This window comes from Oncorhynchus masou, chromosome 32, assembly GCF_036934945.1.
Source record: "Oncorhynchus masou masou isolate Uvic2021 chromosome 32, UVic_Omas_1.1, whole genome shotgun sequence".
Classification (NCBI taxonomy): Eukaryota; Metazoa; Chordata; class Actinopteri; order Salmoniformes; family Salmonidae; genus Oncorhynchus; species Oncorhynchus masou.
The window spans coordinates 31,657,700-31,801,878 of NC_088243.1; the positions used below are offsets into that span (position 1 = coordinate 31,657,700).

The 144,179-nt window shown below is 42.0% G+C and overlaps 6 protein-coding genes across 8 annotated transcripts in view; 3 read left to right on the plus strand and 3 right to left on the minus strand.

Moving 5' to 3' along the window:
* Positions 1-5,557: 5,557 nt before the first annotated feature.
* LOC135525927 (centrosomal protein of 170 kDa protein B-like) lies at positions 5,558-50,966 on the plus strand. The gene is given in 20 exon segments (XM_064953901.1): positions 5,558-5,684; positions 7,820-7,957; positions 19,161-19,250; positions 20,181-20,259; positions 20,839-20,897; positions 22,369-22,519; positions 37,693-37,806; positions 38,906-39,391; positions 39,475-40,415; positions 40,644-40,784; positions 41,306-41,423; positions 41,525-42,997; positions 43,000-43,221; positions 44,503-44,731; positions 45,436-45,571; positions 45,996-46,133; positions 46,295-46,383; positions 46,704-46,797; positions 46,901-46,952; positions 47,097-50,966. Coding segments are annotated over 20 exon segments (5,049 nt in total). The 5' UTR covers positions 5,558-5,606; the 3' UTR covers positions 47,318-50,966.
* Positions 50,967-51,150: 184 nt separating this feature from the next.
* LOC135525929 (5'-3' exonuclease PLD4-like) lies at positions 51,151-56,834 on the plus strand. Of its 3 annotated transcripts, none has more exons than XM_064953902.1 (11): positions 51,151-51,234; positions 51,325-51,400; positions 51,562-51,734; positions 51,888-52,071; positions 52,151-52,271; positions 54,871-54,998; positions 55,093-55,293; positions 55,518-55,657; positions 55,779-55,944; positions 56,038-56,134; positions 56,289-56,834. In XM_064953902.1, exons 2-11 carry the CDS (start codon positions 51,326-51,328, stop codon positions 56,492-56,494), a joined length of 1,491 nt encoding a protein of 496 aa, XP_064809974.1. In that variant the 5' UTR covers positions 51,151-51,234; position 51,325; the 3' UTR covers positions 56,495-56,834. The 3 variants fall into 3 exon arrangements, with proteins under 3 accessions (XP_064809974.1, XP_064809976.1, XP_064809975.1); XM_064953904.1 differs by having other exon boundaries at positions 55,557-55,657; XM_064953903.1 differs by having other exon boundaries at positions 51,162-51,234; positions 51,309-51,400.
* Positions 56,835-56,920: 86 nt separating this feature from the next.
* LOC135525933 (signal recognition particle 14 kDa protein-like) lies at positions 56,921-67,003 on the plus strand. The gene is made up of 5 exons (XM_064953906.1): positions 56,921-57,038; positions 57,476-57,548; positions 63,938-64,050; positions 65,692-65,724; positions 65,898-67,003. The coding sequence occupies exons 1-5, from the start codon at positions 57,015-57,017 to the stop codon at positions 65,985-65,987; spliced, it is 333 nt and encodes a 110-aa protein (XP_064809978.1). The 5' UTR covers positions 56,921-57,014; the 3' UTR covers positions 65,988-67,003.
* Positions 67,004-67,326: 323 nt separating this feature from the next.
* Positions 67,327-78,446, minus strand: LOC135525930 (neuroglobin-like). The gene is made up of 5 exons (XM_064953905.1): positions 78,149-78,446; positions 74,713-74,820; positions 73,775-73,895; positions 73,593-73,673; positions 67,327-69,934 (listed from the first exon to the last, which is right to left on the minus strand). The coding sequence occupies exons 1-5, from the start codon at positions 78,307-78,309 to the stop codon at positions 69,815-69,817; spliced, it is 591 nt and encodes a 196-aa protein (XP_064809977.1). The 5' UTR covers positions 78,310-78,446; the 3' UTR covers positions 67,327-69,814.
* A 10,267-nt stretch (positions 78,447-88,713) lies between these two features.
* Positions 88,714-136,218, minus strand: LOC135525934 (pleckstrin homology domain-containing family G member 3-like). The gene is made up of 21 exons (XM_064953907.1): positions 136,022-136,218; positions 135,017-135,098; positions 133,247-133,425; positions 124,860-124,927; positions 105,844-106,346; positions 102,441-102,541; positions 100,178-100,247; positions 100,019-100,065; positions 99,750-99,900; positions 99,356-99,487; positions 98,428-98,610; positions 98,231-98,323; positions 98,053-98,139; positions 97,917-97,950; positions 97,548-97,655; positions 97,242-97,274; positions 95,615-95,625; positions 94,851-95,189; positions 93,815-93,925; positions 90,566-92,063; positions 88,714-90,462 (listed from the first exon to the last, which is right to left on the minus strand). Exons 4-21 carry the CDS (start codon positions 124,906-124,908, stop codon positions 89,627-89,629), a joined length of 4,386 nt encoding a protein of 1,461 aa, XP_064809979.1. The 5' UTR covers positions 124,909-124,927; positions 133,247-133,425; positions 135,017-135,098; positions 136,022-136,218; the 3' UTR covers positions 88,714-89,626.
* Positions 136,219-137,879: 1,661 nt separating this feature from the next.
* LOC135525935 (kunitz-type protease inhibitor 1-like) overlaps positions 137,880-144,179 on the minus strand; it is a 13,966-nt gene continuing 7,666 nt past the window's right edge. Inside the window, exons 7-11 of the mRNA XM_064953908.1 lie at positions 142,685-142,813; positions 142,400-142,450; positions 142,061-142,231; positions 140,341-140,400; positions 137,880-139,950 (exon numbers count right to left, since the gene is read on the minus strand). Of these exons, the coding sequence (XP_064809980.1) occupies positions 139,763-139,950; positions 140,341-140,400; positions 142,061-142,231; positions 142,400-142,450; positions 142,685-142,813 (599 nt within the window). The 3' untranslated portion in view covers positions 137,880-139,762. The remainder of the gene's footprint in view (positions 139,951-140,340; positions 140,401-142,060; positions 142,232-142,399; positions 142,451-142,684; positions 142,814-144,179) is intronic.

Genomic DNA, 144,179 nt, shown 5'->3' on the forward strand with positions numbered 1-144,179 from the left:
ACAAATCGTGTAGAGAGAAATAGTCCTATAATAACTACAACCTAAAACTTCTTACCTGGGAATATTGAAAACTGTCACAGCTGGCTGAAGGACTGAACCAAGGTGCAGCATGGTAAGCGTACATTTTAACTTTATTTAAAAATGACGCCAACAAAACACCAACCGTGACGCTTTGGGCTATGTGCCCTGAACAACTACAAAGTTAACTTCCCACAAAACAGGTGGGGGAAAAGGGTACCTAAGTATGGTTCTCAATCAGAGACAATGATAGACAGATGTCCCTGATTGAGAACAATACCAGGCCAATACATAGAAATACAAAACATAGAAAAAAGGACATAGAATGCATACCCTAGTCACACCCTGGCCTAACCAAAATAGAGAATAAAAAGTCTCTCTATTGGCAGGGCGTGACAAAGACTCATGTTAAAAGGAACCACCAGCTTTCATATGCTCTCATGTTCGGAGCAAGGAACTTAAACATTAGCTTTCTTACATGGCACATATTGCACTTTTACCTTCAACACTTTGTTTTTGCATTATTTAAACCAAATTGAACATGTTTCATTATTTATTTGAGACTAAATTGATTTTATTGATGTATTATATTAAGTTAAAATAAGTGTTCATTCAGTATTGTTGTAATTGTCATTATTACAAATAAATCCATTTTAAAAAATTGTCCGATTAATCGGTATCAGCTTTTTTTTGTCCTCCAATAATCGGTATTGGCGTTGAAAAATGATAATCGGTTGACCTCTAATACAGTACCAGTCAACATTTTGGACACACCTACTCATTCCAGGGTTTTCTTGATTTTTTCTTACTATTCTCTACATTGTAGAATAATAGTGAAGACATCAAAACTATGAAATAACACATATGGAATCATGTAGTAACCAAAAAAAGTGTTAAAACAAAAAAATCTATCTTATATTTGAGCTTCTTCAAAATAGCCACTCTTTGCCTTGATGACAGCTTTGCACACTCCTGGCATTTTTTCCACCAGCTTCATGAGGTAGTCACCTGGAATGCATTTCAATTAACAGATGTGCCTTGGAAAGAAATTCCACAAATGAACTTTTAACTTCGTAATGCGTTTGAGCCAATCATTTGTATTGTGACAAGGTAGGGGTGGTATACAGAAGATGGACGTAAAGACCGTCCATATTATGGCAAGAACAGCTCGAATAAACAAAGATAAATGACAGTCCATCATTAGTTTAAGACCTGAAGGTCAGTCAATCAGGAACATTTCAAGAATTCTTTCAATTTCTTCAAGTGCAGTCGCTACAACAATCAAGTGCTATGATGAAACTGGCTCTCATGAGGACCGCCACAGGAATGGAATACCCAGAGTTACCTCTGCTGCAGAGGATAAATTCATTAGAGGTAACAGCCTCAGATTGCAGCCCAAATAAATGCATCACAGAGTTCAAGTAACAGACACATCTCAACATACACTGTTCAGAGGAGACTGCGTGAATCAGGCCTTCATGGTCGAATTTCTACTACCACTACTAAAGGACACCAATAATAAGAAGAGACTTGCTTGGGCCAAGAAACACGAGCAATGGACATTAGACCGGTGGAAATCTGTCCTTTGGTATGAGTCCAAATTTCAGATGTTTGGTTCCAACCGCTGTGTCTTTGTGAGACACAGAGTAGGTGAACGGATGATCTCCGCATGTGTGGTTCCCACCGAGAAGCATGGAGGGTTGAGGTGTGGTGGTTTCGGGGTGCTTTGCTGGTGACACTGTCAGTGATTTATTTAGAATTCAAGGCACACTTAACTGGCATCGGTACCACAGCATGCTGCAGCAATACGCCATCCCATCTTGTTTGCGCTTAGTGAGACTATAATTTGTTTTCAACAAGACAATGACTCAACACACCTCCAGGCTGTGTAAGGGGTATTGGACCAAGAAGGAAAGTGATGGAGTGCTGCATCAGATGAGCTGGCCTCCACAATCAACCGACAATTACCCGACCTCAACCCAATTGAGATGGCTTGGGATGTGAAGTGCTGTCCTTCAAGACTGTTGGAAAAGCATTCCAGATGACGCTGTCATCAAGGCATAGGGTGCCTACTTTGAAGAATCTAAAATATATTTTGACCTGTTTAACACTTCTTCTACATATGTGTTATTTAATAGTTTTGATGTCTTAACTATTATTCTACAATGTAGAAAATAGTAAAAAATAAAGAAAAACCCTGCAATGTGTCCAAGATTTTTACTGTATATATATTTTTTTACCAGTAGGCTATTATTATATTCTTGACATTAATATACTTAAGCTCCAACCGTTTCTCAATGTGCTCCACTCCATAATATTCTATATTCTTACCAGGTAAGTCAGTTAAGAACAAATTCTTATTTACGATGACGGCCGAGAAACACTGGGTTCAGGGGCAGAACGACATAGTTTTACCCGGTCAACTCAGGGATTCGATCAACCTTTCAGTTACTGGCCCAACGCTCTAACTACGAGGCTACCTGCCGCCCCTTAAGCTTATATAAAATAGTGATTCTCTTTAGATTTTTCCCACATGTAGTTAGTTACCTTTGTTTTGTTTTTCATAATTTTAACATTATGCACTAAGAAAAACTACAACAACAAAAAAAATAATGATTTCGTATCATACAAATACATTTTACGGTGGACTTTTATTTTGAAGGGAAATCCCAAAACCGGAAGTCTTATTGTGGATAGGATCCAGCTAGTGTCGCTGCCGTTACGCGAATCAAAGTGATTGATGACGCTACTAAAGTTTACATAGCGCATATAATAACCTTCTTTCCAGTCTTCTCGGGTTTGACAGTAAAAAAGAACTCCACACCTGTCTACATACTACATTGCATCCACCAGAAAGAACACTGTGCTGAAATCAACTGCATCTAGTAATTTAATATTAATAGGAACGCTGTCTCCATGTGGGCGAGTTAAGATTACTGACCGTTTCTGAAACATAATTTCACGAAAACTGTTATTACAAAATTGTATTTACTTTGCTATTTATTACTTTGATGTGACATGATTTAATTCATTGTAAAAACATCATTATTTTCCATCCCCTACATTTTTGAGCGAAGTTGGACAATATCCCATAATTGTATGGCGCTTTTATTTAGCAACTACAGATTCATATTTCATTACTCTTCTCTTTCGTTCAGGTGCTAAGCATTTGAGTTGACATGTGGGACTGACTAGTTGCGTCACTCGTCTGGAGAACGTTGATCCTTACGCGTGGCGGTGGAAGTGTAATGTACATTTTCGTCGGCTTGTCAAATATTGAAGGGAGGGTGTGTTCGTCATTTACCTGGACTAACATTATTGTTTCTTGAAACTACTTTACTAAAGAAGAGGACATAGATACAGCTGTAAATTATTATTTATTGTATTAACGCTGGCTACTATTCTGGAGAAAGCAGAGTCCGGATTAAAGGTATGCTTGTGAAGGGGGAGTCGTGAACTAGTACTGTTTTTTTCTCGTTCGGGAAAACCTTTCCTATTTCCTGTATGATGATGTTTGGCCTTCAATTGAAACAGGTAACTAACTAACCAGAGACAGGAGCTAACGGACCAGTAATCCCAACATTCTTTCGAAATAAAATAATTTAGCTACTATAGCTAGCTTGCTAAAAGTGGAGGGTCAGTCTGCTTGCAAACTCACCATAAAGTCAGTGTCAACTGCTGGCTAACGTTGCAACAAGTGTTGTTACAACTATTGTAACCTTCAGAATCGTTTTTTGTTGTTGATGATTTTGTAGCTTTCTACCTGGCCTAGCTTGTTTGACAAGTGAGATGGCTAGACATGATGAATTGCATATGCATCATTTTCCAGATATTAATATGGGAATTATTGGTTAGTAAAGTGGCTGAGACTGATAGCAACTAGCCTACTAACGTTACTACAGTACAATCCATTGACCACAGATCATTCTGGTATTATAGCATAGCCATATGTTTAATTAGTTGCACCTCGTTCCAAACCAATGTTGAATGGTCGGTCATTTTAAGCAAACAGCAATTTAGGTTGGCTGCATGATTGAGCAGAATTGTAGGACTAATATCAGGAAAGGTGATCAGAACTGAGGAGTTAGGATGTTTGTTCGGGTACCTTAACGATGCTAACTTGATAAGACCTAGCTAGCTCTAAATCCTTCTACTCAGTATGTAGTGTTTTCAGCCATTACATTCCCCCATATTTGGCTCCGTGTAAACTTAACGTTTAGGAACGTCAATCGTCGCTTACGAAATGGTTTTCCAAACATGTGATATGCTGATATGCCCGTTATCTTTCATTACAGCGAGAAAGAATATTTCAAATAAAATAGACTTACTGTAGCAGTTTTGCACAGATCCATAATGTGTTTACCTCCAGTTGACAAACTACACTTCCTCCCCAGTTACACTTACACACAGGTGTTCTGGTCATGCTAATTAGCACAGATGGTCTTCTGTCTGTCTTCCAGTAACAAGCGCTGTAACATGGATATATGCCCCTCAAGGAACACTAACCCTATAAAAGGTGTGTAGTAATTTCACTTTTTAAAATTATTTCTCACCGATATGAAAGAGACCCCAGCAAAAAATGGGTTTTCATTTATCTGCATGTCCAGACCTTATATTTAGCCTCACAATGAAGTGTTTAACCATTTTCTTTCCAGGACAACCAGTACAAGTACAAGACACAACAAGTTGACACAAACAGTTGCATTTGTGAGTTTTTTTTATTGACAAATGTAAAAAAAATATATATATCCAAATAGTCCGTGACAACTGTTTGGAGTTTCTGTCAGACTCCAGTGTGAGCTTATTACAGTATTAGACTGTCCTGGGATTTCCTATGATCTATGTAGAAGAACCACTTACCTTCTAACAACTCTTGTGTAGCTTGTGAGCTCCATAAAGCAAAACATGTTACGTGTTCCTAAGAGTCTCTGTTTTTCATAGATATCTTTAATAGTTTGTAGCTCAAACCATTCAGACTCTACACACGTTTTTGTAAAAAAAATACAGGGCCTCGGGCCCTGGGCCCCTCGGGATCCTCTCTTGTCTCACAAACACCGCTCTAACTCAGCCCCAGTTATTCACATAGACAGAAGCAGAAGAAATAGACTAATCCAATGGTACAACTCAGAAGTCTGTAACTCAAACTCAAAATGTTTTAAAGAGGTTCGAAGTCCAAAACACGGCAGCATTAGTGGGACTCATTGGCTTAAGAACATTACAATGCATTGCTTGCGGTGCGCTTTTGGAAACCTAAGGAACGTATCCTTCATATCAGCAAGAAATCATTTTCAAAAAGTGAAGCGATGATTATTGGCGTTTCTAAACGTGAGAACATAGTGTCAATTGTAGTTCACACGTGGCCAACCGTGGGCGACGCTAACTGCTGAAAATCCAATGGATACTCAATCATGTATATTGTAGACTGTAGGTTGCTGTGTTTGCAACAGTTGGAGGGAAGTGTCATGCTCAGCTTTGTGGAGAATAAATTGGGGCATAAACATGAAGGAATTTCTTCCTTTTCACCAGGCCTGTATTGAAGAAGGAATCCCTGTTTGTGTTGGGTGTAGTGTGTGCATGAGCATCACTTGATGACACAACCAGACGTGCCTGAGAAGAGGGGTACACAACAAGATTCTGCCGCGGGTCTATTTTTGTCGGAGCGGAAGGTTGGGGGACCAGAACATAATTATAATAACTTGTACACTGCTAATTGACTACAACTATGCCCAAAAAGAGATTTGTATTTTCCAATACAAGCATTTCATACCTTGATTACATGAACCACGTTTCCATCCACAGTTTTTATGCAAGTAAAGTTATACCATTTAAAAAACAGTGATGGAAACGGGAAGTTTTGGTATGATTTTATAAATGCTGATAGATCATTTGTTCGTTCAACGTGGTGGGATCATTTTTGTGTTTCTAAAATGGTGGTGGAAACACCTTTTTGCGCAAATATTGAGGTCAACTTGGAGTCACTTGATGACATGGTGTGTGGTCCTCGCACTACGACTCGGGAAATCATGCAGTTTATTAGGCTACAGATTAAATAAGTTATGATGAACTTCATAGGGTGATGAAAGTGTACAGAATGAGCTTGATGCTCCTTTCCAATAACTGTCGAGGTTCTTGTTCTGGTGACATGGTGGTCGATGCTAGACTGCTGTTTGACAAATAAAAATATTCTCTTAACCATAATAATCTCATCAAGTAGACTAACCTACCTGCAGAACCTACCCGCACTGTATCTGCAAGCTGTTGGCTGTAGTGAAAGTGTTAAGACCAGAGTAGGTACATTTGTTATTTAATGCAACAGTTTGTGACAAACTCTTGGTAGAGTTGAAAATGCGCTGGAAACACATTGAACGTTAGATTTGTATTTGTTGCATGAAAACGTAAGTGGATACTAAATGCTGTGTGCACTACAACATGCTTACTTAAATACTTACTTACAGGCTCTAACCAATAGTGCAAAAAAGGTATTAGGTGAACAATAGGTAAGTAAAGAAATAAAACAACAGTAAAAAGACAATCTATATAGAGTAGCGAGGCTATATACAGACACCGGTTAGTCAGGCTGATTGAGGTAGTATGTACATGTAGATATGGTTTAAGTGACTATGCATATATGATGAACAGTGAATAGCAGTAGCATAAAAGAGGGGGTGGTAGGACACAATACAGATAGCCCGGTTAGCCGATGTGCGGGAGCACTGGTTGGTCGGCCCCATTGAGGTAGTATGTACATGAATGTATAGTTAAAGTGACTATGCATATATGATAAGAAAGAGAGTAGTAGCAGCGTAAAAGAGGGGTTGGGGGGGCACAATGCAAATAGTCTGGGTAGCTACCTGTTCAGGAGATTTATGGCTTGGGGGTAAAAACTGTTGAGAAGCCTTTTTGCCTGAGACTTGGCACTCCGGCACTGCTTGCCATGCGGTAGTAGAGAGAACAGTCTATGACTGGGGTGGCTGGGGTCTTTGACAATTTTTAGGGCCTTCCTCTGACACCACCTGGTGTAGAGGTCCTGGATGGCAAGCAGCTTACCCCCAGTGATGTACTGGGCCATACGCACTACCCTCTGTAGTGCCTTGCGGTCAGAGGCTGAGCATTTGCCGTACCAGGCAATGCTCTCAATATTGCAGCTGTAGAACCTTTTGAGGATCTCCGGACCCATGCCAAATCTTTTTAGGTTCCTGAGGGGGAATAGGCTTTGTCGTGCCCTCTTCACAACTGTCCTGGTGTGTTTGGACCATTCTAGTTTGTTGTTGATGTGGACATCGAGGAACTTGAATCTCTCAACCTGCTCCACTACAGCCCCGTCGATGAGAATAGGGGTGTGCTCGGTCCTCCTTTTCCTGTAGTCCACAATCATCTCATTCGTCTTGGTTACGTTGAGGGATAGGTTGTTATTCTGGCATCACCCGGCCAGGTCTCTGACCTCCCTATAGGCTGTCTCGTTGTTGTCGGTGATCAGGCCTACCACTGTTGTGTCGTTTTATCTTTAGGAGGAATTTAGAATATTCACATGAAAGTCTGTCACCAATTGGATAGAAACCTAGCTAGTAAGACTCAATCAATTTTTATTATTTTTTATTAATGGGAATATTTGGGATAAAACAACTTTTTGTTTAGGAAATATTATATCTTAATTTCTGGTGATTGTGTTATAGATCTGAAAATATTTAATTGAGTTGTTAGTTGTCCAAATTTGGTACCAGAATTGCAGTGAATGTGGTGACAACAAGAATCTACTGTTCTACATGTTGACTAATATATCAAGTCTTCTCGCCCCTCCCAGCATGCTAAGAAGGCTCTGAGTCGGGGCTCCAAGATGAGTGTGACGTCATGGTTCCTGGTCAGCAGCTCAGGCACAAGACACCGGTTGCCACCGGAGATGATCTTTGTGGGCCGGGAGGAGTGCGAACTCATGCTGCAGGTGTGTACAACGTCAAGATTCCCTAAAAACACGGCACTTCCATACAGCTACTACCAGAACTGGCTTTAAAGTAGCAAGTTAGGATAATTAGATTAATGTTAGGAAAAGGGTTAGGATTAGCTAAAATGCTCTCCTAACCTGCTATGAAAAGTCACTGTCAGTCGTAGCTGTATGGCTGTGGTGTGTTTTTAGGGAGTACCGAATGACATCTGCAGCACCTTCTGTTTAGACACCAAATGCCATCAACCTGTCATGTGACCCTTAGCCAATCAACTGGCCATCCACCCTCTTGTGAAAGGATGACGCCTATATTAGGGTCCTGACTGAAGGAAAGCAAGTTTTATTAATGTACGAAAGATCTGTGGGAGTTGACCTGTGTGTACGTGAGAGGTGTTTATTTGTGCACGTGTGTGTTTTAAGAGCAGTGACTGCTGGGAGAATTGCCTCCCTCAAATGTCAACGCAAAATGCAACAAAATGCAATCATTTGGGAGTTTCTTTCTGTGTACTTCTCGCTCTTGCCTTCTAGCTCTTGCCACTGGAAAAAAGAACACTGCCTTCAAAATAGTTTATACACTTTCCTCAGTCTGTGGTTTGCTCAACATGCCCAGCCCACCACATCTGCGTGTAGAATTGAAAAATTGCTCTTGTCCACATTCAGGCATCACTGGCTCCAGCAAAACCTCAGCCTCTCCTATTGGAAATGATGCTTACTTATAATCTCTCTTTAAGTGTGCATGCTTTCTGGTCTGGCATGTTCTATAGCCCAAGCATATTTCAGTCTTGTCCCTTTTTGGCATTGTACAGTCTTTTGTTTTTGTATTTGCAGCACAATGTAAAATGACAATACCCATAAAAACCACAGTTTGGTGACTGTCTGTCATGTGAGCATTCCGTTTGGCTTTTTGACAGATGTGGAACTGGAGCCATTTCAAATGAAAGTTGTTTAGGGCCTTGATGTTGTCTCTTTTTGTAGAAGTCTGTCTGAACAGTATGTGCCTCTACAAGCCCAACAAGTAGGCCATGAAGTCCTTAGAGAAACTGTATTCGTCACTCTGCAACGGCTGTGGGGTGCCAGAGGTCACATTCGTCTCAGATAAGATAAATGGACATTCCTCTGGGAAAGTGGGGTAATGTTGTAACTGAGTGGTGTTTTATTTATTATGAGACCAGACTTTTTTTTACGTCAAGGGCAATTCCACGGTAAAGGAATTTTCACTTAAGATGTATGCTAAACAAAAAATATTGATTTCAAAATGTAACAATACATACAACTCTATGCACAAGTACCACTTTTAACAGTATAAAAACATTTACTGGAAGAACTGTGCAGATGCAAAGTTTGGTATAAGAATTTCGGTAAAATCTCCCTCCTATTTTTTTGTCCCCACATTTCCCCCAAACTTTTTTTACGTCATTGGATGATGTAAGCATGCCACTTTACAAAATAAAATGCATTACTATTTTTTTTTTACCACAGAGAATCAGACAAATATAGGCTACAGTCTTTCTATTGGCTTATTTGCATATTCAAGCCTGTCTCAAAATACAACACTCCCCTTTTAAGGCTCTCCTGGTTGGCCACCCTTGGTAGCCTGTAACATATTGCACCATTAGGCTACAATTACAACCAAATACTTTATGTTTTTATAAATTAATGCTCTCCAGGGCTCGACAGTAATGGCGTCCCATCATCAAAGCAATATATGGTTCAAAACGGACTCTTGGACAACTGATCCAAAATTCATACAACCACTGCATATCGTTTTTTTTTTTAAAGCAAGGACGCTGATGCAACCAATCAGACTGTTTAGTTTAAAATCGTAATGTTTTATTTCTTCATATTAAAAGCTCAAAAATGCGTACATGGCTATAGGCAATGCGCGAATGTTCCAAAATGCAATTAGCGGGAAAACACAATTCTCAAACGCGCACCCCAAGCGCAAACCGTTTCATGTGACAGATATGAAAATATCTGTTAGAAATGAAGAAAGGGGAGCTCTGAAGGTGCTTCAGCTAGCATGGGTTACTAATATGATGAGGATTATCCCTTTTCCTGCTGGACAATTAAAATAACGTTGATTTGAAAACCAATAGATCATGAGAGAAATGCTGATTTCAATGCCATATTATGTGTTTAGAAAATAATTCCCTCAACATTTCTAAAGTCATATTTTGTCTAGGCTACTTTGAAACAAGATAAGACATGCTTCATAAAATGACATAAAACGTCCATGTTTTAAACAATTAAGTTTATGGTTAAATAGTTTCAAAATGCTGACTGCCTCCACTCAGAATCGAGTTGGGTGATGTGCGGTGCGCAACATGCACTGTCCTTCATTCTCTGGTCTTGTGACCATCTGAAATGAACAAACCATGCCTTGAGTAACGTCCAAAGGCTTGATTCATTCAACATAATGTTAATTATCCTTCATTATATTTGTCAAACATGACTGGCATTTAGCCTGTATTTATGTCATTAAAAGTATCATTTAAAGTTTGGCTACATTTTCTGGCTCATGCCTCATGTCCGCATCGGTTTGGATATGAGGCTGTAGCACATAGGCTTTTTAATTTTTTAATTTATTTTTTATGAAAAAGTCAAGGGCTCTGAATACTTTTCCGAATGCACTGTAAATGGTTTCCAACATGCTAAGAATTCTTTATTACGCCATATTGGAGTGTGTGTGCAATTTAAGATTAGATCTCAAATGCTTATCTGTATAATTTTTTATTTCACCTTTATTTAACCAGGTAGGCCAGTTGAGACCAAGTTCTCATTTACAACTGCGACCTGGCCAAGATAAAGCAAAGCAGTGCACGACAAACAACAACAGAGTTACACATGGAATAAACAAGCGTACAGTCAATAACACAATAGAAAAAAGAAAGTCTATATACAGTGTGTACAAATGGCGTAAGGAGGTAGGCAATATTAGCTAAATTATTACAATTTAGCAGATTACCACTGGAGTGATACATGAGCAGAAAAGTAAATAAAAACTATATGGTGATGAGCTAGGTAGATTGGGTGGGCTATTTACAGATGGACTATGTTCAGCTGCAGCGATCGGTTAGCTGCTCAGATAGCAGATGTTTAAAGTTAGTGTGGGAAATGTAAGTCTCCAGCTTCAGCGATTTTTGCAATTCGTTCCAGTCACTGGCAGCAGAGAACTGGAAGGAAAGGCAGTAAGTAGTTTTTCCTGCAAGTAGTGTGAATAGAGGGGGATATGGTAATGGAGAAGTAGGTATTTGCTTATTCACTGGGTTCATGATTGGTAGTTGCACGCTTCCCATAGCTGAGTTAAGAGGTAGTAGAGCTGATTTGGACCAGTTGCTCTTGTAACCAGACCATAAGTTGAAATGCTGTAAAAATAGACATTATTGACTGGAGGGATTTTCTGAGCGTTTTTGACGTAGAGCAGTATGCCATCTGCATTGAGATCTAATTGAAATGGTAGTGCAATTGCTTGATCAGTTTGTTTGATTTTTATATGTGAGGAAGCCGAATTTTGATGTATGCTTTGTGCCAGCGGTTCAAGAGAGCGAGCAAATAGTATAGTGGAGGTGGGACAACCTTGTTTACATCCTCATTGTATGGTAAATACATTAGAATGGGTAGTGCCAGTAGATATAATAAAATGATTCACATAAATGGTGTGGATCATATGTATAAATCTAGCCCCAAAACCAAAAGGTTCAAGAACAAGCCATAAATATTCCCACTCTAAGTGGTCAATGGCTTTCTCTGCATCTAATGATAACACAGTACACAGGCTATCCAGATTGGAAGCCTCAGAAACCACTTGAAACAGGCGGCGATTGTTATCGGCTGCCTGACGACCCTTAATAAACCCTGTTTGGTCAGGATTTATGAGTTTCTCCACGTTTTGTTATGTTACAGCCGTATTCTAAAATTAATTTTTGCAAATGTATAAAAAACAGGTACCTTATTTACCTTTACAGTATTCAGACCTTTTGCTATGAGACTTGAAATTGAGCTCAGGTGCATCCTGTTTCCATTGATCATCCTTGTTTCTACAACTTGATTGGAGTCCATCTGTGGTAAATTCAATCGATTGGACATTATTTGGAAAGGCACACACTTGTCTATATAAGGTCCCACAGTTGACAATGCATGTTAGAGCAAAAACCAAGCCATGAGGTCGAAGGAATTGTCCGTAGAGCTCCGAGACAGGATTTGCGTCGAGGAACAGATCTGGAGAAATGTACCCCAAAATGTCTGCAGCATTGAAGGTCCACAAGAACACAGTGGCCTTCATGATTCTTAAATAGAAGTTTGGAACCACCAAGACTCTTCCTAGAGCTGGCCGCCCTGGCAAACTGAGCAATTGGGGGAGAAGGGCCTTGATCAGAGAGGTGACCAAGAATCCGATGGTCACTCTGACAGAGCTCCAGAGTACCTCAGTGGAGATGGGATAACCTTCCAGAAGGACAACCATCTCTGTAGCACCACCAATCAGGCCTTTTATGGTAGAGTGGCCAGACAGAAGCCACTGCTCAGTAAAAGGCACATGACAGCCTGCTTGGAGTTTGCCAAAAGGTATCTAAAGAATCTCAGACCATGAGAAACAAGATTCTCTGGTCTGATGAAACCAAGATTGAACTCTTTGGCCTGAATGCCAAGTGTCACGTCTGGAGGAAACCTGGCACCAATCCCTACGTTGAAGTATGGCGGTGGCAGCATCATGCTGTGGGGATGTTTTTCAGCGGCAAGGACTGGGAGACTAGTCAGGATCAAGGGGAAAGATGAACGGAGCAAAGTACGGAGAGATCCTTGATGAAAACCTGCTCCAGAGCACTCAGGACCTCAGACTTGGGTAAAGGTTCACCTTCCAACAGGACAACGACCCTAAGCACACAGCCAAGACAACGCAGGAGTGGCTTTGGGACAAGTCTCTGAATTTCCTTGAGTGGCCCAGCCAGAGCCTGGACTTGAACCCAATCTAACATCTCTGGAGAGACCTGCAAATAGCTGTGCAACAACGCTCCCCTTCCAACCTGAGAGAGCTTGAGAGGATCTGCGGAGAAGAATGGGAGAAACTCTCCAAATACACGTGTGCCAAGCTTGTAGCGTCATACCTAAGAAGACTCGAGGCTAAAATCGCTGCCAAAGGTGCTTCAACAAAGTACTGAGTGAAGGGTCTGAATACTTATGTAAATGTGATATTTTATTTATTTGTTTTTTAATACATTTCTAAACCTGTATTTGCTTTGTCCTAATGTGATATTGTGTGTAGATTTATGAGGGGAAAAAACTTTAATCAATGTTAGAATAATGCTGTAACGTAATAAATTGTGGAAGAAGTCAAGCGGTCTAAATCCTTTCCGAATGCACTGTACATCTTCATTTCTGTTCCAATTAAACAGAGTGGATGAAAATTAGCCCAATTTGTGAGTTATTTTCCTTTCTTAGGGATATAGTAGCTGTGTTGATATCTCTGTGGAGTTGTCCTTTTTCATTAGCAATGTTAAGCAATTCAATAATAACTGATCCTAGCTCATCCCAAAAGTTGAAGGGGTTAGGAGGTATTCCATCAATACCAGGTGCTTTATCTGTCTTCATATTTAAAAGAGCAGTTTTCAGTTCAGAATAAGTGACAGGTTATTCTAATTAAACTGTTCCTTCCTGAGAAAGTGTGGGCAATGCAAGTTTCTCCAGCAACCGCCGACAAGCAGAAGTATCAAGCTATTTGAAGAACTGTATGACTGACTAATATGCTCTAAAAGTTATTTATTTCTGTAGGATCCGATATCAGTCCCTTAGTATGGGATCTGAATAGCTGTATTGATGATCTTGTTTCAGCATGTTTAAGTTGCAGTGCCAGTAAGTGGCTAGGCCTACTCCCTTAAACAGTATTTTTGTCACACCCTCTGCTCTGTTGCAACAGGTCATTTAAGTTTCAGTCTACTTGTTTTTATCCCAATTTCTCTCTCTGAGTAGTTGTCTTCCTACATTTTCCAATGCTTTTCCAATTCACTGATCTTCTGAAGTCTTACATTCTGGAAATGTGAGAAATGTGTAGTGTTTCCTCTTATAAAACCTTTTACAGCTAACCATACCATAGTTGAGTCCTACACTGAGGAATAATTTATTTCAAAAAATTATTTTAAATTGAATAATAATTGAAATGATTTTAAACTGAAAAAGGAAGTCAGTTGTGTAGTGAAGTTTTATTAAACCATCTCAGTGCACATTTTTTCATTGGGAAGATTTGAAATTTACAGAAGAATGATCAGATGGAATGGCCTGTAATGTTTTTTTATAAGTTCCAGGTTACCTGTAATATCAGTAGATGTTGAAACATAGTAAAGTCTTAAATCTAACAGAAAAGCAAGTATAGTCCTTAGTTGTGGGATTTTGAAGTCTCCAACGGTCATTAAGATCTTTTAATAAATTGTGCAATGGAAGCATTCACTTGGGATGAGCTATGAGAAGGTTCAGATCTATCTAGCATAGCATCAATAATGGCATTCATGTCAGTTCCAATAATAAGCGTATAATCCAATTTAAATTGATCAGGCTTCTGGTTACAGAAGGGAGAACATATTTGTCATATGGGTTAGGAGCGTAAATTGATACAAATGCTATTTTACTTCCATACAGAGTGGAGCATAAGTAAGTAAATCTGCCCTGTATCATTTCCACTTTTTTCAATTGTAAAGGGTAAATTGCATTTATGTAGGATAAGCACCCTTTTAGATATGAAGCAGGAAGCTGCTGCCAGTTTGTAGTATTTGTTTTGAAGTCTATGGACATCACCCTCTAAAATATGTGTTTTGATGTATTTCTAGTACCTTTAAAGTCTTTCTGCTAGATGTTTTCTAATACCCCTTTTCCATCTCTTTGACCAGAAATCATAGCTTTTGCTTAGTCCTAATTTATAGGATGGAAAATGTTTGACATTTTTTCTAATAATATCTCTCTATATATATACAGTTGAAGTCAGAAGGTTACCTACACTTAGGTTGGAGTCATTAAAACTAATTTTTCAACCACTCCACAAATTTCTTGTTAACAAACTATAGTTTTGGAAAGTTGGATAGGACATCTACTTTGTGCATGACACAAGTCATTTTTCCAATAATTGTTTACAGACAGATTATTTAACTTATAATTCACTGTATCACAATTCCAGTGGGTCAGAAGTTTACATACACTAAGTTGACTGTGCCTTTAAACAGCTTGGAAAAATGTCATGGCTTTAGAAGCTTCTGTTAGGCTAATTGACATCTTTTGAGCCGATCAGAGGCGTGCCTGTGGATGTATTTCAAGGCCTACCTTCAAACTCCGTGCCTCTTTGCTTGACATCATGGGAAAATCAAAAGAAATCAGCCAAGACCTCAGAAAAAAATTGTAGACCTCCACAAGACTGGTTCATCCTTGGGAGCAATTTCCAAACGCCTGAAGGTACCACGTTCATCTGTACAAACAACAGTACGCAAGTATAAACACCATGGGACCACGTAGCCGTCATACTGCTCAGGAAGGAGATGCGTTCTGTCTCCTAGAGATGAACGTACTTTGGTGTGAAAAGTGCAAATCAATCCCAGAACAACAGCAAAAGACCTTGTGAAGATGCTGGAGGAACCAGGTACAAAGTATCTATATCCACAGTAAAACAAGTCCTATATCGACATAACCTGAAAGGCCGCTCAGCAAGGAAGAAGCCACTGCTCCAAAACTGGCATAAATGGCTTAAGGACAAAGTCAAGGTATTGGAGTGGCCATCACAAAGCCCTGACCTCAATCCTATAGAACATTTGTGGGAAGAACTGAAAAAGCGTGTGCAAGTAAGGAGGCCTACCTAACTCAGCTACACCAGCTCTGTCAGGAGGAATGGGCCACAATTTACCCAACTTATTGTGAGAAGCTTGTGGAAGGCTACCCCAAACCGTTTGACCCAAGTTAAACCATTTATAGGCAATGCTCCCAGATAATTATTGTGTGTAAACTTCTGACCCACTGGGAATGTGATGAAAGAAATAAAAGCATAATTTATTCTGACATTTCACATTCTTAAAATAAAGTGGTGATCCTAACCGACCTAAAACAGGGCATTTTTTACTAGGATTAAATGTCAAGAATTGTGAAAATCTGCGTTTAAATGTATTTGGCTAAGGTGTATGTAAACTTTCGACTTCAACTGTGTGTGTTTATGTATGTACAGTGGGGCAAAAAAAGTATTTAGTCAGCCACCAATTGTGCAAGTTCTCCCACTTAAAAAGATGAGAGGCCTGTAATTTTCATCATAGGTACACTTCAACTATGACAGACAAAATTAGATTTTTTTCCCCCAGAAAATCACATTGTAGGATTTTTTTATGAATTTATTTGCAAATTATGGTGGAAAATAAGTATTTGTTCACCTACAAACAAGCAAGATTTCTGGCTCTCACAGACCTGTAACTTTGTCTGTAAGAGGCTCCATTGTCCTCCACTCGTTACCTGTTACCTGTTTGAACTTGTTATCAGTATAAAAGACACCTGTCAACAACCTCAAACAGTCACACTCCAAACTCCACTATGGCCAAGACCAAAGAGCTGTCAAAGGACACCAGAAACACAATTGTAGACCTGCACCAGGCTGGGAAGACTGAATCTGCAATAGGTAAGCAGCTTGGTTTGAAGAAATCAACTGTGGGAGCAATTCTTAGGAAATGGAAGACATACAAGACCACTGATAATCTCCCTCGATCTGGGGCTCCACGTAAGATCTCACCCCGTGGGGTAAAAATGATCACAAGAATGGTGAGCAAAAATTTTTGAACCACACGGGGGACCTAGTGAATGACCTGCTGAGAGCTGGGACCAAAGTAACAAAGCCTACCATCAGTAACACACTACGCCGCCAGGGACTCAAATCCTGCAGTGCCAGACGTGTCCCCCTGCTTAAGCCAGTACATGTCCAGGCCCGTCTGAATTTTGCTAGAGAGCATTTGAATGATCCAGAAGAAGATTGGGAGAATGTCATATGGTCAGATGAAACCAAAATATAACTTTTTGGTAAAAACTCAACTCGTCGTGTTTGGAGGACAAAGAATGCTGAGTTGCATCCAAAGAACACCATACCTACTGTGAAGCATGGGGGTGGAAACATCATGCTTTGGGGCTGTTTTTCTGCAAAGGGACCAGGACGACTGATCCGTGTAAAGGAAGGAAAGAATGAATGGGGCCATGTATAGTGAGATTTTGAGTGAAAACCTCCTTCCATCAGCAAGGGCATTGAAGATGAAACGTGGCTGGGTCTTTCAGCATGACAATGATCCCAAACACACCGCCCGGGCAACGAAGGAGTGGCTTCGTGAGAAGCATTTCAAGGTCCTGGAGTGGCCTAGCCAGTCTCCAGATCTCAGCCCCATAGAAAATCTTTGGAGGGAGTTGAAAGTCCGTGTTGCCCAGCAACAGCCCCAAAACATCACTGCTCTAGAGGAGATCTGCATGGAGGAATGGGCCAAAATACCAGCAACAGTGTGTGAAAACCTTGGGAAGACTTACAGAAAACGTTTGACCTCTGTCATTGACAAAAAAGGGTATATACTTCAAGGTATTGAGATAAGTATTTGGTCAATAACAAAAGTTTATTTTCCACCATAATTTGCAAATAAATTCATTAAAAATCCTACAATTTTTCTGGATTTTCTCATTTTGTCTGTCATTGAAGTGTACCTATGATGAAAATTACAGGCCTCATCTTTTTAAGTGGGTGAACTTGCACAATTGGTGGCTGACTAAATACTTTTTTGCCCCACTGTATGTAATGTATGTAATGTATTGTGTGTGTGTGTGTATATATATATATATATATATCTTTTGCTTTCATTTAACACCCAATTTTGATATGCTACAATGAATTTCACATTGATGCTCATGGATCCTTTTACATGGAAATTACTCAATACTGTAGAGCTTTCAAAGTGTTGATGATAATACCAAACAAAGCAGGATAATCATACTAGCCATTGCCTTGCCCAGTGCTAATTGAGACAGGAAAATAGCTACTCCATAAAGCCAGAGCCTCTCAATTCTCCAAATCAGTGGTAAACCAGTGGATGCTCCTCAGAGGAGGAAGAGGAGGACCATCCAACTCTGAACTTCAGAAAAATAGTTTAACATTAAGTTATCATTTTTAGATAAAACTATACTAAATATATTAACATCACCAAATAACTGTTTTAAAATACACTGTTTTGCAATGTTCTGTCTCCCTGAAGGACATCTACCTGAATTTGTCTAATAGAAACACTTGTTTTGGTTACTAAACACAACGTTTTGCAACTGTTTTGAACTAATGATTACACCCTAGAGGAGCTAGATGCAGGCAAGAGTGTGCAAATTGAATGCGTTACTGTCTGTCACCTTGATGACTCCAATTTTTCTCTTGAAAGTGTGCACCAATGTTAAACTTTAATTTGTAGGCTAGGTTGTAGCAACCTGATGATTGGTATAAGGAAAATGTTATTATCATGTATTAGCCTTAACCTATCTGTTACATTGAGCTGGGTGAATGGAAAATGAATGACTGTCATCCAATATACTGTAATAGAAATAAGGCCATGCTCATAAAAAAAGTGTCCTCCCTAATATTAAATGGCACCAACTGCCACTGTGGTTAACATGCAGCATGTGACAACAATAAGAAGGAACGATAGTAACAGTAATAACTCTGCAAATGAGTTAGGTGGGTGAATGGTCTGTCTTTGTGGTGAAGAGGAGGCCTGGAGTGAATAATGAGTGGAAGAGAGAGCGAGTGGCTCAGCCTGCCTTAATTACTGCTTTTGTTCTGCCCATTAATTAATGAGCAGAACTACAGTAGAGCTGTCTTTCTTGTCCTCCTGCCCTGATGGCTGGTGGCTTGTTGAGGACCGGGATGATTGGTTGAGTTGTGTAAAGTGCTCGTTCTGCCTGTTCAGTGTCAGACTGGGGTTGTCTTCAACCAGCGGGTACCATAATGACCCGGCTTGTATTGGTTAGGAGTAATAGGGATCATTTGCAAGCATGTAAGCAAACTCAAAGGCCTATCTGTTTGACTATGAGCACGGTGATCTACTGTACATGCATGTTGCCTTCATTGTGGATATTTTGTTTTACTGCTTATACTCATGACAGTATCCAGTCTGAAGTTTCTTAGCCATTGCCCGTCAGTATGAGATGCTCAGGTATGTTCTCTGTTGCTTTACAGTCGCGCAGTGTGGACAAGCAGCATGCTGTCGTCAACTACGACCCAGCCACAGACGAGCACATGGTGAAGGACCTGGGCAGCCTGAACGGGGTGAGTCTCATCATGTCCCCTGCATACAGGTTGAATAAAGGATCCAGCCAGCCACAGCCCTCTCTGGAGGGTCCAGAGCACCACTACCAGTCCCTCAGGCCTTAGCACAAAAGAGCCCTCTCTCAGTGCCAGAGACAGTTGCTAGAGCAGTAATGAGTACTGTGTTTTCCGCTGGCCTGGGCTTTTTCTCTGGTGTTCCTTTCTCCCTCCTTCCCCCTGACACCTTCCCCTGTACTATTGCCACTTCATTGCACTGTTCCAGCCAAGCACAGGACTGAGGAGAGGGAAAGACTGCCCTTTGTTTCACTGTAGTGTTTCTCTTGGCACCAGCAGTTGTAGCAGCCCACTCTAAACAGAGCAGAACTTAACATCAGAGGCTTGTTACTGAAATGTACCATGGCTGTTTCCTTTTACGTTGACAATTCTCTTTATTTAGTCTACTTATAGTGGTGAGCCCTCTTACTTACAGTACATTGTTTCAAGCACTGTTAGGCTTTAACCTTCCACTAAGCGATACAGTATCTATACCTCTGGATTGTGTGTAACTTAGATTGTGTAATGTAATTAAGTCGTGTAGCTTTTGCTGGTGTGTGAGTGCTTTGTGTCAGCCTGCTCTCGACCCACTTGTCCCCTGACTGCCTTTCTCAGCCTACTCAGGGCAGATGGCCATTACAGAACTGCATAATCTCGTTAATGCCTTAATTTACAGGTAGGATAGCTTAAATTTCACTCACAGGCAACTGCTAAGCAGCACCAAGCAATTTAATGACCTGTTGCCAGTGTGACAGACACTGTTGCCAGTGTCTGTTTTTATTCCAGTGGTATTGAACTAATCATGATTGTTGTGAAAACAAATAATTACCCTCTAGATTTTTCTGAAGCTTTCAATGTAAACACACCAAAACAAACTTTTATCTCTTTTCTCCCCAGACTTTTGTGAATGATCTGAGAATCCCAGACCAGACTTACATCACCCTGAAGCTCGCTGATGTCATCCGCTTTGGATATGATATCCTTTTTGATTTTCTGATAATGATTGTAATTCTTTTTTTGTTTTATTGATTCTTTATTGTTTGGGGATTTTCTTGATTGGATCAGAAGGATGTGCACTTTTCAACCTCTAAGTGCTCTCTTGTGCTAGTTTCTTACAAACAATTGAATTCCATAAGGCTTTGGTCTATACTTGCTGGTTGAAAGGAATTTAAAACATTCATTTTCTTTTCCCCTCTCTGGTTTGTGCACCAAACTCTCCCAATATGTTAATTCCCTGTGGTTTGAGTCAGGGGATTTGGATTATGTCCAACTCTAGACTGAAAATCTTTTGGACCCTTGAACCTCCGAGCTGAAAAACAGGAATAGTGAAAATAAGTTTCGATAACTGGGACAAAAGCTGCTTAAAGGTAGACGTTTAGTGTGCTTTACCAGAACTTACCATGCATGCTACATGTCACATGTCTTGAGTTCTCAAAGTTAGAGCTTCAAGAACTGCACAGATTAATAATTACCCAAAATGGCAAGTGTCAGTGACACGTATTATTCTAACCCAATGGCTCCAGTTTGAATATGCTTTCCTTAACTCTGCTTTCACATTCTCATGTGTACATCCTGGAGAGGAGTCAACACAAGGTGCCAGAGGAGGCTCTCAAAGTAAGTGAGAACTTCCACATGTACAGTGCATTCGGAAAGTATTCAGACCCATTGACTTTTCCCACATTTTGTTACGTTAAAAGCCTTATTCTGAAATGGATACAATATTTTTTCCCCTCATCAATCTACACACACTACCCCATAATGACAAAGCGAAAACCTTCAGACCCTTTGCTATAATACTCAAAATTGAGCTCAGGTGCATCCTGTTTCCATTGATCATCCTTGATGTTTCTACAACTTGATTGGAGTCCGCTTGTGGTAAATTCAATTGATTGGACAGGATTTGGAAAGGCGCACACCTATCTATATAACATCCCACAGTTGACAGTGCATGTTAGAGCAAAAACAAAGCCATGAGGTTGAAGGAATTGTCCGTAGAGCTCCGAGACAGGATTTTGTCAAGGCACAGATCTCGTGAAGTGTAGCAAAACATGTCTGCAGCGTTGAAGATCCCCAAGAACACAGTGGCCTTATCCCCCATTCTTAAATGGAAGAAGTTTGGAACCATTTCTGCAGCACTCAGGCCGCAGAGATGGTTCAGACCATTATGGTAGAGTGGCCAGACGGAAGCCACTCCTCAGTAAAAGACACATGACAGTCCACTTGGAGTTTGCCAAAAGGCTCCTAAAAGACTCTCAGACCATGAGAAACAAGATTCTCTGGTCTGATGAAACCAAGCTTGAACTCTTTGGCCTGAGTGCCAAGCGTCACGTCTGGAGGAAACCCGGCACCATCCCTACAGTGAAGGACAGTGGTGGCAGCATCATGTTGTGGGGATGTTTTTCAGCGGCAGGGACTGGGAGAATATTCAGGTTTGAGGGGAAGATGAACGGCGCAAAGTACAGAGAGATCTATGATAACCTGCTCTAGACCCCTCAGAATCTTCGACTGGGAGGAAGGTTCACCTTCCAACAGGACAACGACCCTAAGAACACAGCCAAGACAAAGCAGGTATGGTTTCGGGACAAGTCTCTGAATGTCCTTGAGTGGCCCAGCCAGAGCCCGGACTTGAACCCGATCTCTGGCGAGACCTGAAAATAAAATGTGTAGTGATTCTCCCCATCCAACCTGACAGCACTTGAGAGGATCTGCAGAAAAGAATGGGAGAAACTCCCCAAATACAGGTGTGCCAAGCTTGTAGCTTCATACCAAAGAAGACTTGAGGCTGTAATCGCTACCAAAGGTGCTTCAACAAAGTACTGAGTGAAGCGTCTAAATACTTATGTAAATGTGATGTTTTTAAAAAAAAAAAAAAAAAGGTAAAAATGTCTAAAATCCTGTTTTTGCTTTGTCGTTATAGGGTATTGTGTGTAGAAACCTAATCCATTTTAGAATAGTGTAACAAAATATGGAAAAAGTCAAGGGGTCTGAATACTTTCCGAATGCACTGTACATGTGAATATATGAAGGTGAGTGATAGTCCGGTAGGGGCTTTTTAATTTCCTGTTTTCCCTTTTGTGTTTATTAGCATGAGAAGTACACCAGCCAGCTGCAGATGAGTATGAAGGCCCTGGAAGCCAGGAAGAGGGAGAAAGAGAGGCAGCATGCTGAGGAGAGTACCAGAGACTCATTTCGCTCCAAACAGGAGAAAGCCGAGGGTAAAGCTGCCCTCGCAGCAGGTAACCTTGCCCAGTCCTGTTGTCCTTTTCTTCTAGAGACCACAGTATAGGTGCTATCCTACATTATAGACCAGGCCTATGAAATTTCTCTGCAAATGTAGAAGAATGGCGCCGGAGGAGATGGGGGGGCTCCTCACCAATTGTGTGTTTTTTTTTTTTGGTGTTGTTTGTAACTTATTTTGTACATAATGTTTCTGCCATTGTCTCTTATGACTGAAAAGAGCTTCTGGATGTCAGAACAGCGATTACTCTCCTCGAACTGGACAAAGATTTTCTTTCTTTAATAACCTGTTGTGACTAGGGGCAGTATTTTCATTTTTGGCAAAAAAACGTTCCCGTAGTAAACAGGATATTTTGTCAGAACAAGATGATAGAATATGCATATAATTGACAACTTAGGATAGAAACCACTCTAAAGTTTCCAAAACTGTAAAAATATTGTCTGTGAGTATAACAGAACTGATGTTGCAGGCGAAAGCCTGAGAAAAATCCAATCCGGAAGTGCCACATGTTTTGAAAGCGCTGCGTTCCAATGCGTCCCTATTGAGCAGTGAATGGGCTATCAACCAGATTACTCTTTCTCCGTATTCCCGAAGGTGTCTACAGCATTGTGACGTAGTTTTACGCATTTATGTTGAAGAATACCCGTAAGCGGCTACATTGCGCAAGTGGTCACCTGATGCTCCCAGAGAGATTCTCGCATAAAATACAGAGGTAGCCATTACTCCTATCGGTCCTACTGAAAAACTAATTGTCCCGATGGATATATTATCAAATAGATATTTGAAAAACACCTTGAGGATTGATTATAAACCACGTTTGCCATGTTTCTGTCGATATTATGGAGCTAATTTGAAATATTTTTCGCCGTTTTCGTGACTGCAAGTTCCTGGCGATTTCTCAGCCAAACGTGAAGAACAAACGGAGCTATTTCGCCTACAAAAATAATCTTTTGGGAAAAACATTTGCTATCTAACTGGGAGTCTCGTGAGTGAAAACATCTGAAGCTCATCAAAGGTAAACGATTTAATTTGATTGCTTTTCTGATTTCCGTGACCAAGTTACCTGCTGCTAGCTGGACAAAATGCTATGCTAGGCTATCAATAAACTTACACAAATGCTTGTCTAGCTTTGGCTGTTTTGCATATTTTGAAAATCTGAGATGACAGGGTGATTAACAAAATGCTAAGATGTGTCTCAAATTATTTCATTTGCGATTTTCATGAATAGGAATATTTTCTAGGAATATTTATGTCCGCTGGGTTATGCTAATTAGTGTCAGGCGACGATTACGCTCCCTCATGCGGGATGGGGAGTCATTAAAGGTTTAACAAGTCGGACATGAAGAATTTACTCCAGTTACCCAACCAGGCCCAAATCCCCATAATTTATATGAAAAAAGGGGCCGATGCAGGGGACAAAGGTCTTGGGGGCCTTGTGAGAATTTGTCAGCGAGTGTGTAACCCGCCTCTACCATCCATTCTATTGGCCAACGTGCAATCATTGGATAATTAATTGAATGTGCTCGGGTTCAAGACTTTCCTACCAACAGGACATTAAAAACTTGAATATCTTATTTTTCACTGAGTCGTGGCTGAACGGCGACATGGATAATATACAGTTGGCTGGTTTTTCCGTGCAAGACAGAACTGCTTCCTCCAGTAAGGCAAGGGGTCGCGGTCTGTGTCTATTTGTCAATAACAGCTGGTGTGCGAAATCAAATGTTCAGGAAGTATCAAGGTTTTGCTCACCTCACTTAGTCTCTCATAAGCTGTAGACCACACTATTTACCAAGAGTTTTCATATTTTTCATAGCTGTCTATTTACCATCACAAACCGATGCTGGCACTAAGACCACTCTCAACAAGCTGTATAAAACTGTATAAGCAAACAAGAAAATGCTCATCCAGAGGCAGTGCGCCTAGTGGCCAGGACTTTAATGCATGGAAACTTAAATACGTTTCACCTCATTTCTACCAGCTTGTTACATGTGCAACAAGAAGAAAACAACTATAGACCAACTTTACTCCACACACACAGATGCGTACGAAGCTCTCCCTCACCCTCCATTTGGCATATCTGACCATAATTCTATCCTCCTGATTCCTGCTTTCAAGCAAAAATTAAAGCAGGAAGTACCAGTGACTCGCACAATACGGAAGTGGTCAGATGACGCAGAAGCAAAGCTGCAGGTCTTTTTTGGTAGCACAGACTGGAATATGTTCCGGGACTCATCCGATGGCATTGAGAAGTACATCACATCAGTCACTGGCTTCATCAATTAGTGCATTGATGATGTTGTCCTCACAGTGACTGACTGTGCATACCCCAAGCAGAAGCCATGGATTTCTGGAAACATCCTCACTGAGCTAAAGGGTGGAGCTGCCTCTAACCCAGATGCATAGAAATCCTGCTATGCTCTCAGACGAACCATCAAACAGGCAAAGCGTAAATACAGGACTAAGATTGAATCCTACTACACCGGCTCCAATGCTCGTTGGATCTGGCAGGACTTGCAAACTATTGCGGACTAAAAAGGCAAGCCCAGCCGTGAAATGCCCAGTGACACAAGCCTATCGGATGTGCTAAATGACCTCTATGCGTGCTTCGAGGCAAGCAACACTGAAGCTCTATACCAGCTGTGTGATTACCCTTGCCGTAGCCAACGTGAGTAAGACCTTTGCACAGGTCAACATTCACAAGGCCGAAGGGCCAGTGGTCTACCAGGACATGTACTCCGAGCATGCGCTGCTGTACTCTCTGTTCACCCATGACTGCACGACTCCAAGACCATCATTAAGTTTTACAGACGACATAGCAGTGGTAGGCCTGATCACTGACAACAATGAGACAGCCTTTAGGGAGGAGGTCCAAGACCTGGAGGTGTGGTGCCAGGACAACAACCTCTCCCTCAACATGATCAAGACAAAGGAGATGATTGTGGACTACAGGAAAAAGAGGACCGAGCACGCCCCCATTCTCATCGACGGTTCCTTGGTATCCACATCAGCAAAAAACTATCATGGTCCAAACACACCAAGAAGGTTGTGAAGAGGGCACGACGACGCCTATTCCCCCTCAGGAGACTGAAAATATTTGCCCTGGGTCCTCAAACTCAAAGTTCTACAGCTGTACCATCGAGAGCATCCTAACTGGTTGCATCACCGCCTGGTATGGCAACTGCTCGGCCTCCGACCGCAAGGCACTACAGAGGGTAGGGCGTACGGCCCAGTACGTCACCGGGGCCAAGCTTCCTGCAATCCAGGACCTCTATACCAGGCAGTGTCAGAGACTCTTAAAACGGCATTGTTGGTTAAGGGCGTGTAAGTAAAAAGTTCTACACCTGTTGTATTAAGCGCATGTGACAAATAAAATTTGATTTGAAAATTGTCTTTGTCAAATACAGTACCAGCATATCAGTCTGTTATGCCTCAGGTGAAATATAGCTGCTGACGTCTATTCTAATATCTTATTCAAGTGAGGAAGATTGTCTCCTCATAAGCATTTTATACCACAAAGTGTTAGATGATCTGTTAAGATGCACACAGCTCTCCTTGTTAAGTCTACCCTTCGTGTGCGATCAAGCAATATTATGAGATGTCAGTGTCAAAGGTTCAATCTAGTAGGGTCAGACGAGCAACATTACTAATATGGAACACCAGTTGGCAGGATGAGTGAAGTGACATTGGGCTTGCCTGCTGAGCATGTTGAGCTGGAACAGTTATAGCCTTATCTCTGTCTGCCATGCTGGGAGTGCTGAACCTACTCCTGGTGCCGCTAGCTCAAGGTGTGTGTGAGGCTGCGTTTTCCATGCCGGTCGGTCAGTGGTCGGTCGGTGAGGGGGATTATAGTTTTGCTGTCTCACTCACCTTCCAGTACATACAATTGTCCATCTGTCCTTGTCTCCACTTTTTGGCTGCATCTTTTTGGCTTTTATGTATAGCCCGACCGATATATCGGTTCACCAATATTATTGCCGTTATCGACCTTTTACCTTTATATTGGTATCGGATAGGGCTGTGGCGGTCATGGAATTTTGTCAAACTGTCATTGTCACGCAAATAACTGCCGGTCTCATAGTAATTAACCGTGAATTAACAAACACATTTATCTCCTGGCTCATGGACACGCATAGCCTACAAGCCACCAAAGCATCCCTTTGGAACATCTACATTTTAAAAGTCTAACTTTTAATATAGCCTACACCATCACAATAAATCAATTTTATTTTAGACAGGTCTAAAGAAACATATGAAGAAAATATAGTAATATTTTTGAAGAACATAATATTATAGTCTGAGTTTTCTTTGTTAGGAACTAATATGACTATGCCATATTGCTGTGGGCTACACTAGTTCATTTAGCAGACAAGATTTGCTCAGAATTCCGTGGCATAATTTCTTGTTTTATAGTATGAATAATATAATTGAACATAGCTGAATAAAATAATATTTTCTTCAAATGATTTCCAAGGAAGTGCGCACTTCCTTGCTGAGCAGTTAACAGGACCTTCTACAGTGAATTCAGACAGTATTCAGACCCCTAGACTTTTCCCATTTTTTGTTACATTACAGCCTTATTCTAAAATTGATAAGGATTTTTTTTATCCACCTACACACAATGCCCCATAATGACAAAGCAAAAACAGGTTTTTAATAATGTTTGCAAATGTATAAAAAATTGATAAAATGATACCACATTTACGTAAGTATTCAGACCCTTTACTCAGTACTTGGTTGAAGCACCTTTGTCAGCATTTACAGTCTCGAGTCTTACTGTGTGTGACGCTAAAAGCTTGGCACCTGTATTTGGGGAGTTTCTCCCGTTCTACACTTCAGATCGTCTCATGCTCTGTCAGGTTGGATGGGGAGCGTCGCTGAACAGCTATTTTCAGGTCTCTCCAGAGATGTTTGATCGGGTTCAAGTAGGGCTCTGGCTGGGCCACTCAAGGAAATTCAGAGACTTGTCCCAAAGCCACTCCTGCGTTGTCTTGGATGTGTGCTTAGGGTCGTTGTCCTGTTGGAAGGTGAACCTTTGCCCAAGTCTGAGGTCCTGAGCACTCTGGAGCAGGTTTTCATCAAGGATCTCTCTGTACTTGGCTCCGTTCATCTTTCCCCTCGATCCTGACTAGTCTCCCAGTCCCTGCCACTGAAAAACATCCCCACAACATGATGCTGCCACCACTGTCCTTCACTGTAGCGATGGTGCCGGGTTTCCTCCAGACGTGACGCTTGCCATTGGGGCCAAAGAGTTCAATCTTGGTTTCATCAGACCAAATAATCTTGTTTCTCATGGTCTGAGAGTCTTTTGGCAAACTCCAAGCAGGCTGTCATGTTCCTTTTCCTGAGCAGTGGCTTCCATCTGGCCACTTGACCATAAAGGCCTGATTGGTGGTGCTGCAGAGATGGTTGTCCTTCTGGAAGGTTCTCCCATCTCCACAGAGGAACTCTGGAGCTCTGTCAGGAAGAGTCTTGGTGGTTCTAAACTTCTTCAATTTAAGTATGATGGAGCCGACTGGTGTTCTTATGGACCTTCATTACTGCAGATATGTTACTGCAGACATTTTTCCCCCACCTTTTATTTAACCAGGTAGGCCAGTTGAGAACAAGTTCTCATTTACAACTGCGACCTGGCCAAGATAAAGCAAAACAGTGCGACACAAACAACAACAGAGTTACACATGGAATAAACAAACGTACAGTCAATAACACAATAGAAAAGTCTATATACAGTGTGCAAATGAAGTAAGATTATGGAGGTAAGGCAATGAATAGGCCATAGTGGCAAAATAATTACAATTTAGAAATTAAACACGGGAGTGATAGATGACCAGAAGATGAATGTGCAAGTAGAGATACTGGTGTGCAAACGATCAAAAAATAAATAGCAATATAGGGATGAGGTAGTTGGGTGGGCTATTTACAGGTGCAATGATCTATAAGCTGCTCTGACAGCTGATGCTTAACGTTAGTGAGGGATACACTGCCCGATTTTGCAGCTTTTCCTACTTACAAAGCGAGATGATGTGTGTTTCGGGTCGTTGTCATGCTGGAAGACCCAGCCACGATCCATCTTCAATGCTCTTACTGAGGGAAGGAGGTTGTTGGCCAAGATCTCGCGATACATGGCCCCATCCATCCTCCCCTCAATACGGTGCAGTCGTCCTGTCCCCTTTGCAGAAAAGCATACCCAAAGAACTTGTTCTCAACTGGCCTACCTGGTTAAATAAAAGGTGGGGAAAAACCATGCTTCACGGTTGGGATGGTGTTCTTGGGGTTGTACTCATCCTTCTTCTTCCTCCAAACACGGCGAGTGGAGTTTTAAACCAAAAGGCTCTATTTTTGTCTCATCAGACCACATGACCTTCTCCCATTCCTCCTCTGGATCATCCAGATGGTCATTGGCAAACTTCAGACAGGCCTGGACATGCGCTGGCTTGAGCAGGGGGACCTTGCGTGTGCTGCAGGATTTTAATCCATGACGGCGTAGTGTGTTACTAATGGTTTTCTTTGAGACTGTGGTCCCAGCTCTCTTCAGGTCATTGACCAGGTCCTGCCGTATGGTTCTGGACTGATCCCTCACCTTCCTCATGATCATTGATGCCCCACGAGGCGAGATCTTGCATGGAACCCAGACTGAGGGTGATTGACCGTCATCTTGAACTTCTTCTATTTTCTAATAATTGCGCAAACAGTTGTTGCCTTCTCACCAAACTGCTTTCCTATTGTCCTGTAGCCCATCCCAGCCTTGTGCAGGTCTACAATTTAGCCCTGATGTCTTTACACAGCTCTCTGGTCCTGACCATTGTGGAGTGGTTGGAGTCTGTTTGATTGAGTGTGTGGACAGGTGTCTTTTATACAGGTAACGAGTTCAAACCTGTGCAGTTAATACAGGTAATGAGTGGAGAACAGGAGGCCTTAAAGAAAAACTAACAGGTCTGTGAGAGCTGGAATTCTTACTGTTTGGTAGGTGATCAAATACTTATGTCATGCAATAAAATGCAAATGAATTACTTAAAAATCATACAATGTGATTTTCTGGATTTTTGTTTTAGATTCCGTCTCTCACTGTTGAAATGTACCTATGATAAAAATAACAAACCTCTACATGCTTTGTAAGTAGGAAACACTGCCGATTTTGCAGGTTATCAAATACTTGTTCTCCCCACTGTATGTCTCCAGCCTAATTGGAGAGAACTGTAAGGAAAGGCGGCCAAAGGAGGAGTTGGCTTTGGGGGTGACCAGTGAACTATACCTGCTGCAGTGCGTGCTGCTATGGTGACCAGTGCCAGTGGGTTTGGCGATGAATATGAAGCGAGAGCCAGCATACAGGTCATAGTGGTGGGTAGTATATGGGGCTTTGGTGACAAAATGGATGGCACTGTGATAGACTGCATCCAATTTGCTGAGTAGAGTGTTGGAGGCTATTTTGTAAATGACATCGCCAAAGTCGAGGATCGGTAGAATAGTCAGTTTTACGAGGGTATGTTTGGCAGCATGAGTGAAGGATGCTTTGTTGTGAAATAGGAAGCTGATTCTAGATTTCATTTTGGATTGGAGATGCTTAATGTGAGTCTGGAAGGAGAGTTTACAGTCTAACCAGACACCTAGGTATTTGTAGTTGTCCACATATTCTAAGTCAGAACCGTGCAGAGTAGTGGTGCAGGCAGAGATCGGTTTATGAGCATGCATTTAGTTTTACTTGCATTTAAGAGCATTTGGAGGCCACGGAAGGAGGGTTGTATGGCATTGAAGCTTGTCTGGAGGGTAGTTAACAGTTTCCAAAGAAGGGCCAGAAGTTTACAGAATGGTGTCGTCTGCGTAGAGGTGGATCAGGGAATCACCAGCAGCACGAGCGACATCATTGATGTATACAGAGAAGAGAGTCGGCCCAAGCATTGAACCCTGTGGCACCCCCATAGAGACTGCCAGAGGTCCGGACAACAGGCCCTCTGATTTGACACACTGAACTCTGTTTGAGAAGTAGTTGGTGAACCAGGCGAGGCAGTCATTTGAGAAACCAAGGCTGATGAGTCTGCCGATAAGAATGCAGTGATTGACAGAGTTGAAAGCCTTGGCCGGGTCAACGAATATGGCTGCACAATATTGTCTTTTATCGATGGTGGTTATGATATCATTTAGGACCTTGAGCGTGTCTGAGGTGCACCCATGACCAGCTTGGAAACCAGATTGCATAGCGGAGAAGGTACGGTGGGATTTGAAATGGCCGGTGATCTGTTTGTTGACTTGCCTTTCGAAGACGTTAGAAAGGCAGGGTAGGATAGATATAGGTCTGTAACAGTTTGGTTCATCCCCTTTTTGAAGAGGGGGATGACCGCGGCAGCTTTCCAATCTTTAGGGATCTCAGACGATACGAAAGAGGTTGAACAGGCTAGCAACAATTGAGGCAGATTTTTTTTTTCTAGCCCAGCTGATTTGTTTAGGTCCAAATTTTGCATCTCTTTCAGAACATCAGCTATCTGGATTTGGGTGAAGGAGAAATGGGGGAGGCTTGGACAAGTTGCTGTTGGGGGTGCAGAGCTGTTGGGGGTGCAGAGCTGTTGGGGGTGCAGAGCTGTTGGGGGTGCAGAGCTGTTGGGGGTGCAGAGCTGTTGGGGGTGCAGAGCTGTTGGGGTAGCCAGGTGGAAAGCATGGCTGGCCGTAGAGAAAAGCTTATTGAAATTCACTGCCTCAGTGCAGTGGGCAGCTGAGAGGAGGTGCTCTTATTCTCATGGACTTCAAATCAAATTTTATTTGTCACATACACATGGTTAGCAGATGTTAATGCGAGTGTAGTGAAATGCTTGTGCTTCTAGTTCCGACCATGCAGTAATATCTAACAAGTAATCTACCCTAACAATTTCACAACTACCTTATACACACAAGTGTAAAGGAATGATTAAGAATATGTACATAAAAATATATGAATGAGCGATGGCTGAAAAGCATAGGCAAGATGCAGTAGATGGTATAGAGGACAGTATATACATATTAGATGAGTAATGTAGGGTATGTAAACATTATAAAGTGGCATTGTTTAAAGTGGCTAGTGATACATTTATTACATACATTTTTCATTATTATAGTGGCTAGAGATGAGTCAGTATGTTGGCAGCAGCCACTCAATGTTAGTGATGGTTGTTTAACAGTCTGATGGCCTTGAGATCGAGAGACTGAAAAACAGCTTCTGTCTATTGACCTCGCCTTCTTGATGATAGCGGGGTGAACAGGCGTTGGATCAGGTGGTTGATATCCTTGATGTGCTTTTTAGCCTTCCTGTGACATCGGGTGCTGTTGGTGTTCTGGAGGACAGGCAGTGTGCCCTGGGTGAAGCGTTGGGCAGACCGCATCACTCTAATGAGCCCTGCGGTTGCGGACGGTGCAGTTACCGTACCAGTTGGTGATACATGATGCTCTCTATTGTGCATTTGTAAAAGTGTTTGTGTAGATTTCTGTGGAACATTTTGTTATTTTACCTATTTTAGAATAGGTAAAGACCACATTAAATGAAGAATAGTCTGATGGGTGATAATAGCCTATCACTTGTGAATGATGTATTATCACTTGTGAATGATGCTCAGTACGTGCAGCAAGGCAAGAAAAAGCGCATGCCTTTTTTTGTGCACAACTTTTCATAGTCGCACACCTCATGTAGCCTAACCCATAGGCCTATATGTTTAGACTAAAGTGGCCAAATAACTCAAAATTAAGCATATTAATCCGGTTTACAACTGGTGAAGAGCCTTATTGGCAAACATAGGCGGTGCATGAGTTTCACGTTTGGGGAAGATAATTTTCACCATAAAAATGCACCTTTTTTAATAATAAAGCATTACATGCATAATCACATTTTGCAGTTACTTATGAGAACAGTGTTTTCCCGCTAATTGACTGCATTTTGGAACATTCATGCCTATAGCCTACTGCCTTAAGTGCATTGCTGCGCTTATAATGCGAATAAATTGCTTAAAATGTTGATAAACTATTAGGCTAACGTTCTGATCTGTTGCATCAGCCTCATTGCTTTTAAACATGTTTTTGATGCGAGTGGTTGTATAATTTGGGGTCTATTGCATCTCACAACTGTCCCAGAGTATGTTTGGAATATGTATTTCTTCTTCCAATAGAATAGGTCAACTTTTGTACTATGGGCGATAGCATATTGACATAGGCCAGTGCTTTTGCTGTTTGTTAGGCCTACTCATCTTGTTGGCTGACGACAAGTAGACTAAACGTGGACAGTTCTAGCATCTTCAATATGCACCTCGAAATTCGATAAGAAGGACGTGCGCAGTTGCATCCCCGATGTGTGCGTCTTCACTTGTAGCCTACTTCTTAGCCGAGATGCTTTGAGAAGGACCCGATCACGAGACGGGCATTGGCTAATAAGAATTGAGATATCTGAGAGAGCCATGTGAGTGAGGTGCTTCAGAGCATGGCAGCCGGGAGAAGGGAATTATAATTATTTTATCAAGCCCACAACGGCCACTTTGGTCACTACAGGTATTGATTTTTTTTTAGAGGTCATTATGGACACACAAGGGGGATGCTGCCAGGAAATTCAAGGCCTGGTGGGAATATTATCAAGGGCTTGCGAAATAGGAAATGAGAGACTGATGAATTGTGTGCAGCCTGCACAAGAAACAAAGCAGAACTTGTGCCTTTCATGAAAGTTTTTTCAAATCATCATCATTAGAGTCGCATCATGCAGCTTTAGAATGTATTAAAAATCAAAACATATAGCCCAACGTATGTCTCATCTAAAGTTTCATAAATAACTTTAAGCATATACAGTGCATTCTGAAAGTATTCAGACCCCTTTCCCTTTTCCACATTTTATTACGTTACAGCTTTATTCTAAATAATGTGTGAAATAAGTTTTAATTTAGAATGGACCATTATCATGCACTCAAGGGAATGGGGAAAATAAATACATGTCATCTAGACACTTAAATAGCAAACGGAGAGCGCTTTTCCCGTGGTTCATTTTCATGCCAGCCAGGTAGGCTATACTCCTGTTGCAAAGCAATGTGCTTAATATTAAGAAATTGAGAAATAAATAGTAGGCCAAGCCTATAGAAAGATGATAGGTCCTCCACTTCTTTAAAAGATGCTATCAAAACTCTGTTTGCAGAGTCTATAGAAATGTTGCGCAACGTGCTCATTGGCTCTCATGAAGTGTTTTGATTTGAATTTTGGGGGAAAAAATGCATTGATGTCACAGTGATTAGTACCAGGCAGTTAGCAAGTTTGGTAGGCTACGAATGACCATCGGCAGCATCAGAGCTTGAAGAAGCCTAGTTACCTTGACTAAACGGTCACGTGTAATTTGACTGTGGTCATGACTCCTGACCGCCGATGTGGTGGTAATGCGTTCACAGTAATAGCCCTAGTATCGGACGATAATTCGACCAATATTCAATAAATAGGATGATAAAATGGTATTTCATGCGTATTTGAACACTTGCTTATCTGAACACTTGTGACCATTCTCATGATGTCATTATTGCCACAATGTATGAAATCAGCATTTGATGCATAGTTATATGACATGCTCTTCTGGATGACAAATCATGAGAATTATCCCCCCCCCGCTGTCATAGTCAGCTATGTCGGTATCAGTCAATTTTGTCTCCCAAGAATCGGACCCGATAAAACACATTGGTCGGGCTCTACTTTAATCTGATTTTCAGGGCAGTTATGTTCCTAAATCGCTGACGGATATACTGTCTGATTCCAATGAGTGATATCTTATTTTTTATCTTAATTTTCAAATATTGTAGAGATGTTCATTGTTCACACAGTCAGTACCTCTGGCAAATTGCTAAACATCTAAATAGCACAGGGGAATCGAAGGTTCAAGCAGTGCATGAGTTTCATTCACAGGGTCAAAACACACACGACTGCTGTTGGCTGAGCAATATCCACACTACTCTCAAATAGTTTCAATTTACAAGATGCAGACATGAACTCTACTTGGCAAAAGAGCTCTTTATTACCAATGATTGGAGCACATTTTTACACACAATTCACTGATCACTTGATATTTTCTCTTGAATTGTCATCATACTATACATAGCCTTGATTGGTTGTGTAAGCCAGCCAAGCCGACTTGTATTGATCATATACTGTAACTCTTCATAAGCAGTACAGCTGTCTCGCTCCACAATCTTTAAAACTGGATGTCATAGCTCCCATTTAACTATTGACAGTCAGAAGGTTATGACATGCCAGACCTCCAGCCATTTACACTTAGTTTAAATGTTTACATTCAGCCTTCATCCCACTCAGCCTGTATGTGATGGGTTAATGTAGCTGCTGACTGACTCTTTATTTCCTCCTGAAGCAGCTGGACTGGTGAAGTGATCAGTGTCCCGTTCCTTACAGGCCACACCCAGTTGACAGTCCAGGGACTCAACACTGTGAGGCTCAGAAATGTTTTTCCTGATGTCTCACAGGGTGTGGACTGTGGAGTCTGTCTTCTCCTCCTACTGTCTGTAAAGCAGCCTGCTGCTCTCTGAGGTGACCTTGTCTGGCCTATTGTAGTCTACCCTGACAGGCCATGTACTTTTTAATATATACTGAACAACAATATAAATGCAAAATGTCAAGTGTTGGTCCAGTGTTTCATGAGCTGAAATAAAACATCCCAGAAATGTTCCATACATACAAAAAGCATATTTCTCTCACATTTTGTGCACAGTTTTGTTTACATCCCTGTTAGTGAGAATTTCTCCTTCGCTAAAATAATCCAAGAAGCTGATTTTTAAACGGCATGATCATTACACAGGTACACCTTGTGCAGGGGACAGTAAAAGGCAGCTATAAAATGTGCAGTTTTGACATACAACACAATGCCACAGAGGTCTCAAGTTTTGAGGGAGTGTGCAATTGGCATGCTGACTGCAGGAATATCCACCAGAGCAGTTGCCATAGAATTGAATGGTCATAATCTACCTTAAGCTGCCTTCAATGTTGTTTTAGAGAATTTGGCAGTACGTCCAACCAGCCTCAACCGCAGACCATGTGTAATCACACCTGCCCAGGACCTCCACATCTGACTTTTTCACCTTTGGGCTCATCTGAGACCAGCCCACCCGGACAACTGATTAAACTGTGGGTTTGCTTAACTAAAGAATTTCTGAACAAAGTCTCAGAAACCATCTCAGGGAAGCTCATCTGCGTGCCCGTCATCCTTACAAGGGTCTTAACTCCAGATCGGCATTGTAATTGACTTCAGTGTGCAAATGCTCACCTTCGATGGCCACTGGCAGGCTGGAGAAGTGTGCTCTTCACAGATTAATCCCTGTTTCAACTTTATCGGGCAGATGGCAGACAGTGTATGGCGTTGTGTGGGGTCAAGCGGTTTGCTGATGTCAATGTTGTGAACAGAGTTCCCCATGGGGTTATGGTATAGGCAAGCATAAGCTACGGACAACGATCAATGTCGTGCCATTTATCCACCGCCATCACCTAATGTTTCAGCATGGTAATGCACAGCCCCATGTCACAAGGATCTGTACACAATTCTTGGAAGCTAAAAATGTCCCCATTTTCCATGGCCTGCATACTGACCAGACATGTCACCCATTGAGCATGTTTGCGAAGATCTTGCACTGCATGAGGCAAATGGTGGTAACACCAGATACTGACTGGTTTTCTGATCCACACCCTACTTTTTTTAAAGGTTTCTGTGACCAATCAATGGAAGTCTGTATTCCCAGTCATGTGAAATCTATAGATTAGGGCCTAACTTATTTATTTCATTTGACTGATTTTCCTTTTATGAACTGTAACTCAGTAAAATCTTTGACATTTTTGGATGTTGCATTTTATTTTTGTTCAGTGTTGAACGTAATGTGGAAATTTATCCTTATGGTTTCCACTGCCTGAGAAGAGCTCTGGATTTAAAGTTTATTTTCATGTCTTTCATTAGCGGCTTCATCATTCCTGATACACACCAACATAGAAAAGCTTAAAATGACTCAGTGCAGCACTAGAGAAAGTCCACAAACCATTTTAGGCTGTGTCATCCATCCTGTGTAGCTAGAAATGAAGCATTGGGTAAGCCAAATGGAATTAGTGACATGCCCTTCTGTTTCCCTCCCTCTCTCTGTTGATGTCTTATTGTGTGTCCTGGGCAACAGCACGTTGGCCTAAATAAACCAAAGCACTACAACTCCAGTGTGAGAGCCCTAATGTGTCTGTTTAGTTCACAGACACCAGGCATGTGGATAATCTGATTTATGCCATATAGGCTAGTGTCCTGGGCTTGCCAGCCAGCTGTTGGATGTCATCACATTATTGAGGGTAACAGGAAATCTGCCCTAGTGCCCTTATTGGTCAGATGTAGGGGATGGATAAAAACAGATTCATATGGTTTGTTAGTGCAATTTTATATAAATGAAAGAAAATGTAAAGAATATATTTTGGTTTATTTGTTATTGAATTATAAACCTCTTACCAACCTAGAATCTGTGTGACAATTAATTAACAATAAATATAATTTAACTGTGTCAGCAACCTCTCATCTCATATATATGGAAACGCGCGTGGAACCAACCTGTATTTTGGCGTCTATAGAAGTGACCTTTTAGAATCTAGGGACCACCACTACATGGCTCAACTGTGATAATGCATTCATGCAGGACAGCAGCAAGTACTGTATGACCATATACTGTACATGGAAGGTTATCAGTTTGTCTCAATGCTCTGCTCTGGAGAGATGAGTCATCGTAAACCAGTGTTGTTTGAAAAGCTTCTCATTTGTTATATTTCTGCATCTCCCCCCTTTAGTGAAGATTAGGATTACCATGTCCAGTCTCATTCTCCTCCGAGGATTGTGTATCACGTGACCTCATAACTCCAGGCCTCTCTACCTGCTTTGCCAATGGATAATTCTTATCAAAGTTATTAAATTGATGAAACATTTTAGTAGGACAAAATGCAGAATATTATCCACTGCGACTGTTTGTGCTACGCTTATTTGTAATGTTTCAATGTACAGCTTCACTTAAAACCCAGACATTGTAGGGTTTGCAATCATTCTGCTATGTGACTATTACATCACTCAGTGTTTGTATTTATTATAGTCCAGCAAAATTAAGGCAGTTGCTGCAGTACTCACTCTGTTCTCTCTCTGTCCATGTATCTTATCATGTGTGTGTCTGTTAGTGGCCAGCGAGGCTCCAGTGTCCAGACCCACTCCTCTGTATGGGCAGCCGTCGTGGTGGGGGGAGGATGATGCTGAACACGGTGAAGGACAGCAGCCAGACGAGGACCCTGCAGGTCTTGAACAAACACTTCTCTACTATTAGTATACTATCTGTTAATTTGTTTCTCCGGATATGTGAGAGTGAGCATGTCACTCTGAAAGAGGCCTGGCACTTCAATATTGTTATTAGCTGTGCTAACTCATAAAGGTTACAGCCAAATGTATTTGATTAGAGTTGCAAGCATAATACTTTGTTATGCATCACACCAAAAGTTTTCAATACATCCATTGAGAGAAGGATGGTGTTTAGCTCTGTAGTGCCGACTTGTGACCAGGAGCTGCCAGTGTCACACTGAGCCAGGTTGGTCCAGGGCCATCCCAGGCCAGCGGGCAGTGCCTCGTGATGGATTACCCCTGTAAGACCAGGGGACAGGGTGGAGGAGAGAGTAGGGAGGGTGACTGTTAGCCTCATGCTGCCCAGCCTGGTTGGAACAGATTACCACTCTCCTTTGGACTCCAAGCTCCCACAGTGACATTTCTTCACGGGCAGCTGGCCTGGCACCAATTGATTGGCTGATGTTTTTGTTTGTTTACTTAGTCAAAGCCACCTTGTTATTTGTGGCTGCAGATTTATAGGGAATACTTGGCAGAGTTTTTCTGTGATTTGTTTTCCTTTGCATATTTAATATTTCATTCGAGTAGTGTCTGTGATTCCTTCCCTTACCCAACTCATACTGCATATCCTTTGTGCCTGCAGTTTACAGTAGGGCTGGGAATTGCCAGGGACCTCACAATACGTTATTATCATGATAATTAGGTGCCGTTATGATATGTCCTGCGTTTCTCATGATTCTCACAATTCTGCGCATTGTGATTCGATATTGCGATTTGATGTTCCAAAAATATTGCTCACTATATGTCCGCTGCAGAGAGATGAGAGAGCATGATAAAACTAGTTTTGATCAGTCAGGGAAATGAAAGTGTGAGTTTAGGCACCCACGAGCGCTAGCTAATGCTAATGATATCAAATATATCAAATATCGATATAATATTGTCCGAAATAATATTGCGATATTCAACTTTATTGATTTCCCTGCCCCCCCAAAATCACTAGTTTACAGTATTGGTCTGTATAGTATTTATCTATATTGTCCCCTGTGTCTGCCCCTACAGAGAATACTAACAAGAGCTACAGACAGGAGGTCAACGGCTCCCTGTCAGACAGCCAGGCCAGGCCCATCTACTCGCACCACAGGGAGCCCAGCTACTTTGAGATCCCCACCAAGGAGTTCCAGCAGCGGGAGCTCCAGGAGGTTCCCACTAAGGACACTGACCCCCCTGCTGTCCCTGTTCTCCCCCCAGCCCCCACCAGCACACCCCCTGTGGTGCAGAGCCACGCCTCCTTCACCATCGAGTTTGATGAATGCATGCCGGGTAAAATCAAGATCAAAGACCATGTGACCAAGTTCTCCTTCCGCCAGCAACGCAAGCTCCTGAGTAAGGAGGCGGTCACCGCACCCACAGAGGTGATGTCAGCAGAGAACAAGGTGGCTGATTGGCTGGACCAAAGCGATGTGCGCATGATGCAGAGGTGGTCTCGGACAGAGGACATTTTCAGCACCAACAGTGACCTGCCCATCTATAACAAGGCTTCCACAGGTGAGTGACTCAATGATATATACACTGAATCCACTGTTACTGTCAGAGCTTTCAAGCTAACATGTTTCTGTATTTATCGTCAGGCCATCACCATAAGGATGGGACTCGGGGCAACTCTGAGGATTCTGTTGTGAACGGGAAGCAGGTTATCCAGTCAAAGCCCCCTAGACCCTTCACACCCCCTGAACCAGAGGACCTTCTGTCCAACTCCCCTCCAGAGACTCACTCCCCTCCTCAGAGCCAGGGCAAAGAAGACCCCCAGCAGGCCTTCGTCATCGAGTTCTTTGATGACAATCCACGCAAGAAGCGTTCACAGACTTTCACCAACAACACAGTCCAGCCCGACAGCCCAGCCCTTAGGAACAAGCTGGAGAAGAAGTTGAGCCCCAGCTCCCCCACCCAGCAGTATACCATACCCCTGAAGGGCCCGGGCTCTGGAGGCCCCCAGAGGGCCGGCTCCCTGAGGCGGGAGAAGACAGAGGATCGGATCAATACTAGCTTCTCTTCCCAATCCTCCTCCATACAGCCCAGGCCCTTTAGAAGTGTGGGCCGCAGGTCTAAACTGGCCCAGGACTTCACTGCTGAGTTCCTGAGGGAGTCCAGACAGGAGACTAGACCGAGCATGAACACAACCTGGGAGAGGAAGACTTCACCTGTGTCTCCTACCATCAGCTCACCACCAACAGAAATGGCAGCAGTGCCCAACTCCCACCATACCCCACCAAGCCCCCCTCAGCCCCCTGTCCCATATCTGACTCAGACCTCCACCCTCAACCAGCCTGTGCCCCTGAACGGCCCTCTAATATCCCTGGTCAACCACACCCTGGAGGCCGCACGGAGCCTGGAGGCCGCACGGAGCCTGGAGGCCGCACGGAGCCTGGAGGCCGCACGGACCCTGGAGGCCGGAAGCCCCAGAAGCTTGGGGAATGAGGAGGACGATGCCTTGAGTGAAGCAGGTACCTACACCATCGAGACAGAGGTCCAGGATGAAGAGGTGGTGGAGGCACGCAGCAAGATAGACCAAGCAAGTCTTTTTGCCTTACTCTCTGTAATAGTCTTATCTCTCCAAGTTTGTTTTAATATCACACCTTGTCATGCCATGAGCTTCAGCCTGAGAACCTGCCTTGTCAAGTATCCGACAGCCATGCTATCTAACAAAAGCCATCATGGGTGTCACACAGGAGCGTAGAGGACTTGGCAGCCGACAGCCCTGGAGCGACAGCATTCACACATCATGCTTTGTTTCTGACAGGTGTTTGGGGTTGTTGAGGGGCCAGAGCAGCCCAGCCACGCTGCAGCAGCAGCATATAAGCCTCAGGACAGGGAGGAGCGTAGGGAGAGTAGTTCTGTGGATCTAAGGCCAGCTCCAGGGCAGGGACAGAATCAGCTGCAGGTAAACCCCCAGCCGGCCTCCGTGTGGTGACAGATTCCCAGAGCTAACGCAATCAAACAAACAATCAATCAGTCATTTAATTCATCTACTGGGTCAATAAACTGGGAAGCACAAATCTGCATGTTTTGGTCTCTTGATTCTCCATGGTTTCTCCTTATCTCCCTCGCAGATTTTGTGTTGTGTCTTTTGGTTTATGGGGGTGTTGGTGTTGTAGTTCTTTACTTCCTGCTGGGTTTGGATGTGACCAACTGGTTTTCTCTTGTGGTGTCCTTGGTTTCTATCTGAGGAATAGGAATGGCTTTGTGGCGGTTGGCATGTTTTTGCTGTCATAGGATATTTTTTTATATCTGAAAATGACACTAACATCCCCAGCTGTATATGTGTCTATTCCCTAATAGGTTTTTAAAGTGTAAATTATAATTTCTTGAACGGGATTGTGTTATTTTTCCTTGTATTGTAAGCGTTATTGTGTTTACTGACTGCTGTTGTGTCATTAATAACTAGAGTGATCCTTCATGCAGGTGTCTGGTGGTTCTAAGTGGGTGTCTCGCTGGGCCAGCCTGGCAGACAGCTACACAGACTCTGGCCCCTCCTCAGGCCTCTTCGACATCCCCTCACAGATTGAGCTGTCAGGAGGAGGTAAGACACCTGATGGGAATTTGCACAGAATTTGAAATGATAATGAGTTATAGTCCTGATTATCAACTTCATAAAAAATGCATCCTTCTGTTTCCATTCAGTTGGTGGGAGGACCGGCTATCAGGCGATGCTCAGTCGCAACGTCAAAAGTGTGGAATCAGAAGGCCAGAGTTCCAGAACACGGCGGATTCTGCCTCAGGCACCGTTGGTGGAGAAGAATGAGACTCCAACTCCCAGCATTCTTGTCCATCAGGACACTTACTCTACCTATGATGTCAGAGAGAAGAGCTCCAGAGCCCTCTGTCCACAAGAGGGACTCCACAACCTGTCTGTACAGGATGACCTAGACCCAGACAGCCTGAGTGATGCCAGTAAGTCAGACGACGGCTCCATCGTAGAACAGAGGACGACGCCCACACCAGATATGACAGACAAGAGTTTATCTCAGAGCAGAGAAGAGGAGAGGCCCAGACTCCCACCCAAGTCTACATCATTCTACATTGACTCTGAGGAGCGGGGATCCAGACCCAATACGCCCAGGACTGAGAGAAAACTACCACCACCTCCTCCTAATACACCACAGTTCTCCACAGCCACCCTGACCAAACAACGGGGTGGACAGGACTCACAGAAGACTGTGAAGCCCAACTCGTCAGCTCCCAAGCTGGACTACCAGGATAGAGTCAACCCTCAGCCCAAGGAAATCTCAGTGTCTCTGGTCAGGCAGGAGAGCTTCACTAAGGACCAGCCAAGTGATGCTGCACAGGTCACCAGACTCCCCCACATCTCCAGCCAGCCTCCTCAGAATGACCCAGACCCTGCTGAGGTGTTCCAGGGTATCTGCAGCCAGGACACCCACTCCTACCTCAAGGAGACTGAGGACGCTCTGGCTGCCCTGGAGGCCAAGCTCCAGGCCCAGACTGATGTAGTTCCCTGCCCCATAGATGACACTCTGTCTGGGGAGTCTGACATGGACTCAGCCAGCACTGCCAGCCAGCGCAGCAACCAGACTACACCCAAGACCAGATCTAAGAAGCCCTCTATCACCTGTGGCCTTCAGAGGGATAGGTCCTCTGCCAGCTCCTTCACCCAGGAGCCCAGTCGCCAGCTGTCAGCCCATAATCGCCTGTCAGAAAAGCAGAGGTCTCAGGGAGAAGATAGCAGAGATAGTAAGCCTGAACCAGGCAGGAGGCTGGGGATGAGACGCAGTGTGAGCAAACATGGCTCCATGGACCTTAGCGATGACCCCCAGGGCTCCAGCTTACCCTACTGGCCTGATACCATTTCCTCAGACCAGGAGGGCTACCGGCCCACTGCACGCAAGAAGTACACCACCCCCCTGCAGAAGGAGGAGTCTTCTAAGTCCTCCAAAGTGTCCCAGGCCCTGAGCCGCTCCAACAGCATGTATGCCCCAAGGCCTACTAGAGCCTCCATGCTTCGTCGGGCTCGCCTGGGCGAGGCGTCCGACAACGAGGGCACAGAGACGGACAGGATCTCCCAGGAGGCCAGTGGGACCACCAAGGCCTCCCAGGACAGTAAGAAGCAGCTCTCCAGGCTGGACATGCTGGCTCTGCCCGGAAGAGGACCAGCTCCTTCACCACTCCCAGTGATACAGAGTCCTCCGCACCCAGGACAGGCTTCTCCAACCGCAGCACAGAGTCCAACAGCGGCTCTGGGCGTAAGGCCTCAGTCGCCAGACCCAGCTCTAAGCCTGTGCTAGGCAGGGCCTCTGGAGCTCCCTGCAAGCCCATCACCCGCGGCCGCTCCAGCAGCGCCAAATACACCAGCAGCACAGCCAGTGAGTTACACACACAGTCTACTCTGTGCAAAATATGATATAACAATTTGACAAAGTGGTCATCTTTTGACAAAGTGGTCATTACAGGTAGAAAAATCTGTCTTAAGTGTTTAAATATGTCCCAGACAATCTTGAAATGTTTCAGAAATTTAATGAAACATAAAAATGTCAACTTCTGGATTGGAAGCATCACAATGTAGGTTTACGTAAAGGAGACCAGTCTTATTAATGGTCTGGATGAATTGGTTTAAGTGAGTTTGAGACAATTAGTTCAACTAACAAGTTACAAGGGGGCAAGCCTCGGTTGTATTCTTCTGGAGATTTGTTTCATGAGCCATGGTTTAAAGGTCCCTGACCTTTGGCTTTTAATAAGGACCTTCACTAACAACACTTATGCTGTATTTCTATTTGTAATTTAAATATAACCCCTGAAATTATTTTCTATAGGGGCAATTTCACGGTAACAGATGCTGATTTTTCACTTTAAAATGTATGCAAAACAAAACCCAATGATTGCAAAGTTCAACAAACTATACAACTTAACAATTTCCACAGAAAATCTTACAAAAACACATTTAGTTTAAGAACCGTGCAGATGCAAAGTTTGGTAACAGAATGACAGCACAAACCGCCATTCTGTTACTGTGGAGTTGTATGGTCTGTCTGACTTTGCAATGATTGTTTTTTGTTTGACATAGCTTTTAAGGTATAATCAGTCTCAGCATCACTCTGTTACCGTGGAATTTCCCCTAGAATACCTGTGGTGAAAGTGGATACCATCTGCTCAATGTTCTCATAATCATCATATAACATTCAATCATAACAAGACTGTCTAGAAAATTACGAGAGTATTGTGGGTCAGATGTCAAATACTGTACGTACATTATCCTTTGAGCGATAATAATTACATTTCTCTTTACTTTGTGACTTCTTCTATGGTCTTCAACAGCATTACTATTTTTTACAGTTGCCATTACTATTGTTGGGTTGAGTGCTCATTTCAGGTTGTGAATGTTTTTGAATAAAAGAAAATCCTAATGAATAACATATACAGAAAGACTTAGGTTGTGATCTTGCATCAGTACATTTACCATCTGAATGAGCACTTCTACAAAAACCCTTCTGTATGGGTCTCTGGGGTATATTTGGGTGTTTTGCGATATCTGGGGTTTGTAGTTTTTTTGCGGTGTCCTTTTCATGGTGTCTCTGTCTTTTCCTGCCTTCCTTCTCCTCATCCTCCTAACCTCACAAACACCGTTCAAACCAATTCATGGCTCCAAGGCTCCAGACGACGGCAGAAAGGCTCTGACTATACCTCCACCTCGGAGGAGGAGTATGACTCTGGTAACCAGATCACCCCTAAACACAAACGCTCCCAGACCCCCTCAGCCTCCCGCTCCCAGCCCCTCATCCCCCCGCGCCCCAAAGCCCGCTCAAGAGACTCGGACCAGGAGAGTCACGAGGGAGACGCCTACCAGAACTGGTCCTCCCACAGTGCTGAGATAGCAAAGTGAGTTGAGATAGCAGGGGGACAACCAGGGCTGGCTCCAGGCATAAACGGCCGCTTAGGGCGCCAGTCTCTTTTTTATATATATATATATATATATATATATATATAAAGAGACTATATGTCTTATATATATTTATTTATTTTTAGGATCTCAATCGGCGTCTCAACATTGAGTTAGAAATTTGTTTGTGCATCAGCATTTTTTCTCTTTTTATGTCAGCCATTAGCAGTCAGTCAATGATGGCTAGCAATTATTTGATTGGTAAGTCAGTCTAGCAAGCTATCTAAACATGTAGTAATCATGGCCAAATACTGACCGGGCACGCAGGGCATGTGCTCAGGGAGCCCCCATGGATTTTGTTAGTCACTCTCACTCAGATATAATTAACATGGCATTACTCATGGCAAAATGTATAGAATTGCAGAAAATTGGCTTTAAAACTGTAAAATAATTCTCTCCACCCCATGACAATTTTGTGGGGATATTACAGGAAATTAGCTGTAAAAATGCCCAAAACAATATCTCTGCCCCTTGGCAAAATTAGAAAAACAGCATTACATGTCTTATAAAATTGCAAAAATGTCTCTTCGCCCCATGGCAAAATGTGTAAAACCTCTGAAAGCTTGCTTCAAAACTGCAACACTTTTTCGCTCTTGGAAGAGTGCCTGAGGTGTCTCTATGTTGGTCTGTTCTCCCCTTCTAGACTGAGTCAGGACCTGGCTAAAGATCTGGCCATCCTGGCCAGGGAGATCCATGACGTGGCTGGTGATACTGATCCTCAGAGCTCTTCTGGAGTGGAGGCCAACACACCTGCCTCTACCATGACCACCCAGGACGAGGTATGTTAACCACACTGCCAAGTCACACACTTATGGGCCTGATGGAGAGCTTTTCAATTTATATATTTTCTTTAGCACCCATTAAAGTATATATGTACCTGTCTTCACTGGTTCATGTTACAATGGCTGGAGAAGACATACTCAACCTTTTAAACCAAGAGTTTCCATTCACTCCATGCTATCAAGCAGCACAGCCATCTCCTCAGGCTGCCCAGCCTTCTCGGGTGCAGGTTTATCAGTTCACTCTCACAACAACATTTAAATTGGTTGCTCTCACATCTGGGGCCAATGCAAAACATTTCGGTGTCAATAATGGGGTCGTATCCATGGATTCATCTTGATTGCTCTGTTTCTATATGTTACCTTGTGATTGGCACATATCTTAACCACCCTTAACTAATGTCTGGCTCCTGTTGTATTGCAGTTGGTCCATCCTATTCCTGAGGCTGGTGTGAACTACCAGAGAGCTCCCCCTGGTTCACCTGCTGCCAGGGACCCTGACCAGACCATGATGAATGAGCAGGAACACAACTCTAAGCACAGAGGATGGAACCAGGAAGAGGTTAGACAATAACATTGTTCATACCATTTCAATCCCTTTTGAGAATTTAATTTAAAAGCAAATAGATTGTCTCTTGATAAGTTGCAGTTTAGCCCAGCGGTGATCAGCCTTGTCTTTGTGAAGTGGAGAGCTGACTGAATGTCTGTCATCTCTCTCTCCAGGTTGTTGTTGATGACCTTATGCTGAATCCAGTGTCCCAGATCTCTCTGGCTATTCGAGAAAACACAGAGCAACTAGCTGAGAAAATAAAGTAAGAATGTTTTACCTTGACAAGAAGCATGTGCAAAAGTTCACAATACTTTGTCAGGCCATTCTCCCCACAGCTCATACCAGAACCAGATGAGAGGTTGTATTAATCCTCTCTGATATGCAGTTAGCTCTGCATGACTAAGTGAGTGATCACAGCCTGCCAGCATGGTTAATGGACTGAAAGTGAGTAGAATATGCTGTGTTGGGCAGATAGTCTATCCTTAGGGAGATATGGGACATCAGATATTCAGTTTAGTAATTCCTCATTTTATACGTGGTTGCTTTGTCTGTACTCGAGTTAGTTTGTTTTTGTGCTTTCAGGGTACTATTCCACAACAAACAGGACATTTGGGAGGAGATTGAAGCAAAGATCAATGCTGAAAATGACATCCCTGTCCTGAAAGGCTCAAACAAGGTTGGTATTTCCAGACTTATTGGACCAGGTTTATAGGTATTTCCGATGATTTGCTGTATTGTTTATTTCCCTCTGCAGTGTAAAATGCCTATCTGTATTTCAGGAAATCACATCTATTCTCAAAGAGCTCAGAAGAGTTCAGAGACAACTTGAAGGCAAGTGCACCTTCATCACAAATCTTGAGTAAAATCTCCATGTAAACAAGCATCACTTAAAAGCTTTATTTCTTTTTTGTCATTTGCTTTTCTCCCTCAGCATTTCAGATGTTGATTTGTGCCATTTGTCTGTCCCCTTCCCAGTCATCAACACCATCATTGAACCCAGTGGGAATCTTGAGCCAGCCAAAACCTCCACTCCTATCTCCCCCTCCTCAGCCAGTGTAAGGCCATCCAGGGCCCCTTCGAGAGACTGGAGATCATTAGGTTCCCAGCGGGGTGAGGGTGGGGTCTCCTCTTCCAGCTCCAGTGAAAGTGTCAGGAGATCAGCTATGGCCTCAGAGGCAGAGAGCTATGTGGTCTGAGGTTCTGGAACACAGTGCCTCCTCTTCACTGCTGCGTCACAATCCCAGGTGTTGAGAGAGTGTATTTGAGAGGGGGAAATGGGTACTGCTAGAGACAACTGTGGCCCCACTGCACGATGACACTACTGCACTGTGTGTACACTACTAGAGAACTGAAATGCGTATTGAACTGCCATGGTGTGAGAAGGAGATTGTAGAAGACACACTAAAGCCATGCATTGGTTAGTTCAGCTGAGGGAAAACCCCTTTAAGGCAAGGCCATTATTGTGCCATATACAGTGCATTTGTAAAGTATTCAGACCCCTTGACTTTTTCCACATTTTCTTACCTTCCAGCCTTATTCTAAAATGTATTACATAGTTTTTTCCCCTCATAAATCTACACACAATACCTCATAATAACAAAGCAAAAACAGGTTTTTAGAAATGTGTGCAAATGTATTAAAAATAAAGAACGGAAATATCATATTTACATAAATATTCAGACCCTTTACTCAGTACATTGTTGAAGCACCTTTGGCAGCCTAGAGTTGTCTTGGGTATGACGCTACAATCTTGGCACAATTGTATTGTTCATCATTCCCTCAATCTGGACTAGTCTCCCAGTCCCTGCTGCTGAAAGACATCCCCACAGCATGATGCTGCCACCGCCATGATTCACCGTAGGGATGGTGCCAGGCTTCCTCCAGACGTGACGCTATGCATTCAGGCCAAATAGTTAAATCTTGGTTTCATCAGACCAGAGAATCTTGTTTCTCATGGCCTGAGATACTTTAGGTGCCTTTTCGCTAACTCCAAGCAGGCTACATGGGCCTTTTACTGAGAAGTGGCTTCTGTCTGGCCACTACCATAAAGGTCTGATTGGTGGAGTACTGCAAAGATGGTTGTCCTTCTGGAAGGTTCTCCCATCTCCACAGAGAAACTCTGGAGCTCTGTCAGAGTGATCATTGGGTTCTTGGTCACCTCCCTGAACAAGGCCCTTCTCCCCCGATTGCTCAGTCTGGCCGGGCGGCTTAGTAGTTCCAAACTTCTTCCATTTAAGAATTATGGAGGCCACTGTGTTCTTGGGAACCTTCAATGCTGCAGAAATGTTTCGGTACCCTTACCCAGATCTGTGTCTTGATACAATCGTGTCTCTGAGTTCTACAGACAATTTCTTCGACCTCATGGCTTTTTTTTTTTTTTGCTCAGAAATGCACTGTCAACTGTGGGACCTTGTATAGACAGGTGTGTACCTTTCCAAATCATGTCCAATCAATTGAAATTACCACAGGTGGACTCCAATCAATTTGTAGAAACATCTCAAGGATGTAAACAGGATGCACCTGAGCTCAATTTCAAGTCTCATAGCAAAGGGTCTGAATAATTATGTATATAAGGTGTTTCTGTTTATTTCTTTTATACATTTGCACAAAAGTCTAAAAAAACAGTTTTCACTTTGTCATTATGTGTTATTGTGTGTAGATTGATGAGGAGAAAAAATATAATTTAGTACATTTTAGAACAAGGCTGTAACGTACCAATGTGGAAAAAGTCAAGGGGTCTGAATTCTTATCTCAGTTGATCTTGATTATGATACTTGATTATATGCATTTTATTGACATGTTTCAGTGATTTCCATTAATTGGGAAAGTGTTGCTGCAATGAACTTAGAGCACAGTATATTTAAAATCCGCTTGAGTATGTTTTATTTAATTAAGTATCTCTTACTAATGCAATTAAATACAATTTTGACTTTGATTGATGAAATGTATGAATAAGTAGAAAGGTGTTCTCCAGGATCCCTTGATAAACCAGTGACTGGGTTTATCAAAGACTTCCCCACTGTATTTTCTTTTTCTATTGACCACTTTTTATCTCTATGGACCAGACTTGAAGAATGTATATCACGTATTTAATTGTAATGATTTATATAGTATTAAAGAGTTTATAAGTTGGCACTTGGACACTTGCTTTGAGCTAAGAGAAGAATGTTATTTTTCTGGTCTTTTAAAAGAGACTGAAGCATTTTAGAGATGAAATGTAAGAATGGGTCTAGGAGTCACTGTTTCACAAGGTATCTCACGTTGCCAGTAGAAACATGTCATGATCAGATGTGTTTTGTGCCTTATTCTTTAGAGTCGAAAGTAGCAATTATGTCTGCTTCATGTCTGATATTAGAAGTGTCCTTGTTCTCAGAACTGAACATCTGTGTGGAATGTACTATATGGTTGGGTGGGCAGGGCAGTGGGGCTTAGTGGTGCGGTAGAACGTCTAGGTTTAATCACCTGACAACAGCCAACTGTCTGGAGTGAGTCGTTGCAAAGCTCAGCCCAGAGATTTTAAGCTTTAACACCGAATAAAACACAGGACTTATTCAGGACTTCTACCAGCAAGCGCCATTTGGAAAATGTTTGTTAGTATTGCCGATAGGTTTGATTGTCAACCTGTCAGTTGATTGCACAGCTGTCCATAGTGTGGTCAGCGATATCGCAGCGCTGTCTACTTTCTGTTCCCTTCTTGATTCCCCTTTCTCGGTTTAAATTGTGATCCGTGGCTTCAATTTTGCTGAAGTTTACCGTTGAAACGCCTAGTAAAAGCTTTTGTGTGTGTCCTTTCAAACTATATAAACTAGTGACCCGCAGTGTTTGGCATTATACCCTGATGAAGACTACTTGGCTGTCGAAACATTGGTTCTAAAATGATTGCATCGGAGCTCCTAGAGTGTGCGGCTCTCCTTTTATGTTTTATAGTAAAAGTGAACACTTTACGGACTCAAATGCTCTCTGACAGTTTTGCTTTCTGGATATATTTCCTCCCCCTTTATTGCTGTACACTCCTTCATTAAGCACACCACACTACCTGGTCTCCTGTGTTGTTGATGCCAGTTTATTTGGCCTATTAAGTGAAGTGTCAAAAGCAAAATGCACATGCTGTTCATTGTTTTGTTATAATCTAATTATAATTGGGAGTGACAATTAGCAGAAATTCTGTGCAATTATAAATTAAATAAACATGTCTTATAATGTATGTACATATCTAAAAGTTTGATCTGAAGATGACCTCCATCTAGTATTTTGCACTATTGTAATACCATTGGGACCCCTCAACCTAATGTGCTGAGAAGCTACACTTTAAGCCCCCTTTTTTACTAATGGGATTGCGTTCATTCTTTTAAAGATTGTATAAATGCTCTCCTGTCCAGAATGAGAGGAGGCTGAAAGTTCAATGAAATTAAAGGACTGCAGTCCACCACAAGTGCTTTCCTCTTTTCTAACCAGTTTGTGTAGCTTTCCATGAAGTAGTAACTGCAATTTCCCTCAGTGCCACAAAGCCTTTTGGGTTATATTGTTTCATACCACAAAGTACAGTACTTGTATGAGTTCAGTTAAATCTGTCTCTTTGAGCTTTTGATTGCAATGGCTCTGTGCTATTCATTGCAGTTCTTCATCAAAATTAGAAATACCTTGGTGTAAGTCATGAGTCCCATTTTGTTAAACCTGTTCGTATCCCTTCAATGTCATCACCATGGTTTGGTTTTTTGGTTGTTTGCCTCTTGCACCCTAAACAAAAAAGTTTCCACTTTATTTTTTATTGATGTTTTCCAGAATTAATCTATTGAAAAAGTTATCATTTTGTGCACAATTTGTAATAAACTGATTTGTAATCAATTATGTGGTGTACTGTCATCTTCATAATATTTATTCCAAAGTCACTTGTTTGATGTAGGCCTAATATTGTAGAACTCAACACATTTACATGTTTTACAAGTCATTGTATTTATATGTCCTGATCTGTCAGAAAGAGAAATGAAAGAAAAAACAGGAACCATGTATGTTACTCTGTACAGTAAATGTCATACTTCTTAGTTTCATATCAGTTTCTGTGGATTAGAGGAAGAAACAAATCCCTTGTAGTAGACAACACCTGCTTTATTCTGTAAGTCGTTTTTGTATGTTAAATGCTGTTTAAATGTATGTTTAAAATTATATTGATGATCAATTACATTTTAGGTCTGAATTTCAACAGGATGCCAGGAACATTAGTGCCAGAGATGTCCTCTCCTTACAAGACTTTACATGATAGCTATGTTCCCAACCGAAGGGTAAGAGTTGCTTGTCAAGCATTTGTCAAACTTTTCAGTAGAATCTTATCTGTCTACAACTGAAGTCTGTTCTAACTATTGTTCATATTTATGTTGAAATACATTTTTTCTGTCCTCATTTTTCATAAACATCACACTTGGTTGTGTGTCCGTGCTCTCAGGGCTCAAAACGGCTTGTGTCTATAGCTGTGGTTGTAGGATGTTTGACTGCTTTGGGTGTACTGCTCTCCTTTTCTATATTGGACAAGTGCACAGAAGAAGAGCATTTCCAAAATGACAAGCTCTTCCAAGAAACAAGAACAGATCAAAATAACATTTCTGATGAGCAAAGCCGGTGAGCTTCATATACACAGTATACGTTTTTGCTTTAACACAATTGACAATGTAAAACAGTGCCATTTTTTTCAAGGGAATTGGATGCTTTGTTTCCCGTTTGTAATCATCTCCAAAGACTAGTAATTAAGAGGTCCTGTTGTGAATTCCTCAGAATTATCCTTGTGGAGAGCATTCCCCTGTATATGAAATATGACGACAATGCAACCTTTGGGACCCCAGTGGACAAGGCCTGGAGAGATCTCCTGTCCATGGCAACTAACCAAGTCGATGTGGCTTCCTTCTACTGGACTCTTACCGGTGATGACATCAATATGAACTCTTCCACTGACTTACCTGTGAGTTATTAAAAAAAAGCCAGTGCAGGCAAATTCATCCCTGTAAATTTGCCTGCACTTTATCTAATGTCATCAACAGGGAAAGGACATACTGGAGCAGCTTGGAGCTTTGCCTTCCAGAAACGTATCAGTGAGGGTTGTGACGAGTATTCCCTCTATGCTGACAAACTCCACAGATCTACAAGTTCTGAGACAGAAAGGTCTGAAAACATCCCTTAAACCAACCCTGGTCCTCCAGTAGCCCCTACAGTAGACATTTTTATTGTAACCCTGGACACACACACCTGATTCAACATGCAGACTAAAATAAAACATATTTTTACCTTGTTTAATTAGGCAAGTCAGTTAGGAACAAATTCTTATTTACAATGGCGGCCTACCGGGGAACAGTGGGTTAACTGCATTGTTCCGGGGCAGAATGACAGATTTTTACCTTGTCAGCTCTGTGATTCGATCCTGCTACCTTTCGGTTACTGTCCCAATTCTCTAACCACTAGGCTACCTGCCGCCCCAAATCATCAAGCCCTCAATGAGTTGAGTGAGATGCATTTGTCCAGGGCTACAATGAAAATGTGTACTGTTGGGGGAACTGGAGGACAATGGTTGGGAAACAAATCAAATTTTATTAGTCCCGTGTCAAATACAACGGGTGTAGACCTTACAGTGAAATGCTTACTTACAAGCCCCTAACCAACAATGCAGTTTAAAAAATATGAAAAAGAATAATATAAAAGTAACAAGTAATTAAAGAGCAGCAGTAAAATAACAATAGCGAGACTATATACATGGGGTAGCGGTACAATGTGTGGGGGCACCGGTTAATCGAGGTAATATGTCCATGCAGGTAGAATTAAAGTGACTATGCATAGATAATAAACAGAGAGTAGCAGCAGTGAAAAGGGGGGCAATGCAAATAGTCTGGGTAGCTATTTGATTAGATGTTCAGGAGTCTTATGGCTTGGGGGTAGAAGCTGTTTAGAAGCCTCTTGGTGCTCCGGGTACTGCTTCCTGTGTGTTAGAGAATGAACAGTCTATGACTAGGGTGGCTGGAGTCTTTGACCATTTTTAGGGCCTTCCTCTGACACCGCCTGGTATAGAGGTCCTGGATGGCAGGAAGCTTGGCCCCGGTGATGTACTGGGCCATACGCACTACCCTCTGTAGTACCTTGCGGTCGGAGGCCGAGCAGTTGCCATACCAGGCAGTGATGCAACCAGTCAAGATGCTTTCGATGGTGCAACTGTAGAACCTTTGGAGGATCTGAGGACCCATGCCAAATCTTTTCAGTCTCCTGAGGGGGAATAGGTTTTGTCGTGTTCTCTTCACGACTGTCTTGGTGTGCTTGGGCCATGTTAGTTTGTTGGTGATGTGGACACCAAGGAACTTGAAGCTCTCAACCTGCTCCACTACAGCCCAGTCGATGAGAATGGGGGCGTGTTCGGGCCTCCTTTTCCTGTAGTGCACAATCATCTCCTTTTGTCATTTTTCCATTTTTTTTCACCTTTATCACTTTGAGGGAGAGATTGTTGTCTTGGCACCACACGGCCAGGTCTCTGACCTCCTCTCTATAGGCTGTCTCGTCGTTGTCGGTGATCAGGCCTACCACTGTTGTGTCATCAGAAAACTTAATGGTGTTGGAGTCATGCCAGGCCGTGCAGTCATGAGTGAATAGGAAGTACAGGAAGGGACTGAGCACGCACCCCTGAGGGGCCCTTGCGTCGAGGATCAGTGTGGCGGATGTGGTGTTACCTACCCTTACCACCTGGGGGCGGCTTGTCAGTAAGTCCAGGATCCAGTTTCAGAGGGAGGTGTTTAGTCCCAGGATCCTTAGCTTATTGATTAGCTTTGAGGGCACTAATAGTGTTGAACGCTGAGCTGTAGTTAATGAATAACATTCTCACATAGGTGTTCCTTTTGCCCAGATGGGAAAGGGCAGTGTGGAGTGCAATAAAGATTGCATCATCTGTGGATCTGTTAGGGCGGTATGCAAATTGGAGTGGGTCTAGGGTTTCTGGGATAAGGGTGTTGATGTGAGCCATGACCAGCCTTTCAAAGCACTTCATGGCTACAAACGTGAGCGCTACGGATCGGTAGTCATTTAGGCAGGTTACCTTAGTGTTCTTGGGCACAGAGACTATGGTGGTCTGCTTAAAACATTTTGGTATTACAGATTTCGGGCATGGAGAGGTTGAAAATGTCAGTGAAGGCACTTGCCAATTGGTCAGCGCATGCTCGCAGTACACGTCCTGGTAATCCGTCTGCCCTGCGGCCTTGGAATGTTGATCTGTTTAAAGGTCTTACTCACATCGGCTGCGGAGAGCGTGATCACACAGTCATCCGGAACAGCTGGTGCTCTCATGCATGTTTCAATGTTATTTGCCTCGAAGCGAGCATAGAAGTCGTTTAGCTTGTCTGGTAGGCTCGTGTCATTGGGCAGCTCTCGGCTGTGCTTCCCTTTGTAGTATGTAATGGTTTGCAAGCCCTGCCACATCCGACCAGCGTCGGAGCCGGTGTAGTATGATTCAATCTTAGTCCTGTATAGACGCTTTGCCTGTTTGATGGAGGGCATAGCAGGATACTTATAAGCTTCCAGGTTATAGTCCCACTCTTTGAAAGCGGCAGCTCTAGCCTTTTAGCTCAGTGCGGATGTTGCCTGTAATCCATGGCTTATGGTTGGGGTTTGTACGTACGGTCACTGTGGCGACGACGTCATCGATGCACTTGTTTATGAAGCCAGTGTACCTTGTATATTATCCTACTGTATTTTAATCTTTAAATGTAATTTCATTGGTTTTCTGTAGGAGTCCAAGTAAGAAAGGTGCACTTTGGACGTTTGACTGGGGGTGTACTCCACAGCAAGTTCTGGATTGTTGATAGGAGACACATATTCCTTGGAAGTGCCAACATGGATTGGAGGGCTCTTACACAGGTAAAGGTCTAGTGATGATATAGTAGACTTTGAATACTCCACTCGCTTTGCTCCTACATGTGTCATGACAGGTAACAATGCACTATCATCTTAGGTTAAGGAACTGGGAGTGGTGATCTACAACTGCTCAAGTCTGGCTGAAGACCTACAAAAGATATTTGAGTCCTACTGGGTGATGGGTCATCTCAACACCTCCATCCCAGACCCTTGGCCCTCCAAATATGACACTGCCATCAACAAAGAGCATCCCTTTCTGCTGAAGGCTGATAATGTTTCAAGCAAAATCTACATTACAGTGAGTCCCTTCTGTTTCACGTCCCCATTCTGTGCTTTCAGAGGGCCCAGATCATAAAACCAATAGCATCTGAATAAAACCTGAAAGAATTAAAGAGCATGCCCATTGTCCAACACATAACAGGTTGAATGGAGATTTATTTCTCATCTAATGACCATCACATCACAGTTCTACTCCTCACAGACCTCTTTCTTCCCATGGCATGTCTGCCCTCTCTCTCCCAGGGTTCTCCTCCCTCTTTCTGCCCAACATCTCGGACTCAGGACCTGAATGCCATCCTCTCAGTGATATCAGGGGCACAGCACTTCATTGATGTGGCAGTCATGGAGTATTTTCCCACCACACGCTTCATACACCCTCAAAGGTGAACCTACTGTCCTACCAGGCTCATAGCATTTTTCAATACGCCCTTGAGTTTTACTTACAACTCTGCCTTCTTGTTTTATTCTTAGATTAATTTAATCAACCTCTAATTCATCCTTTAGGTACTGGCCGGCCATTGATGATGCATTAAAGAGAGCTGCTTTTGAGCGGAATGTTAAGGTCCGTCTGCTGGTCAGCTGTGGACGTGATTCTGATCCAGCCATGCTACCTTTCCTTCAGTCTCTAGCCTCCCTGAATTACCCTGCCCATAACATCAGCATTCAAGTGGTAGGAAGACACATATAGCCTACTGGTATTATTATTCAACCATGTGGTTGTCTTCCTTTCTGTACTGTAATGCCAGATTTTCCTCTTTTTCAGAAACTGTCCATTGTGCCAGTAGGGAACCAGTCAGAGATTCCCTACTCCAGAGTAAACCATAATAAATACATGGTGACTGATAGAGTGGCATATATTGGTAAGTGTTAGACAGGTCTAACAACAAGGCCTACAGTAAATTTTTCAGAAAATAGTTGAATATGATGCTACTTTATTGTGAACAGACACAGCTGTATATATGAAGGCATTACATGTAACGAACAGCCTGAATTCCAAATCCTTCTGCCCCTCAGGGACGTCTAACTGGTCTGCTGACTACTTCAACACCACAGCTGGAGTGGGGCTGGTGGTTTCCCAACACACACCAAACTGGCCCGGGGGGACCCAGGCTCTGCAGGGGCAGCTCAGAGCAGTGTTTGACAGGGACTGGCACTCTCAGTTTACTGTATGTTTTGCTGACTTGGGGCATCACCCTGATTGTGCACTCTCAAAAGGATAGGTGCTTTGACTACCATCCATACACTTAGCTATAACAATGTTTACTTTAAGTATGGCTTAGGGAAATAACAGTAAGCCTGTTTGGCTGCTTTTTCTAGCCTTGGGTTGTTTCTATAAGGGACGTTGCAACTGAACACATGATTTGCATCATTGTTTGTTAGGCCACTTGTTACCTTTTTTTCCTACAGAAAATGTACTTTTGGAATGTTTCATACTTCACTGTGTTACCTTTCACAAGCTGATAAATGCAGTTTCGTGATGTACTTTATTGCTAATTATTTTTGCAACGAAATTGTATTATACAAGTTCATTCATTTGAAATAAAGGCAGCAAAAGATTGAGCTCTGTCTAGTTTATTCAAGGGTTTGTGTTTTTTTCCTCTACACTAGATGGCGGTAATGTAAATTATTCAGCGTGTACTTTGTAAGTTGAAAGGTCACGGAGCAGAATTTCATGTTGTAGTACGTGTGCTTCTGACGGGCTAGCCAGCTAGCTGAAGTTACAGAATTGCAGTGGGAATCATGGTACTACTTGAAAACGACTCGGTATGATAGAAAGCCCCATCGACTAATGTAGTACATCTTAGTTAGATACTGTCACTATTAGAAGACTGGTTTAGTTTGATAAGTATTCTGCATTGGCATAAGTGGAAAATAAACCACGTCTGCCTGCTAACTTGCTCTACCGCCATAGCTAGCATTTGCTAACTATTAGTTTGGATTGCTTCTGTGGTCAGCTTTATAGAATAAGAAATACTGGACACGTTTTTAGTTAGAAGTAGCTAGCAAGATAGCTAGGTCGTAGAGAGTGAGTTCGAAAAAATATATCTAACGTTACACACACATGGATATATGTCGGCGAGTTAGGTAGCTAACGTTAGCTCATTAGCCAGCTGGCTAGTATTAACATAACGTTACAAGCTACCACCACAGTTGATATCACTGTTAACGAACCTAAATTACATCTGATTATTTTCCTCTAGTTTTTGACGGAGCTGACACGGCTGTTCCAGAAATGCAGGACCACAGGCAGTGTTGCCATCACGTTAAAGAAATGTAAGTGCTCAGATCTTGTCACCTGTGACTTAACGTTATTTGGTGGAAGAGTTTATCCTTCAGTTCTTCCAGGAAATGTTCATATTAGGCCTATATCCTCTTTTGAGCTCAACCTCCGAGGTTTACATTTACAGTGATATTTATTTGTACATTTTATTTAACTTTTTCCAGCTTTTTTTTACAAGCAAACATGCATAGACAAAAACAAACTTAAAGCAGCAATATGTTACTTTTTGGGCAACTCCACCAAATTCTCACACACATGTAAGTTATAGAACTATCATTCTCATTGGACGCAAGTCTCTTAGAAACGGTAGATATGTTATGTGTGCTATTTCTATGCTTCCTGATAAGTAACATTTTTGCCTCTTACTTTCAGTTTTGTACACCAGCTTTAAATACAATGTTTTTGGTTATGGAAAATATATTTCAGTGGTTTAGACAGTAAAATGATACTCTACACTATACTTGCTGGTTTTGTCACGCAAACTATTAGAATTTTAGCAACCATGAAATTGCGTAGCGATTCTGCATAGTGCATATTTAACATGCATACCTTTTAGGGCTGACCCCAATTAGTCGACGGTGTATTGTTTGGCTGTTGGTCGACGGGAATGTATTTTTAGTCGAGCGGTAGCAAATATATATTTTTATGGCACAAGACGCCTGTCTGATTCGCGCCCATCTCAGTGAACAAATCCATTGGGGAGGCTGAGACTAATCTTAATCCATTGCGGAGGCCGGGTGGATGGCACAGTCCAAGAAGGTCTGTGAGGCTAAAATGCACGTCTCACTCCAGAAATTACTCTACTGCCAATTTGTGCACGTTCATTATTTCATAACTTAATTGTGTGAATTGTTTGCCTTGATTATTAAGTGTATCAATTCCCCATTGCATATCATCAGTAATAATTTATATTTACCTTTAATTTGTAATCTACAGTTTTTGTTTGGTTATGGTAATTTATGTTAATACTTTCAATATATTATTATTCCAGTCTTTTACCATGATCATTGTCAGAGTGGACACGTTGTTTGTAGAGCGCACAACCCATGCTACACTTGTGCGAAACAAGTTTTGGTTCATTACATTTACAAGTTATGTCAATTTTAGTCATTGTCTTTGTTTGGAGCTCTACTGTGAATGTTGAGTAAGGACTCGCACTGATCACGCATAGAGGTAGGCTACCTGTAGGCGCGGAAATGTAGGCATATAAATGTGCCCATTTGGGGATCTGATAGTATTTCTGGTTGGCTTAACGCACCACCACTAATGAGCTGTGGAGCTTCACAAAGTAATGTTTTCTTAACCTCAAACAGCAAGCAAACAAAGTCTGTTTTTACATACATTGAGAATGACAATAGTTGAAAAATCTTTCCAGGACTTTACTGGCACGGGAAACTCTGAGGGCCCAGAATATTTTATAAATTGCAAGTTTGCTAGCTTGATAGTTGATACAATGTTTCAAGTTCATTGCAGAAAGGCCATGTGTAGCCAATATTTAGGATATTTTCTACCTGCAGGCTGCAATATTTTTATTTGTTGCTTTGTGTAGGCTATTTTTTACATAGTTGGCAATAAAGTTACTTTTTGGGTTTGTATCATTTTTATTTACATTTGGATAGAATTTTGATTAACCACATGACAATGATTTTTAGATATGAAGACGTTATTATAAATTAAATGAAACTGTTCCACGAAATTGTGTATAAGAACCATAACTGGCACGCAGATCGGTAGGAATTTTAAGATAAATTGGCTTTCCACATGAGAAAGGTTACCAACTCCTCGTGTAGCCTATTAACACCATCTTCAGGATAGTAACTGTTGTGAAAGCCAGTAGGACCTGAAGGAGAATAGTCGGGTTAGGTTAAGGTTTTTCGCTTCTGGTTATCTTGATCTCTGGCTCCCTCTTGAGTTATTTGTGATGTATTTCATTAGACAAGCGTATATTTGATTTCATCAAAACACATAGGGTGTGTCTATATATGGAAAAATACATTGTAAAACATTTCTACCAATCAATTGGTCGGCTTTCGGTCACACTATTTTTTTTAGTCGGGGACAGCCGTAATACCTTTCCACCTAGATGTATAATATCACATATGTTCAGACCCAAATGTCCCCAACGTATCCACACCCAATGTTGTTTCTAATACTTTTAAGACTACCGCATATTACTTTTTTATATTGTGTTATGTTGTTTCTGTTTGTTGCCAGATTTTTTCAATATTTAAATACAGCATTTGATTCTTCCATTATCTCAACATTGGAGTATCATTTAACTTCCAGTATTTAAGTAATAGCTTCTTCGATATAAGTGACACCCAATGGTTTGAACAATATTGTTTATCTCACCACACTCCCATATGCCATGTCTTGAAAAATGCCAATAAGACAGATTAAACGTACATTTACATTGTAAAACTTCCTACAGCCAGCTTTCTAATTCTGCTCATAACTTTTGGACTTTATAACACTGCCAGAATGCATTCATTATTGAGTCATTGTTAGTTTTACACTTACGACATGACTTTGCCATGGTGCTGTATAATTTGAATTTTGTCTGTTGTATAATAAATTCTATACATTAATTTATACTGGGTTAAGCACATTTTTGTTAACGGTAATTTGGTTTTAATATAACAAACACTCCCTACATCTTGTGCCAATATCAGTTATTTTTATTTGTTGGTTCCAATAGCTTACATTTTTTTTTTTAAAGTATCTTTTTCTGATTCAAATAGGATTCCCTCAATTTTGCTCTGATGTCCCAATTTTGACCTGAAAGCTTATGTGAAATAAAACTTTTAAGTTGCATACAGTATATTTGATCATGTCTACATTGGTCAGTCCAAAATTGCTTTTTAATTCTGGCAGGGAAATATTTATTTACTTTTACCACGTCATTTACGGTTTCTATGCCTTTAGTTTTCCATGTGAGTCAATTTATCAGTGGATTCTGAAAAGCTATCCAAGGATTGTTCCATAGTGGTGTGTTTTTAGGCAGTAATATTGTACAAAGAACCAATCTGTTTCATTTTCTTCCATGTTATAGTGTTCTTAACTAAGAAGGTGTTAATGTTCTTAGCTCCATCCTTTGTGTTCCTCTTTAAATCAAATCAAACTTTATTTGCCACATGTGCCAAATACAACAAGTGTAGACTTTACCGTGAAATGCTTACTTAATAGCCCTTAACCAACAGTGCAGTTCTAGAAGAAGAAAGTATTTACCAACTTGGTATTTACCAAGTAAAAAGTAACACAATAAGAATAACAAGGCTATATACAGGAGGTGGCTCTGGTACCAGTCAGTGTGCACGGGTACAGGCTAGTTGAGGTAATCTGTACATGTAGTTGGGAGTGAAGTGACTATGCATAGGTAACAAACAAGCAGCTTCGTGGGCAATATGGTGTTGAATGCTGAGCTGTAGTCGATTAACAGCATTCTCACGTGTTCCTTTTATCCAGGTGAGAAAGGGCGTTGTGGAGTGCAATTGAGATTGCGTCATCTGTTGGGGTGGTATGCGAATTGGAATGGGTCTAGGGTGTCCGGGAGGATGCTGTTGATGTGAGTCATGACCAGCCTTTCAATGCACGTCATGGCTACCGACCTGAGTGCCATGGGGTGGTAATCATTTAGGCAGGTCACCTTCGCTTCCTTGGTCACAGGGACTATGGTAGTCTATTTGAAACATGTAGGTATTACAGACTCAGTCAGGGGGGGGTTGAAAATGTTAGTGAAGACTCTTGACAGTTGGTCCGCGCAAGCTTTAAGTACACGTCCTGGTAATCCGTCTGGCCCAGCGGCTTTGTGACTGTTGACCTGTTTAAAGGTTTTGTTCACATCAGCTACCGAGAGCGTTATCACACAGTCATCCAGAACAGCTGGTGCTCTCGTGCATGCATCAGTGTTGCTTGCCTCAAAGCGAACATAAAAGGCATTTAGCTCATGTGGTAGGCTCGCGCCACTGGGCAGCTCGCGTTTGGGTTTCCCTTTGTAGTCTGTAATAGTTTTCAAGCCCTGCCACATCTGACGAGTGTCAGAGCAGGTGTAGTAGGATTCAATCTTAATCCTGTATTGACGCTTTGCTTGTTTTATGGTTAGTCTGAGGGCATAGTGGGATTTCTGAAAGTGCATGTAATTTTCACGTGCTCCACAGCAAACTGTCATAAACAAATCTCACAAGTATCAGACACCGCAAGCTCCCAGCTACTATCTAAGGAACGCAACATTTAGATTATACCATCCCTGGATAGCCACTTGGCTTAACAACCCAAACCTAACACACTATCTGCCTATTCATTTCCAACAATATTGCCCCTCTGTCTGTGTGGTGTGCGCTTTTGTTTATCACTCTGTGTGTAGCCAGTGGATGTGATAACCATCTTGTGGGTTGGCAGAAGTACTTTCCCCAAAAACATTTAAATTAAATGTTAACTGGCTTACCTGGCAGAAGTATATCATGAGTAAGTATATAATTTGTATCTATTCTTTGCTATTTGTGCACTTTGCCATGAAATGAGCAGCAGCAGCACAGAAACATCGCTAGACCGGCAATTTAGACCACACATTCCTCACTTGCTAGATGTGCAATTAAAGGGCCAGATGCGCGATTGGAGTGTAAACCCCCTTTAATCTAAATTTGTCTCAAATCTTAATGTGATTTATTCATTGACATGGACTCAGAACATCCAATTTTGTTGTTTTGTTGAGCAGATTCAATGCATGAGCAGCACAGCCAATCGGTGTGACACAAGGGTTGGACTCCACTTTAGACGAAGCAGCCTTCATGTTCCAGCATTGTCTGTCACCAGTGCAAATACATGCTGTGGTCAAAGGTCGTTGACTGCCTTCAGCACATCTGCAATTTAGTGACCGGTGTGTCTGTTGTCCCTTGTCTGTGCTCTTGTAGATTACTGGTTGAAGGGTGGAGATGTAGTTAATTATTCCTTGCCCACAAACATTCGACTACCCATCAGAGATGATTGCAATACAGTCTGCTTTCTCTACGATTTGCTTGACTTTCACTTTAACTCTGCATCCAGCAAATTAGTAGATAAAGCATGTTTGGTTGGAGGGGTGTATGTTGGGCGAAGAACATTCAGAAATCTCTTCCAATACACATTGCCTGTGAGCATTAGAGGTGAACCAATTGCATACACAGCTCGAGCAAAACATTCATCAGCATTTCTCTGACAATGTTCGTCCATTGAGTCAAAAAAACTTCTGATTCCAGGAGGACCATGAGCTGTTGCTATCGTAAGGTGTCTGATTCATCATTTTCACCTCGAATAGAAGTAGATGGAGTTTGCTTGTTGTGAGCGCCGAGGGAACTTTATGTACTTGGCCAGATGATTCTGCATCTTTGTTGCATTTGTCACATATGATTTGGCACAGTATTTGCAAATGTACACAGCTTTTCCTTCTACATTATCTGCATTGAAATGGCTCCACACATCAGATAGTGCCTGTGGCATTTTCCTGTAAAGATTAGGAAAAAACAAGTTAAAAAATCCCAAATACAATTCCAAGTAGAGATAAATAGTTAAGCAGTTAAACAACTCCTTTGTAAGATAAATGTTTTAAAATGAAAAATGTATGGAAACAGGTGAATTAACACCCCTCAACTTACCAGAAAGCATGTCGTCCTTGGCTCAGTCCTTGGCTCAGTCCTTGGCTCAAAATTCTAAACCTGTATTCGCTTTGTCATTATGGGGTATGTACTGTGTTTTTGTTTTTGGATATTTATATATTTTAATTTAATGTATTATTTCAGCTGGGAAGTTGAATGCTTCCAAGGACGGCCAAAAGCATTTCTTGCATCAACAGCCATTGAGAAATCTACATCTTGTCTTTTTGCGTATTGTATTATACTGAGAAATGTTCTTGTATTTTAAGTGTCTATGTTTAATAAACACTGTTTGATTAATATGTATCAAATCTGGGAATACTTTTGCTATTCTGTTGCCCTTGAGTTTAATCATTTTATTGTTGCATTTATATAAAATGTATGGGTCTAATCTGTTGAACTCCAGAATCGACTGGTTTTAATATAACTGAAATAACTGTTTGATACATGGACCTAGGAAGTACTGAATTGAGTGACATGAGTTGTTATTTACGTAAATAGAGGCGATACCTTGTCCCAAAATATAAAATACAATTCTATGGGAAAGCTGTCCATCCCCGGTGCTTTTCTCAGCGCAAATGTTTTAATTGTGTAATATTTATTTTTCTGTGATTTTTTTTTTTTTTTTTTTTTCGTTTTTTGTGACTTCATCTGCTGGTAGTTGCTTCAGGGTTATTTAATCTAAGGCTGTCTAATCAGTCCAAATACAGTGAGTAATCCTGTTGACCTGTAGTTTGTTGTCATGAACTTTACAGATGACGGGAGAACCAAACCAGTCCCCAGAAAAGGCCACCCAGAGAGTTATGAACCAGCAGACAACAAGTGTCTACTCAGAGCGTCAGACGGCAAGAAGAAAATCAGCACAGTGGTAAGTCTACAACATCATGTGGCAAAGAAGTGATTTATGATGGTTTGGTTGATTTTTAGAATAAAATATTTTTCTTACCTAGTCAGGCAATTAGTCCATACATCTCTACTTAGTATTTAGCCAGACTAGATTCAGACTCCCCCTTGCGTATAGCTGCACTGGGGTCGGACAGACTTCCTGTTTCGATTAAGACACTGGAACCGGTGCGAGATTGCTTGTTTTTCAGGAACCTGCCCTTTTCGTCCTCATGCTTGGTTGCATAAGCCACAGCCATTTTGTAATGACAGTGTCAGCCAATAAGCTCCTTTGTTGTTCAATGCGACGTGCCATTCCATAATGGTTGCTGTGGCTACTGCTAGCTAGCATGAGGATGAAAACAGCAGTTTAATTAAACTAGCACTTTACTTCAAAACGTACAATTTCTGAGCGCAACGCAATTTCACATCCCTGGGTTGAGGTGCGATTTCTGAGCTGGATCTGCGGTGGCTTAATGTAAACAGCAAGCCTATCCGACCCCAGTGCAGCTGTAAGCAAGCGTAGGGTCGGAATCTATTCTGTCTACTTAGTAATCAGATGTTGTCCATTGCTCTTGGGTGTTCTGACATCAAATCAAAGTTTATTTGTCACGTACGCCAAATACAACTGTTGTAGACAGTTGTAGACTTACAGGCTCTAACCAAGAGTGCAAAAAAGGTATTAGGTGAACAATAGGTAGGTAAAGAAATAAAACAACAGTAAAAAGACAGGCTATATACAGTAGCGAGGCTATAAAAGTAGCAAGGCTACATACAGACACCAGTTAGTCAGGCTGATTGAGGTAGTATGTACATGTAGATATGGTTAAAGTGACTATGCATATATGATGAATAGAGAGTAGCAGTAGTGTAAAATAGGGGTTGGTGGGTGGGACAATGCAGATAGCCCAGTTAGCCAATGTGCGGGAGCACTGGTTGGTCGGCCCAATTTTATGTAGTTTGTACATGAATGTATAGTTAAAGTGACTATGCATATATGATAAACAGAGCGTAGCAGCAGTGTAAAAATAGGGGTTGGGGGGGGGGGCACACAATGCAAATAGTCCAGGTAGCCATTTGATTACCTGTTCAGGAGTCTTATGGCTTGGGGGTAAAAACTGTTGAGAAGCCTTTTTGTCCTAGACTTGGCACTCCGGTACCGCCTACCATGCGGTAGTAGAGGGAACAGTCTATGATTGGGGTGGCTGGGGTCTTTGACAGTTAAGGGCCTTCCTTTGACACTGCCTGGTGTAGAAGTCCTGTATGGCAGGCAGCCACTGTTGTGTCGTCTGCAAACTTAAGGATGGTGTTGGAGTCGTGCTTGGCCATGCAGTCTTGGGTGAACAGGGGGTACAGGAGGGGACTGAGCACGCTCCCCTGGGGACCTCCAGTATTGAGGATCAGCGTGGCAGATGTGTTGCTGCCTACCCTCACCATCTGGGTGCGGCCCGTCAGGAAGTCCAGGATCCAGTTGCAGAGAGAGGTGTTTCGTCCCAGGATCCTTAGCTTAGTGATTAGCTTTGAGGCTACTATGATGTTGAACTCTAACTTCGCTGTTGAAATAAATCCATATGATTTGCTATACCTTGCAGACAGTAGTGCTAATCAGTTTTCCTTTTATCGCCAGGTTAGCACCAAAGAAGTAATCAAGTTCCAGATGGTAGGTACTGACAGTGGTATGGTTTTTGTAACAAATGCATCACTGGAGCACTGAATGCACATTATCTTGTTTGACTAGATCTATGTAATGCTAAAAATGATTTAGCAAATAATTTAAACTCGTTCCTCTTGACAAACTCCTCTTGTCTGCTCTCTCTCTTTTCAACTTGTCAGGCATACTCTAACCTCCTGAGAGCACATATGGACGGCCTTAAGAAGAAAGACAAGAAAAGCAAAAGCAAGAAAACCAAAGCCACCCAATGAGCAACAGACTCTTTCATAGCATACTGGCGGAACCCAGACTTGCCTGTACCACCTCGAAACACTCTTAACTATCATCTCAACACCCATCCTTCCTGCTGCTGGCTGCGGCCCACAATCTTCCACCTGGGGACTGCTTTGACATCATGCCATTGTTTACACAGCAGTGTCTCCTCCCTGGCCAGTGAATGGTATCGGTCTATAGGGATGAAGGGAGAGCTGAGGAGTTTAACACTCAGAGGATACTATAAGTGAGCTGCCTTTTTAGACCAACCCCCACCCCCACCCCCATGTCAACATCTCTGGCCTGGATCCAAGTTACACAGAGAGCTGCATCGTTTATGTAGTCACGGAAAGGATGGAGCGTGTTGATAAAATGCCTTTCAAATCGTTTTAATTTTAACTACCTATTTAGTCAGTTCGGTTTGCATGCATCAATTTGATTACATGTTCACTAAAGTTCTGATTTACTTTCCAACCGGACCTTGTCTTAACCATTTATGGATAGATGATTAAATGTGTAACTATATACTAACTACGAGTGAAGCTGCCACATGCATTTGTTAGGGTTGGGGCTGAATGTTTCTTTTGCCATTCGGAAAATGTTAGATTATTATAGTTTATGGTGGAAAGTGAGATACAGAATTGTTTTTGTTTTTACTTAAGAAGAAATTATTAAATGGGTGAGTTCCTTATTGGTCCAATTAGTTCTTCGTCACTCATGTGTCCACTTAATGAAGGTGGTAAATTCATAGTTGTAAGCTAAGCTGTAAAGCGAGGATCCAAAAGTTAGCTGACACATTGTAAGGCCTCTATTGTACTGTTGTATTATCAATTCAAATGCAGAAAAGCTGCAGCCTCTTAATTTGTAGGATGTAATTGCCATGTGATGGAAGATTGAGTGAAGGGAAAATTATTTAGAAACTTGTGAATAATATAGTATATTTACTGGTGGCTGAAAGGCATATTTGATTTATGGATACAGAGAGAACCTTGTACTTGATAAATTTAGTTTTTAATCAACAGGCTTGGTTTTCCTTACTGGGTGTAAACCTAACCATGATAATTATCGTTAAGGATTATAATTACTTTCCAGTGAATGACACACAGCTGCAGCTTTTAACACATGTCAGATGAATGATGTCATGTCATTGTTTATCACAATGTCATTGATGAGGAATACAAATTGTTACTGTAAAATGAGAAAGTGCTTTGTTGGAATAAATATCAATCTGGCAGCGATTTGTTGAAATAAGGAATACGCCGTTTAACTTTACATTGTAGGCTGATAACACGAGCTACAGTTGAAGTTGGAAGTTTACATACACCTTGGCCAAATACATTTAAACTCATTTTTTCACAGTTCCTGGCATTTAATCCTAGTAAAAATTCCCTGTCTTAGGTCAGTTAGGATGATGACTTTATTTTAAGAATGTGAAATGTCAGAATAATAGTAGAGTGATTTATTTCAGCTTTTATTTCTTTCATGACATTCCCAGTGGGTCAGAAGTTTACAATTCGTATTTGGTAACATTGCCTTTAACTTCTTATGGCTGGGGAGCAGTATTGAATAGCTTGAATGAATAAGTTGCCCATACTAAACGGCCTGCTCCTCAGTCTTGTTAATATATGCATATTATTATTAGTATTGGATAGGAAACACTAAAGTTTCCAAAACTGTCAAAATATTGTCTGTGGGTATAACAGAACTGATATTGCAGGTGAAACTCTGATGAAAATCTAACCAGGAATTAGCTTCTAGTTTGAAAACTCCATGCTCCATAGCCTGCCTTTGCTCCATTATCAACCAGATTCCTTTTCCTATCGCTTCCTCAAGGTGTCAACGGTCTTTAGACATAGTTTCAGGCTTTTATTTTGAAAAATGAGCGAGAAAGATATCGTCATTGTATGGCCGGGTGCCAGCTGCGTTTTGTATGCGTAACAGAGTTTGGGCAGCCATTGCCTTTCCCTCTCTGACTGAAAAAGACAGTTGTGATTGATATATTATCTATTATATATTTTAAAAACAACGTTCAACATGTTTCTGTGGACATTACGGATACTATTTGGAATTTGTCTGCGTTGTCGTGACCGCTCTTTCCTGTGGATTTCTGAACATAACGCACCAAACAAACTGAGGTATTTTGGATATAAAAATAATCTTTATGGAGCAAAAGGAACATTTATTGTGTAACTGGGAGTCTCGTGAGTGAAAACATCCGAAGATCATCAAAGGTAAACGATTAATTTGATTGCTTTTCAGATTTTCGTGACCAAGCTAATTGATGCTAGGTGTACATAATGTTTTGTCGAGCGATCGATAAACTTACACAAATGCTTGGATTGCTTTCGCTGTAAAGCATATTTTCAAAATCTGACAAGACAGGTAGATTAACAAAAGGCTAAGCTGTGTTTTGCTATATTGCACTTGTGATTTCATGAATATACATATTTTTAGTAATATTATTTGAATGTGGCGCTATGCAATTCAGCGGTTGTTGATGACAATTATCCCGTTAGCGGGAGGGCAGCCATAAAAAGTTAAATTGTTTAACTTGGGTCAAACGTTTCAGGTAGCCTTCCACAAGCTTCCCACAATAAGTTGGGTGAATTTTGTCCCATTCCTCCTGGCGCAGCTGGTGTAACTGAGTTAGGTTTGTAGGCCTCCTTGCTCGCACACACTTTTTCAGTTCTGCACACAAATTTTCTATAGAATTGAGATCAGGGCTTTGTAATGGCAACTCCAGTACCTTGACTTTGTTATCCTGAAGCCATTTTACTATAACTTTGGAAGTATGCTTGGGTTCATTGTTCATTTGGAAGACCCATTTGCAACCAAGCTTTAACTTCCTGACTGATGTTGCTTCAATATATCCACATAATTTTCCTCCCTCATGATGCCATCTATTTTGTGAAGTGCACCAGTCCCTCCTTCAGCAAAGCACTCCCACAACATGATGCTGCCACCATCGTGCATCATGGTTGGGATGGTGTTCTTTGGCTCGCAAGCCTCCCCCTTTTTCCTCCAAACATAAAGATGGTCATTATGGCCAAACAGTTCTAGTTTTGTTTCATCAGACCAGAGGACAGTTCTCCAAAAAGTACGATCTTTGTCTCCATGTGTAGTTTTAAATCGTAGTCTGGCTTTTTTTATGGCGGTTTTGGAGCAGTGACTTCTTCCTTGCTGAGCGGCCTTTCAGGTTATGTCGATATAGGACTCGTTTTACTGTGGATATAGATACTTTGTACCGGTTTCCTCCAGCATCTTCACAAGGTCCTTTGCTGGTGTTCTGGGATTGATTTGCACTTTTCGCACCAAAGTACGTTCATCTCTAGGAGACAGAACGCATCTCCTGCCTGAGCGGTATGACGGCTGAGTGGTCCCATGGTGTGTATACTTGCGTACTATTGTTTGTACAGATGAACATGGTACCTTTAGGCGTTGGACCAGACTTGTGGAGGTCTACAATTTTCCAAGCTGTTTCAAGGCACAGTCAACTTAGTGTATGTAAACTTCTGACCCACTGGAATTGTGATACAGTGAAATATAAGTGAAATAATCTGTAAACTATTGTTGGAAAAATTACTTGTCATGCACAAAGTAGATGTCCTAACCGACTTGCCAAAACTCTAGTTTGTTAACAAGGAATTTGTGGAGTGGTTGAAAAACTATTCCAACCTAAGTGTATATAAACTTCCAACTTCAACTGTATGTAGAAAATGAATACTGTAAGCGATAAATACACTATATACACAGCTAAAAGCCACGTGCCACATTTTTGTGCTATGCTCAACAGTCTCTGGGTGGAGGCCAGCCATAACCAGGCCTCTCATCTGGGTGTGTTCCTCTTCTCTGGCCTTTCCTTGCAGGATGCTGCCTCATGGTGATGTCTGCTTGTCTCCTCCTGGTAGCCCTGCTTCATAAGCCTGCTCAGGTACAGGAACAGGGTCTGGTTCACAAACACACAAGGAATTATGAGGATACCTGTAATAATGTAGAATTCGAATCAAGGTGTCTGAATGCAGGGTTCCCCCAACTGGTGAGTTTATTAATTTTGGAAATCTGTTCCAAAGTATTCCCACCCTTTGACTTTTCCCATATTTTGTTGTGTTACAGCCTGATTTTAAAAATGGATTAAATTGAGATGTTTTTGTCAATGACCTACAATATCCCATAATTGAAAAGCTGAAATGTCTTAAGTCAATAAGTATTCCATCCCTTTGATATGGCAAGTTCAGGAGTATAAATGTGTTTAATTAACAAGGCACAAGTTGCATGGACTGACTGTGTGCAAAAAAAGTGTTTAAAAATATTTTTTAATGACTACCTCATCGTTGTACCCCACACATATAATTATCTGTAAGGTCCCTCAGTCGAGCACTGGATTTGAACCACAAAGACCAGGGACGTTTTCCAATGCCTTGCAAAGAAGGGAAGCCTATTGGCAGATGGGTAAAAAAAAAAGATGGTGGAGTTATTAATTATACTTTGGCTGTTGTATCAATACACCCAGTCACTACAAAGATACAGGTGTCCTTCCTAACTCAGTTTCTAGAGAGGAAGGAAACAGCTCAGGGATTTTACCATCAGGCTAATGGTGACGTTAAAACAGTTAGTTTAATTGCTGTGATAGAAAAACTGGATGGATTCTCCACAATACTAACCTAATTGACAGAGTGAAAAGAACGATACCTGTACAGAATAAAATATTCCAAAACATGCATCCTGTTCTCCACAAGGCCCTAAAGTAATACTGCAAAAAATGTGGCTAAGCAATTCACTTTGTGGCCTGACTACAAAGTGTTATATTTGGGGCAAATCCAATACATTACTCTCCATATTTTCAAACATAGTGGTGGCTGCATCGTGCTATGGGTATGCTTGTAATCGTTAAGGACTGGAAGTTTTTCAGGATAAAAATAAACAATGGAACTAAGCACAGGCAAAATCCTAAAGGAAAACCGGGTTCAGTCTGCTTTCCACCAGACACTGGGAGATGGATTCCCCTTTCAGCAAGACAATAACCTAAAATACAAGGCCAAATCTACACTTGAGTTGCCTACCAAGAAGACTGAATGTTCCTGAGTGGCCGAGTTACAGTTTTGACTCAAATCTATGGCAAGATCTGAAAATGGTTGTGTAGCAATGATCAACAACCAATTTGATGGAGTTTGAAGAAATTTGAAAAGAATAATGGCAAATGTTGCGCCATCCAGGTGTGGAAAATTCTTATATACTTACCCAGAAAGACTCACCGCTGTAATCATTGCCATAGGTGCTTCTACAAAGTATTGACACGGGTGTGAATACTTAAGTAAATTCGATATTTCTGTATTTATCTAAAAACACGTTTTCACTTTGTCATTATGGGGTATTGTGTGTTTGTGTGTGTTTATTTATTTTATCCATTTAGAATTTAGGCTGTAACACAACAAAATGTGAAATAAGTCAAAGGGTATGAATACAGTGCCCTCCACTAATATTGGCACCCTTTGTAAATGTGAGCAAAACAGGCTGTAAAAAAAACATTTTGGTTATCCTCTTGGTCTTTCATTCAAAATATTCACAGAAATCAAACGTTCAATTAAAGTAAAATAATTGAAAGAAATTAATTTCTAACCATAAAACAAATATTTTTCTCAAACATATGTGTGCCACAATTATTGGCACCCCTTCATTCAATACTTAGTGAAACCTCCCTTTGCCAAGATAACAGCTCTGAGTCATCTCCTAAAATGGGTAATGAGGTTGGAGAACACAGGGCAAGGGATCTGAGACCATTCCTCCATCCAGAATCTCTCCAGATCCTTCAGAGTCGAGGTCCAAGCTCGTGAACTCTCCTCTTCAGCTCATCCCACATGTTTTCTATGGGGTTTAGGTCAGGGGACTGGGATGGCCATGGCAAAACCTTGATTCTGTGGTCAGTGAACCATTTTTGTGTTGATTTTGAGGTGTGCTTTGGTTCATTGTTCTGCTGGAAGATCCAATCAAGGCCCAGTTTAAGCTTCCTAGAAGAGGCAGTCAGGTTTTGATTTAATATCTGCTGATACTTGGAGTCCATGATACCATGTATCCTAACAAGTTGTCCAGGGCCTTTGGAAGAAAAACAGCCCCACAACATCAAAGAACCACCACCATACTTCACAGTGGGGATGAGGTACTTTTCTGCATGGATATCTTTCTGTCTATGCCAAACCCACCTTTGGTGTTTGTTTCCAAAAAGCTCTATTTTGGACTCATCTGACCATAGAACCCGGTCCCATTGAAAGTTCCAGTAATGTTTGGCAAACTAGGCGCTTGAGTTTGTTGTTTGACAGCAAAGGATTTTTTATGGCAACCCTCCCAAACAACTTGTGGTTACGTAGGTGGTGTCTGATCGTAGTTTTGGAGACTTTATGAACCGAAGACCCAACTAACGCCTGCAATTCTCCAGCTGTGATCCTTGGAGATTTTTTTTGGGCCACTCTAACCATCCTCCACTGTGCGTGGGGTCAAAGTCCGAAGGTCTGTGGTAAACACAGGCTTATGGAGATCTTGTACATGTTGTTCTATGAGATCATCTTCATTAGCTAACGTCCCTTTTGTGGGAAGCTTGTGGAAGGCTACCCTTTGATTTTTTTTAAAAAGCATTTATGTATTCAAAACAAGCACATAGTCTTCATAATTCATAAAGGTCATGTTAACTGACTGATATTATCTTATAGATCAAAACGTATAAGATCTCCTGTGTTAACCTCAGACCTTATTTTTGGCGTTTATCCCTAAACCCCATTCTTACCCATTAATTTACCCCATAGGAATGGCTGAACGAACCTGAGGTAACTCATTTACCCCATAGGAATGGCTGAACGAACCTGAGGTAACTCATTTACCCCATAGGAATGGCTGAACGAACCTGAGGTAACTCATTTACCCCATAGGAATGGCTGAACGAACCTGAGGTAACTCAAGGTTGGAGTTAATGGTAGTTCTCCATGAATCCACTAGAGTCAAGTACAGACAGTTTCAATGGAACATTTATGATAAAATACAGATCTTCATTCACTCATTTCATTTTATTTTATTTATAATAGCCAGGCTAGTTCACTCGGTAAAATTATCCATTGTTTTCATGGAGTCATGTAACCCATAAAACTAATTAGAAAACTAGAATTAGAAAACACAGTGACTATCGAAAAAACAACATTATTCACATCATGCACAGTAGCACGCACAGCGCAGTTTTTCATTGTACTGAAATGTATATTTTACTTAAGAGTGTATGATAAAATACTTTGTTAGTTATGTAAAGCAGGGTTACATGATGTGACAGAACCATGCACTGGTTCCATAATATGGTCATTTCTGGTTAATTGAAATTTTCATGTCAGTCAACCTATCTCATCCACTGGTGATAATCTCCATCTTGACATGAATCATTGGATGTGAATAACTCTGGCACAGCAGAAAGCCAAGGGACCTCTTGGACAATAATTGGTTACACACTTGATTATACCAATTCAACGCATTCTGCTGGATATTTATACTGGGTGAATTCCTAGAAGAGCATGTGATTGACACCCACATATTAAATCACAGGGGGCGCCAAGAAAGACTGAAATGTGTACCTTCCATGCCTCCTCAAGTTCAGGGGTCCATCTCTCTTTGAGAATGGGTTGGACAGCACAGATGAATTCTGCTCCTACATACTGGAAAGAAATCACACCAGAATAGGGATGTATACATGTATCCCCCCAAAAATGCAAACTCTAACTTTGCTTAAGATGCATCGTCAGTGTGTGTGTCTTACGCTGTAGTATTTGGGTGGGGCGTTGTAATGGTAATGGCTCATCCCTAGCTCCACAGCCAGAACATCTAGTCTCTCCAGCTGGTCCAATCTGGCCACACTTTTCTCAATGAAGGACATTACTCTGAGAGGAAACACAGGCCTGGATATTAGGACCCACAGGCACACCTTGATGACCTTGATGATCACCATCATTTGATCATACAGCGGGCACTTAATTTAGTCATAGTTTATCCTCTTTCAACAATTGTTCTCCGACATTAAACGCTGAAACTGAACATGGTTCCGTTGTTGCCCGTAGGCCTGTATTTTACGCCAAAGAGCATGTTATGGAGAGTTTATGCAGAAAAATAAATATGCACAAGAATAATAAATGGGTGTACTCCCTCTGGGGGCCGGTGAGGACTTTTTGCACTAATGCCTGTGCAAGTGATTTGAGGGGCACTTGGCCTTTTCCTGGGAGTATAAGCTCGGAAGGGCCGTGTGGAGATGTAGTGTACATATCCATGTCTGTCTCCTGTAATGCCACTGTAGCCTTCATACCTTTGATTAAGTGGAGTCCTCAGGCTTAATTAGGTTTATTGGCCTTTTGTGGGGAGAAAAACTAAGAGGCTCAGCATACCCCAGTGACACAACAGAATGGAGAAAACACACCATTGGGAGCTGCATGTGGAAGATAAGTGTGTTCTTCACTGGCAGCAGACCTGATAATAGCTAGCCAGATAATGATAATCTCATATAGGGACACAAACAGTGTTGACAGATCTTTGAAATAGGAAAATTATTCTCTACAGTATTAGTTTGCTTCAATGTAATCAGTGATGGTACATTGTGAGATATATGTAAAAAAAAAATATATAAAAATACCATTCCCTCTGTGGCACACCGGCTGTAGTGTATTGAACTTAAGAGTTGTACAGTGTTGTGGTGTGGCGACTGACCGTAGGCCATGTGACCTGAGCTCCCGGCTGGTTCGTAACATCTCAAGGTCCTCCACGTCTCGGAACAGGAAGAATACATCCTTGCATTCTGGATGGGTCTCAAATAACCTGTTACCAAGACAACAGACATGAGCCTACAAGAGCCAGCTTCATTAAGCCTGCCTTAACCAAACTGACGTATTCATGCCCACACACAAACATCCCTCCTCCAAATTCTCCCACTGACTACGTAATAGAGTTCAAGCAAGTAAATAAGGTCTTAAAAGTCATCCACTGTTTTTTTTATAATGTAAGTGTTGATATGGTCCTCTAGTTAAGCCATGCCTGTCTCTATCCTTGTCAATATCTTCTTTGTTTAAAGTCATCACATCTCATCCACACAGTGATTTTACGAAAATCTCTGAGATCTGATTGTTCGTTTGATTTTTCTATTTTATTTTATGCATTTTGGGCCTGATTCAGACTTAGTAAATCGTTTCATTTTTTACGCGTGCAGTCAAAAATGTGATTTTCCTCTGTTTTATATATATTTCCACACTGAGGTTACTATCAAATTGTGAAAATTATGATAATGTCTGTTTAGTGTAAGAGCTGTTTGAAATGACCACCGGAAATTGTTGCCTGTTTTGATTGGCTGGAGTTTTGGTCTGCCTGGTGACATCACCATGCGGTAACTTATTTAATAGAGCAATAAGAAAGAAAGTTCCAAACTTCTCTGCTAATGACAGACAGTTTTCAGATTCCCCTTCCCCACTCAGACCACTCCCAGAAAGTCCTATAAAAAGTCTTGCTTGAGAAATTAAATAGAAGTTTTTGTTTATTTTTGACCATTTTTAATTGAAAACAATCACAGTAAGGTACTTAATTGTTACCCAGAAATAATTTTATATTGAGATAAAAATGGCTTCATTGGTCCTTTTAACAAGATATTTAACTAATGTTGCAATACTATCAGTGAGCATTTCCAGCAGAGGTGTCTACCTTAAATATAGTCACGAAATCAGTAAACACACACCCTGCTGTGAGTTCCATAAATGTATACATCACCATTTATGGAATATACCATTAAAGCTCCGTAGGATCTAAAGGAACCATACATGAATTACTTGGCTTTATAATGCTAATTATGTTCATAGTAATCAACCAATCATCTCCTCTTTTTTTGTGTTTTCCCTCATCCCTCTCGTCAGTCATTTTATGAAGTGAGGTATAAGAGCTTTGCACATACACTTTGATTTGCACCTTTTGCTGCCTCTGTGTGTGAGGGAGAGAACCTTATTTACACTCAGAGTTGTATCTCAGTCCATTGCTACTGTCAGAAACACAAGGCCCTTGAAATAAATGAATAGGAGCAGAGAAGAGATGTGGGGTGATTTCAAAATAGGTCTCTCTGAATGGTGGCTATGTTCTTGCATTAAAAATGAATGTTTTTTAATGCATTTTGGCTGATAATAAAACGTGTACTATAAGTGATATGTCTCAGGGGACTTAATTTGACACATGAATGATAGGGAATTATGCCACAATTACTAGAACTGTTAAAGAACAACAGTGAATGACAAAGTATGAACAGGGAAGCAAAGTAATACATGCTGAAGAAAAAATAAACATTTTCTGGACATATGCTGCACTGAATGCAGACCTGAATAAATTGTACAGTTCTGTGGCTAGGTGAAATGGATGTCAAGATAAGTGGATTTCGAGATGAGTCCTATTCCGGGCAAAGCTGTTAGAGGACATATTCTTTACTGTGAATGTCATTCTCACTTTATAGGCACAATGTAATTCATACCACACCTCACTGATGTGAGAGCACAGAGGAAATGACCCTGGTCTCGTTTTCTCCCACACACAGAAAACCACGGTTCAAGAGCTCGACACTTTGATCTACAGTGTATTCCCTGTACTTGAGGGGTTTGAAGTGGAAGTGGAATTCTAATTCCTGCTCTCTCATATGCAGTAGGTATTTCAAAGGCTCGCCTTTGATAGAAGAGTTTACATTTCCTCACATAGCATACACACAGCATGATCTGTACAGTCCATCAATTACATTTCCACTGTCAGCTTATAGGAAATACATTCCCTGGTGAGACACTCTTGGTCTAGTAGTACACAGAGCAGAGGAGGGCAACAAGGTGGAGTCTTCACAGTGCTGCCTTAATTGAATGTGCATGCTGTTAACCTGAGGACAGCCTTGCTGATAACCCGAGGTCAGCCTTTGTTTCTAGGGGCCTTAAAGTGACCTTAAACCAAGGAAGGCCCCAGTGGTCCCAGGCCAACACGCTAAGGTCAATCTCTTCAACTCTCTGGATCTCCTCCAGGCCAGACACATTGCCCTGATTGGGCTTGAAGCCATCTGCTGTGCTGTGCCTGGTGGTCTCTCTCTCTCCATCTCTCTCCACTAACAGCCATAATGTCTGACTACATTAGCACCAAACTAGGAATGCATTGTGCACTCAATATTCATGTTTTTTTTCTCTGTCTGCGAGCTATTACATTTCAAAGGCTGGCCATTGTGCTCGTTGCAATGTGTTTTCTTTGCTGTGAATGTCTTTGTTTGTCAGTAGATGGGAAGAAGACTGGTGCTGTATATTTGTTATGCAACATTGAGATGTAATGTTGGATGATGGGAGGGAGGCAACACCCTCCAACCCCTTCATGAAAGTCTCCAAGCCCCAAGGCAGAAGGATGTGGCAGAGGTTAAAGAATATGACTATGTACAGTTGCTTGCTTGTGAGCAGAGGTTAGGCACAATGTCACAGTCACATTCAATCATTGAGCCAAATAATGTCTCTCCCTAAAATGCCTTGAGAGCTTTTTGGCAGCACAAGGAGTGACATAATTTTATTAGGATGATGGGGCTTAATTCTCATACAATATAACAATTATAATGTGTTGATCCTACATTTTGATCCTACTGTTTCCACAAAGTCATATGTATGGCAGCTATAATTAACACACATAGACAAATAACTACTGTGTAATAACAGTTTGAGTAATGTGAAGTTAGGCATATTCTTTAATTTATAGTCATGTATGGGCCTGAGGGCACACAGATAGTGTGTTGTGAATAATGAATGTATTTATTGTCATGTTTTTAATTTCGTATAACTGCCTTAATTTTGCTGGACACAATGTAGAGTAGCTGTAATGGGGATCCATATTAAATACAAATACGTCATGAATGATAATAAACGTAGCATTAGTCACTTACAGTATCATGCAGTCCCTACGGTCAAACTGTCTTTGTTCTTGCCAATTTATTCAATCATTTCTGGAATGTATTTATCTCTGTTATTTGAAGTTGAGAGCAATAGTGTTGAAGAGTTTTGCCTTTCTATGTGCGAGATGTGTATTATGAAAATGTTCAGTCTGATAAAGCGAATATCTAACTTGCTTACAAATAACTAAAACAAAACTATTCAAAACATCTCACCTGACGAACATAATAATTCCAACTTTCGCAATGTCCTCCTGGATAACTTTCCAGGACTCTTTGATCATCTGGATTTGCTTCTCGTTGAGATGCGCAACCTCTTCTTCCGTTTTTGTCTCTCCAAGTGTTTTCGGTGCCAGTCCTGATATTGCGCAGCCCATTCTTTTTGCTACAGTACAATTAACTTAAATGTAGGTAACCTACTTTAGTAATAACACAACAGACGCAAAAATAACCGAATTACTGCCGAGAGAAAGGTCTGCTCCCCTGGCATATGGTTCACGTATACTCCTCTTGCGCGTATGGCTGTAAATCTAGGCTACACCAGAGGTTCCCAAAATGTTCCGTTCCGGGGACCACCAAATCGCTATCAAAAGATCGGGGATTCGTATATATTTTTTTTTTACATAAAATATCTTAGCAGTTAATTTTTTTGAAATGAATGTAACACAATTTTGATTGTGAAAAGTAAAATACAATTTCTTATAATAACATTAATAATCCCAACTGTTATTAGAATTCATTTTTTTATTATAAAACATCTAAAATAGTCACAGACGACCTACAATACCCCGGAACACAGATTGGAAACAACTGGGCTACACCATCCAGCATGAATGGGATTCAGTGATATCCAGAGCGCAGGAGTGCTTCGTAATAAGAGTTCATTTTCTGTAACCTTGAGGGGAGGGGTAACATTTTTTTCCCATAACTACTGCCAAAAGCACAACGATGAATACTGTAGTAGTCTATGCATCTTATGTATGTATTTTTATAGGCTTCATATAGGTAAATATGACCATGGTTTATAATATTTCTATCATATTTCCAGGGGCGTTTCCAAGATTTGAAGACATTGGAGGTTTAGCCCAAAGCCAGAGGTGGAACTGTAGTAGAGGTGTATGGGGGAATCCTCCCCCAGAGAAGAACAATTTGATTTCAGCAGCTACATGCATTAATCTGGTGTACTTTGAGATGAACACTGAGAGATTAGAGCACTAAGAATTTTGGAAAGAAAAATATAAAATAACATTAATTAATGTGGATGAACAATGCCTTTAAAGACTTGCAGGGGGGTATGTTTCCCAAGTGCAGGGGGTTTGAAAAATGTTAACTATAACAATTAATTTTCCAAGGTATCCCACCTTGAATACAAATCTAAAGGTGGTTGAGGCTGACACTTGTTGCTGACACTTGTCATCATGCAATACATAGGCAAGATATTTTACTTTTAAGGGCTAATGAGAGTCCCCTTACCATCTCTTCCTAGCTGCTTATGCACACTACTAAAATTAATAAATAATTAAGCTAACAGACATTTCAATATAGTCTATTCTCACTTTTATAACTGACAATCAACATAGAACATAACACATGAATGCCGACAAAAATGAATAGCCTCTTGTAATTTATTTTTAAAGACAAGTAGGTGTCACGACTTCGGCCGAAGTCTGTCCCTCTCCTTGTTGGGGCGGTGTTCGGCGGTCGACGTCACCGATCTTCTAACCATCACTGATCCACTTCTCATTTTCCATTGGTTTTGTCTTGTCTTCCTTCACACCTGGTTCCAATCCCATCAATTACATGTGGTGTATTTAACCCTCTGTTTCCCATCATGTCCTTGTCGGAGATTGTTTGTTCGAGTATTATGTATTGGTGCGCGATGGGTTCTTGTACCCACTTTTATTTATGTTGTATTTTTGGTTTTGGAGTTTATTAAAGTTTATTAAACGACTCCATTTATACCAAGTCCGATTCTCCTGTGGCTGACTTCCCTGCCACCGACACACACGTTGTTACAGTAGGTATATTTGATTTCAAATACGTACAGTGGCTTGTAAAAGTATTCACCCTCCTTGCCATGTTTCCTATTTTGTTGCCTTACAACCTGGAATTAAAATACGTTTTTGGGGGGTTTGTATCATTTGTTTTACTCAACATGCCTACCACTTTGAAGATGCAAATGAAGTTTTATTGTGGCAGGTTTGTTGTGGTGCCATATTCTTAACATTTTTAATCATGGATTTAATGGTGCTCCGTAGGATGTTCAAAGTTTTGGATATTTTTTTATAACCCAACCCTAATCTGTACTTCTCCACAACTCCCTGACTTGTTTGGTGTGCTCCTTGGTTTTCATGGTGCCGCTTGTTTGGTGGTGCCTCTTGCTTAGTGGTGTTGCTCTGGGGCCTTTCAGAACAGGGGTATATTTACTGAGATCATGTGACAGATCATGTGACACTTAAATAAAGTATACCCCTGTGCAATCCAACTAATTATGTGACTTCTGAAGGTACTTGGTTGCACCAGATCTTATTTAGGGGCTTCCAAGCAAAAGGTGTGAACACATATGCATGCACCACTTTTCAATTTATATTTTTTGAATTTTTCTTTGAAACAAGGTATTTTTACCATTTCACTTCACCAATTTGGACTATTTTGTGTATGTCCATTTTATGAAATTCAATTAAAAATCAATTTAAATTACAGGTTGTAATGCAACAAAATAGGAAAAACGCCAAGGGGGATGAATACTTCTGCAAGGCACTGTAGTTCCACCAGCAAAATTGGGATGAAGTGGAATAATAAAAAAGGATGAGAAATAACAGTAACCCAGCCTACTGTTCTTGCTGTCAAGCACACTAATTATTATATATACAGTGCCTTCTAAATATATTTGTACCCCTTGATTTATTCCACATTTTGTTGTGTTACAGCCTGAATAAAAAAGGTATTAAATATATTTTCTCACCCATCTACACAAAATACCCCATACTGACAAAGTGAAAATATGTCTTTAGACATTTTTACAAATGTATTGAACATGAAATACAGAATGATCTAATTTACATAAGTATTCAAACCCATGATTGCGATACCTGTATTGTGCAACATTTGCCATTATTATTTTCATAAAACTCAGTCGTATTGGTTGTTGATCATTGCTACACAACCATTTCCAGGTCTTACCATAGATTTTCAAGTAGATTTTAGTCAAACTGTAACTTCACCACTCAGGAAAATTCACTGTCTTCTTGGTAAGCAACTCCAGTGTAGCTGTTTCAAGTTATTGTCATGCTGAAAGGTGAATACATCTCCCAGTGTCTGGTGGAAAGCAGACTGAACCCGATTTTCCTCTAGGATTTTGCCTTTGCTTAGCTCCATCCAGTTTCTCTTTTATCCTGAAAAACTTCCCAGTCTTTAATGATTACAAGCCTACCCCTAACATGATGCAGTCACCACTATGCTTGAAAATATGGAGAGTGGTACTCAGAAATATGTTGCGTTGGATTTGCCCAAACACAACACTTTGTATTCAGGATAAAAAGTTCATTGCTTTGCCAAATTTTTGCAGTATTACTTTAGTGCTTTTTTGCAAACAGGATGCATGTTTTGAAATATTTTTTATTCTGTACAGGCTTCCTTCTTTTCCCTCTGTCAGGTAGGTTAGTATTGTGGTGTAACTGCAATGTAGTTGATCCATCCTCATTTTCTCCTATCACAGCCATGTTTTAAAGTCACCATTGACCTCATGGTGAAATCCCTGAGCGTTTTCCCTCCTCCCCAGCAACTGAGTTAGGAAGGACGCCTGTATCTTTGGAGTGACTAGGTGTATTGACACACCATCCAAATTGTAATTAATAATTTCACCATGCTCAAAAGGATAATCAATGTCTGCTTTTTATGTTTACCCATCTACTAATAGGTGCCCTTTGTCAAGGCATTGGAAAACCTCCCTGGTCTACAGTGCCTTGCGAAAGTATTCGGCCCCCTTGAACTTTGCGACCTTTTGCCACATTTCAGGCTTCAAACATAAAGATATAAAACTGTATTTTTTTGTGAAGAATCAACAACAAGTGGGACACAATCATGAAGTGGAACGACTTTTATTGGAAATTTCAACAAATCAAACACTGAAAAATTGGGCGTGCAAAATTATTCAGCCCCTTTACTTTCAGTGCAGCAAACTCTCTCCAGAAGTTCAGTGAGGATCTCTGAATGATCCAATGTTGACCTAAATGACTAATGATGATAAATACAATCCACCTGTGTGTAATCAAGTCTCCGTATAAATGCACCTGCACTGTGATAGTCTCAGAGGTCCGTTAAAAGCGCAAGGAGCATCATGAAGAACAAGGAACACACCAGGCAGGTCCGAGATACTGTTGTGAAGAAGTTTAAAGCCGGATTTGGATACAAAAAGATTTCCCAAGCTTTAAACATCCCAAGGAGCACTGTGCAAGCGATAATATTGAAATGGAAGGAGTATCAGACCACTGCAAATCTACCAAGACCTGGCCGTCCCTCTAAACTTTCAGCTCATACAAGGAGAAGACTGATCAGAGATGCAGCCAAGAGGCCCATGATCACTCTGGATGAACTGCAGAGATCTACAGCTGAGGTGGGAGACTCTGTCCATAGGACAACAATCAGTCGTATATTGCACAAATCTGGCCTTTATGGAAGAGTGTCAAGAAGAAAGCCATTTCTTAAAGATATCCATAAAAAGTGTCGTTTAAAATTTGCCACAAGCCACCTAGGGAGACACACCAAACATGTGGAAGAAGGTGCTCTGGTCAGATGAAACCAAAATTGAACTTTTTGGCAACAATGCAAAACGTTATGTTTGGCGTAAAAGCAACACAGCTCATCACCCTGACCACACCATCCCCACTGTCAAACATGGTGGTGGCAGCATCATGGTTTGGGCCTGCTTTTCTTCAGCAGGGACAGGGAAGATGGTTAAAATTGATGGGAAGATGGATGGAGCCAAATACAGGACCATTCTGGAAGAAAACCTGGTGGAGTCTGCAAAAGACCTGAGACTGGGACGGAGATTTGTCTTCCAACAAGACAATGATCCAAAACATAAAGCAAAATCTACAATGGAATGGTTAAAAAATAAACATATCCAGGTGTTAGAATGGCCAAGTCAAAGTCCAGACCTGAATCCAATCGAGAATCTGTGGAAAGAACTGAAAACTGCTGTTCACAAATGCTCTCCATCCAACCTCACTGAGCTGCAAGGAGGAATGGGAAACAATGTCAGTCTCTCGATGTGCAAAACTGATAGAGACATACCCCACAGCTGTAATCACAGCAAAAGGTGGCGCTACAAAGTATTAACTTAAGGGGGCTGAATAATTTTGCACGCCCAATTTTTCAGTTTTTCATTTGTTAAAAAAGTTTGAAATATCCAATAAATGTCGTTCCACTTCATGATTGTGTCCCACTTGTTGTTGATTCTTCACAAAAAAATACAGTTTTATATCTTTATGTTTGAAGCCTGAAATGTGGCAAAAGGTCGCAAAGTTCAAGGGGGCCGAATACTTTCGCAAGGCACTGTATGTGGTTGAATCTGTGTTTGAAATTCATTGCTCAATTGAGGGACCTTACAGTGTGTACAGAGATGAGGAAGACATTCAAAATCATGTTAAACACTATTATTGCACACATAGTGAATCCATGCAAATTAACCACATTTTTACTCCTGAAATTATTTAGGCTTGCCATAAAAGGGTATGAATACGTCTTGACTCATGAAATGTCAGCTTTTAATTAATTTGTAAACATTTCGAAAAACAATTACACTTTCACATTATGGGGTATTGTATGCAGGCCACAATCCATTTTATATTCAGGCTTTAACACAACAAAATGTGGAAAAAGTCAAGGGGCGTGAATAATGTGTGTGTGTGTATATATACAGTTGAAGTCGGAAGTTAACGTACACCTTAGCAAAATACATTCAAACTCAGTTTTTCACGATTCCAATTTAATCCAAGTAAAAATTAATTGTCTTAGCATCACCACTTTATTTTAATGTAAAATGTCAGAATAATAGTGGAGAGAATGATTTATTTCAGCTTTTATTTCTTTCATCACATTCCCAGTGGATCAGAAGTTTACATACACTAAATAAGTAATTGGTATTATTGCCTTTATATTGTTGAGCTTGGGTGAAACGTTTCAGGTAGACTTCCACAAGCTTCCCACAGTAAGTTGGATGAATTTTGGCCCATTCCATCTGACAGAGATGGTGTAACTGAGTCAGGTTTGTAGGCCTCCTTGCTCACACACGCTTTTTCAGTTCTGCCCACACATTTTCTATAGGATTGAGGTCAGGGCTTTGTGATGGCCACTCCTATAACTTTGTTGTCCTTAAGCCATTTTGCCACAACTTTGGAAGTATGCTTGGGGTCATTACCCATTTGGAAGACCGATTTGCGACCAAGCTTTAACTTCCTGACTGATGTCTTGAGATGTTGCTTCAATATATCCACATAATTTTCCTCCTTCATGATGCCATCTATTTTGTGAAGTGCACCAGTCCCTCCTGCAGCAAAGCACCCCCACAACATGATGCTGCCACCATCGTGTGTCATGGTTGGGATGGTGTTCTTTGGCTTGCAAGCCTCCCCCTTTTTCACTCCAAACATAAAGATGGTCATTATGGCCAAACAGTTCTATTTTTGTTTCATCAGACCAGAGGACAGTTCTCCATAAAGTACGATCTTTGTCTCCATGTGCAGTTTTAAATCGTAGTCTGTTTCTGGTGTCCTTTGACAGCTCTTTGGTCTTGGCCATAGTGGAGTTTGGAGTGTGACTGTTTGAGGTTGGGGACAGGTGTCTTTTATACTGATAACAAGTTCAAACAGGTGCCATTAATACAGGTAACGAGTGGAGGACAGAGGAGCCTCTTAAAGAAGAAGTTACTGGTCTGTGAGAGCCAGAAATCTTGCTAGTTTGTAGGTGACCAAACTTATTTTCCACCATAATTTGCAAATCAATTCATTAAAAATCCTACAATGTGATTTTCTGGATTTTTTTTTCTCATTTTGTCTGTCATAGTTGAAGTGTACCTATGATGAAAATTACAGGCCTCTCTCATCTTTTTAAGTGGGAGAACTTGCACAATTGGTGTCTGACTAAATACTTTTTTGCCCCACTGTATATATATACAGTGCCAGTCAAACTTTGGACACATATACTCATTCAATGATTTTTTTTTTACTGCTATAGAATAATAGTGAAGACATCAAAACTATGAAATAACACATATGGAATAATGTAGTAACCCAAAAAAGTGTTAAAATCCAAATATAATTTATATTCTTCAAAGTAGCCACCCTTTGCATTGATGACAGCTTTTAACACTCTTGGCATTCTCTCAACCAGCTTCATGAGGAATGCTTTTCCAACATTCTTGTTGGAGTTTCCACATATGATGAGCACTTGTTGGCTGCTTTTCCTTCACTCTGCGGGCCAACTCATCCCATACCTTCTCAATTGTGTTGAGGTCGGGTGATTGTGGAGGCCAGGTCATCTGATGCAGCACTCCATCACTCTCCTTCTTGGTAAAATAGCCCTTACACAGCCTGGGTGTGTGTTGGGTCATTGTCCTGTTGAAAAACAAATGATAGTCCCACTAAGCATAAATCAGATGGCATATCGCTGCAGAATGCTGTGGTAGCCATGCTGGTTAAGTGTGCCTTGAATTCTAAATAAATAACCAACAGCTTCACCAGAAAAGCACCATCACACCTCCTCCTCAATGCTTCACGGTGGGAACCACACATGCGGAGATCATCCGTTCACCTACTCTGCGTCTCACAAAAACACTGCGGTTGGAACCAAAATGATCAAATTTGGACTCCAAACCAAAGGACTCTCAGACCATGAGAAACAAGATTATCTGGTCTGATGAAACCAAGATTGAACTCTTTAGCCTGCAAGCCAAGCGTCTGGAGGAAACATGGCACATTCCCTATGGTGAAGCATGGTGGTGGCAGCATCATGCTGTGGGGATATTTTTCAGAGGCGGGGACTGGGAGACTAGTCAGGGAAAGATTAACGGAGCAAAGTACAGAGAGATCCTTGATTGAAAACTTGCTCCAGAGTGCTCAGTCTGGGGCGAATGTTTACCTTCCAGCAGGACAATGACCCTTAGTGTAACGGATGTGAAACGGCTCGCTTAGTTAGCGGTGTGCGCTAAATAGCGTTTCAATCGGTGACGTCACTTGCTCTGAGACCTTGAAGTAGTGGTTCCCCTTGCCCTGCAAGGGCCGCGGCTTTTGTGGAGCGATGGGTAACGATGCTTCGTGGGTGACTGTTGTTGATGTGTGCAGAAGGTCCCTGGTTCGCGCCCGGGTATGGGCGAGGGGACGGTTTAAAATTATACTGTTACATTGATGCTGTTGACCCGGATCACTGGTTGCTGCGGAAAAGGAGGAAGGTCAAAAGGGGGGTGAGTGTAACGGATGTGAAACGGCTAGCTTAGTTAGCGGTGTGCGCTAAATAGCGTTTCAATTGGTGATGTCACTTGCTCTGAGACCTTGAAGTAGTGGTTCCCCTTGCTCTGCAAGGGCCGCAGCTTTTGTGGCGCGATGGGTAACGATGCTTCGAGGGTGACTGTTGTTGATGTGTGCAGAAGGTCCCTGGTTCGCGCCCGGGTATAGGCAAGGGGACGGTTTAAAAATTATACTGTTACATTAGCACACCGTCAAGACAACACAGGAGTGGCTTCGGGACAAGTCTCAATGTCCTTGAGTGGCCCGGCCAGAGCCCGGACTTGAATCCGATTTAACATCTCTGGAGAAACCTGAAAATAGCTGAGCCGTAACACTCCGCATCCAACCTGACAGAGCTTGAGAGGATCTGCAGAGAAGAATGTGAGAAACTCCCCAAATATAGATGTGCCAAGCTTGTAGCTTCATACCCAAGAAGACTCAAGGCTGTAATCGCTGCCAAAGGTGCTTCAGTAAAGTACTGAGTAAAGGGTCTGAATACTTATGTAAATGTCATACTTCAAATATGCAAACATTTCTAAAAACCTGTTTTTGCTTTGTCATTATGGGGTAGTGTGTGTAGATTGATAAAGGGAAAAAACAATTTAATACATTTTAGAATAAGGCTGTTACGTAACAAAATGTGGAAAAGGTCAGGGGGTCTGAATACTTTCCGAATGCACTGTATATACCCACACATATACAGTAGCTCTGGTGAAATATGTTTTGAATGGTTCAGGTTCGAGACACACAGTTTTTAGTAAAGTAATGGTATGAGTCAAATCTATGCTCAGTTTTTCCCCATGGCATAGTGTCTACACTTGACTTCTGCTATCGGAGTACGACGATACCGAAAGTGCATCCAGTGGGCGGCGTAGTCGGCATTCCTCCCACAAGTCTCCAGAAAACTTGTGTTTTGGGACCTAGAGGCACCTTTTCATTATAATGTTGGAGAAAATATGTTCCTAACTTGTGAGGAACGTGTTTGGTGGCCTCATAAAATGCTAGCTAGTATTTAGAAACGAGTTATGCTAACCCGTTTGCAATGCTACAGAGGTTAGCTGGCTTGTTAGCTACAGTAGAGCTACTGTCATCAGACATGGGGTTATCATGTTTTGCCTGTTCCACTACTTGTAGAATGTATACTGGCATTTGAATGTAGCACGGGAAAAGGGAATCTGGATACACAGTAGACATTTATACTGAACAAAAATATTAAACACAACAACTTCAATGATTTTACAGAGTTAGTTGATATAAGGAAATCAGTCAATTGAAATTAATTCAGTTGGACCTAATCTATGGATTTCACATGACTGGGCAGGATGCAGCCATGGGTGGGCCTGGGACGGCATAGACTCACCCACTTGGGAGCCAGGCCCAGCCACTCAGAATGAGTTTTTCCCCCACAAAGGGCTTTATTACAGACAGAAATACTCCAGTTTCATCAGCTGTCCGTCCGGGTGGCTGGTCTCAAATGATAGCGGAGATGAAGAAGCAGGATGTGGAGGTCCTTGGCTGGCGTGGTTACACATGGTCTGCGGTTGTGAGGTCGGTTGAACATACTGCCAAATTCTCCAAAACGATGTTGGAGGTGACTATTGTAGAGAAATGAACATTAAATGATCTGGCAACAGCTCTGGTAGACATTCCTGCAGTCACCAGGCCAATTGCAAGCTCCCTCAACTTGAGACATCTGTGGCATCGTGTTGTAACACAAAACTGCACATTTTAGAGTAGATTTTTTATTGTCCCCAGCACAAGGTGCAGCTGTGTAATGATCATGCGGTTTAAATCAGCTTCTTGATATGCCACAACTGTCAGGCGGATGGATTATCTTGGCAAAGGAGAAAAGCTCACTAACAGGGATGTAAACAAATTTGTGCACATAATTTGAGAGAAGCTTTTTGAGCGTATGGAACATTTCTGGGATCTTTTATTTCAGCCCATGAAACATGAGACCAACACTTTACATGTTGCGTTTATATTTTTGTTCAGTGTAAATGCAGGTGTATATAGAAGCATCACGTTTAGACACAGCCTAATGGGACCTCAGACAAACCAGGTTTCCATCTGCCACGGTATCTGTTAAAGATGTCTACGATGAGTATGGCGTGTCTCCTCTAATGCCCAGGAAGCTAAGATTCAAACTCCCATTACAGCTCTGTGACAGTTGTCAAAATACAGACTTCCTCTAAGTGACAATCAACTGAAAAAAATGCCTTCATTTTTCATATTAGATCATTTTTCCTACTGACAAAGAAACCACAAATAATTAGGTACATTTATTGTCTGATTTTATTGAGAATATGCCATTTCAAGCATTAAATTATTCAGTGTAGTTTCTGGAATGGAAAAGTCTACGACTGTATTGGTCAATATTTGTATGAAGACGAGGATCATTTTATAAATAACAAGAAAGGAAATATATAATAAGCAGAAAAACAGTTCCAGTGATGTATGAAAACAATGGTGGTGCTAAATGTGGCACAATGGCCTGAATGGTAGATCGCACAGACCAGCTCTCTCCCATTATGACAAAACTAAGGGAAAAACACTTTGGTCAAAGGTCAAATAGCGCCGTCTTGATTGTAAATCTGCAGTAATCACTTAGATGGTGGCACAGCCTTCCAGGTTTACTCCCCTTTATATATTAATTGTTCATTTCCCAAATCCTCTTCACCATTTCCTTGCTTATGACCCTCGCAATTGAATTACAAATGGAGGGTGACCATTGCATTGTGGGGGAAAAGATTAAGTGATACAGCAAAAAAAAAAAAGGTAATCTGGACAGATTTCCGCTCTAATACGCTGACATTCTTTTCCCTCAAACATGAAACACAACCATTTTCCATATAAACATACTCATTCTCTTTACATATACACATTACATGGTGGTGTAAGAACCAGAGAAATGTACAAGTATTTACACATTTTACAAAGTCCCAATTTCCCATGGGGTGCTCTTGATAGCTCAATATCCCCAATAACACCAGAGGTTATATAACCACATATCATACCAGTAACTGATGTGAGAAAAGACCAACAAAAAGGAAGTAGAAAATTATTTCACCAAATGGAAATCATAAAACAGTAGCACTAGTTACTGGCTAACTGACAATATTCATATGCATCAATGTCAATTTCATGTTTTAGGTAAGAGAAGGCTTGTTTCATGATTTACAGAATGCAATCAAATAGGCATGGTCTTTACAGTTTTCAAGTGTTCATGTGTTGAACCCAAGTTCTGGAATTTCACCCGTAAGTTTTTTACCAGACTACCCTCAGTATTTTTGCCTGAAGTCAGTGGAGACCCTTTGGCACAGTACTGGTAGTCGAGGCTTTTCAAGATTTTGAGTTGGCCCTTTCCTTTAGCGCCTTCCTCCTCTACTCTCTCCTTCCCTCCAGTCTCCACAGGCCTTGCGCCAGGAACCCTCTCCACTATAATGACCTTGTTCTCGTTGGGCAGGGTGGTCTGACCAGCCACGCAACAGCTCCTCGTGGGCACCTGGAGGTTTTGCAGTTCATGTAGAGGCAGTGTTCCCAGCATGTGATCCAAAGAGTTCCACCTGCACAGCGGGGGCTGGGGCGGGGGCTGGGGCTTAGCCTTCCCCACAGAGCCCACACCCCGGTGGGCCATGGATGACGTAGTCTCAAGGGAGTCTGTTAGGGCACTGTTCATTTCTGTGGAGCCGTTGCAGCTGGATGAATAGCCAGCGGGGCTCCATGAGGTGCTGCACCCCTCAGTACAACTCTCCATCCTCTCTGGGACGGAATAGCTACGGCTGACAGGTGAGGCATGGGAGGAACCTGGGTCCAGCCTGGGGTCAGTGTATTTAGAGCGCAGCTCCTGGACATGTGGCCAGTGGAAAATCTCTGTCTGCACTGGGCTCGGAGGGCCGTTGGGGCAAGGGGACGTGACCCGTGAGCTGGCCCCAGAACTGAGGCTTGGGGCTGGGCTTGGGGTCCTCAGCTCATGCACAACAACTTGCTCATAGGAGTTGAGTGACAGCATCAGGTTAGCTCTACCTGCATACACAGAAAGACAGGGCAGAGCAGTTTTATAATTTCAGTTTTACAGATTAGAGCATCACATCAAATCATAACTGATCAACAAAAAAACAAAGCTTACCCCAGTCTCTCTTTTGGACCTTCTCCTCGTAGACAGCTGGCAGGTTCTTGGGGGCAAGGTGTTTCTCAACTTCCCTGTTCCTCTGCCTCACCACAGGCCTACTGTTCTTGATGCGCTGGCTGTACTGGCGGGCCAGCTGGAACACCTTGTTCTTCATCTTCTCCATGTCCTGCAGGATCAGGTCCTCATCTACCTCTGAACACAGACTGATTATCCTGGGGACGGGAGCGCTACTGACCCCGCCTCTCTCCCAGGACTTGGGAATATTATTCTGGCAGGATTCATGCCCTGAGAAGGGGTCTGGGGTGATTATGACAGGCAATGGGACTGGAGATTCCTTTGAGACACTGCCCATGTCTGACTCCTCCAGGATCCTCATGGGCTCGATGTACTCAGCTTCAGGGCTATCTCTGCTGGTTCCCCCCTTCCTGGATAGATGTGATCTGGGATGGAAAATTTCCTCTGTACTATTGGAACCCTTGGGTTCCTCAAGGGTCCCATTGACATCTATCTCTTGCCACACTTGGACCATGTCTGAGGAGGGTCTGAAGAACTCTTCCTCATCTCCAACAGGAGCATCATTGACACTCTGGGACCTGGGCTTTGGGTCTCCAGCTCTCTGTGGCTCCAGCACAGGGGTATTATTAGTCCTCTGCTCCTTTTCTATGCCAGGAAGGTCGAAAGCTGACCAAAAGGTGGGCCGGATGTTCGGGGAGCTCCTCCGGTGCCCTGGAACCGCCTGGTCCTGGGGTTTGCCGTTAAGCTGCCGGCTCAGGTGTCTGACCAGGCCTGCAGGGATATAGGACAGGCTCTCCCTGCGTGTGATACTGAAGCTGGCGTCCTGGTGTTCAGCATGTTCATAGTACCTCCTGATCTTGTGGATGAGTATCCGGTCTTGCTTGGAGAGAGTGAACTGGCGCTCCACCTCCATGAGGTGGTCTGGTCTAGGGTCAGACATTGAGGTGTTGGCCTCCAGGAGCAGTGGGTGTTCTGGGGTGGAGTTGACCAGGGTCTGGGCCTTCTCCTGGAGCATGGTGCTCAGACAGGGGTTGCTACTGCTCCTGCTGCCCGGCTGAGGTGAGGGGCAGCCCAGGGAACGCAGTTCCTCTGAGACCACCAGGCTGCCTCTGCGGGACAGGCTGCTGACAAAATGCTCAGCAATTACACTAGCCTGGTCCAACACAGAGACAGTTAGAATGCTGCTGGGCTCAGTCTGCAACGCCCCATCCTCCAACTCTGAACACTCTCCATTGGTTGCTGATGAGGAGTTAATCTCATCCTGTTGGTGGGCAGAGCAGTCACTCTCCTTCTCTTCTCTTTCTTTGTACCTTTCCTCTTTCCTCTTCTCAAGCTCCGGTGTCTGAGATGTCTCAAGCTGCCTGGGAAGCAGGGTGGGCAAGGCATCAGGCTCTGTGTATAGGGGTGGGTTCTCGTCACTCTTTTCCATCACCATTACCTTAGGAGCACTGCTTTGAGGAAGCACCTCCTTCACATACACCTGGATAAGGAGGACAGAGTCTACATTAACATCAGGATGGTTAAGGCAATATGTATATGATAAGCCATCGGGTACTGATGTTAAAATCCAAAGTGATTATCTGACATTTGACAAATGAACAGAGTTAAATGATCAGGCTAATCTGTTACAGCAGCCACGACCTCTGATAGTAGCACATATCGTCTAATATTCTGTAAAAGGAAAGGACAGTATAATGGATAGTGGGACATTTTGATTCCATTTTTAGCTTTACAACTAATTCCAATACAATTGCCACGGGCCATGCCATACACCCCTGCTGAACTCAGCATTAAAATGTAGCAATTTCAAAAATGTTGAAAACACCAATTTCACTCATGTGCAGTTATAACAGACTAATTTCCAACCGCCGTCTGGCTGTGATGGTGTGTGTGTGTGTGTGTGTGTGTAGTGGAATGCAGTAGGGAGCTGCGAGAAGGAGATAAGGGAGGGATGAAAATAACTTGTCACACTCGGCTTGGAACCAGCCGTCCCACAGAGCACCCAGGAGACGCAGGTTCTATCAAAAATATTCCCCGTCCCAATATCAAAATGTTGCATTTCTCACCGTGAGCGATGACAGGCGGCAACAGCATGAAGGAGGGGACGTTCTCATTTACAGAACATAAATACACAACCCCCTAGAGCTGAGATGATAAACCGAAAATTACCGACACTGCCTTCTTACCGAAGGGTCTTAATAGTCAGTGATTTTGCGACACAATGTACCTGCAATTTTTTGGTTCTAAAACCAAACTTTGCTCAACAGTAAAAGCATATGCATTATATTGATTCCTGCTATGACAGTATCTGCCTGTCCCTGTTTCATTAGCTGTCAGCTGATGTGTGAGCGAACCACCCCATCTCCCCACTGTGCGCACAGTCTAAGCACAAGCATCTCTCAAAATGTAATTGTGCTACATTACTGTTGTTCTAGTTATAGAGAGGAGGAGGAGTCACAGCTTTCTGTGAGTATACAATTTAATTCAATGAGTTCATGGCACCACTTTACAATCAGAGTAGGCTAGTCTATGTAGTATGGTTTTGATGCGCCTGTGGAGCGGAGCGTGCCATTTGCTTGAATAGGCCTACATCAAGTAGCTATTGACCTAGCACTGGAAAGGTTTTGTAGGGCAATGGCCTACATTTACTGATAGGTTAATCGATTAGCCTACATAGCTTGATATGATCTTATTGCTAGATAGCCAAGTGTTTTGAGTTTCCACTTCCCCAAGTGGTGAACAATATGCCAGTAGGCCTATGCACGAAGATGGTCGGCACATTAATCTCTAAAGAGCCAAATTCAGATCAATCTTTATCCTATTTTGACAGGTTGCACATACAAAATATCATGCATTCCCTGGATCTGTTAGATCGAATGGCTCACCAGTGCACTACATTCAGTGGGTCCTGCAGCACCCTCAGCACCCCTACTTCCCGCAGCTATGCCCGCTGGTTGTAGGCTATTAAGATGCCAAGAGGACTTATCTGAACGGAACAGTGCTCATCTTTTGGGCCAACTACCAGTCTTCCTTGCTGGATATTTTCAAAATTCCCATCCCCCTCAAAATATTAAATCATTTTCTGAAAGCATTGCCTGAGATATATAGAAGAACCAAAAACATTTAATCTGTTCAGAAGAATCTCTTGAAGCTTAGTCTCTCGTGACTGATTTGGTTCTGGGTGCAGAGACCCACCTCAACTTTGACCCAGCCAGTCCAAACTCTCCATACCTGGTCAGTGAAGGCCTCCACTGTAGCCATTTCACTGATCTCCTGGGCTGATGTATCCATCCTCACCCTCATTGGTCTCTTCTCATCTACAACCTCACAGTGTTCTTCATCCTGGGACAGCAGAACACAATATGAAGGGGACTGCAGCACATTTAGGTTGAACACCGTGCCTTACACAGGGGTACCATGGCCAAAAACCATACATTGGAGTATCACATTGCTATATACTCTGGTTCCAGACAGTCACAATACTGATTAGCATTGGGTTGTAAAGCACCTGTGTGACAGTACATACATTATATAGACAGCTGACATTCACATTAGAGATATTCAAAGTTCAGGCCATTTTAATCCCATTAGAGCAATTAACCTTTAAAAACCTCCTCGGTGGTTTCGGAAAAAATCAAAAGAGAAACCTTTTAACTAATGTGATTGCCAAAGACCAAAGCACCCATTATCCTGACTCCCCGATTTGACAGGCAAATTCACCTTTGAAGTCATACATCAGCTCTGTGGATCCATTGACTCAATGCAAATGCAACCGCCAACTACGCACAAGGCTAATTGCTAACCTCTAAATTAGTCATTTCTACAATGTTGATTTTGGGTCTAACTCCCCGCAACATAAGAGAAAAGCATGGTAGTATGCGTGTTAATCCTTCACTTAACCCCCACCCCCCCTCAAATTCAGAACATACGAAGCCTTTTAATGACTGGAACACAGAAAATCTATATTTATAAAGTACATAATACCATCACCTTTCCCCAACATTAAATGAAGACGTGATTCATCATAAATCTGATCACCAGATCTTCATGCTACTGATTGTTGTTACCATTCCTGGAAGGTTAAGTCCATGCTGTTATTATTGTGTGAGTTTGAAAACCAGAAGCATTCCATGAGTATGGCAAATGGTAGCTGGGTGTTAGTGAATTACATCAAGGTCGAGGTAAACAGAGAAAGGGAGATTGTTGATTGGCAAGCCAATGAAATGGCAGAGGAAATACGAAACCCATTGGTGGCAGTGAGCCTCACCGTTGTGAACCGAGCGGAAAGCAAAGCCCTGGCCCTATAGTGCCAGCAGGAGATGGCTGCCAGCATAGAGCTGGCAAAGTCGGCTACCTGGTCGTCTTCCATCAGAATATCATCCATGTTCATCTCCCCCTTCTCCTCCTCCTGCTCAGTGCCCCCCTGGAGGGGCGGGGACCCTGGCCTAGGGTCCTCACCATCACTGGGACATAGCTCTTCCTGGTCCTCCTGTACACTAGGCCTCTCAGCCTTGGGCTTGCCTGGACTGGAGCCCAGCATACTGACACTAGCAGAGGGTTGCAGGGAACGCCTGTCCCCCAGCAGAGCACCTTCACTGTCCGCATGCTGTAGCGTGAAGTCACAGAGTTGAGTTGTTACTGCGAGGCCAGCATAGACGTGTTGTGTTTTGAATGCAATGTTTTGAAAATGATGGCATCACTGTGACTGCTCTAGTATAGTGAGAGATATGAAGGCACAATGTGTCCAAGTCAGCATGCTGTCCATTCCACGCTGTGAACACATTACATCACTGAAAACCCTGAGACAGAAACCTTCAACTACCACAGTTTAGCCCAATAGGGCTTAGAGTAGCAGTTCCTCTCTTTTGGCTAATTTCTCTCTGAATGGAAATTGTTTGACCCTGCTAAGTCAGGGTCAAACAACATTATCTCACTAGACACATTGAACAGAGTCAACTGATTTCTCTTTCTGCACAGAGGAGAAAAAAAACATGTCAGGGAAAATTGTACTTTCATCATTGGGAAGCTTACCTTCAGAATGGCTGCAAGTCAGGGGTAGATAATGAAGAGGAGACAAATTTAAAAAGGAGAATGTCAACAATATTGCCAATACAACAAACTCCATTTATATAACATACTGTAATAATATCTGAGCAAGTTAATTGGATAAACTGAATGAGAAATGCCTCCTTTCAGAGACTCAGAAATGATGCAATTCACAAGGACAGTCCTCTCTGACCGAGGAGGATAAAGAACAAGAAAATAACTTCATTAGGTTTGTAGCTAAATTGATTTGAGAGGGCGTAAAGACTCCAAAGAGACAAGACAGAGGTACTTAGTTTAGTCCTTTCATTACTGGATAATTAAAATGCATGAGAGCAGCCCGAGCAACAGATCTAAAGCCAGGACTGAATTTGACTATTGAAAAGAGCTTGAGCATGACAAAGCCTTTCAGTAATATGGCCCATAATTTACATCATTATGTGTGAGCTAGGGCAGAGGGGTGTGTGGGGGTGGAGTGGAGTGGCTGGCCTTTTGATCTGGCTGTCCAGGGGTCATCTAGGGCAGAGGGGTGTGTGGGGGTGAGAGTGGAGTGGAGTGGCTGGCCTTTTGATCTGGCTACCCAGGGGTCATCTAGGGCAGAGGGGTGTGTGGGGGTGAGAGTGGAGTGGCTGGCCTTTTGATCTGGCTGTCCAGGGGTCATCTAGGGCAGAGGGGTGTGTGGGGGTGTGGGGGTGGAGTGGAGTGGCTGGCCTTTTGATCTGGCTGTCCACGGGTCATCTAGGGCAGAGGGGTGTGTGGGGGTGAGAGAGTGGAGAAGAGTGGCTGGCCTTTTGATCTGGCTGTCCAGGGGTCATCTAGGGCAGAGGGGTGTGTGGGGGTGAGAGTGTGGAGTGGAGTGGCTGGCCTTTTGATCTGGCTGTCCAGGGGTCATCTAGGGCAGAGGGGTGTGTGGGGGTGGAGTGGAGTGGCTGGCCTTTTGATCTGGCTGTCCAGGGGTCATCTAGGGCAGAGGGGTGTGTGGGGGTGAGAGTGTGGAGTGGAGTGGCTGGCCTTTTGATCTGGCTGCCCAGGGGTCATCTAGGGCAGAGGGGTGTGTGGGGGTGAGAGTGGAGTGGAGTGGCTGGCCTTTTGATCTGGCTGCCCAGGGGTCATCTAGGGCAGAGGGGTGTGAGAGTGGAATGGAGTGGCTGGCCTTTTGATCTGGCTGCCCAGGGGTCATCTAGGGCAGAGGGGTGTGTGGGGGTGAGAGTGGAGTGGCTGGCCTTTTGATCTGGCTGCCCAGGGGTCATCTAGGGCAGAGGGGTGTGTGGGGGTGAGAGTGGAGTGGAGTGGCTGGCCTTTTGATCTGGCTGCCCAGGGGCCATCTAGGGCAGAGGGGTGTGTGGGGGTGAGAGTGGAGTGGCTGGCCTTTTGATCTGGCTGTCCAGGGGTCATCTAGGGCAGAATGAAAGTATGGGGTGAACACAGAGACTTGGTACGAGCGACAGAGAACCTGAATCATAGCAGCAGTGGCTCCAGTGTAATGAGCATCTGTCTGTCTGTCTGGTCTCCATGTTCATTTAACGTTCAAGTCTCATCATGATAATGAACGACAAAGACCTCTAACAGGCTGTTTAAGATAATGATTATGAATAACAATTGTTGCCTTTAATACCTTTGGTTGTCCTCACAATCTGTTTCGCTGGTTCTAAAGAAAAAAAGAAATGGTCGAAGCATAGTGAAGATATGTGTGGCAAATATACTGTACTCTCAGACAGATATCACACAAGCAATGAGCTTTTAAGACAAAACCAACGTCTAACCAAGGAGTCTATATATATATATATTTTTTTTTTTAAATCTCAAAAATCGTAGGACTGTGGGTAAGTAACTAATCGAGACTGATGAGTTGGCTTTAGTGTTGTTTTCATAAAACAAAAACATTGCTTTAGTATGTGCAGGGGGAGGGGAACTATCTTACCTGATCTCCTGCGTCCGTGCCGTCCTTCTGCAGGGAAGTCTTCAGCCTGGCAGGATACAGCGTTCTTCAGCCTCTCTGGGCTGTAACGGTACCTCCCTGATCCTGGGTCTGCACACAGCATCACTACTACTCACTCACTACCAAGCCAGTCAAAGCAATCATTCTTTACTCATCTACAGGGGACACAACAGTTAATAATTGTTCCAAAAGGTTTACAAAGAAGCTAATATATTTCCAGTAAATGAATTGATGTTCTTGCACTCAATGACGGCCTTTTATGTTGCTTTGGTAACAGCCGCAGCCAGAGATATGGTTAGTGCCTTTACCTTATATTAATAGCAACCGTATTCATTTATCTGGAATACTCACTGAGAGAATCATTTTCCAGGATGGCCTCTTTTGCCTGTAACACAGAAATCAAAAGAAAGCATTAGTAATAAGTTGATGGCGCAAGACTGTAGGATACTTGAAGGAAGTGGATTTGAATCCCTGCTGTTAGGTTTACCTTCTGTGGGACGATGGTGTGGTGGTTCTCTAGAATCAGCCTCTTGATATGATGAGCCCAGAGGCGCTTCTCCTCTACAGTCTTGGCCTGAAACAGACACTTGTCAATCATAGTGAGCTCTTGGAGAACTATTACAAGAGAGGACAGGCGTATGATGTAGTGGTCGAGCCAAACTCACCTGCACAGTGTGAGGCTGCTTGGGATGCTTGAAGTGGATCACACTGAAGTGCAGGGGGTCTTTGGCACTGTCAAGCAGCATCAGAGTTGAGCACTGAAACCAAACACATACAGAAACATTACACAAACGTTAAACCAACCTGACAAAGCAGGCCCATGCCATTCGGGTTAGACTGGTCGACTGTGCCTGCTCCGTACCGAGATGTGGGTCTTGTAGACGTAGTGCTCTCCTCTCTTCTTGGTGATGAGGAGCATCTTGTCAAAGAGGAACAGCATCCTGGTATTCTTGGCACGTTGTACCTGGAAAGTTCCCTCCAGGACCAGCTCTCCAAATGTAGTGAGGTCAGGGCCCTTCCAGTTGATCAGGAGAGACTGGATCTCCTGCGCACACACACACACACACCGCTCATATATGAGTGTCTCTTGGTCTTCTAAACACTGGTTGGGTACACTACACTGGCAAAACTATACATGAAAGCATGCACAAGGGGTGCAAAGTCAGCGTAGAGAACAGTTGTTTTTTTGTAACATTAAAAAACACAGTTAGGCAAAAGGGAAACCATGGGCAGGACACTAGCCATTCAATGAAAAGCAGGAATTAAAACAAAACCCAAACGCAGCAGACGAGGTGACCCTGTAGAACCTGGTGGTTGGGCCTGGTGTTTAGGAGTTAAAACATAATTTGATTTATTGGGTCCCTACAAGACAAATTTCTTTCTAAAGATTTAGTCTTTAGGCTATGTTTTAAGGTTGGTGGTGGAAGTTAGAGGTTTATTGCTTTATTGGAACAACAAATACTTTGCAATGAACTCAAAATGTGAATGTCCTCTCTCCATACACAGAGTACATTAAACTCAGCCAGGGTGTTACTGTGGGACAGCAACCTGGAACAGTTTAGGAGGCTGGGTGACAAACATAATGCCTTATCAACAAGAACTCCAGCAACACAGTGAAACAGCATACACTTCATTATCTGATATAAAAACCTAGAGAAACATAGCCACCAGAAAATGACCTCAATTAGATGTCATTGCTGCACTACACAATGATGCAGGTACAGTATATCCTAATAGTGGAAAGGGGTGGGTCAAATTCCCTTCACCCCACCCTGAGTAGCCATACTGACCTGCAGCCTGACAGAGTGCTCGTGTTTCCTCTTCATGTCATTGATGTACCAGGCAACCCCGGTCATGGTGTCGATGGCCTCCTGCACCACCTCATAGCCCTCCTCATCCGGGTCAAAGTGCTTGGCGATGTCCTTTCAGCGAGAGAAAGAGAGAGCAAACAACCACAGCATGAAGAGTCAAGACCTCTGGAGTGGGTTTGATTGTGTTGTTGTAATATGCAATACAATGCTTTGCCATCTTCTTGCTAGGATAAAGGTTGAATGCAATTTTTTTTGCCCACCTGTGAAGAAGGAACCCACAATCAACCTGCAATCACACAAGGACAATTCTATATAGTTTTCTTGGACCATCTCTACCCGTAGTAAAGGTAGTAGGTAGTGAGGACCAGTGTACCTGCAGAAGCAGGTGGTATTTGAGGATCCTCTGGACAGGTTTGAGCAGGTAGGAGCCCAGGGGGAGAGAACGCTTGAGAGAGGCCTGGCGATCACTGAAGAACTCAGCCAGGGTCTTACTCCTCATGCAGTCTGTCAGTGCACCCACAGAGCTAGAAAAAAACACAACAAGCCAATGGATCGTACAAATGACTATCATTTTCATTTAAACATGTCCATTTTCTGGAACCCAAAGGTTCCAGGAAACCATCAATTATTCCTTCTACTTACTTGGGATAGTTTGTGCAGTACTGCGTGTAGATCTCAAAATCATCACTCTATAAAATAACAAAATGGAGGAAGACCCCAAAATCAGATCAATAACACTAGCTTGTCCAGCTTCCCGATGATAGGTTCAAGTCAGTCTGTTTGTGAGTGGCCTCCACTTACCTTATCTACAAAGCATCTGGCCACAGCCACAGGGTCATTTTCACACATGTCCAGAGACTGCAGCAGCTCACTGTGGAGGAAGACCGACACACAGACATGCACAGCATCAACTATACAGACATCTGAGGTCTTGTCAGAGACAGCAAGAAGAGGAATTCAGTGTAAACTACAGATAACGGCCAAAATATTGGAAACAATAAATGAAGGAAACAAAGTATATTGAAAGCAGCTGCTCCACACAGGTGTAGTTTCTTGAGTTAAACAATTAACAACCCATCAAGGTAGCCCCTAGGATGATAATGCCTCCATCCACAGGGCACAAGTGGTCACTGAAGGATTTGATGAGCCTGCAAACGAGGTAAACCATATGCCATGGCAGTCTCAGTCACCAGATCTCAACCCAATTGAACATTTATGGGAGATTCTGGAGCGGCGCCTGAGACCCCGTTTTCAACAAAACACCAAATGATGGAATTTCTCCTGGAAGAATGGTGTCACATCCCTCCAATAGAGTTCCAGACACTTGTAGAATCTATGCCTACGTGCACTGAAGCTGCTCTGGCCAACGCCCTTTTAAGACACTTTATGTTGGTGTTTCCTCTATTTTGGCAGTTACCTGTACATTCAGGTACTATGTCAGGTAACGTGTTTATGTTTTGCCTGTGGCGATACCCAAACTAATAGAATATGCATGGCTGAATGTGTTTGTTCTGGTTAACCTCATTCTGTCCATAGACCCCAGAGAGTCAGGTTTCCCACACCAGAGTGGACACAAGGAGAGAGGGGTCACCACTGCAAAACATAAAGGAGTATAAAACCAACACCACCACAAAAAGGTGTTCTGCGTGGTCACTGGCCACACACATGCCCAATCAAAGAAAATCTAACAGCATTCAGCCGCATGGGCTGAACCAAATAATAAAGGAAAAACAATGAAATGTCTTTGTGCTTTTTTGTTTGAGGATTATTTTTGCCTAAAGATCATGTTCATTAAAATGTTCCAAGATATTCTTTCATCAAACCATTATGTGGCTTCTAATGGCAGGGGAAGATGGTCTGTTTCAGGGGTACAAGCAGAGTAGTGTGGTGACCTGACCCGGAAACGGGTGCAGTGTGTCACTGTGGGTCAGACCAGTACTGTAGTGGGAACTTTAAATCACAACATGACCCAGAGACAGTCACTAGTTAGTCACACACATCTCTAAACTGAATGACGAGTCTAGGACCGTCTGAAATCCCTGTGTATGACAATGAACTGTCTGCATGAGACCGTCAGTCTCCAATACAATACAGATAACAGAATGCCATTCCATGTCTATGCAGAGGTTCGTACAGTTTCTGCTTGAATGAATCTGTCCTCAATCACCTTGGGAGAGTGCATCAGTGTTGCACATGTTTTCAAACCAGTGCTGTAGAAGTACGCTTGCCTCTTGCGCATCAGTAATTTGCTCCCCCTGGGCACTTCCTGCTAATTGGCACGACTCAGTCACAGCGTTTAGCCGAGATGATGCATAGTGTGCAGTGTCTCGATCAGACAACATCCTAATAATCCATTCGAACAGACACACTTCATTTACTTTCTAAAGGACTGTAAACACATTGTATATTGATTCTGTAGGCGAGTCAGGGGGACGTATATATGAAACTCCCCTTGCTGTAGATGAAACAACAAACATTAATCAAAACCTCTATTTTAGAAGAGCATGTGGGGAGGAACCTGACAGAGCATAGGGATGTTTGTGGCTCTTCTCTTTTGGCATGAGGCTTAGTGAGCATATCCTGACACGATACGTTTACATAGACAACATATGTTGTTGTTTGGATGATCCTATCGGGTGCACAGAGTGGGTGGTGGTCCTGATAGCATCTGCAGCAGAGTGGACACATACAGCCATAATGTAATTTGTCTAATGCGTAACTGATCCCAATCTGCTGTGTTCTGGGCCAATCTGTGTGATTGGTGTTGGTTAGCCATATTTTCCTCTATCGGTCTAAATCTGTTTTGAGGTCAAACTCTCCAACACAGCCATAGAACAGAGCTCTTGCCAGGAAGCCTTTGAATCCATCTCTGTCAAAACAGCATTCCACTGAAATGGCAATGTATTCCCAATGTATGCTTCAAGTTGAATGTAATGAGTGTTAAACGTGTACCAAGTTGTTTTTGTGTAGACGGTCTGTAAAAAGAAAACGCATACATGCAGTTACAGTTAATTTGCCTTGTCATTTTGGGAGAACATGGGGCATTGACAGGTGTCTGACTTACCTGTTAAACAAATAGATGTCCTCTATATTCCCAAACAAGGAAGAAACCTGGTCTGGTTGAATGGGAAGGTTGTCCATGTCTATGATGTGAGCCAGGTAATCCTAAATAAACAACAAGACTATGGTTTGTAAGTCGCTCTGGATAAGAGCGTCTGCTAAATGACTTAAATGTAAATGTTAAATGTAATGGTTATACTGCAGGTTCTATTTTCCCTATGAAAAACCAAATATCCTGTGTGTGTGTATATATATTTTCAGTCTAAACTGCAATTTCAAATAATTTCCAGTAGAGGGAGCTTGTGTATAGACAACATTTAACATGCTCCTGTGCTGTTGGCTCGTGGTGGATTCTGCTTCAATGTTTCAGTTTACCGCACATCCTGTTTGCACTTTTTATGACCAGGCTAAAAAAGACCACATAGGATGATGCCCATCTGCTGTCTATTAACACAACACTGTATGACTCAGGATCAATGTGTTCAAATCCAAGTGGTTCTGTTGTAATGTTTCAATGGTCCTTTTAAGGATTTATTCCTTGTTACTGGAGGGTAGTTTGACCCTCTGGCAGTAGTTCTGTAAAAGTCCATCAGACCAGCACACAGTGTTCTCCTCCCATGGCCCCTCTCCCATCTGGTGGCAGGACTACTCGATTTTAATATAACTGAAACAGAGGCACATTAGTCAGAGTATATGCTAGGAATGGCTGATGCTTCTCCTCTCACCCAGTTACACACTGGTGTTCCTTATAGAAACGCACCAAATACAGACAACTACATAACTCAACTGTCTTGCAAGCAGACACGCACTCACAGAAGAAAAATCAAACAGTGTTCGACTGTTCGTATACGCAAACACACGTGCGCGCACACACAGAACCCGAGCCCCGTCAGTGCAGTGTGAAGTAGTCATCCCTTCTCACCACACACTGAACTAAACCATTTCATAGTGGAAGCATTCCCGTCCAGTGACAGCAATGCCGACTGTCTTTCAGCAGGGCGTCTCACAGTCCCAGTCTTGAGCACCACTAACACCAGCCACACCGAGGCCCCCTACTGACCACACACAGCCTGCGAACACATGTACAGCCTGCTGTCAGAACAACGTTAGGTCTAGGCTTGTGAGTATGGTTGGGTGACCCATAAAAGGGTAGTGCACCCTAGGGGGAGGGGAAGAGCCATTTAGAGTGACATCTGGGAAGTCATAAGTGGCACATGTAATGAAATAGAGATGACTTAGTGAAAATTGATGAGAGGAAGACTATGGAAGCTAGTAGTACTCCAAACAGAGAGATTTTGACCCTCAGCATATCTGTTGAGGTGGAAGTGAAGGTGCGATTCCACCTGTGTCACACAGCTGTTCTAAGAGCTGAGATAAGGAGGCTTCTGCTTTCCCCAGATGTGGCACACAGTAGGTGGTGTAGAGAGGCATGTTCCTAGACAGTGTCTGCTCTCCGCCAGATAAACTAACAGCTTCCCGGGTGTAGTGTCGACATCATAAGCGACAGTAGCAGGACAAACAGATGCATCTAATGTCACTGAAATGCCAAGCTTCACATCCTGGAAAAGGAGATTCTGGTACTGAAACGTACATGACAAGATGCCATTGCAGAGCAAGTCATTGAAATGCTGAATTTAGATTTGGGATTGTTCAAAGAGTTTCCTCCACCACAACATTATGTGGGGGAAAAAAACAGTTGCTACTCTGCTATGTTTCTTCAGTTGGCATTGTGATGGCTGTGTTTTTGTTGGCTGTTGCCTGTAAGAGGCCGGAAAGCTCTGTATCCTAGTTTAGGTTGCAATGAAGCAGGCAGCTAGGCAGGGCTAGTTGGAAGTCCTGAGGCAGTGTGGGAGTGCTTGTCAGGAGCAGGACTACGTGATTACTCTGGCTACTGCTGCAGCAGCAAGGGCTCAGTCAGAGCATATCACCCTCCAACACCTCCTAGGCCAGGCGCCAGCAGCACAGTCAGCCACACAGAGACAAGGTGAAGAGAGCCATTAACACACTACCTCTGACCTGTCTGCGTCATGTGTTTAAGACATTATAACCTGTACGCTACAGGGCTCTCAAGCCACCTTCCCTATGGTCAGTACTAATCCAAAGAGGAGAATTACCCCAACCTGAAGGGGCCAATAGGGAAGGCTGATCTGCACATTTGGCAGTTGTTTTCAGACTACAAAGCCAGCAGCCATGATTAGAGGTCAGTTTACTTAAACGTGGAGTGGAAGAAATCATCTCTGTCCCATTTCCCACAACCAGGAGATGACATTAGAAGCATCCGTTAATATCTATGACCAAGCTCATCAGGGGAGAGGTTCTGCCTTGAAAGAGGTGCTTTGTGTCTTAGCCCTGATTTTGCTTTTCGAACTCAAGACCTGAGAAGATAACGAGATCCAAGTTTCAGAGCTGTATGCATTCACAGTAATGTAAACAGAGTGCATTACATACATCAGTTTAAAAACGTATCAGTCACATTGGAATCCTAATCCGCTGGTTTTACAGGCTACATGGTATTTTCTATCCGATGATGAAAATGCACTGGTGCAAAGCACTTAAGAATACTTTAAAGTACTACTTAAGTGTAATTTTGGGGGGTATCTGTACTTAACTTTTTATGTTTGACAACTTTTACTTCATTATATTCCTAAAGAAAATAATGTACTTCATACATTTTGACTGCTTAGCAGGACAGGAAAATGGTCCAATTCTCACACTTATCAAGAGATCACCCCTACTCACTAAACAAAAATGCTTTGTTTGTAAATAATCTCTGCATGTTATTGTGTGCCCCCTGTAAATTAAAAAAAAAAAGTACCGTCTGGTTTGCTTAATATAAGCAGTTCGAAAATGTACACTTTTTCTTTTGATACTTAAATGTATTTTTGCAATTACATTTACTTTTGATAGTTAAGGATATTTAAAACCAAATACTTTAAAACATTTACTCGAGTAGTATTTTACTGGGTGACTTTCACTTCAGTAATATTTTATTAAGGTATCTTTACTTTTAGTATGACAATTGGGTACTTTTTCAACCTCTGAAAATGCCAGTTACAAAATACGCAGGGAACTGTTTCACCAGGAAATCAAACTACATCCTGGTAAAACAATCAACCCTAGAATATTTTATAGGTAGCAGACACATGTGGCTACAAGGCAAGCAGTCACTTGGAAAATGGAGAACCTTATTTGCTCTCCCATTCCTTAGTCTCTGGCTAACTCCAGTAAATCAGCTCCATATTTGGGAGGTACAGACATTAAGTCATTGCTACATACCATTCCAAGAGAAACACTCTGAAATACCTATTAACTTACACTATATCATATAGTGAAAACACTATTGCATAGATTCAGGTCAAGCCTCAGTCCTATTAACTAGAACTGAATGGACGCTCAAGGCGACTCACCTCCACAATGCTGCGAAGGTCCCTGACATACATGCGCTCCGTCTCAATGATCTCCATGACCACACGGTCCACGTAGCTGAGCTTGGGGTTGGGCGCCATGGCTTCAGTGGCAAAGGGTGATGTTGGGGTCAGAGGTGCAAAAGCTCTCCTGTTGGAGGTGTTGGACTGGGACCTGGTTTGACTGTGGCTCCACCACTGGTCTCTGGTCCCCCCCTGGATGAGGCCCTGCAGCTGGGCCTGTGGCTGCTCCCTGGCTCCCTTTGCAGGGCTGAGCTCCAGGTCAATGTCCTCTCTACTGGGGGGAGGTGGGGTGGAGGAGGGGAGGGCCGTGGTACTGCCGTAGAGGCTGTGGCTGTCCCTGGAGGAGCCAGAGGACAGAGTGGACACCAGGCTCACTGGACGCTTAGCCTCTCCCTCCGAAGGGTCAGCACACAGCTGGCTGTAGCCGTCTGGTCGCTCATGACAATCACTGACGGAGACGGCAGAGTACAACCGAGGAGATTCTGATAGAGAAGAGAGAAAAATGAGTTAATATGCAGGGTTCATGGGCAGAAAATAGATCAACAAGATTGATTCAATGGATCTAAAATGTATTGTGAGGTCCTGATAACAAATACTGTACTCCGATGAGTGATTAATGATCCATGACATTATGAACCCAGTGTCCAGCCTGAAGAGGAGTGCTTTACTGTGAAGGGGATTTCTCAAATCATTACTGACTTGCCCCAGTTACAGCACTCCACATTCTCTGGAAAACCCAGCCATTTCCTCCACCCTCCCTGACTGGTAGTGGCTTAGAAAAAAATGGAGGAAAAACCGATCGGGAGAAAATAGGGGAGTGGGAACCAGAGTCTTGTTTAGGGAGCTACTTCTCAAATCAAGAAAAATGGAATTCATATTCAGTTTCACATCCTTCCGGTCCAGATTGGGAATGTTCCCCACAAACTTTCCCCAAATACATCAAGTCACAGTGGTTTATTTCAGAAAGTATTTGGAAGGTAAAAGGTCAAAATGCATTTTGCACCATTTAAAACTATGATATTCTTGCCACTGAACTTGAAACCAATAAACAGAGCCATCTGGAGAACAAACCCCTTATTGGTCACAGCAGTGATTGGGCCAGGGATATTGCCAAGTGAGGACAGAGAGATGGCGTTAATACAGACTTACTTCATGGAGTCAACTGTGTTAACAAATTCTTTATGAAATCGATAAGGCAGTCATAAAATATGCTTCATTAGCACACATCCCACATCTTATAAACATGGATCTGTCACTAGGCACTGCGGGCAGCAGGCCATTTGACTGGAGATGTGATCTGTTACCAATGACCCAAATTACTTCAGAACTGAGGGGGGGGCTTTCTATATAGTAAGGATGGTATCACAAAAGTGATATACTTGAACATTTCACCTTTGAGGTATAATAAATGTAGAAAAAAATGATTATTAGAAAGTATTGGAGATGAAAGAAGAGCTCTTTGAGGTCATAAGTCAAATTTGTGGAATCAACATATACAGGAAACAAAACAAGTCTCTCCCCCTCTACATAGGTTATATATAGACAGTCAGCTGGATGTTGCCAGTGAACTCTGGTGAATCACACTGTCACTGTAGGAGTGAGTGAAGAGCAAACACACAGGTTTCTGCACAAGCCACATGCCTTCCTCCTCCTGGCATCCTCAAGTTTCCATGAATCAGGAGTGAGCTCATCAGGCCTAGAATGCTGGTGCAGTCATTTTGTGCTACACGCCAGCCTCTACAATCTACCACAGGGCTCGTCTACAACACCAGACTCAAGCATGCCAAGTCTCAGAGAAAGAAGGGGTGAGCATGCAAACAAGGGTTGACCACTTCATAGAAGCTGTTTAGAGTAGTTACAAAATCATGAAATAGTACTACTTACAGGGAGTAATAGTACAGTAGGCTGTTGAACTCAGACCACTAGGAGTTTCTGTTGTAGTATCTACTCAGACAGAAGCTCCTCTTTTCCCCATTTACTTTGGGCTGGAAAATTACTACCTTGCCTGCTCTAAGAGCCAGCCGCCAAGGCCTCCCTCCCTATCACCTCTGTGCTGACGTCAATACCCAGACTGTCATGACTGGAGAAGTAATGACAGTCAAAACATCTCCAGGTTTAATAACAAACCCTAACGAGTCTCCAAGCCACTCAGTTCTACAAGTGGAGTGCAAATTATATGACTTGTCCTAGGCTAATTCAATCTTTACACAGTATGTTTCTTTACAGAATTATTACATAATGGTGACTCAACATTAGGCTCATCAACATCATGACAAGCCATGGCAGTAAGATGGGCCATAAAATGATGTAAGAGATGTGGAAGGTCTCGGGCATTAGTACCGGGACCAGGGATAAGAGAGAAAGCCAACAACAGTAAACTGTACCACCTAGGGCTGTGGCAGTCATGAAATTGTCAACCGGTGATTGTCAAGTAGAATAACTGCCGGTCTGACGGTAAATGACCATTAATTAACAAACATATTTACCATCTCCTGGCTTCCACACAGCCTACAAGCCACTGATGCAGACCTTTGGAACATCTACATTTGAAAAAGTCTAATAAAGCCATGTAATATGGCCTCCACCTTCACAATAAAGCCATTATTTATTTTGGACAGGTCTAAAGAAACATGATATGGAGAAAATGTAGTCTACTTCAGAAGAACAGAATAGCTTACACTGAGTTGTCCTTATGTTAGGTCCTGACCTGGCTATGGGCTACACTAGTTCATTAAGCAGATAAGATTAGCTTAGAATGGCATTTTATAGTGGCATTATTTTATAGTATGAAGAATACAATTGAAATAGCTGAATAAAATTGAAATTGTTTGGAGAAAATATCCTTTCTGAGGGAGTGCGCACATGTGGCTATTCTGTGTTGAGTGGTTAAAAAAAAAAGGTCCTCCTTTATGCTTAATTTAGAGCTATTTATGCAACTTCAGTTGTGATACAAATGTTTGGCTAAATGTTCAGATTTTTAATTACATTCTAAGGCTGCATGACAACTAATGATGATTTGAAAAAAGACACATGAAAGGCATGAGCTCTGCTTTGTTTCTTGCATAGGCTGCACACACTTGACAATGCTTTGAATTTCCCGACGGCATATCCCTATAGTGTGGCTGTAATGCCCCCAACAAAAACAACATTAAAAAAAACACACCTTTTGTGGCCAGTAGCCGTTGTGCCCTTGGGCTGAATATAATAATTCCCTTCTTCCGGTTGCATATCCCGAAGAACCTCTCACATCTCGCTCAGATATCTCAATTCTTATTAGCCAATGCCCTTCACCTGATCGGGTTCTTCTCACAGGCATCAATCTCTACTCCGAAGTAGGCTACAAGTGAAGACAGAGAAGCAACTGCACGAGTCCTTATTTAATTCCAAGGGGCATATTGAAGATGTTAGAAGAACTGTCCACAACAAGATGAGTAGGCCTAACGAACAACAAATAGCACTAGCCTATTTCATTCTACTATCCCCCATAGTACAAAAGTTGACTTATTCCATTGGTCAATTGACCTGTGCGAGAAATAAATATTCCAAACATACTCTGGGACAGTTGTGGGATGCTATAGATCCCAAATTAATACCACCACTCGCATCCATTTGAATTTTTTTTTTTTAAACCAATGAGGCTGATGCAACAGATCAGAACATTTAGCTTATTTTTGATAAACTATTAGGCCATTTCGTCACATTATAAGCGCAGCAATGCGTACACGGCAGTAGGCTATAAGGGCGAATGTTACAAAATACAATCATTTAGCGGGAAAACACCATTCTCAAAAGTTACCACAAATGTGATTATGCATGTAATGCTTTATTATAAAAAGGTGCATTTTTATGGTGAAAATGATCTTCCCCAAAAGTGAAACTCATGCACCACCTGTTTGCCATGCCAATGTGCTTCATTTGAAGAAGTTATTTGACCACTTTAGTTGTGATACAAACCTTACCAAAACATATTGGCCAGGCTACATGATGTGTGGGACTATGATTTGTTAAAGTTTTTTTTTTTTTTTTAAAGGTATGAGCCATCTGCCTTACTGCATACAACCTGGGCATCATTCACTAGTGATATTACACAATTCACAAGCGATAGGCTAATATTGTCACCCATCAGACTATTCTTGATTTAATCTCGTCTTTACATATATATTATATGTGTGAAATTAGTTTTAATTTAGAATGAAGCATTATCATGCACCAGGGGCAAAAATATACATGTCATCTATGCACTTAAACAGCAAATGGAGGACGCTCTTCCTGTGGTTTAATTTTCATGCCAGCCAGGTAGGCTATACTCCTGTTGTAAAGCCAAACAATGTGCTTAAATATTAGGAAAGTTGAGAAATATAGTTAGCCTATCCTAAATAAATCTGATGGGATCCTCTTTTTAATGGCCTCTATCACTCCGTTTTCTGACGCAGGCGTAAGCCTATAGAAATGTTGCGCAAAATGAGCACTCATGAAGTGTTTGTTTTTTGATCGATCTGCATTGATGTCAGAGTGATTAGAGAAACAATATAGTGCCGAGTACCAGACAGTTAGCAAGTTTGGTAGGCTACTAATGACCATCAGCAGAATCAGAGCTTAGAGAAGCTTAGTTACATTGACTAAATAGTCACGTGGAAATTGACTGCGGTCATGTCTCCGCTGGTGTGGCGGTAATAGGTCACTAACTGCCCTAGTACCACCAATCTTCTCTTTCCCTGCTCAGAGTACCCACTGAAGATATAAGGTAGTCGATATTTGCCTGATCCCACACTCCATCGATTTGAGCTCCTCCGTACGATTCCATCAACCACACGCGGAGTGGCTTCATTGTAGCAGGCAATGCTAAGGAATGCAAATTAAAAGCCCTGGTAAACATGTGGGTCTGGAAATAAGGTTAGAGCTAAATTAGCAAGCATACTGTGACGCAGGGCAGTGTTTCCATTGGGCCTCTGTGGATAAGGAAGTCAGATCCAGGATTACCAGAGAGGACAGTGATGACCTCCATCTCTAGTACATCACAGGCATAAACCATGACTGACAAAATAGCAAAAAAGAAAGACTGCTAATGACTTGGCCATAGGCATTCATCTCACGTACCTATATTAAGTTGAAATCCTCACATAGTGTCAATACAGTATGTATAATGTATCAGACTCCCGCTCAGAACTTAAAAAGGCAGTGTCTGGTCTATCCTGGTGCCTCAGAGTCTCTCCAGCATCTGCAAATATTTAATACTGATCCCAGAGGATCAACATATCTTCCCTGGCACAGGCCTGCCTGCACACCGCGCTGCCATGACCAATAAACTCCCACACTGGGTGATACAACTGTGATTCCACCCCCACACTGCCATACACCAACACCTGTCCCTTCACTAACAGAGAAACAAATGTCAGTAAACACAGCCCTACAGATGTTCAGATGAGATGCCTCACAATTCTGAACACACACACACACACACACACACCGATTTGACTTCATCTGAATACAGGTGGTGACCAGATGTCATCCCTCATAAAAAAGTGTTTACAATGAGAAACCTAATTTAGTTCCAGTAATACTTTAGCATATTATAGCAACAATTCTCTTGAGATACAGAGTCAGCTGGGAATTCTTGAACAGCCCATTTACAGGCCCTGGCTGAGCCAATAGCTGCAGGTAAATAACTGCTCTGGGACCTGTTAATACTCAGAAGGGGAGAAGTGTGTGGGAAGATGCCCTGAGTCTAGTTTAATGTGATGCATGTGGTCCTGACAGAACACAGAACTGTAGGTTACTGAGCTGAGGTATTCAAAACATAACATCTTCAGACAGATGTGTACATTCTTCTCTGAGAGTGTCAGAACGAACCACTAATTTCCTCACTCATGAGGGGGAACTGTAAGTGTTCCTCTGCAGCTTTTGATGCAGGAGATATTTAGAAAATGTACAGTATGCACATCCATCACAGGACAACCAACACGCCATGACAAAGCAACAGCTGATTTTTCATCTTCACCATTGAGACTTCATATACACACACACACACACACACACACACAGATACTTTCACATGGAGTATTCAAAGCTTTGTGTAAATATTTGGAGGCTGATTTGCAAGAAGATTTACATGTGTTGACCTCCCTGCGGCCTGTTCTCAGTTGGATGGTCTGCAGGTTACAGCTTTTAAAGACGTCTATAGGCATTGCATACATAGTCGGGTATTTAGCCAGCCACCAATTGTGCAAGTTCTCCCACTTAAAAAGATAAGGCCTGTAATTATCATAGGTACACTTCAACGATGACAGACAAAATGAGAAGAAAAAAATCCAGAAAAATCACATTGTAGGATTTCTAATTAATTTATTTGCAAATTATGGTGGAAAATAAGTATTTGGTCAATAACAAAAGTTCCTCAATACTTTGTTTTATACCCTCTGTTGTCAATGACAGAGGTCAAACGTTTTCTGTAAGTCTTCACAAGGTTTTCACACACTGTTGCTGGTATTTTGGCCCATTCCTCCATGCAGATCTCCTCTAGAGCAGTGATGTTTTGGGGCTGTTGCTGGGCAACATGGACATTCAACTCCCTCCAAAGATTTTCTATGGGGTTGAGATCTGGAGACTGGCTAGGCACTTCAGGACCTTGAAATGCTTCTTATGAAGCCACTCCTTCGTTGCCCGGGCGTTGTGTTTGGGATCATCGTCATGCTGAAAGACCCAGCCACGTTTCAATGCCCTTGCTGATGGAAGGAGGTTTTCACTCAAAATCTCACGATACATGGCCCCATTCATTCTTTCCTTTACACAGATCAGTTGTCCAGGTCCCTTTGCAGAAAAACAGCCCCAAAGCATGATGTTTCCAGCCCCATGCTTCACAGTAGGTATGGTGTTCTTTGGATGCAACTCAGCATTCTCTGTCCTCCAAACACAACGAGTTGAGTTTACCAAAAAGTTATATTTTGGTTTCATCTGACATTCTCCCAATCTTCTTCTGGATCATCCAAATGCTCTCTAGCAAACTTCAGACGGGCCTGGGCACGTACTGGCTTAAGCAGGGGGACACGTCTGGCACTGCAGGATTTGAGTCCCTGGCGGCGTAGTGTGTTACTGATGGTAGGCTTTGTTACTTTGGTCCCAGCTCTCTGCAGGTCATTCACTAGGTCCCCCCCGTGTGGTTCTGGGATTTTTGATCACCGTTCTTGTGATCATTTTGACCCCACAGGCTGAGATCTTGCGTGGAGCCCCAGATCGAGGGAGATTAGTGGTTTTGTATGTCTTCCATTTCCTAATAATTGCTCCCACAGTTGATTTCTTCAAACCAAGCTGCTTACCTATTGCATATTCAGTCTTCCCAGCCTGGTGCAGGTCAACAATTTTGTTTCTGGTGTCCTTTGACAGCTCTTTGGTCTTGGCCATAGTGGAGTTTGGAGTGTGACTGTTTGAGGTTGTGGACAGGTGTCTTTTATACTGATAACAAGTTCAAACAGGTGCCATTAATACAGGTAACGAGTGGAGGACAGAGGAGCCTCTTAAAGAAGAAGTTACAGGTCTGTGAGAGCCAGAAATCTTGTTTGTAGGTGACCAAATACTTATTTTCCACCATAATTTGCAAATAAATTCATTAAAAATCCTACAATGTGATTCAGGATTTTTTTCCCTCATTTTGTCTGTCATAGTTGAAGTGTACCTATGATGAAAATTACAGGCCTCATCTTTTTAAGTGGGAGAACTTGCACAATTGGTGGCTGACTAAATACTTTTTTGCCCCACTGTAGTAGACTACTTTATATCCACAATATTATTCAATCCAAGAGATGGCAGCGCAGACTCCCACACCCTCAGGCTTTAGCTCAGTCACAAAGGCTTGGTAAGGGTCATTTCCATCGAAAAAGAGGACCCATGAGCACCAACATGTGAAGTTCATAGGAGCCTGTTAAATTGGGTGTCAAATGAAAGGTTAGTCTATATTATTTTTTTAAATTAAGGAATATATACACACTGAACAAAAATAGAAAACACAACATGCAACAATTTCAATGATTTTACTGAGTAACAATTCATAAGGAAATCAGTCAATTGAAATAAATTCATTAGGACCAAATCTATGGATTTTTCATGACTGGGAATACAGACATGCATTTGTTGGTCACAGATACCTTTAAAAAAAAGGTATTGGCATGGATCAGAAAACCAGTTAGTGTCGTCTGGTGTGACCATTTGCCCCATGCAGAGTTATATATTTGTTGTACTTTTACCCCTACTTCTCCCCAATTGGTAGTTGTGTTCTTGTCCCATCGCTGAAACTCCCCTATGGACTCGGGAGAGGCGACGGTTGAGAGCCACGCATCCTCCAAAACACACACTTCTTCTTGACACACTGCTCGCTTAACCTGGAAGCCAGCCGCACCAATGCGTAGGGGGAAACACAGTCTAACTGATGACCGGGATAACCTTGCAGATGTCCGGCCTGCCACAAGGAGTCGCTAGAGCGCGATGGGACCAGGAAATCCTGGCCTGCCAAACCGTCCCGGACAACGCTGAGCCAAATGTGCTCCGCCTCATGGGTCTCCCGGTCATACTTACATATTATATTAATATTTTTGTTCACGTCTCAACCCTGTTCCATCCAAAGAAAATCAGACAAAGGCTTTGATTTCTTCAAACAGATGGAAAAGGAGTCTTAGAAACCATCTACCAGAAAAAGTCTTAAAGGCATTAGAAATACATCAAAACACAATGTTGAAGTAAAGACCCTTACCAACTTATATCAACATATATTTAGTTTAGGAGATTTGTTGCTGCCTTCTGTTGGTTTAACAAACATTGCTTTGAAATTCTGTTTCCTAAAAACCCACATATCTAAGATATTTTCTAATTTCTCTCCCTCATTAGGAGGGAGGACAATAAAAATTCACAGAAGTAACACAAAGATAGGACTTGATTAGTTCTTGTTTTTACTGATATCAATTTTGTTTAGGAATTATTAAGGGATTAAAATGTGAAATTCTGTTACCAAATCAGTAACAGAATTCCTGAAAAAAATCTAACAATTTCTGTATTTCAATTGGCTACAATGGGAAATCATAGTCACAAACCACAGTTGGGTCACCTGCTACTGTCCTCCCTTCCACTGGTATACTGTTATGTTCAGCTAATAACCATGTTCTTTCTCATCTTGTGGTCAAAGCAAGAGTGTGTAAAGTATGGACAAGCCCTCCCTCGTTCCAATTAATGTCACCTTTCCTGGCTCTTAGGGTAGCCTAGCGGAAGGTTGCGAGTTCAAACCCCCGAGCTGACAAGGTACAAATCTGTCGTTCTGCCCCTGAACAGGCAGTTAACCCACTGTTCCTAGGCTGTCATTGAAAATAAGAATTTGTTCTTAACTGACTTGCCTGGTTAAATAAAGGTAAAATAATAAATAAAATTACTGACACCTACCCATGAGCCCCCTCCCTTTCCATTTACTCTAGCCAGAATCCTCATCCACTGAGCACCGACCGACACCGTATGTCCATGGATGTTGAAAAGTAATTGAAATGTGATCAATCCGCCCTGGCCTGGATTTCAACGTCCACAGACATCTGGACCGGCCTTAAATTTAGCCCAAACATAGGCGTCCATGAGTAGTTCAGATTCTTTCCATTCTGGACCAAATCATAGATGTGTATGTTTCACAAGTTTGGACAGTACAGTAAAGCAAAGCATAGTACAGGACAGACCTGTACAGTAGTTCAGTACAGGAAACAGTAGATCACACTAGAGTTGAGTACACTTATGTACTGTACGTCTGATTGGTCCGGACCAACCAAAATTGGTGTAGTTTGTTGTCGAAGGTCATTAAAATAATAGCCAGTGTGTAGAATAATACCCAGATATGCAGAGGAGGATATTCCATATTTCTATCTTTGTGTACCTATTTAGGATACATCACCATGAAGAGAATGACATTCATAACTTTGCATTTATGTGTAGTACAGATCAAAGACCCAATTCTGAAATTACCGCAATACTGTTACTGGGTGTAAATCCACTTTACTTATTGTAGTTCAATAACCAAAATAGATTTTCAAAGTCACCCCATTCTTTATGCAGACATGGATGAATCTTAATCCGGAGCAGATTAGAGGTCGACCGATTTATTGGAATGGCCGATTAATTAGGGCCGATTTCCGATTGTTATGAAAACTTAAAACAATAAATAAAAAAACGGCCCTATTTTAAAAATAAATAAAATTAGGTAATTCTGGTATTTTAGGGCTCCAATTTTTTAAAATTAATTAAATATATATATATTATTTTTTTATACCTTTATTTAACTGGCAAGTCAGTTAAAAGAACACGGCCTAGGAACAGTGGGTTAACTGCCTTGTTCAGGGGCAGAACGACAGATTTTCACCTTGTCAGCTCGGGGGATCCAATCTTGCAACCTCACAGTTAACTAGTCCAACGCAATAATGACCTGCCTCTCTCTTGTTGCACTCCACAAGGAGACTGCCTGTTACGCAAATGCAGTAAGCCAAGGTAATTTGCTAGCTAGCATTAAACTTAACTAGTAATATTTTTTATAAGATAAATACACATGGTTGATGATATTACTAGATATTATCTAGCGTGTCCTGCAATGCATATAATCTGACTGCGCATACAAGTATTTGACTAAGCGGTGGTAGGCAGAAGCAGGCGAGTAAACATTCATTCAAACAGCACTTTCGTGCATTTTGCCAGCAGCTCTTTGTTGTGCGTCAAGCATTGCGCTGTTTATGACTTCAAGCCTATCAACTCCCGAGATGAGGCTGGTGTAACCGAAGTGAAATGGCTAGCTAGTTGGCGCGCGCTAATAGCGTTTCAAATGTCACTCGCTCTGAGCCTTGGAGTGGCTGTTTCCCTTCCTCTGCATGGGTAACGCTGCTTCGAGGGTGGCTATTGTCATTGTGTTCCTGGTTCGAGCCCAGGGAGGAGCGAGGAGAGGGACGGAAGCTATACTGTTACACTGGCAATATTAAAGTGCCTATAAGAACATCCAATAGTCAAAGGTTAATAAAATACAAATCGTGTAGAGGGAATAGTCCTATAATAACTACAACCTAAAACTTCATACCTGGGAATATTGAAGACTCATGTTAAAAGGAACCACAAGCTTTCATATGCTCTCATGTTCTGAGCAAGGAACTGAAACGTTAGCTTTCTTACATAGCACATATTGCACTTTTACTTTCTTCTCCAACACTTTGTTTTTGCATTATTTAAACCAAATTGAACATGTTTCATTATTTGTTTGAGGCCAAATTGATTTTATTGATGTATTATATTAAAATAAGTGTTCATTCAGTATTGTTGTAATTGTTATTATTACAAATAAATAAAAATGTTAAAAATATATTTTAAATAAACAAAAATTCGGCCGATTAATCGGTATCGGCTTTTTTGGTCCTCCAATAAATCAGGAATCGGCGTTGAAAAATCATAATCGGTCGACCTCTAGAGCATATATTTAACAGAGTTTCTGGAAATCATGGTCACAAACTGATGGAGATTTTACAGAAATGTGTAACTTTTAATCTGCAGTTATTCCATTAAATGTGTTTTTGTCAAATGTTCTGTGTAACTTGTTAAAGTAGTCCTTGTGCATAGAGTTGTAGGATTTGTTAAAACTCTGAAATCAAATGGGTTTTAAATTTGGCATAGATTGTGAAAAATCTTAGTCAGTGCAATTCCGTTATCGTGGAATTGCCCCAAGGTCGTTTTAGTCAAATTCTGTTTGAGGCTACCAATTGAATACAATCATTAATCTAGTCAAACAGAAGTATTAACCAAGTCAAGGTTAAAAACAGAGTATAGTATTTGGAGTATATTTTAGCCTAGGCCTCACCTTCAACAATGCAGAGTTACAAAGTATGACCTCTGTTTCAAATAGCTACAGTATGACAGAGGAATAAGTAAAAAATAAGTAACATTGTAACACACAGTACAAAGGATTACATCTGATCAACTGCTTTTGTCTGAACGGAGTATTATGGGCTGTTTCATTAATCACCCTGTTGAGGTAAAATAACTGACATGCCTGCTGTATGCATTCTGAACCCCTAGCTGTAATTATTTGAATTCCTGGTTGCTACAGCCTATTAAACCAAAGTTAAACTTCACAGACTACTGAATGTAAATGCCACAAGCATGACCTCTGTTACTTCTTGGAGTCCACAGCCCGGCCCCTGGGAAGCTATAGTTCAACTTATTAGAACACTGTTCAACATTATCTATGGGAATGGGGCCTGCATGTTTGACTACTGAACAATGGCAGGCATCTTAACAAATGAGAATTACAGGTCCATGAGATCTCTTTGAGCCAAACCAGGTCTAGTTGGAAGAAGAGCTCTGGGCCCGTTTTCCTGAAAGCATTTTAATGCTAAATTCATTGTTAGAAACAATGGTTCTAATGATGAAGTTATCCTTAAGATACTTTTGGCCCTGGTAATTTATGACGAGTACAGCAGCCCCTGGCTTTGAACACTAGTATGGTATTTCCACAGACTGAGATGAAGGTGAGACGTTCTGAAGGGTCACTGAGTAATCAGACAGTCTAGAACAGGTGTAATCTACAGATGTTTCCATTTCAGCTTTCATTCGTCAGAGGTTGATACCATAATAGTCATATGACCCTGTCTGTTTGTGATGACAAGATCGATGTCAAAGACATACAGTACCAAATAAGGTAGACATGTACTGTAGTTCTGACAACACCTTGTTGTTCACCTTCTCCACACTGAGCATGCAAATTGTCTCTCAGTAAAGACATCCCTCAATGGGACATTTCACTGACAGCATGACATCTGTATGTCTTGTCAAAGAGCACTATAAATCAAACATGAGAAATAATCCCTCATTTTCTCACATGGTCCCTGTGATACAATAGGATTCATTCCCACCAGGAAGCTTTTTTTTCATTTTTCCAACAACAACTTTTGTTCACGTCACTGAGAAGACTGCATTACCTGTCGGTTTCAAAACATTGCGAGATTGGTTTGCAAACGTTGACATGTCAACCTGCTCTGGCTTCCATGTTCATATGTAAATTCTACATTGGACAAAAGGTTGTTTTTCCTCATGGGCTATATTTACAGCCCAGTCAAAGCAGTTGCTATGGAGAGACTCAGAGCTCTTAGACAGTTCTAAGACACATTACACAACATGTCCCGCCTTCCATAGGAGGAACTGATTACATAGGTTAAAAGGACTCAATGCAAAGATGTCAGATAATAAATAACTAAAGGGTATAAAAAAAATACATAAGATAACAGAAGGGCCTAAATCGATCCATAGTGATGTTGAAACTAATCTAAAACTGGGATTAAACCATGACAATTATACTTTTGATAGAGTTTCTAATAATATCTTATAAATTGAAAAATACACCTCAGAACAAAATATTCAAATGAAACGTACTTTGTAGATTCTCTGGACATACCTTTAACAAAAGAGTGCAGTGACTTGGTCCTCACCGCCCAGGTCCTCACTATGACGAAGGTGAGAAATTCCAATGTTGTCCTGAGACATCCCACCCTTATTAGGCATGTAAGTATTAACTCCCTTCTGCTCACCTCCAATCTACTGAACCGCAGTAGAGAGTCAGGGAAACTTTCATCTGATGAGTGAGCACCTTCCCTCTGTGCCAGACACACCCCTATGACTCTACATCTGCAGCTAGCACCCCTCACATCCAGTCAGATGTTTCCTTATGAACAAAAGTGGACCGCATAATGGATACTTGGTAGTCATCATAATCCTTATGTTGTTTGATAGGAAACCCTCTCCATTACAAGTGACCAAACCAAATCAGGAGCTAGGACAGAGGAACATGAGTGTCCGTCTCCAACATCCAGAATGCAAATCCCTCTCCCTCCTCTAGTTGCATGGGCACCTTTGAAAACAGGGGAATGTCCTCTTCGCTCTCTAAGAGGAGGCACTCTGTCTCCAACACCATAGTGTCATACAGTTCTCCTGATCCCTGGACTCATTTCCTGTTGCGGTCTGATATTTGCATGCAAGTGGCATGGTGTTCACCAGGATTAAAATTAACCATATATAAAAGTCCCTTCATTGTGTATGTCCTTCCTCCTAAGCAGGCACCAATGTGGCCCCACCTATTCAGTTAGTACTACTTCACATAGTTGTTCTTCTAAATCATCCTGACTCATGTATCAAATGAAGCTGCGTGATTATTGAAGAAGGTGAATCATGTCCAACAAGGCCTTGTGATTTTGTACCAGACATTGACTGAAACTACAGAGCACTCTGCTGGACACAGAATAAATATTGGATCTTATTCACACTGTTGAGGAAAGGGTTCACAAAATGGCAAACTGCCATGCCAGACAGCTTATTATACAACCTTTTTGTAGTAAAATACCAAGAACTTGAACATGTTGTTCCCTTTGTTATGCTTTGATTCATAAGAATAGTTATAATCCAAGATCATGTTAAACCCTGTCAAAACAAGTTGTAGAAATACTTGAGGAATTTACAGTTCACATGTCCATGAGCACGATATTTACGTTCCTGAATAACTGCTGCAAGGCATTCTTGATTTCTTTACATCGGTTTCTCTTGACTGTGCATTCATAATCTGAATATCTAGCGGAGAATCCCTTCTAGCCATAAAGAGGACTGGCCACCCCACATATGCTCTCTCTAATTCTCTTTCTTTCTCTCGGAGGACCTGAGCCCTAGGACCATGCCCCAGGAATACCTGACATGATGACTCCTTGCTGTCCCCAGTCCACCTGGCCGTGCTGCTGCTCCAGTTTCAACTGTTCTGCCTTATAATAATAATTATTATTATTATTATTATTATTATTATTATTATTATTATTATTATTATTATTATTAAACCATGCTGGTCATTTATGAACATTTGAACATCTTGGCCATGTTCTGTTATAATCTCTACCTGGCACAGCCAGAAGAGGACTGGCCACCCCACATAGCCTGGTTCCTCTAGGTTTCTTCCTAGGTTTTGGCCTTTCTAGGGAGTTTTTCCTAACCACCGTGCTTCTACACCTGCATTGCTTGCTGTTTGGGGTTTTAGGCTGGGTTTCTGTACAGACCTTTGAGATATCAGCTGATGTACAAAGGGCTATATAAATAAAATTAATTTGATTTGATAAAGAGGACCTCCTCAAGCCACAAACTGGAAAATCCAACCCTCTAATTGAACGATGACTACTTTTTGTATGTTGTCATTCACTCACAGGAAAAATCTCCTGTGGATCCGAAGGTGCCCCTTATATCGGTTAACTGATCCTTTCAGAGTCAAGGGCTTGGCGTCACCCTGTTTTGCTATAGGATAAAGCCAAGAATGGCATTTCTCTCTACATCTCAATGACCGCTTCAATGCCCCAATATTCCTTCATCCTTTAACACACACCCTTACAACCCTGGCCGGGGTTATCAGTTCCTCCACAGAGATCAGACAAAAGGAACGTGGGGTGTCTGGAGTTTATCCCCTTGGGAAAGACTCCTCCCCACTTGGCTGTGGTGAAAGACTCCTCCCCAGGAAGCAGCATATGCACAGAGATTGAAGCTGAGGATTAGTCATAAATCTACACCAACTATAGGACAGGAAAAACTCAATACCATAGCCATGAATCACCACTAGCGACAAGACAATGATTTTTCTTTCTTAATTTGTATTACAACTTGTTATTTTTTACATTTTGTATTTGGGCTTTTGTAATTAAGAATTGAATATCGTACTGCATTGTTGAGGGGAGTTAACCAGAATGCAATCTCTTTCTTGCTTCTAGACTTTGTTTTATTTACACTTTACTTTTACCTCTAAAAGGACATTAAAGGGGATGTTAATGATTAGCTTGGAGGTCAGTAAATAAACCCGAATAGCAGCAGTGACTGAGGCTGAGCACACATAACCTGAACCTGCATTCCACACGAAATGTCAAGGTCAGAGATCTAGCTAGTTGTTGGTAAGTTTGGAGAACTCCTGTGCTTACAAGTGAAACTGTTTGTGGTTGACATTTTTTCCTAAGACACCGATTATCCTTCAGACCTGTTCTTAAATATTTGAAGGTTCACTGTACACTTGTTTAATGTGCATTCTTCCATTTCAGTTACCTGGTTCCTGACAAGGAAACATGTAAATCGCAACTGTCAATTATATACATTCACACTATAATATATTATATACATTCACACAACTGTCAATTATATACATTCACACTATAATATATTATATACATTCACACAACTGTCAATTATATACATTCACACTAGAATTTCCCGCCAACTTTGTAGTAGATACCTGAGAACTCAAACAAACCTTGTAATTTACAGTGATAAGACTGAATTGGGGGACAAGGGAAACATTTATCTGCACTGCACCACCATTCCAATACTAATAAGGGAAGGAGAAAGTGGTTGAAAGAGATTCAAAGTTTTAAAAGACACTTCTGTTCAAAAGACCCTGATTTAATCCTGTTAGTTTACTTGCAAAGCAACGTTTGAGGGGTGAAGGATCCAGCAGTGCCAAATTGACCTCAGTGCACAGGCATGTGATGATCCACTTATAAGACTCCATTCAACATGACCCCCAAAGAGCCACTTCAGTTGGGGTTTATTTAAAGTCCCATTTTCTCTGGACAACACACGCCATCTGGGTCTGATGGAGGTCCGAGCACATTGTAACCTTTACCACCAGGCTGTGTGTCCACAGACAGGCCCATGGCCCATTAGCACTTCCCTGCAGAGTGAGCCCCACTGAGGGAGGGCAACATTCTGGGGACAGCTGGGCAGAGAGGAGAAATTGTTAACTGACATATCACACAGGAAAAGGAAACAACTCCAAATACAAGCAGCATCATATCACAGAGGAAACTAATGTGGGGTTTTCTAAACAGAACAAGATTCTGGAGAGCTTTTCTAACAGACAGCACAATAACAAGGCGAACGTCCCCAGACCTTGGAATGAGACTCAGAGTCTATGACTAACTTGCGTAATCTACTGGAAGAGTTCTGGGTGGAATGTAATTGTAAGGGGCAGTAAGATCATTCACATTGAAATGAATCAATGTGACTGATTGTGGGGAGTGGGAGGCAGGGTCCTGAGCAATGCAGTGGAAGACATTGAATGTAGTGCTGATCCTTTTCACCATCTGCCCAAAAACATTGATGAATAGGAGGTTGTCTCTGTAGAAATATAAGTCCAGTGTCCATCTTACAGTTTGTGTTGCATAGCTTGGTCCCAGATCTGTATGTGCAGTCTATAGGTCATGGCATGACAGTAATAGAAGAGTTGGCTGAAGCACATACAGATCTGGACTGGGTCAGACTAAAAGTCACTGCCAGTGCCACTGAATGAGACTAGCATTAAAACCCTTTCTAAGCAGTCTCCATGTGGGACCAGTATGCATGTCACCGGATCTGGTGCAGCCAGCTAACCTATGGCTGACTGATAGAGGAGCAGAATGAGGGGTAAAAGAGTTCAGCTCTGGAGGCCCCATTAACAAGCAGCACTCAGAGAGGAGCAGTCATCCCTGCCTGGCCAGGTCACCAGTCTGTAGCCCCAGGCCCACTGGGCTGGAAAAGCTGCTGCTTGGACTGGTTCCCATCGAATTCCTCAGTCTCCTACCCCTTTAAAGCTCCATACATTCTGCAAACACAGCTACATTCCAATTCCAGTCCTCATTACTAAGTAGGTCAGGGGTAGCTCTCATCTTTGGCACCCTGGTCCTGAGGTTTGTTGGTACTGGGTTCAGACATGTTGTTCCATCAGCAGCTTCACACAGCGGTGCTTTAGCTTTCATACAGCATGGAGATACTTATATCCATTTGGTTTGTTCGTTTGCTTAGAAGAAGTCAGAATCCCCCAGATATTCTTTCAGCTGAGTGGTCATGTTATAAACCTTTGGGCTCTTTTGACCCTAGAGGTGAATTTGAGCGGGATAGTCACGACAATGACAGACTTCATTGTTTACCTTTCAACACACATTCCTCTTGCCTCTTCACTTCGACCAATCATTACATAAAAAGAGAGAGACAGCATTCCAAGCTGCCTGTTAACAGTTATCCATCCAAAGCAGGAGACAAATCGACAACTCCACTCCACACACACTAGTCAAAATGAGCAGCAAGATGTTTTTTTAACTACAATACAGGGGGGGGGGGCTAAATCAAAAGTTGAGATGTTTTAGAGGCTTCAATTGTGAAGTTAGTCTGAATGCAGTCTGAGCTATAGGCAGTCTGATGGAACGGGACAACTCTTCATGAGGGCGGCACACGTCCCCCCCTCCCAGCCACTGGCCTCTTTTGGCCGTGGTGGTGGCAAAGGGACGGGCGGGGAGGAAAAACAGAGCCATTGACACATTGGCATTCTCCAGCCAGAGTGAAAGCTCAGTGCCAAAATGTATTCAGTGGAGAAGGGGGGGGGGGGGGGCATTGTGGACACGGGCAAGGTCTTTTACTGAAGATAATTAGCAATTGAAATACCATGGAATTTAAGGAAGCACCCCCCACCATGCAGGTCAGCTACATATGCTGGCCAAAGCATAATCATTGTTTTAGAGTCAGACACATCCTGATCCTTATTTTGGTCTGAGCTATGCAGAAGGGGCAGTCCAGCTCCGGAATCACACAAAGCACCGCTCTGCCAGGTCAGCCCTGACAGACTGTGGGCAGGGAATTCATGGGTCTCTGAGCTCTGCTTTTCCAATCCTTCAGATGTCCTTTATTCTGCACATTTCTAGCCCTTTCCACCTACCCATGCAGTACTTTGGCTGACGGCAAATAATCTGCAATTTTGGATTAGAATGCCCTTCTATCAATGTTACATTAGCTCTCCAATGCCGGGACGCAAAACAAACATTACATTAAGTCAAAGGAGGTTAGTAATGGACTTTGAGCTGTAGACTGCCAAGTGATCATTGTTTGCCAGTGCATCTGAGATGTCACATACTGTACGACTAACTATAAAAAGGTCAATAAGATGTTAAAAAGGCTGGTCTTACCTTCCCCCATTGGGCCCTTATGGAGAGTACTGTGGGACTCCTCTGGCATGGCACTCAGGCCTCAGGACCTGCCAAGACAGAACAGAGTCAGGTCTCAAGTCAGCACAAGTGGACTCATTGTAGTAACATTAACATTAAACTTAAGCTTTCACATAATAATGCAACTCTGTTTTATTTTTTAACTAGGCAAGGCAGTTAAGAACAAATTCTTATTTTCAATGACGGCCTAGGAACAGTGGGTTAACTGCCTGTTCAGGGGCAGAATGACAGATTTGTACCTTGTCAGCTCGGGGGTTTGAACTTGCAACCTTCCGGCTACTAGTCCAACACTAACCACTAGGCTACCCTGCCTCCCCGGCAGCAACAGAACAAAACATTTTGTTCCTCTGATGTATGGCCAATGTTGTGATGCCCTGTTGTCAGTCGCCTCAATCTAGATTCTACATTCCATAGTATTGATGACAGCATGTCCATCTCCCAGAAGATGATCACCAGAATCAGAGATGTATACCTTTCCCATTGCTCAGCTGCCCCAGTTATGTGCTTGTTACACCATCGTATTGTGTGCTTATACAATCTATACCATGCGAGACAAACTCATTCATTCCCCACTCCTCTAAGCTTGCACAGGTGTGGGGAAAACTAGCTGGATTCTTATCTGCATTTAATAGAGAAATTCCTCACATTCCACTGATTACTGCATGGTTAGTCTGTGTTTGAGTGGCTGGCACAAGCTCTGACGTATGGGGCTCCAGAGGGCTTTGTATATTCCTGAGATTACAACATGAGCTCATACCAGACCAGTGACTGGAAGTCTGGGGGAGTGACATGAGACAGAGCTGGAGGGTCCTAGCTGGGATGAGACATCCAAATACTGCAGCCACCCGAAGAAAAGGTTGACGGGAATGGTGAAATTCAGTCAAATTAAAGCCTTACAGTAACCAAACCACAAAAACATTTCCAATAGCTAGCAACACTCTTCCATAAATTGCCCTTTGATTTAGTAAGGACAAGGATTTAAATGCATCTAAAGATCTTTTTCAGACATAATTGTTCAGGCTACACAGGTTGACACAGGAGGCTGCTGAGGTGAGAACGGCTCATAATAATGGCCAGAATGGAGCAAATGGAAACCATATGTTTGATACCATTCCACCTATTCCGTTGCAGCCATTACCACGAGCCCATTCTCCCCAATTACGGTGCCACCAACCTCCTATGGTTGGGAACTTCAAACACAGTGGCCTGCAGTTAAGTTTGGCCCTCATCACGCCAAAGTACTTTGGTCTTACTGATGAGGAGTGTCACCTATAGGCCCAGCCACCCTGCCAGTTTCCCACATCACTGCTTCTCTCCCTCCTTAAATCAAATGAATACAAAATACTGGGCCTGAGAACTCGTCTCCTGTGATTCCTAGTAAGCCTCCATCTTTCAAACAATCACATTTCACCGCAGCTAGATTGGAGAGGCAGGAATTTGTCAGGGATTAGTATTGTGCACTGTTCCGAGTGCAATCTGTGGCCATTGACCCGAGCAAGCTGACTCGCTGAGGCCAAGCCCACTGCCACGGGAGTTGGTCAACTATGTTGCACAGGAACGCTGGGAGAAAACAAGACCCCTGCTCAACACATTATATTCACTTGTTTAACAGTGAGAAGTGTGCCTGCAGCGCCTAGTGCATTGAGCTACTGAACAAATCCACTTCCGACAGGTCTGGAACTCTGACCTCAGAGCTAACCCAGTTGAATAACCACAACTACACTAATCTCTGAACCCTCACCTGGTAAATGAGTGGATACACAAGAAAAGAAATGGCTCGAAGGTAGACCTCTATTAAGACACCCACGTTCAAAAGTTTGGGGTCACTTAGAAATGTCCTCGTCTTTGAAAGAAAAGCACATGTCCATTAAAATAACATCAAATTGATCAGAAATATAGTGTAGACATTGTTAATGTTGTAAATGACTATTGTAGCTGGAAACGGATGATTTTTAATTGAATATCTACACAGGCGTACAGAGGCCCATTATCAGCAACCATCACTCCTGTGTTCCAATGGCATGTTGTGTTAGCTAATCCATGTTTAGTATTTTAAAAGGCTAATTGATCATTAGAAAACCTTAGACTTGCTACAACCTAAACTATAAATTCACAGCGTCATTTCGTTACCGTGAAATTCCCCATGTACAGAAACCTGAGAAAACCAACTTGGATGGAAAAATGTAATATTAAATGAAGTTGTCTTCTAGCAAGAACAAGGTCAGCAGAGCAATTTATCACACCCCAACATAGTTGTACTGCGTTTTAAACTTCTATTATCCATCATCTCAGGTTTGCTGAGCTATGAAAACTGTAAATCACTATTTTCATAAAGGTGGGAAGCACAGCTTCCTTCAAATCCTTAGGAAAACACTAGCCAGGCTGACACAGTCATGTGAAGGGGGGCCCCTTGTGCTGGAGCCAGCCTTCGTTACACACAAATGGATAGCATTTGTTCCCACAGCTGATAAGTGTGTTAGCCGCAACCTGAACCTCCCTTCTGGAGATCTGGAGCTTGTTCTCTAAGTGGACCCAGATGCCACCACAAATAATCTAATGGTTGTTAAGTTCGAGCGCTACAATGGATCACTTGGTCTGTAATATCCCTTTCAGCGGAGTAGATAATGTCCCTTGTTCCTGTGATCTTACGGTTTCTGAGCTTGAATTCTAACTGGAAACCTTTTCCTAACAGACGACAGTTGACAGGCACATGTTGCCCTGAGAGACTGTGCTCAGTTGGAGAAAGGGAGAGAACGACAATTCTAATTAGGTCACTGTATTAACTGTGTGTCCAATGCCCCACCACAAACGGATAACCATAACAAGCGGCCGACACTGTCTTCCCTGTACTTGAGACCCTACGCCTGGCATTCTTGGGGAGTGATTACTATCTGGGGAATATCATTCACCACTGACCGCTCCCAGTGTTGGGAGGGAAGTAAAACTTTGAACTAATAACAGAGGGCAGACTATGGAGGGTAAGAGAAGCCCAGGCATCTCCTCTGGGTAGACATGCCCCTCTACATCTCTCCAGAGAGGTTTACAGACAGTGGGCACAGACTGAGCAAAAAGGAAGTGACATTTAACCAACCTGGGAATTTCCTATTGAGCACCAAGGATAACATCAATAATATTGATTTTTGAACCATAGGGAATAATTTCATATCACTTACTGACTCCATAGTGCCTGGGGGAGGTATCTGTCAGAGGCAATGAAATACAGTGGGGTTGGAAATGATTGACAACCCTAATAAAGATGAGCGTAAATTACTATACTAAACAATTCAAATAATAAGCTATGGTATACTCAAAGTAGGAAATTATATTATACTGAACAAAATTATTTTAAAAATGCAGGGTTGGTGCCATGTCTCATGAACTGAAAAAAATAAAATTAAAAAAGCCAGAAATGTTCCATACGGGTCTCCCGCACTGCATCGCAGCGCTAGCTGTGACACCAGAGACTCTGGGTTTGCGCCCAGGCTCTGTCGCAGCTGGCCGTGACCGGGAGGTCCGTGGGGCGATGCACAATTGTCCTAGTGTCGTCCGGGTTAGGCCGGTAGGGATGTCCTTGTCTCATCGTGCATCAGCGACTAATGTGGCGGGTCGGGCGCAGTGCACACTAACCAAGGTCACCAGGTGCACGGTGTTTCCTCCGACACATTGGTGCGGCTGGCTTCCGGGTTGGATGCGCGCTGTGTTAAGAAGCAGTGTGGCTTGGTTGGGTTGTGTTTCGGAGGACGCATGGCTTTCAACCTTCGTCTCTCCCAAGCCCGTACGGGAGTTGTAGCGATGAGACAAGATAGTAATTACTAACAATTGCATACCACGAAATTGGGGAGAAAAGGGGGTAAAATAAAATAAATTCCATATGCACAAAAAGCTTATTTCGCTCAAGTTTCACACAAGCTTGTTTACATCCCTGTTAGTGAGCATTTATCCTTTGCCAAGATAATCCCTCCACATTCGAAAAAGGCTCAGTGCCATTATCCTCGCAAGGTGAGGTATTGAAAACAGGGGTGCAAATAACTGATCCCTAACTCTGAGAGAAAAAAACATCCTTGTTAAACAATCTTAATATAAAATAATTCCCCCCCTTTTCTTTTTGCATACAATATAGCTCAACATTTGAAATGTTGCTAATCTTTATCGAAAGGTGCGAATACCCCTTCTGTATGTGAATAACAGCCGAGTGAGGGAGAAATTACTTCACTTTTGGCTGCTGTGTCAGAAAGTAATTTCCTTGTTGCATATACAAGTAACTGACAAAAGAAAAGAAAATGCTTGAGTAAATGAGGGCTAAAGTATATTGAAAGCAGATGATTCCACACAGGTGTGGTTCCTGAGTTAATTAAGCAATGAACATCCCATCATGCATAACAATTATTTTGGCCTCTATTTTGGCTAGAAGACATCTCAGTGACTCAGTTGCTCAATCATGTAGAGAGAACCTGCTCCCTATTACATGCAACTGTAAACATGTCTTCCCCCATGAATGATGCAGCCCCCCCAGGCCAATTGAGCGATCGCGTGTGACTAACAAATTTCAGTTAATTACTGTAGCTCCCACCTTGGGCCAATCAGTGTAATTCTGTAAATGCCAGATCTCTATGGCAAGACGCAGCATTCACCCAAGTTTAGTCAAAATCGTGCCAGTTCAGCCTGAGATATCACGTGTGACTAATGGACGGGGACAGATCCACAGTCCCCTCCCCAAATTCATCGTGGGGGACAATTCACTTGGCAAATTAACGGTTTCGGCGTGCGACATGAATCAATAAAGCATAATAGGAGGGGGCAGGCTGAGAATACTGCAGTAGAATGTAGGCTGTGCCACCTTTCTCACAGTCAGACTATATCACATTCCCTCTCCCCAACAAGTCTCAAGGGATTCTGGGAATACTACACAAGTCTCTGGGGATGTCCTCATCCAGACAGAACACTGTCAGGATGTTTATATTCAGAAAGTGAAAAATAAAAAGCTAACCGAGCTGACTGAGACAGAGCCTTTATTATTTCAGTGGTAGGGCCGTGTTTATCTTGCTTGACCTCTTGCTTACCCCTGTCTACACCCACAGAGGGGGAAAAAAACTCACAATTCTCTGTGTCAGAGAATTACCCTCTTTCCCACATTACTCCTGCACTATGTCCTTGACACAGCCCACAAAAGACCAACAGCCTTTCATTCACAGGAGAACACAATAAACCAGACACATACTTGCACTCGATTTCAATCAAACCAGCTCCTTCTAGAATAGCATTTTCGTAACCTTCGACTTCTCCCAGACATTTAACATATGGGTCGTTCCACCTCAAAAAGCACTAGAAAATAGGTTCAGATCCTTAAGAATAGCATTCCTGCAATATTATTTTAATCTAAAAAATAAAGCAAATTGATTTATTTAAAAATGGGCTATTGAAATAAGATTAATATAATTTGCAATAAATATAGTACCTAACATCCGATTTAGACCAAACGTCCTCCTAAAATTGAGTAAGACATTAGGAACCCCCCACATTTTATTTTTTTAATGCCCCTCAAGGACCCCCCACACCAATCCCACCTAAACAACCAGTATACAGTATCAGTTCTCTATGTCTGACAAGTAGTATGGAGCTGCAGCTCAGTGTTGTTTCTTCATACTATGTTTTCTCCACCATTGAGGAATTAGCCATTGAAGTTGTTAGGTTTAAGTCCCAGCATACATCCTGACTACTAGATGGTGCCATTCCTGCTATTCTGTGAACAAATTGTGAAGAATCCCCCCCCCCCATTCCACTTCAAACTGCAAGATGATCTCAACACCCACCATCTCAGATTGTTCTGAAATCATTTCTGAAGTTAGAAACCGATAAGATTAGCATTTCCGCAATATTAATCCTATTGATTGCACACAAATTGGCCATTTAAAGGATTTTTATAATCAGGGGTGAAAATAAACTGGTAAGGTCCGGTATTGCGTCCCGGTAAAACATAACCCTATCTCAATAATTAACACAAAATGCCAAGAAGACTATAGGCTATTAAACCATTATTTTACATGACCATGTCAGCCACATTAAACATTTGCGAATTTACTTGAAACCGGGTGGTATACACTCCAAATTGCATTGTGGTTTGATGAGACCACATACATTTTGCAAGGCAGAGATGAGTGGCACACTGGTCTAAGGCACTGCATTTCAGTGCTAACTGTGCCACTAGAGATCCTGGTTCGAGTCTCGGCCGTGACTGGTTCGCAGCCGGCCGTGACTGGGAGACCCATGGGGCGGCGCACAATTGGCCTAGTGCCGTCAGGGTTAGGGGAGTGTTGTCCCATCGAGCACTACCAATTCCTGTGGCGGGCAGGGCACAATAGGTGCACGGTCGCCAGGTGCATGGTGTTTCCTCTGACACATTGGTGCGGCTGGCTTCCGGGTTGAGCGGGCATTGTGACAAGAAGCAGTGCGGCTTGGCTTCGGGGGAGGACGCATGGCTCTTGACCTTCCTCTGCTGAGTCCATACGGGAATTGCAGCGATAGGACAATGGGATACCACGAAATTGGGGAGAAAAAAAAGAAAGAAAAAAGTGGCTGATACGGAGACACATACGGACAGCATTGGACACGTCAATTCAAGCTACAAGTGTCGGCCTAATGACGAAATCGCAGAACACCTTTAGGTGTTTTGTAAATATAAATGCAATATGTAAAGTGTTGGTCCCATGTTTCATGAGTTGAAATAAGAGCCCAGAAATGTTCCAGTTGCACACAAAAAGCTTACAACTCTCAAATTGTTCAGATTTGTTTACATCCCTGTTAGTGTGCATTTATCCTTTGCCAAGATAATCCATCCACCTTAGAAAAAGTCTCAGTGCCATTATCCTCGCAAGGTGAGGTATTGAAAGCTATTGAAAACAGGGGTTCAAATCATTTATGGTTTAGATAGGTAAATGAACATACCTAATGAGTGGAAAATGCTGTCTTCGACATTGGCAAATTAGGACGTTACTGGTGATGAACTGGACTTGAGCCATAAAAAAAAAATCTCAGTACATAACAGACGAGCCAGTCACACTTCATATACAATGTAAGCTATGGGATGGTAGCTAAGTGCACAGACAATGCACACAACACAATACTTCCTCCAAGCTAGCTAACCACTGTAGCTAATATTGACATAACTTGCTAATCCATTATGATTCAATTTTCATGAAACAGCTGCCAAGTTAGTGCAGTGTCCTTAGCTAGCTAGCTATGTTGTGCTAGCTGGTGCATATGCTAACACTAGCTACCTAAGCATTTGGCTATGTGCTGGCACTGGCAGTACAAGATGTGGCCATCTGGCTAGTATCTACAAGGCCTTTTTACAAAATAGCAACATTATCAGATTGCTTATGGTCTAAATTCAAAGCTATAGTCATGGATATGCATTGTCCAACACCACCACTGCCACCTTCTGGTTTGGAGTATTTTTACAAGGCTGAGTGGCTGACAACTTTCAAGGTCTTTGCTGTTTGAACACAAAACAGATTTAACAGGGTCGGCAGTCAGAGGTGCTAAGTATTGTTGGCAGGCAAACATTTAACAATCCTACCTCTGAGCTTTACCATGTTTTGAGAGGAGAGGGGAAGCCTGCTGGTCAAACTTAAAGGGCAAGTCCTTAAACTGAGATAGAGTCTGATTTAAGTGCAGTTTTATAGCACCGTCAACATTATGATGGCACAAACACTCCCTCTGACCTCAGATCTCCAGTCCTAAATCACACTCCACTTTCAAAGCAGGCTAATGTTTATCTTCTACGTTGACCTCTAACTCGGTGCGGAATCCTAACTCAAACTTTGGAGCCCAGGAGGGGAAAACCCTCAATGTTTTCCACTTTGACATTGCATGTGATAGTTCTCATTTTCAATTAAGTGTATTCAGAACCAACGCAGTCTTGTTTAGTCCTGAAATATAGTGAATAAGGTGTTCAGAGTCAGACATGACCAAAATCTATTATCCAACATTAACCCTAACCCATGGACAAGGCTAAGCACATCTTTGTACTTTTTCATGCAACACCAAACTAAGCTACTGTTGACCACCAAATAACATGTGAGGTTTGTTTGTCCAGGAACAGACTTATGTAAGGCTCTTGGTGGTTTACTAAGATATCTATAGACGTAAATGCTTGAGTCATTTTGCGAGTGAGATAAGGGGCATGAGTTGAGAGACGTGTGAAAGTCACCCTCTCTCTCTGCAGCTCAGCCCTTATCAGTGCGACTATCAGGAAGCAGAGAGAGAGCTAGAGCAACCCAGTGTTCTGTGTAATGTGTACATACAACAAGTTGCATGTGTACAACAGGCTAGTAGAGAACAAGACGTACCTGTCTGTGCCACCGACAAGGAACAGTGCATCTCCTCCCAGAAGAACCATAAGACACTTCACCCAGTGTTGCCCTTGATGTTCAGTACTGAAGATATTCAATGGAAGTAGGTTAAGTGCTTTCTACTTGGAATGGACAACACTCTTCATAGGGGTCCATAGAGTGATCGTTTATCTATACTGAACAAAAATATAAAAAACAATTTCAAAGATTTGACTGAGTTACACACAGTTCAAATAAGGAAATCAGTCAATTGAAATAAATTCATTAGGCCCTAATCTATGGATTTCACATGACTGGGAATACAGATACCTTTAAAAAAATAAAATAAAATTAAAAGTAGGGGGATGGTGCAGAAAACTAGTCAGTATCTGGTGTGACCACCATTTGCTTCATGCAGCGCAACATCTCTGTCGCATAGAGTTGATCAGGCTGTTGATTGTGGCCTGTGGAATGTTGTCCCACTCCTCTTCAATGGCTGTGCGAAGTTGCTGGATATTGGCGGGAACTGAAACACGCTGTCGTACACGTCGATCCAGAGCATCCCAACCATGCTCGATGGGTGACATGTCTGGTGAGCGTGCAGGCCATGGAAGAACTGGGACATTTTCAGATTAAAGGAATTGTGTACAGATCCTTGCGACATGGAGCCATGCATTATCCTGTAACATGAGGTGATGGTGGCGGATAAATGGCACGACAATGGGCCTTAGGAGCAAGTCACGGTATCTCTGTGCATTCAAATTGCCATAGAGAAAATGCAAATTGGGTTTGTTGTCCGTACCTTGTGCCTGTCCATAACCCCACCATGGGGCACTCAGTTCACATCAACAAACCACTCGCCCACACAACGCCATACACACCGTCTACCATATGCCCGGTACAGTTGAAACCAGGATTAATCCGTGAAGAGCACACTTCTCCAGTGCGTCAGTGTCCTTCGAAGTTGAGCATTTGTCCACTGAAGTCGGTTATGATGCCGAACTGCAGACAGGTCAAGACCCTGCCGAGGATGACGAGCACGCAGATGAGCTTCCCTGAGACTGTTTCAGACAGTTTGGCAGAAATTCTTCAGTTGTCCAAACCCACAGTTTCATCCGCTGTCCAGGTGGCTGGACGATCCCGCAGGTGAAGAAGCTGGATGTGCATCCAGGCCTGGCACAATTACACGTGGTTTGCGGTTGTGAGGCCGGTTGGACGTACTGCCAAATTCTCTGTTGGAGACAGCTTATGGTAGAGAAATTATCATTAAATTCTCTGTCAAGAGCTCTGGTGGGCATTCCTGCAATCAGCATGCCAATTGTACACTCCCTCAAAACTTGAGACATCTGTGGCATTGTGTTGTGACAAAACTGCACAGTTAAGAGTGGTCTTTTGTACCACGCACAAGGTACACCTGTATAATGATCATACTGCTAAATCAGCTTCTTGATATGCCACACCTGTCAGCTGGATGGATTATCTTGGCAAAAGTGAAATGCCCACTAAAGGCGTCAGCATGCTTCAGTTCGGCTGGCGGCTAGCCAAATTGATCCAGGCGAACCGAACGAGTGCGCTTGCAAACGAGGAACAAAGAGCAATAGTTCTGTTTCTCCATTTTGAGACAGCGCAGCCAGTAAACACTTCCTCAAAATAGTCCATTAATTTAAGATAACATCAATTAATGACATGAGTTTTTGCCAATGATATCTTATTTATGCAATTTTACATTAATTAAGATGTTTGGTGCAGTATTTCTCAATGAAAAATGTGCATGAAAATGAGTTGTACCTTGTTGAATGACAAAGGCCTGATTGAAGAATCCCTACTGTTGACCAATCACTGACGAAGATGCGTAGACTTCAGCTTGCCTCTAGAAAAAATGTTTGCCCAAACAAGTCAAATGGACTTTTCATGAACCTTAATTTTGTTTAATTCCAGTGCAACTGCTGCTGGGAAATGTCCTTTGATTTTAAAACAGCCTACAGTCAGGACCTCTTTGTTCTATTGTAACCTCCCATCAGCTGAAGCAATTGGGTTCACTGGGACAAGGATTGTCAATAATGAGTAACTTGGGAAGAAGCGATTTCAATACAACTAATAAACTAGGAAAATAGTAGAAATGTTTAAAGACTCATCCAAGTGCAAAATATAAATCTAGTTGATACACTATATTGGTCTCATGTCTCCAGCCAGAAAAGGTGACTTTTAGAAAGCCTACAGATCTCTGCAGCTGGTCAACATTCAGTCAAAAAAAAGTGTTTAGAACATAATTTATCAGTTCTGAAACTCTTACCCTTTGCAGTTGAGTTTAAGACATATGCTTCGGAAGAGGTAATTTCTTCAATTTGCCTAAATCTTGTGAAGTTCCACAGGGTCCAACTACCAATCCCATGTTGGAGGGGTGACGACTGGCATGACACTGGATAGGAGCCTTAATTTGACATTTTCTCATGTAAAGTGGACGATTAAGGTTGGGTTTTTATAGCCACCTTTCATCCTGTCAAAACACGTTGGCAGATGTGTCACGAAGACCCCGTCTGCATAGTTATGGAATTTAAGAAATACAAGGACGGTCTTGAGATGCTGGAATTTACCAAAACAATTGCGGCTTCGATTGAATAATTTGGATGGGCATGAAAAAAAACAAAAGAAAAACACGCGCCCTAAAATCGAGGTATCGGCCATTCACTCCTATGCTGTAGTTCATCATAGGGAAATTCGAGGTCCGACTTTTTTCTGTCGAACTGTTTCTCATTCAGGATCAGAAATGTTATTAGCGTTAAAAACACTTACCAATTGTTTGTGTGTGTAGTCGTCTCCCTGTGAACTTCTGAATGTTTAGCTGTAGTTTTTTTCAGTAGACTATATTATGAATTTGGTTTTACTTTTCCAAGTCCTTGTTTTCCATAGATCAACTCACATAGTCAAACACAGAAATACTCCGCACATCCCCAGTTGTCCTCTACTGATTATTCACAGCTGAGCAGAACACATAGCGAAGTACAGCGAGCGATGGTCAAAGACCGCCTACTTCCAGAGCACGCTTAAACGGGAGAGTGGTAGAATTTGTCGTCTCAAATTGTCCAATTTAGGATTAGTCTTTGTGTTATTTGCCTCAAATAGTGAGTGAATATTATCCCATATTGTTTCTGTATTGAAATAAATGTTTTCTTTTAACATCATCACTGTTTATGGGCATCTGGAAAATGTCACAAATTCAAGTTTCTACCAATCCCCCTATTCAAATTAACACAAGCTAATATTTAGGCTTAAAATCGGACACACTTTAGAGCACTTTAAAAACGGACACACTTTAGAGCATGTTCAACCTCTTCCTCTCAGTCAATTGTGTGGATTACTCCTGAGGGCCCAGGCAGGCAACATGACAAGTTAATAAACCACTTTCACACACCATCACTAAGCCTTATGATCTTTTGATGAGGGTATCCAGTCCCTCCATATACTGTAAAAGATCCCTACGAAGAATGGCAGACAGATAACTGGAGTGAATCAATTGAAGGAACTCCTCACTTGTGGCTATTAGTAAAGGGATGCACTTTTCTCTGTATTCCCCTCAGAATTCCCTTTAACAGTCACCTGTCAGACTTGCTTCTATTGAGAAATGTAACCTCTGAGCTAATCTACATAACAATGACTACGGATGTCCTGTCCTAAAATGGACATCTTGTCATCAGGGACTGTATAAATGGTGCACCTCACTCTGGTAGTTGATGAAATTACAACTGACTACATTTAGGCCTACAGGGGGGGCTGTGCATTAAAGTCAATGTTGCTGGTAATAGTTGGGTATATAGGTAAGACCCCATCATATATTATCGTTTATGACACAAAACTAATTAAACAGTTTCTGATTCAGGAATGCTTTAATTGTATTTTTTAAATCATCACTGTATGTCTAATAAATCACTGTGATTATTTAATCAAAATATTTTTTAGCATTTAATTCCCTGCACCTCCTTTGTCCCTTGAAATGCTCTGTCTGATTGTGTGGGCTTTATGAAACAAATTTGAAGATATTTACATACACACTGATTGGCTGATAGGATGGTGGTCTATAACCTACCTCCTTACCCAGATGAACAGTCATTGGTCTATTATAATCACATCACATTGTGACATGATGTGGGCCAAAAGTCCCATCCCACCTGAACAGTTATTTCGACCTCGGAAGTTTCCATCCAATTGGTGAAAGATTTTCATGCGAAAATAAAAAAAGAATCTGCATAGAAATTATATGCACAGAGCTAAATTCCAATCAAAAATATGTGTTGCGGACAAAAGGCTGTGCGTGATGATGTCATGCACATAAAAGTACCTTTTGCGGTTAAATTCCCATGTCACAAATAAAAAATACAATTTAAATGGGTTTCCATCGCATTTAACTCTACTGTTTTTCTCACAATTGGCTTGTGCACTCTTGCCAACAGCTCGCAGATACAGTGTGGGTATAGCGTGCCCTATAAAATTTGATTATTATGGAAAAAAAGTGCACTTCCCATTTAACCTCAGATGATAGAATGTGAAATTACAGTAAAGGGTTCAACGAAGTACAGTTACATTATGTGATTGTGTGATACTAAGCAACAAATTCAGACTAGCATGGCTCATCTTCAGAACAAACACATACTGGTAACCTTCGTATAATTTTATTTAGGATTTGAGACCTAATGGTAAAATAGATAAAACTATATATGAAAAAGGTGTTAACAATTTTTTGAAAATGTTGAAAGGAGCATATTTTTTCATGTTACTACCATGAGGCACAAACTGGCTTTAGTTTCCCCTCTGTTTCCTTCAGAAATACCTGTTTTCATCATCCAAAAATAAACTCCAAAAGTAAAATAACTTGCTCTAACTTTAACAGTTAAGACAAAAGGTGTTAACCATGTACAATATTTCCAGCAACACAAACAAAAACAGCCTAAAATACAATAAAACAGAATAAGAAGAATAGCAAATCCATATTTAGTAAACAATAGCGGCAGGTATTATTATGTCAACAATTTACATTAATAATAGTTAGATTGGTTGATTTAATCATTGAACCATTATACCCTGAGTGCAGAATTAGTGACCAACCATCTGAATTATGAAAGGCTAATGCAAGAAAAAAAAAAAAAGGCAAAACACAAGTGTCACATTTTGAAGAATTTCTGCAACTTTCTTTCCGGAGTGGTGTCAAGCGCCAATAAAATCTCATAGGTCTACATTACAACATCAACAAGGAAAAGCTCTCATCAAATAGAGGGGCCTGTATTTGTGGAAAATAAAACAGACTATACTCAGACACAAAAACCCTCCAAGGTTCACATACAGTGCCTTGCAAAAGTATTCAGACCCCTTGGATTTCTTCACATTTTGTGTTACAATGGGATTCAAAGATTTAATAAAAAAAAAAAAAGTCAACAATATATACAAAATACTCCAATATCAAAGTGGAAGAAAAAAAAACATTTTTTTTGTATAATGCAATAACTAAAATAGTCGTTGCATTAGTATTCAGCCCCTTTGTTTAGAAAAGCCGAAACTAGTTCAGGAGAAAAATGAGGCTTAACAAATCACAAGAAGTTACATGGACTCTGTCCATGTAATAGGGGTTGACATGATTTTTTATGGCTAACCCTTACTCTGTCCCCCATACATACAACATCTGTGAGCACAGATTAAACTACAAAGACCTGGGAGCTTTTCGAAAGCCTCATAATAAAGTGCAGTGATTAGTAGATGGGTAACAATAACAAATCAGACATTGAATATATCTTCAAGCATTGTCTAGTTAATAATTGTGCTGGGCATTATGTATTAAACTACCCAGACACCTCAAAGATAGTCATCCTTCTGAACTGAGCTGCAGGACAGGTGATTTTAAAACAGCTAAATAGTTCAATGGCTGTGATGGGAGAGAACCGAAGATGGTTCAACAACATCGTAAATGACAGTGAAAATAACATCAATATAGCAAATAAAATATACTCCAAAACATGCATCTTGTATGCAACAAGGCACTAAAGTAATAATGAAAAAAAACATGGCAAAGGAACACACTTTTTGGCCTAAATGTAAAGCCATATGTTTTGGCAAATCCAACAAAACATATCACTGAGTAACTAACTGCATCGTTATTTTCAAGCATGGTGGTGCTGCATGGGCATACTTGACATCAGCAAATACTGGCATGTTTTTCAGGATAAAAACAAGCGGGATACAGCTAAGCACAGGCAAAATCCTGAGCAAAACCTGCTTCAGTCTACTTTACACCAGAGACTAAGAGAGCAATTCACCTTTCAGCAGGACAATAACCTACAAAACAAGGCCAAATCTACACTGGAATTGCTTTCCAAGAAGACAGTGAATGTTCCAGTTTTGACTTAAATCTGCTTGAAATACTAAATGGCAACACTTGACAGAGCTTGAAGAATTTAAAAAAATAACAATAAATGAAGAAATCAAAGGGATCTGAATACCTTTGCAAGGTAACACTAATGGCTGGCCTGTGGGGTCAAAGGTTAAAGGTCAGATGGGCTTGGTGGTGCTGTTGTAGACAAGGTGCTCTGTGTCCTCCTTGGTGTGGACCTGGGTGCCATTGATGGGTACCCGCTGGCGCTGAGGCTGCTTCTTCCTGCCCTTCATGAAGCAGTAACATAGAACAACCAGCAGTATGATGATGGCCAGGCCAAGCAGTGCGGCTATTGCTATGCTGCCTGAGAGAGGATGGGCATGAAGACACACACACACACACACACCAGTAAGTCAATAACTATATAAAAAGAAGCCTGCATGTGCAGGGCAGCAAAAGCTAGACAACAGACACGATCAATCATGTGGAACATTCATGGTGTCTGAATTAAGTGAAGAGAATGGGCAGGGAAGCAGACAGCTTCATCGTCACCTCAAGATATTTGTGACCAGCTTTGACACCCAGGTCCCTTAAAATTGATGGGGTGGAAGAATTGGATTTAAAAAGGAGTATTGTCAGAGTGTATTTTCCATGGACTTGAGTGATTGTAAAGGAGCACAATTCATTCTAAGGGACAAACGACCCATCTTCACGAGGTAACTACAGAAGAAATGCTGAATGAAGCAATAATTACCTGTATGGCCTTGAGTGTCCTGGTATTCAAATGACTCCTTTCTCTCAAAGATGTCCCTTTCTGAACACATAGTAAGGATAACAGACAATACGAGTTAGTATACACTGCTACAGTATTCTTGATATACAGTTGAAGTCGGAAGTTTACATACACTTAGGTTGGAGTCATTAAAACTCGTTTTTCAACCACTCCACAAATTTCTTGTTAACAAACTGTAGGTTTTTCAAGTTTGTTAGGACATCTGTGTGCATGACAAGTCATTTTCCCAACAATTGTTCACAGAGAGTATTTCACTTATAATTCACTGTATCACAATTCCAGTGGGTCAGAAGTTAACATACACTAAGTTGACTGTGCTGTTAAACAGCTTGGAAAATGTACCTGTGGGTGTATTTCAAGGCCTACCTTCAAACCCAGTGCCTCTGCTTGACATCATGGGAAATCTTTTTTCTACAAGTCTGGTTCATCCTTGGGAGCCATTTCCAAATGCCTGAAGGTACCACGTTCATCTGTACAAACAATAGTACGCAAGTATAAAAACCATGGGACCATGCAGCCATCATACCGCTCAGGAAGGAGACGCGTTCTGTCTCCTAGAGATGAACGTACTTTCGTGCAAAGGACCTTGTGAAGATGCCGGAGGAAACAGGTACAAAGCTATCTATATCCACAGTAAAACGAGTCCTATATCAACATAACCTGAAAGGCTGCTCTGCAAGGAAGACTACGGTGTGCAACTGCACATGGGGACAAAGATAGTACTTTTTGGAGAAATGTCTTCTGGTCTGACGAAGCAAAAATGTCCATAAAGACCATTGTTATGTTTGAAGGAAAAAGGGGAGGCTTGCAAGCCAAAGAACACCATCCCAACCATGAAGCACGGGGGTGGCAGCATCATGTTGTGGGGGTGCTTTGCTGCAGGAGGGACTGGTGCACTACACAAAATAGATGGCATCATGAGGGAGGAAAATGATGTGGATATATTGAAGCAACATCTCAAGACATCAGTCAGGAAGTTAATGCTTGGTCACAAATGGGTCTTCCAAATGGACAATGACCCCAAGCACACTTCCAAAGTTGTGGCAAAATGGCTTAAGGACAACAAAGTCAAGGTATTGGAGTGGCCATCACAAAGCCCTGACGTTCAACCCTATAGAAAATTTGTGGGCAGAACTGAAAAAGGGTGTGCGAGCAAGGAGGCCTACAAACCTGACTCAGTTACACCAGCTCTGCCAGGAGGAATGGGCCAAAATTCACCCAACCTATTGTGGGAAGCTTGTCGAAGGCTACCCAAAACGTTTGACACAAGTTAAACAACTTAAAGGCAATGATACCAAATACTAATTGAGTGCATGTAAACTTTTGACCCACTGGGAATGTGATGAAAAAAATAAAAGCTGAAATAAATAATTTCCCCTACTATTATTCTGACATTTCACATTATTAAAACAAAGTGGTGATCCTAACTGATCTAAGACAGATAATCTTTACTAGGATTAAATGTCAGGAATTGTGAAAAAATTAGTTTAAATGTATTTGGCTAAGTTGCATGTAAACATCCGACTTCAACTGTACACAATGTAGGGGTGCTGACATGGGAGCATGGATCTCAAACATTCCCTTCAGTTCTCATCATTATGGTCTCAAAGGGTAATATAACAGTACAAACATTTTTAAAATCAGTTGAAAATGTTGTAATGGCTACAGAACACAAACCCACCTGTTACCAGTTTGCAGGTCGTCATACAAGTATCTTCAGTGTCAAATCTGTTGTCATTCCCGTCGCAGCCGCCATAGTTGAAACGGAAACACTTCTCGTAGAGAGGGTTGTAGTACCACTTGGTAAAACTGTCACGACAGTGTCCCGTTTTGGGGTGAACTGTGCAGCGAACTATGGTTGAAAGAATGTGTGTGAGACCAATCAATGTGTGTGAGACCAATCAGTGTTTGTGAGACAAATCAGTATTTGTAAGAAGCACAATAGGTGACAATAGTTAACTCAAAAACAATATCCTAGATTGATCCTATTACTGTCTCAAAACAGTAAAACTCAAATAACCTTTCTGTTCATCCACAGGAATTTGCAGTAGAATCCGGAACTTGTCGTTCACTGGTGAAAGGAATAAAACAAGAGTTTAGCAACTTAACATGTCAACAAACAATGATGCCAGTGGTAAGGTAAGGCCAGTGGTAAGGTAAGGCCAGTGGTAAGGTAAGGCCAGTGGTAAGGTAAGGCCAGTGGTAAGGTAAGGCCAGTGGTAAGGTAAGGCCAGTGGTAAGGTAAGGCCAGTGAAGTCTTGTATGTAAATTAGGATTGGTTTGCATAGCCATAGCCTGCACTCACAGTACTCGCAGTTCTCCTCGTCTGAGCCGTCGCTGCACTGCTGCTCCTTGTCACACTCCAGGCCTTGGTCAAGGCAGCAGCTGTTGGCACAGGTGAACTGGCCTGACCTACAGGGGATCCCACACACCTCTAAACACAACAACACAGTTGAACAGAACAGGTAGGTTGAGAGTAACCTTTACTCAATACAGAGAAACATGATGCAGTGCACAGCTAACCCATGCATCCTATAAGTCTCAATGAACAGGTACATTCCCCTCCATATGTATTTGGACAGTAAAGCTAAACATTTTAATTGTGTGTCTATACTCCAGCATTTTAGATTTGACATAGAATGTTTGGGGCGGCAGGGTAGCCTAGCCTTAGAGCGTTGGACTAGTAACCGAAAGGTTGCAAGTTCGAATCCCCGAGCTGACAAGGTACAAATCTGTCGTTCTGCCCCTGAACAGGCAGTTAACCCACTGTTCCTAGGCCGTCATTGAAAATAAGAATTTGTTCTTAACTGACTTGCCTAGTTAAATAAAGGTTAAAAAAAATAAAAAAAAATCAGGCGACAGTACATAATGTCACCTTTTATTCAAGGGTATTTTCATACATGTCTGTTTTGCCATTTAAAAATGAATGCACTTCATGTATCTAGTCCCCCCATTTGAAGATGTCATTTTTAGTATATCAAAGTGCATGCAATGACTACATTAAGCTTGTGACTTTAAAAACTTGTTGATTGCATTTGCGGTGTGTTTGGTTGTGTTTTCAATTATGTTTTGCCCAATAGGAACTGAATGGTGAATAATATATTTTTTCTTGTAAGTAAGAATATAAGATGTTTCTGAACCCCCCCCCCAAAAAAAATGTAACCTCCCCTGTTATTGGTAATGGTGAGAGATTAGCATGTTTTGTTGTAGCCTCGTAACGGCATCTCACTCATCATTCATTTTCTTAATCATGGCATTATCAGGATTCCTTTAGAGGTGGTCAAAAACATCTAATCTACTCACTTGGAAAGAAAATGACTCCAGTCATCATACTTCAGTTACTACTGGGCAAAACATAACCCATAATCTGCGAAAGCATCCAACACGTTTGTAGAATCACAAGCTTCATGTAGTCATTGAGTGGAATATGGTACCAAATACTAAAAACTTGACTGCTTTGATAGACTATAAGCAAATTTGTCCAAATACTTATGACTTCTTCACAAGGAGGGGGGACTAGATACACAAAGTGCTTTCATTTCTAAATGGTAAAACAGACCTATATGAACCCCCCCCCCCCCCCCCCAAAAAAAAAAAAAAAACATTCCCATTGATCCACACAATTAAAAAAAAAAAAGAATTATGAAAAAAAACCTAAATGAGGATGTCTTGATTGTGTATGTCACACCCCAGAGTTAATACTTGGTGGAAGCACCTTTGGCAGCCATTACAGCTGTGAATCATTTTGAATAAGATTTTTGTACAAAACTCTTACGGCAACATACATCCATTGTTTTTGT

Coding starts and splice junctions, on each gene's coding strand:
- LOC135525930 (XM_064953905.1), bottom strand. CDS start 78,309: ATGGGCTGCGCAATATCAGGACTGGCACCGAAAACACTTGGAGAGACA. Junction 73,674..73,774: donor CCCCACCCAAATACTACAGC/GTAAGACACACA, acceptor ATTTCTTTCCAG/TATGTAGGAGCAGAATTCAT. Junction 69,935..73,592: donor AACTTGAGGAGGCATGGAAG/GTACACATTTCA, acceptor TTTGTGAACCAG/ACCCTGTTCCTGTACCTGAG.
- LOC135525934 (XM_064953907.1), bottom strand. CDS start 124,908: ATGCCAGAGGAGTCCCACAGTACTCTCCATAAGGGCCCAATGGGGGAA. Junction 106,347..124,859: donor TAAGGGCCCAATGGGGGAAG/GTAAGACCAGCC, acceptor CTTCTCTATCAG/AATCTCCTCGGTTGTACTCT. Junction 100,066..100,177: donor CCAGATGCTTTGTAGATAAG/GTAAGTGGAGGC, acceptor GTTATTTTATAG/AGTGATGATTTTGAGATCTA.
- LOC135525929 (XM_064953902.1), top strand. CDS start 51,326: ATGCCAGGAACATTAGTGCCAGAGATGTCCTCTCCTTACAAGACTTTA. Junction 55,658..55,778: donor CGCTTCATACACCCTCAAAG/GTGAACCTACTG, acceptor TTCATCCTTTAG/GTACTGGCCGGCCATTGATG. Junction 55,945..56,037: donor ATAACATCAGCATTCAAGTG/GTAGGAAGACAC, acceptor CCTCTTTTTCAG/AAACTGTCCATTGTGCCAGT.
- LOC135525933 (XM_064953906.1), top strand. CDS start 57,015: ATGGTACTACTTGAAAACGACTCG. Junction 64,051..65,691: donor AGAAGAAAATCAGCACAGTG/GTAAGTCTACAA, acceptor TTTTATCGCCAG/GTTAGCACCAAAGAAGTAAT. Junction 65,725..65,897: donor AAGTAATCAAGTTCCAGATG/GTAGGTACTGAC, acceptor TCAACTTGTCAG/GCATACTCTAACCTCCTGAG.